General features: G+C 60.4%; 5 protein-coding genes across 12 annotated transcripts; 2 read left to right on the top strand and 3 right to left on the bottom strand.

The window, feature by feature from the left end:
• Nucleotides 1-24126: 24126 nt before the first annotated feature.
• LOC103167220 (alpha-lactalbumin) lies at nt 24127-29280 on the bottom strand. Its single transcript, XM_029074080.2, has 4 exons — nt 29048-29280; nt 26711-26878; nt 24786-24864; nt 24127-24333 (listed from the first exon to the last, which is right to left on the bottom strand). Exons 1-4 carry the CDS (start codon nt 29175-29177, stop codon nt 24141-24143), a joined length of 570 nt encoding a protein of 189 aa, XP_028929913.1. The 5' UTR covers nt 29178-29280; the 3' UTR covers nt 24127-24140.
• A 4710-nt stretch (nt 29281-33990) lies between these two features.
• CCDC184 (coiled-coil domain containing 184) lies at nt 33991-36004 on the bottom strand. Its single transcript, XM_029072918.1, is given in 3 exon segments — nt 33991-35455; nt 35591-35776; nt 35778-36004. Coding segments are annotated over 3 exon segments (1848 nt in total). The 5' UTR covers nt 35975-36004.
• A 4450-nt stretch (nt 36005-40454) lies between these two features.
• Nucleotides 40455-47959, top strand: ASB8 (ankyrin repeat and SOCS box containing 8). Of its 3 annotated transcripts, none has more exons than XM_029074055.1 (4): nt 40455-40665; nt 44680-44859; nt 45277-45381; nt 46145-47959. In XM_029074055.1, the coding sequence occupies exons 2-4, from the start codon at nt 44731-44733 to the stop codon at nt 46775-46777; spliced, it is 867 nt and encodes a 288-aa protein (XP_028929888.1). In that variant the 5' UTR covers nt 40455-40665; nt 44680-44730; the 3' UTR covers nt 46778-47959. The 3 variants fall into 3 exon arrangements, with proteins under 3 accessions (XP_028929888.1, XP_028929887.1, XP_039769229.1); XM_029074054.2 differs by having other exon boundaries at nt 40456-40665; nt 44698-44859; XM_039913295.1 differs by lacking the exon at nt 40455-40665 and adding an exon at nt 40686-40709 and having other exon boundaries at nt 44698-44859.
• A 3102-nt stretch (nt 47960-51061) lies between these two features.
• PFKM (phosphofructokinase, muscle) lies at nt 51062-76930 on the bottom strand. Of its 6 annotated transcripts, none has more exons than XM_029074013.2 (23): nt 76571-76930; nt 67634-67726; nt 62921-62994; nt 62176-62253; nt 60394-60583; nt 59762-59927; nt 59634-59678; nt 59436-59544; nt 59135-59230; nt 58679-58771; nt 57883-58008; nt 57652-57716; nt 56672-56735; nt 55621-55767; nt 55002-55072; nt 54665-54752; nt 54247-54399; nt 53654-53818; nt 53148-53209; nt 52585-52696; nt 52290-52389; nt 51642-51747; nt 51062-51364 (listed from the first exon to the last, which is right to left on the bottom strand). In XM_029074013.2, exons 1-23 carry the CDS (start codon nt 76887-76889, stop codon nt 51217-51219), a joined length of 2670 nt encoding a protein of 889 aa, XP_028929846.1. In that variant the 5' UTR covers nt 76890-76930; the 3' UTR covers nt 51062-51216. The 6 variants fall into 6 exon arrangements, with proteins under 6 accessions (XP_028929846.1, XP_028929845.1, XP_028929848.1 ...); XM_029074012.2 differs by having other exon boundaries at nt 55002-55076; nt 55625-55767; XM_029074015.1 differs by lacking the exon at nt 76571-76930 and adding an exon at nt 70438-70530 and having other exon boundaries at nt 55002-55076; nt 55625-55767.
• A 4626-nt stretch (nt 76931-81556) lies between these two features.
• On the top strand, nt 81557-102731 carry SENP1 (SUMO specific peptidase 1). The gene is given in 19 exon segments (XM_029074112.1): nt 81557-81621; nt 85897-85943; nt 86428-86558; nt 87098-87185; nt 88818-88971; nt 89204-89381; nt 90663-90766; nt 90854-90963; nt 90966-91142; nt 91891-91945; nt 92795-92833; nt 94163-94247; nt 94396-94551; nt 95522-95653; nt 100800-101003; nt 101408-101487; nt 101626-101710; nt 101794-101889; nt 102577-102731. Coding segments are annotated over 18 exon segments (1941 nt in total). The 5' UTR covers nt 81557-81621; nt 85897-85939; the 3' UTR covers nt 102640-102731.
• Nucleotides 102732-103139: the final 408 nt, after the last annotated feature.

The following is a 103139-nucleotide window of genomic DNA, read 5'->3' as shown; positions in this document are numbered from 1 at the left end:
GTGAAGTAATAATAATGATAATAATAAGGTTGGTATTTGTTAAGCGCTTACTAGGTGCAGAGCACTGTTCTAAGCGCTGGGGGAGATACAGGGTCATCGGGTGGTCCCACGTGAGGCTCACGGTCTTCATCCCCATTTTCCAGATGAGGGCACTGAGGCACAGAGAAGTTAAGCGACTCGCCCACAGTCACACAGCTGACAAGTGGTGGGACCGGGATTCGAATCCATGACCTCTGACTCCCAAGCCCATGCTCTTTCCACTGAGCCACGCTGCTTCTCTAAGTGACTTGCTCAAGGTCACAGGGCGGACAAGCAATGGGGCCGGGATTAGAACCCAGGTCCCCTTGAAGCCCCAGCCCGTGATCTATCCACCAGGCCATGCTGCAATCAGTCCATTAGTGATATTTGCTTACTGTGTGCAGAGCACTGTGTACTAAGTGTTTGGGAGAGTACAAAAGAGTTGGTAGACACGGTCCCTGCTCACAGGGAGCTTAAAGTCTACAGACTCCCTCTCTCTCTCAGTGGTATTTATTGAGTGATTACTATGTGCAGAGCACTAGGCTAAGTGCTTGGGAGAGAGATGATGATGATGATGATGATGATGATGATGATGGAAGACACGATTCTTACCCGCCAAGAACTCAGGGCTAGAGGTGGAAATAAACGTAAAAATTAACTTCACATGGATATGAGTGCTGTGGTGATGGGGTGAAAATCAAGGAAGTGTTTAACAAATACCCCGATGATTATTACTAATATAATAACTATTAGTACTAATAACAATAATGTTCCCCACTCCACTTGTGGGCAGCCCTTAACCCTTCCACGGCCAGTCCCACCTCTTGAGATTTGCCATTCCCCCCAGGAAGGAAAAACCAAGTCCCAGAGAGGCTTGGGCGGAACAAAATCACACAGCATGTCAGCAGAACTCGAACCCAACACCCGCCGCTCTAGACACAGCCCCGCTCCACTGCCTCCAGGGCATCCCCTCCTAATAATAATAATAATAATATATGGTATTTGTTAGGCGCTTACTATGTGCCAGGCACTGTTCTAAGCGCTAGGTAGATATAAGGTCATCCGGTTGGACACAGTCCCTGTCCCACAAAGGGCTCACAGTCTTGCTTCTCATTTTACAGATGAGGGCACTGAGGTCCAGAGAAGGGAAGTGACTTGCCCAAGGTCACCCAGCAGACAAGTGGAGGAGTTGGGATGAGAAGCCACTTGTCAGCTGGGTGGCTGTGGGGAAGTCACTTAACTTCGCTGGACCTCAGTGACCTCATCTGTAAAATGGGGATGAAGACTGTGAGCCTCAGGTGGGACAACCTGATGACCCTGTCTCTACCCCAGCGCTTGGAACAGTGCTCTGCACATAGTAAGCGCTTAACAATTACCAACATTATTCTTATTAACCCAGGTCCTTCTGACTCCCAGGACCACGTGCTATCCACTAGGCTTCTCGTTCCTCAGGCTGGGCCCTGAGCTGGGAAGGCCCCGTTCCGACCGGACTCCCGCCTTCAGCCCTGGTCTCGCCCCATGGCCGAGGCCGTGGCCTACCAGGCCTCGAGGGCTTCGGCTTTGCCCACTGAGGACGGTAGGAGACGGGTGGAAAAGGGGGTCTCTTGGGGGGCGTCCGGTGGGGTCTCCCTTCCCCCGCCTTCACCTCCGCCCACGTCTCCATTCACCCCCTTCCCCACCTCAATCAATCAGTGGTATTTATTGCGCGTTCCCGGGTGCAGAACACTGCACTAAGGGCTCGTAAGCTTGTAAGCGCGCCGTGGGCGGGGAATGTGTCTGTTTATCGTCCTCTCCAAAGTGCTCAGTACAGTGTTCCTCACACAGTAAGCGCTCAGTGGATGAATACTAGGCAGCAGAGTTGGTAGACGTGATCCCTGCCCTCAAGGAGTTTACAGTCCAGCCTCCATTCCCTTGTGTCCCGGCTGCACCTGTCCTTCCCGACTGATCGCTTCCACCCTGGCCTTCCTCCCAGATTGGAAGCCCCCGGAAGGCAGGGCCCAAGGTCACGCAGTAAACCAGTGGAGGAGCCGGGATTAGAACCCAGGTCCTTCTGCCTCCCAGGCCCAGGTTCTATCCACTAGGCCACGCTGCTTTTCCTTCCTCGGGCCGGGCCGTAGACCCTGCCCTGGCCGGACTCCCGCCTTCAGTCTCGGTCTCACCAGCGGCGACAGCCTGCCAGGGGCTTAGGGGGCTTCGGCTCCGACCCGCTGAGGACGGTGGGAGATGGCGGGGGCGGGACAGGGGGATGGATGGAATGACCCTGGGGTCTCACTTGCCCCGGATCCAGGGGCACAGGCCCGGTCTTCCGTGAGGCTCCGGGCCTCGGGATGTCAAGAACACAAGGGAGGAAACTGGAAACCAGTCTGTGGATGTTTTTCATGGTATTTTTTTAAGTGCTTACTATGCGCCAGGCACTATGACAAGCCCAGAGGTAGATGATACGGTCCCCGTGCCTCATGGAGCTCACAATCTTAATCCTCATTTTACAGAGGAGGGGACTGAAAAGAGTGATGTGACTTGCCCAAGGTCACACAGAAGACAAGTGGCAGAGCTGGGATTAGAACCCAAGTCTTTTTGAGGCCCAGCGCTCTATCCATTAGGCCACACTGCTTCTCTGTGGGTTTTAATACCGTCTCTGCCACGTTTGTGTGTGACCGTAAGTTACTTCACTTCTCTGTGCCTCAGTTACCTCACCTGTAAAAATGGGGTTTGAGACAAGGTTCTCCATGTGGGACAGGGACCGCGTTCAACCCGATTATCTTGTATCTACCCCAGCGTTTAGAACAGTGCTTGGCACCTAGTAAGCGCTTAACAAATACCACAGTTACTATTATAATGATGATTATAATAACAATATCTATCTTTCGGACCCTATCTGAGCCTGAAAGAAATGGGGTTGGGATTCAAAGAAATGGGGCTGTGATGGGCCTGTGGGATGGCTAGTGTGAGGGGATCAGGGGGTCCAAATCCCCCCACCCCCTTGACCACACGGCCTGTTTCAGGGGGCAGTCAAGGAGGGAGTGAGATTACCTCCATCCTGAGTTGGACCAGCATGGTCTAGTGGCTAGAACCCAGACCTGAGAGCCAGAAGGACCTGGGTTCTAATCCTGACTCCGCCACTTGTCTGCTGTGCGACCTCGGGTGTGACACCTCACTTCTCCGGGCCACAGTTCTCTCATCTGTAAAATGGGGATTAAGACTGTGAGCCCCGCGTGGGACAGGGCCTCCGTCCAGCCCAATTCGCTCATTTACATCGGAGCGTTTAGCACAAGGCCTGGAACATAGTAAGCGCTTAACAGGTAGCACAATTATTATGATTGTTGGACCGCGGGCAGCTAAATCGGTCCCGTCCACCTCTCCCCCTGAGGGTCTCCTCTCAGGAGAGGAATGAGTCTGGGTGGGGGCGGGACTGGGAACGAGACTCCACCAGCAAGTCCCCCTCGATTTCCTTCAAACAACCTTTCTCGGGGCCTCAGTTACCTCATCGGGAAAGTGGGGATTAAAACGGTGAGCCCCATGTGGGACAGGGACTGTATCGATCCCTGCGCTTAGTACAGTGCCTGGTACGTAGTAAGTGCTCAACAAGTACCACAATTATTATTATTATTAATAACCTATGCATTGAACCACCCCAACATCTCTCCCTCCCACTCCTTGCTCCCGCCCTCCCTCCTCCCTGGAAAATCTCTCCCCCTTCACATTGGACAGACTACCGGCTTTCTCCGTCTTCAAAACCATCTCCTTCAGGAAGTCTTTCCCGTTGGAACGGCTAATCGCTCCACTCCCCAGCTCCCACAGGATGATTTTTGCACCACCTAAGCACTTAAGTACTCATGACTCCCCCAAGCACTGATGACTGTATCTTAAATACTTTATAACTTTCCCCGTCTGTAATTCATTTTAGTGTCTAACTCCCCGGCTAGGTGGTAAGCTCCTAAAGGGCAGGGATCCTGTCTATCGACTGAATTGTGCTCTCCCAAGTACTTAGCCCGGTGCTCTGTCATTCATTCCTCCATTAGTTGTATTTATTGAGCGCTTGCCGTGCAAAGCACTTTACAAAACTCTTGGGAGAGTACAGAACAACTATAAACACAATAGGTGCTCAATAAATAAGATCGATTGCTTCCCCGAGTCAGGTGATCAGAACCAGAACCAGAATCTGTCGATCGATCGATGGTATTCACTGAGTGTTTATTGTGTCCAGAGCACTGTACTCAGAACTTGAGAGAGAATAATACGATAGAGGTTGTCGATGGAGTCCTCCAGCTCTAAGTAGAGTGCTTGACACATAGTAAGTGCCTAACGAATTCCATAAAATCTACTGTGTGACCTTGGGCAAGTCACTTCCCTTCCCTATGCTTCAGTTACCTCTTCCGTAAAATGGGTTTTGAGACCGTGAGCCCCATATAGGACAAGGACTGTGTCCAACCCGATCTGCTTGTATCCACCCTGACACTTAGTACAGTGCCTGGCACATGGTACGCGCTTAACGAGTACCCCAATTATTATTATGATGATGATTTCAAAAGCGGGGAGCTTCCAGTCTCGAGCATTCCTCTCTCTGCCCTCCTCCTTGGTCACACTCAAGTTGCACCCCCATGATAGGCTAACCTGACTCCCTCTTACTTCAAGTCCAGTTCTCCTTGTTTAACCCCCAAGCCCGGCGGAGGCAGGAGAGGACCCCACCCTGCCGGCCAAGGCATCGGGAGTGATTTGGGGGAAAAAGACCAGCCGTGAAGAGAAATCAGGCAGTGTGCTTAACAGAAACCAGACAGTGGGTCTAAATGATATGGGGTGATGAGGATAACAGAAACCAGGAGGTGGGTCAATCACCCCTCGAGTATCCTGAGGGCAGGGAATGTGTCTACCAATATTGTCCTGTCCCAAGAGCTTAGTACGGTGCTCAGCACAGAGTAAGCGCTCAATAAATACCCTTCATTCATTCAATAGAACTTATCGAACCCTTGATGGATTGAATGATTGATTATCCTCACGCTGGGCATCTGCCTGTAGAGTCTTCCGCTCCCCAGAGCCTCCACTCTCGCTCTCCTGGACGGGGTTTGGGCAGAGGGGTCAGACACTTGCAGGCGGGGGGTAAAGGGGGACAGACCATCCAGGGCCAGTGGAATCTCGGCACCCCCCCGTTCTGAGTGTGAGATGGGGAGAGGAGGGGTCGACCTGCATCTTTGCCCAGTGGCCTTAGAGAAGGGCTGGTTCTGGGCCAAGTTCTGAGTTCGAGTGCCAACCTACCCCATCCTTGCTGACTTAGGGGGTAGGGTGGGGTTGGACACAGTCCCTGTGCCGCAGAAGACTTACAGCCTCCATCCCCATTTTACAGAAGCACAGAGAAGTGAAGCGACTTACACCAAAGTCACTCGGCCTCTGCCCCGGGAGCCTGGGGATACCCGAGAAGATGCGGGGCTAGACTGGGCCCTCAGTGAGCCGGAGGAACCGGGTTCCCAAACCTTCATTCAGTCAATCAATCGATTGCATTTATGGAGCACTAACTGTGTGCAGTACAATGTAAGAGAGTTGCTAAACACGTGCCCTGCCCACAACGAGCTGACCGTCTAGAGCCAAGGGCAGGTCCAGGGGCAGCGGGGAGAGCAGGTGGCCCCTGCTGTGGTTCTGGGGGGCCAAGGGGGGGGGCGGAATCCCCTTTTCCCACCCACGGAAACCGGCCTCCCTTTGCCTCCACGCCTCCAGCTCACCCGGGAGACCAGGCTTATGAGGGCAGCGCGCCCCGCACTGACTGACCCCTCTGGACACATACACATATACATATACACACAAACACCAGGTGAGGGGAACACCCCCCCCCCCAACTTTCCACCAGGGCCATCTTTTTCAGGTAACAGGAGGGGGTACTGTAGAGGGTGTCCCCCACTACTCTCTAATACACTTTTAGGAGGGTCCAGGAAGGACGAAGCTTAACTCGGGAGACACTAGAGGCTCTGGGGCAGGTGGGGGGTGTTAGCCAGGAGAGAGCCTAGCCCCCCCGGGGAAGCCTGGCGCCTTCCACTGACCCCTCGCAGCACCCCATGTCACCCTTGCCAACATGCCCCAGTGCCAGGTCTTTTTCTTTTATAGTGTTTGTTAAGGGCTTACCGTGTGCCAGTCACTGTGGGTAGACACAAACTAATCAGGCTGGACCCAGTCCCTGTCCCGCCAGGGGCTTACTATGTGCCAGGCACTGTACTAGGTGCTGGGGTGAATACAAACAAATTGGGTTGGACACAATCCCTGTCCCACGTAGGGTTTGCAGTCTCAATCCCGATTTTACAGATGAGGTAACTGAGCCCCAGAGAAGTGAAGCGATTCACCCAAGGTCAAACAGCAGGCCTGTGGCAGCACTGGGATTAGAACCCAGATCCTTCTGACTCCAGGCAAGGGCTCTATCCACTAGGCTACGCTGCATCTCAAGAAGTCCTCAAGACAGAAGGGTCTGGATCATTTTAACCCGCTAAAAAATCTGGTTTGGTCTCCTTCGCTTTATTTATATCGGTAAAGGGATTTTCTGACCTCGGCCACGCTGTTAGAGAAGCAGCATGGGAGAGTGGATAGAGCGTGGGCCTGGGAGTAGGACGGTCACGGGTTCTACTCCCAGGTCCACCACTTGTCCGCTGGGTGACCCGAGGCAAGTCACTTCACTTCTCTGGGCCTCGGTTACCTCATCTGTAAGTGGGGATTGTGACTACAAGCCCCTGGTGGGACGGGGACTGTGTCCAACCCAATTTCCTTGTATTTTCTCCCCAGTGCCTAGTACGGTGCTTGGTACATAATGAGTGCTTAAGAAATACCACAGTGATTTTATTTATTATTTATTTAGGAGACCCAGAGCCTTGTCACACCGCTCCTCTGTGGACAATTCCGCCTTCTACCCACACCCCCACTGGACTCACACAGTGCTCTGCAACAGTAAGCACTCACTAAATACAATTGACTGACTCAGTCTCCCTTCTGCTTCTTTCTTCCCCCCAGGCCCACCCCCAGACCCATCCCCAGGCCGCACGAGGGGCTTCGATCACCCGAAACCTGGTACCTCAGCCTGGGGGTCGAGGGAGGGATGGGGGCAAGGGCTCGGGGGAGGCAGGAGGGAGCCTCATGTGGCTCCTCCGAATCCGGGGAAGACCCCCTTCGGGGGCCCAGACACCGGGTCTCCACAGGCCAGAAACCCGCATCGTTCTGACCACCGGTGGCCCTGGGAATTATCTGGATGATTCGGAAGGCAGCTCTCAAGTGAAGCCCAGGAACTCCGGGGGTCTTGCCAACCTCCTTTACCCTTGACGCTGGCCCGGAGGCTTGGGGCGAGCCCTGAATCCCCCATCGGGGTCGGCAGGAGGCTGGGGGGAAGGGGAGAGGAGGACCGGGGGGGAGGGGCCACCAGCTGTCAATCGGGAGGACTTCTGGACAATCGGGAAGCCGAGGGACCCTCTCCACTAGCCCAACCCGCGGTTCCGAGATGAGATCCCCCCCCCCCCATACACCCTCACTCCCCACCCAGCAGTTACCCGCCAAGCCCACTTCTGCTGGAGGCTGTGGACATTTTTAAAAAATGATCTTTGTTAAGCGCTTACTACAGTGCCAGGCATCGTCCTAAACCCTGGGGTAGATACAAGTGAATCAGGTTGGGCACAGTCCACGTCCCACTTGGGGCTCCCAGGCCAGGCCTAATTCCCATTTTCCTGATGAGCTAACTGAGGCCCCAGGGAAGTGAAACGACTTGCCCAAAGTCACATAGCAGAGAAGGGGAGGAGGCGGGACATTGGAGTAGGCGCCTCCTATCTCTTTCGAAACCGGGGCAGTTTGCCGGCTGCGGATTTCACTGATCCCCCCGGGGCCGATTGGGGGCGGGGAGGGGTTGACTGAATCCATGGTAGTCATCGATTAATCAGTGGTATTTATTGAGCTCCAACTGTGCGCAGGACACTGTACTAAGTTCTTGGGAGAGGACAATATAACGATTTTTACAGACACCTTCCCTTGCCCACAACGAACTGAAATAATTGCCTGCCCAATCTCCTGTCGCCCCAACATCCCACTTCCTAGCATCCTCAGCGAACGCCCCCCCTCCCCATCTCAAACCCAGAAGGCAGCGGAGGCAGGGGGATGCCCGGGAGCTCGCTGTGGGCAGGGAGCGTGTGTCCCAGCTCTGTCGTCCGTCCTCTCCCGAGCGCTTACTCCAGTGCTCAATAAGCGCTCAGTAAATACGAGCGATCGATTGACTGACTGATGCCCTTTTAGGCCCCGAAGACGGAGGCAGCCTGTCCTCCAGACCCTAAGCGGGGGTGTCGTCCCCCAACCCACCCATCAGTGATGGGGATGACTCGTGGGTCCCCCCCCCAAACCCACCAACAGGGATAGGACGGGCCGCGGCCCCGACCCCCGACCCCCGGCCCCGGCGCGCTATCGGAGTCACCAAGCGAGGCCGGAGCCTCCGCAGAGAAACCAGGGACCCAGGCATTCTTCCGCTCCCCTCCAAACCGGGTCTCCATGGAGACGGGGCCTGACAGCCCGGGAGCCTAATCCTGATTTAGTGACGGTCCCTTTAACAGCCCACCCCTGCGCCCGCCCGGGGGAAAAAGGGGAGGGGGCGGGGGGTGGGGAAGGGGAGGCCAGGGGGCCTCTGCTGTCCAGCTCTGCAGCCCCAGACTGGGGCCTGAGCTTTCATTGCTCGCCTCTAATCGAGTCCGCCTGGAGGGGAGACCATCTGGGGGGCCGGGGAGGCGTCCCTTCTGTAGGCCGGGACCCTCTCAGGCCTCTGAAGCCCGGACCCCACTTGGGGGGGAGGGGTGCAGGTTGAGCCCTCGTGGGGAGGGTCTCCGCAGCCCCGGCCCCTCTTGGAAGTGGGGAATGGGGTCCCCCGCATCCTGGATCCCTCTCTGGGAGCCGACTCTGCGGCCTGAGCCCTTCTGGAGGGTCCTTGCAGGTCGGGTCCTTCTTGGGGATGAGGGGGCTTCTGGATCTTGAAGGCGTGGGACTGTGGACTCTGAAGCCTAAGTACTCGCGTGTGTGTGTGGGGGGGGGGTGTCTCTGCAGCCCATCGTGGGGGTGGGGATGGGGTCTCCTGAAGCCTGGCCCTCTCTGAAGGTATCCATCTCACGGCAGAGGAGTTGGGGAGAGGATCCCTGGAGACGAGAGAGGCCCAGAGGAGCCGTGTTCTTCACCCCCCGACCCCCCCCCCCCAGCTCCGGCGGTGGTCCAGGGTGGGGGGGAGAGGAGTGGGAGGGGTTCAGGAGGAGGAGGAAGGGTCTGAGGAGTTTCAGGAAGCCTTTTCTCCGAGATCCTTTCCCCTGTCACACTGACCCCTGAACGAGCAGGCCCTCACCCGCCCCCCGGCCCCCGAGCTGGACAAAGGCCAGGATAGGAGGGAGGGAGGGGGAGGGAAAGGCGGGGGGGAGGGGCTTGGGGTCCAGGACCTCAGGTCCGGGGCTGGGGAGCCCGAGTCCCCGGGGACCATCTGGCATCCGCATCCCCCCCTCCCCCCTCCCCAACCATCCCCATCCCCGGGCCCCCCGGCGCCCCCCGCCCTGACCCCACTGGGCTGCTGTGGGCCCAGCTGCTGCCCTCCACCCCCCAGAGCCAGCTGCACGCCCCCCCCCCCCCCCCCCGGGGGCCACGGGGGCCACGGGGCGGGGGGCCCGGGAGGTGTCCGGGACCCGGGGGCTCGGGGGGGTGGGACTCACCCCGGGACTGACAGCTTCCACCCCCGGGACCGGCTGTCCCCTCGGACGCTCTGGCCCCCGCCCTCCCCTCCCGCCCCGAGGCCGTCCACCGCCACCCGCGGATGATCCGGGCCGCCGCGTCCACCCGAGGCCGCCCCTCCCCATCCCGGGGCAGCCCCCGACCCCCGGGGCCCGACCCCCCTGTAGCCCCCCGCCCCCGGAGACTCCTACCTGGGCATTCCGGGCCCGGCTCTAGGTCAGCGTGCGGGCCCCGGGGGGTCTGCCGGCCCGGGGCCGGGGGTCGTGGGGCCGGGGGTCGTGGGGCCAGGAGCCCATCCTCGGACTCCGCCGCCGCCGCCGCTGCCGCTCCTGGTCCGGCCGCGGCCGGAGCGGTGGTGTCCGGGGCCTGAGGGGGGAGGGGAGGGGACGGGAGGGGAGGGGGGGCGGTCAGGAGGCGGCCCGGCCCCCTCCCCCCGCGGCCACGACCCCCTCGGCCGGCCCCCTCCCCTGCCCTCCCCTCCTGCTCCTCCCCCTCCTCCGGCCCCGGCCTCTCCCTCCTTTCTTCTCCCCTCCTCCCCCCTTCCCGGGCCCTCCCCTGCCCCCTCCCCACTTCTCTCAAATAAATTAGCAGCGAGGAAGGGGCCAGAGTGAGCGGTGGGGCGTGGATGGGGTGGGAACGGGGTGGCCGGAGGGCCCCACTGGACTGTCAGAGCCACGGGGCGCGGGGGGAAGGGGCCTGGGGGTGCGGGGGCTGGGAGAGGGGTGTGAAGGGCCTAGAGACGGGGGAGGGGGGGACCCGGGGAGGGGGAGAGGGGGTGCAGGGGGGAGCTGGGATGCTCAGGGGGGAAGGCTCGGGGCCTGGAGATGGGGCGGGGTCTCCTCTTCCCCTGCCCCTCGGACCGGCCTGGGGTTTCCCGACGGAGTGAGTGACCAAACGGCCCCCCGGCGTGAGGGAGGAGGGGACAGGCGCCCCCCGGCCCTTCCCCCTCCCCCGCCCCCGGCCCCCCAGCCCCGGCCCGGACCTGATTTGCACTCTGTCCCGGGACGAGGGAGGGGAAGGGAGGTCACCGAGGACCCGGGGCGGGGGGGGGGGGGGTCAAGAAGTCCAGTCCCCTGCCTCCGACGACCTCCGGCGGAGACCCCCCCCCCCTCCGGCTTGGGCGGGTCAGGGGGGTCTCCGCTTCCCACCCCCGGGGGCTCCCATCTCCCCATATCGGAGGCTAAATAGTTATCGATCGCCATCGGCCAGGGAGGAGGGGGAAGGGGGTCGCGTGCCCGGAGCCCGGGGGGGGGGGGGGGGGCCAAGGCCGGGGAGTCCTGGGGGGGGGGCTCATTTGCATCGACACCTACTATTGGCTCCTTATTTCTCATGTGGGGGTGGCCTCATTTGCATGCCCCTACCCGATTGGCTGTTTCAAGCCCCGTTCCGTGGGCCGCTCCTGTCGATTGGTTAAAAGCCATCTGGGCCCCGCTCATTTGCCCGGCCTGGACCTCCCCGCCGCTTTATTCGCCCCGTCCCGTCGATTAATTATCGATTAAACTCTTCTACAAGGGTTTAGGACGGTGTTCTGCACTCGGTACACGCTCCATAAATAACGGTGATGATGATAACGATGGTATTCGTTAAGCGCTTACTATGTGCCGAGCACCGTTCTAAGCGCTGGGGTAGACACGGGGGAATCAGGTTTGTCCCACGTGGGGCTCACCGTCTTCATCCCCATTTTACAGATGAGGGAATCGAGGCACAGAGAAGTGCAGTGACTCGCCCAAAGTCACCCTGCTGCTGCTAAGCGGCGGAGTCGGAATTCGAACCCACGACCTCCGACTCCCAAGCCCCTGCTTTTGCCAGTAAGCCACGACCGAATCACAGGTGGGGGCAGGGAGGACACCAAGACCCTTTTTTCAAAAAAAAAAAATAATCCAGGGATCCCGGATTTAAGCAGAGCGCGGATCCCACCCCTCAAAGTGACCTGGGACTCGGAGGGACCTGGGTTCTGACCCCGACTTCACCACCTGTCTGCTGTGTGACTCAGGGTAAGTCACTTCGCTTCTCTGGGCCTCAGTTCCCTCATCTGCAAAATGGGGATGAAGACTGGGAGCCCCCAGGTGGGACGAGGACTGTGTCCAACCTGCTTACGCTGCACCTCCCCCGAAGCTTGGTACAGTGCCTTGCACATAGTAAGCGCTTAACAGATATCACTATTATTATGATCCATCAGTGGTACTTACTGAATGCTTACTGTGTGCGGGGCACCAGGCTTGATGGCGGGTGGCCATTAGCCTCACTGATGCTTTATGCAAGTTTGTGTAAATCACCACCCCGACTGTTTTTTTCTAAATGGTACTTGTTAAGCGCTTACTATATGCCAGGCACTGTACTAAGCGCTGAGGTATATACGGGATCATCAGGTTGGACACAGTCCCCGTCCCCCGTGAGGCTACAGTCTTAATGTCCATTTTACAGTTGAGGGAACCGAGGCATAGAGAAGAGAAGTGACTTGCCCACGGTCACATAACAGACAGGTGGCAGAGTCGGGATTAGAACCCAGCTCTTTCTGACTCCCAGGCTTGTGCTCTATCCGCAAGACTCTGCTGCTTCTCGAATATAGCATTTGTGCATTCATTTATAGTCATCCTTAGCGCTTATATGCGCGTATTCACGTGTAGATTCAATTATTTATTTCGATTAGTTTGCAAATATTTTGATGCTTGCCTCCCCCATTAGAACGTGAGCTCGCTGTGGACGGGGAACAAATTAGTTCTTTGATTTGTACTTCCCAAGGGCTGAATACAGTTCTTTGTTCCTAGCGGCTACTCAGTAAATGCTATTACTATTATCCATCAGTGGTATTTATTGGTTGACCCGCTCCCTGGCCACAAGGAGATTCCAGTTATTGGCCTAGAACCGGGGGAGGGTGGATCTGGGAAGGCTTCCCGGAGGAGGTGAGTGTTGGCAGAATTCAGAAAGAGAGGAGGGTCTGGGCAGGGGTGAGGAGAAAAATAAGGGTCTCTTCTGCGTCGCCCCACGCGCTCGAATCGATCCCCTTTTAGGCACTTGATACTCACCCCACCCTCAGCCCCACGGCACCTACGTTCATAGCCGTCCTTGATTTTATTGCCTGTCTTCCCCTCTAGACTGAAAGCCCTTTGTGGGCAGGGAAAGTGTCAGCTAGCTCTGGTTTACTGATCTCTCCCCAGCACTTAATACAGGGCTCTGCACCTAGTAGACACTGAGTAAATACCATTGATTGGGTGGGAAACAACCGACCGATCGTATTTATTGAGCGCTTCTTGCGTGCAGAACACTGTACTAAGCTCTTGGGAGAGTGAACAATGTAACGGACGCGGTCCCTGCCCACAGCGAGATGACAGTCTAGAGGAGGAGTCAGACATCCATAGAAATAAATAAATTACGGATATGGATATAAATGCCTTGGGGTTGGGAAAGGGCTTTGAGATCCCCAAAGGACGAGATGGCAAGGGATCCGAAGGAAATCCGTCCCGGGGGGGAGTGGGATGGGGAAGAGGTCGCTCGGGGGGTTTTTTCCAGGTTTCATCTCTGTCCCTGTGTCTAGCCTCACTCCCCCTTCACCGACCCCTCCTCCAGCTCCTGCTCCTTCTCCCCTTCACCAGCCTCCAGTCTCCCGGGGGAACTGATGGATATTCTATGGCCTGGATTGTTTCATTTCGCTGATTTATTAATGGGGCACCAGGCCATCCCCTCCCCCCGCCCCCCGCCCCCCACCTCCTCCTCTCCAGCCTGTTTCCAGACCCTTCAGACCCTCTCCTGGTCTTCCTTTCCTCTCTCCTCCTCCCTCCTCGCATCCTTTTTTCCCTTCCCCATTCCACCCCATTCTGTCCTCTCCTCCCCCCCGCCCCCCTCAGCCTCCCCTCGGCCCCTTCACCCCCTCTGCCCCCTGCCATCCCTCCGTACCGGGGGGCTCCCCTCCGTCCAGCCCCCAGGCCCCACATCTGGTAGTGTTTAGGACGGAGTAGGCCGCTGCCGATCGGCTGACCCTCCCCCACCCCGGCCCTCAAGCCTCGGCCCCTGGTTTTCCCTGCCCTGGTCATTTCCCTAAAGCCTAACCGGAAGCCTTCTGCCTCCTCCAGGAAGACTTCTGGGATGGAGCGGGAAGGCTATCAGGAGAAGGTCCCCACGGAAGGGCCTCTGATCAGGCTGTGTGACCCCGAGGGACTCGATGCCCTCTCTGGGCTGCGGGGATGATGCAGGCCCGCGCTCGTCTGGGGGTGGGACGACCCCTCGGCTCCAGGCAGGACGGATTCCCAGGTTCCGGGGAGCTTGGGAATTGAGGGAGAAGGGGCTGCGGGGGACCGGGACCCTGCAGACAGAGTATGGAGGTCGTGGACCTCTTGGGGCGATGAGGCCTTGGAGAGCTGGGCCGAGCCACGAGGGTGGGAGGGTGGGCAGGGAATGGGGGTCGTGTTCCAAGCCGCCCTGCCCCCTGCCCCCGCCCCTTCCCAAGGGCACAATGGAGTCCTGTTGCCAGTAACCCGACTCCGGCCCCCCGCCGCCGCCACTGCGCATTCCACTGCCGGACAATGGCCCGCACGGCCTGGCTGCGGAATGTCGGGGGGCTCCTCTCTCCACCCCCATCCCACCAGCCCGGGCCTTGGGCTCCCCCTTTCCAGCAAAGCGCCGGCCACCGGGGAGGGCAGACTTCACCGTGCCCCCGCCCCGCGATAAGTGGGGTCACCCCAGACCCACCAGGCCCGGGGTCCCCCCCGGTCGCCCCCACCACTCCTGAACCCACCCAACCCTCCCCAGAGCCCTCGCCCCGTCCCCCGGCTCAGAGGCGCCCGGGCCCCCCCACCCCCAGTGTGAAGCCATGCCCGCGGACCTCCATCCAAAATAGCATCCCACCCTCAATTCTCTGTCCCCCACCCCGAGAAACCGCTGCAGACACAGATGAGGACAGACCCTACCCTGGGAGAAAGAGACCCAGAGAATCATCGACGGTCCCGCCAGAGAGATGGCGATCAGTGGCATTTGTTGACCGCTTACTATATGCGGAGCCCTGTATCGAGCACTTGGGAGAGTATGATAGAATTAGCAGACACGTTCCCTGCCCACCGAGATAAGTAGGTAGATGGGATGGATGGATAAATAGATAGATGCTGCCTCTGGCCTAGAACACCCTCCCTCCTCAAATCCACCAGACAATGACTCCCCCACTTCAAAGCCTTTTTAAAGACCCGTCTCTTCCAAGAAGCTTTCCCAGATCAAGCCCCCCCCTTCCTCTTCTCCCACTCCTTTTTTCATCATCCTGACTTTCTCCCTTTGTTCTTCCCCCCTCCCGGTCCCACAGTACTTATGTCCATATCTGTCATTTCTTAATTTCTATTAATGTCTTTCTCCCTCCTTCCGCCCCGCCCAGACTATAAGCTCGTTGTGGGCAGGGAATGTGTCTGTTTTTTGTTGTATTGTCCTCTCCCAAGTGTGTAGACGGTGCTCTGCACGCCGTAAGCGCTCAATAAATACGATCGGATGGTTAGATAGATTCCTCCGCTAGACTATAAGCTTGTTACGGGAAGAAAATGTGTCTGCTAATTCTGTTGTACTATACCGTATATGTATAGTACAATATATGGAGAGAGAGAGAGAGAGAAAGAGATTGGGAGGGATGGAACAGAGATTAGGGAGGAAGGGGTCCTTTTTTTTAAATAACCCACTGCCTGGTTCTTTATCCAGCCCGCCTAATTCCTTCCGGGGCTAACCCATCCACCCCTTCATCGATGACCTAAGCACAGTTTTGTCTTCCTTCCTCTTCCTACAACCCCCAGTAAAGAAATAAATTGTTCAATTAATGCGACTGAATGAATTGAGTGAATGAACCCCAAAGAGGCTGCACGGGAAGCCCTGTGGACCCTCAGTTTATCAGTCAATCAATCAATTAACCAAATCTATTGAGCGCTTACTGTGGGCAGAGCACTGTACTAAACACTTGGGAAAATACAATAATAAACAGACACATTCCCTGCCCACAACGAGCTTACCGTCTAGAGGGGGAAACAGACATTAATATTAATATAAATAAATGATACATTCCCTGACCACGGTAAGCTTAAAGTCTAGAGGGGGAGATAGACATAAACAGAAAGAAATGAATGACAGCTACGGACATAAGTGGCGTGGGGCTGGGCGGGCGGATGAATAAAGGGAGCGAGTCGGGGTGACGCAGAAGGGAGAGGGAGAAGAGGACAGGAGGGCTTAGTCAGGGAAGGCCTCCTGGAGGAGATGGGCCTTGGATAAGGGGAGAGTCAATGTCCGTCGGATTTGAGGAGGGAGGGCGTTCCGGGCCAGAGGCAGGACGTGGGCCAGGGTCGGCGGTGAGATATGGGGGCACAGTGAGAGGTTGGCACTAGAGGAGCGAAGTGTGAGGGCTGGGTTGGAGGAGGAGAGCGGTGAGGTAGGAGGGAGCAAAGTGATGGAGTGTCGGGTGTGAGGACAGCGATCCGTCGCACGGGAGCTGTGGTGCCTGCGAACCGCCCGGACCCACGGGACCTGGGACAGAGGCCGGCCCCGACCTTGGGACCCCGGGACGGGCAAGGCTTCCGTCCAGCTACGCGGCCGCCCGGCTGCGGGGGCGGGACTGGGAATCGTCTCTATTTCAGCAGCATCCCGGCGCCCCTGCCGCCCCCCGGCCCCCACGCCGCTATAATAGAAAGTCATCCCGACATCTGGGGAGGGGGGTCCGGGCGGGGGGGCCGGCCGAGAGGGGCCGCGTTCCCAGCTCGGCGGGGTCAGTGCAGCCACGCTAAATCCTTGACCTTTGACCCTCAGGGTCGGGTAGAGTTCAATAGAGCACTCCAGTCCCATTCAAGCCCCTTTCAGGCAATAAAACCGGCCTGGGGGAAGCGGAGGGGCTTTGGGACCCACGTGGGTGTTGGGGGCGGCCGGGGCCCGGGTACGTGAGTCGGCCGCAGGGGCGGGGGATCTGGGGGGAGAAAACGATAGGCCCCCGAGGGGCTAAGCCCCTGATGAAGCCGGAGTCCTCCAGGCCACAGGGGGCTGGGCGAGAACTCCACCCACGGACCCTCCCCCGCCAGATGGCCCCATATTATAATAATAATAATAATAACAATAATAATCGTAACATTTGTTAAGCGCTTACTACGTGCTAGGCACTGTTCTAAGCTCCGGCGTAGATACAAAATAATCAGGTCGGACATGGTCCCTGTCCCACGCCGGGCTCGCGGTCTTAATCCCCATTTTACAGATGAGGGAACTGAGACACAGAGAAGCGAAGTGACTTGCCCGAGATCACACTGCAGACAATCAATCAATCGTATTTACGGAGCGCTTGCTGGGTGCAGAGCACTGTACTGTGTGGTAGAGAACTGTAGAACGGTGTTGGTAGACACATTCCCTGCCGACGACAAGCTTATAGTCTAGAGGAGGGGGACGAGTGGCGTAGTCAGGATTAGAACCCAGGGCCTTCAGATTCCCCGGCCCGTGCTCCCTCTACTAGGCCACACGGCTCCTCTCTTGCCATTTTCTCCCCCTTTTACCTTCCATTCCGTTCATATGGGGTTTCGAGATCTGTCACTAATGAGAAGCAGCATGGCGGGGTGGACGGAGCACCGGCCTGGGAATCAGATCATGGGTTCCAATCACCACTTGCCTGCTCTGTGACCTTGGGCAAGTCACTTCCCTTCTCTGGGCCTCAGTTACCTCATCGGTAAACTGGGGATTGAGACTGTGAGCCCCATGTGGGTCAGGGACTGCAACCAACCCAATTGGCTTGAACCCACCCCAGCGCTTAGTCCATCGTCTGGCACGTAGTAAGCGCTCAACAAATACCGTGATGATGATTATTTTGTCGCTATCCTTAAAAGACCCGGGGACCAGATCTGAAAACCTCCCCAGTGCTTAGTGCAGGGCTCTGCACACTGTAGACACTCAATAAATACGAATGAATGAACGGGGCCAGTGAACCAGAAGGAATTGGGTCCAATCAAGTGATCTTGCTGGGGTCGGGGTCTGGGCCCGCTCTTCTTTAACGTGGCTCGGACAGATTTACAGGGCGGCTGGGCGCTTTCGCTCCGTGAATCGGCTGGAGACCCCGGCCCTCCTGGGTTCTCTCGGGGAAGGCGAGCGGAGCTTCATTCCATCATGTTCCTCCAGCGTCTGCCGTGTGCAGAGCACCGTTCGAAGCGCTTGGGAGAGGACAGTAGAAGAATAAACAGGCGCGTTCCCTGCCCACCATGAGCTAAGAATAGGTCAGGTTCTGGGGACCTGGAGGCAATGGCAGAGGATGGAGACCTGATTCTGTCCGACCTGATGACCTTGTATCTACCCCAGCGCTTAGAACAGTGCCTGGCGCAAAGTAAGAGCTTAACGAATGCCATAAAATAAAAAATTGCAACGGGCGTGAGCCGCAGGGGCATGCAGGGGGTGGGACGGGAGTACCAGCTGCCTCCTGACCTCTACCCCCTCTCCGGCTTAGCCTCCCCCTCCCCATGGGGAGAGCCTGGGCCCGGCCAGGGAATGGCACTGTTTGTTGCTGTATTTTAGTCTCTCAAGCGCTTAGTAGAGTGTTCTGCACAAAGTAGGCGCTTAATAAGTACGGTTGAATGAATGAATAAATCCCGCAGCCGCGACCCACGAGGTCCGTGGTGACGATGGGGCCGCGTCAGGGCCGGCTCGGGTCCGAGAGCCCTGGGCCCCCTCCCCCCCAATCCTGGGATGTGATTTAGGGTCCCGGGGAATGGGGGGATAACAATGTTGGTATCTGTTAAGCGCTTACTATGTGCAGAGCACTGTTCTAAGCGCTGGGGGAGATACGGGGTCATCGCGTGGTCCCATGTGAGGCTCACGGTCTTCATCCCCATTTGACAGATGAGGGAACTGAGGCACAGAGAAGTGAAGTGACTTGGCCACAGTCACCCAGCTGACAGGCGGCAGAGCCGGGATTAGAACCCATGACCTCTGACTCCCAAGCCCGGGCTCTTTCCACTGAGCCGCGCCGGCAGGCCCGAGGTCAGGCTGGTCAGAACACCCCACCCGCGACCCCTCCCCGGCCCTCACCGGACCGGAAGAAGCAGACTGACACTACAGCGGGAGGGATGGAGGTGAGAGTCAGGGAGAACTCCGGGGGTGACGGGGAGCACCCGATCTCTTAGAGAGGATGCGGAGGGAGGGCTGGGTGACCTTTAGAATTCGCTCTTTCGTTCATTTGTACTTACCGAACGCTTACCGTGTGCAGAGCACTGCACTAAACACTTGGGAAAGCACAATATAACAGTCAACAGAGACCTTTCTTTCCCCCAACGAGCTTACAGTCTAGAAGCTCAAGGCTGGAAATTTGGAAATGAATCTTTGGGACAAGGGGGATCGGGGAGGTTTCTCTCCAACCCCGTCACCGTCTCCCCATCTTTGTCCCCCTCTCCCACACCGAAACCCCCTCCACGCACACCCACTTTCCTTTTTCCCTTTCAACAACTCACTCCGGAAACAGAAAAGCAGCCTGGCCTAGTGGAAAGCGCGCAGACCTGGGAGTCACAGGACCTGGGTTTTAAACTTGCCTCTTGTCTGTCGTGGGACCTTGGGCAAGTCATTTCACTTCTCTGGTACTCGGTTACTTCATCTGCAAAATGGGGATCAGGTCTGGGAGCCCCACGCGGGACCCGGACCGCGTCCACCCTGATTAATTTTTATCTATTCCGGCACTTACTACAGTTCCTGGCATAGAGTGAGAACTTAACAAATACCGTAAAAATGCACATACGCACTCACTTATAGGCGATTGTAGAACGACCCCACACGTAAAACAGTGCTTCGCATATAGTGAAGTTCTCAATCTTGGGTAAGTCACTCAACTTCTCTGTGCCTCAGTTTCTTCAACTATAAAATAGGGATTCTATACTTGTCCCCTTCCTACTTGATTGTGAACCCAGTGTGGGACAGGAACTAATTTCTACCTTCCAGCACTTAGAATAGTGCTTTATTAAAAAAATGATATTTGTTAAGCACTTACTATGTGCCAGGCACTGTTCTAAGTGTTGGGGTAGCTACAGGGTAAACAGGTTGGACACAGTCCCTGTCCCACATGGGGCTCGCAGTCTTAATCCCCATTTTACAGATGCAGGAACCGAAGCACAGAGAACTAAAGTGACCTGCCTAAGGTCACACAGCAGACGTGTGGTGGAGCCGGAATTAGAACCCAGGTCTATTCTGACTCCCAGTGGCTCTGCTGTTTCCCTCCACGTGGGACGTGCACTTTGTCCGACCTGATTAATTTGTATCGACCCCAGCGGTTAGAACAGTGCTCGGCACATAGGAAATGCTTTACAAATGCCATTAAAAATATAAATAAATGTGATCGATGAATTGACCGCAGAGCCCATGAAAGCACTCGTCATACCCGCTCCCGTCCCGCTCCTCTCCCGAGACTCCCCACCCCCCCGGAAGCAGCACGGTGAAGTGGATAGAGCGTAGGCCTGGGAGTCAGAAGGTCATGGGTTCTAATCCTGACTCCGTCACCTGTCTGCAGTGTGACCTTGGTCAATTCATTTTACTTCTCTGGGCCTCCGTTCCCTCATCTGGAAAATGGGGATTGAGACTGTGAGCCCCACACGGGACAGGGACTGTGTCCCACCCAATTTGCCCTTACCCACCCCAGCGCTTAGTACAGTGCCTGGCACATAATAAGCTCTTTTAACGAATACAACGATTATTATTATTACCCCAACCCTCTAAGTTGCCCCTCCAGCCCCCCTCTGAAGAGTGCAGGGAGATTCGGGGAGGTTTGGCGGGGGCCGGGGGGAGACGTAGGAAGAAGGGCAGAGGAAAACATTTGCGCAAAGGGGGAGGGTTCCGGGTCATAGTCCAACCCGATTTAAGCAAATCTTTTTGTAAATCAATATACAAATGAGGCTTCAGGAGTGGATTGCTAGTGATGCCTGTCTAGGGAAGCAGCGTGGCTCGGTGGCAAGAGCCCGGGCTTGGGAGTCAGAGGTCATGGGTTCTAATCCCGGCTCTGCCGCTTGTCAGCTGTGTGACTTTGGGCAAGTCACTTAACTTCCCTGGGCCTCAGTTGCCTTATCTGTAAAATGGGGATGAAGACTGTGGGCCCCACGTGGGACAACCTGGTCACCTTTGTATGCCCCCCTCGCCCAGAACAGGGCTTGGCACATAGTAAGCGCTTAACAAATGCCATTATTAGAAGCAGCGTGGCTCAGTGGAAAGAGCACGAGCTTAGGAGTCAGAGGTCATGGGTTCAAATTCCGGCTCAGCCGGGACTTTGGGCAAGTCACTTCATTTCTCTGTGCCTCAGTGACCTCATCTGGAAAATGGGGATTAAGACCGGGAGCCCCACGCGGGACAACCTGATGACCTTGTATCTACCCCAGCGCTTAGTTAGTTAGAACAGTTAGCAGTTAGAACGGTGTTGGGCACACAGTAAGCACTTAACAAATACCAACATCATTATTATTATTATCATCGGTTTTGTTTAGTTGTCTGTCTCTCCTCTGCTAGACTGTGAGCCCGTTGTTGGGCAGGGATCGTCTCTGTTGCTGAATTGAACTTTCCAAGCGCTTAGTACAGTGTGTAAGCCCGTCAAAGGGCAGGGACTGTCTCTATCTGTTACCGATTTGCACATTCCAAGCGCTTAGTACAGTGCTGTGCGCATAGTAAGCGCTCAATAAATACGATTGAATGAATGCTCTGCACAAAGTAAGAGCTCAATGAAGACGATGGAATGAATGAATGAATGAATGAACGAACGAACGAATGAATTAATGAATGAACGAACAAAAGAACGAATGAACGAACGAATGCATGCATGCATGCATGAATGAATGAATGAATGAATGAATGAATGAATGAAACGGAGGATTGGGATTTGCCTGGAGTCCGGCCTGCTGCCCTCTGGTGGCCGCCTGAGGAACAGCGCCCTCCTCCCCGCACCGCCTTCATGCCTTCCCTTCCATCCTATTTATTTGAGCAATTACTGATTTGACAATTGCCAAAAATAATACAAATCGTCACCTCTGTGGGGTTTCCAGTGCCGGTGTATGGCTGCGAAAACCTGACAGTGAAAAAACATCGATTCTTTTGAACGATGGGATTGGAGAAGGCTTCTGCGAATACCATGGCCTGCCTGGAAAAAACCAAACACATGGATTTTGGAGCAAATGAAATGATAATAACGATGATGATGATGGCATTTGTTAAGCGCTTACTACGTGCAAAGCACTGTTCTAAGCGCTGGGGAGGATACAAGGTGACCAGGTTGTCCCACGTGGGGCTCACGGTCTTAATCTCCATTTTCCAGATGAGGTAACTGAGGCACAGAGAAGTGAAGTGACTTGCCCAAAGTCACACAGCTGACAAGGGGCTGAGCCGGGATTTGAACTCATGACCTCAGACTCCCAAGCCCGGGCTCTTTCCACTGGTATTTGTTAAGCGCTTGCTATGTGCCGAGCACTGCTCTAAGCGCTGGGGTAATACTTTCCCAGCATTAGTGTCTTCTCCAGAGAATCAGTCCTCCTGATTACGTGTCCAAAATATGCCCGTCTAAAATGAGTCACTCGGCCTTCCAAAGACCACTTTGGTTGAATGGTTTAACTTCTCACCATTTGTGATGAGAAGCAGCATGGCTCAGTGGAAAGAGCATGGGTTTAGAAGTCAGGAATCATAATAATAATAATGTCGGTATTTAAGCGCTTACTATGTGCAGAGCACTGTTCTAAGCGCTGGGGGATTTATAGGGTAATCAGGTTGTCCCACGAGAGGCTGAGTCTTCATCCCCATTTTACAGAGAAGGTCACTGAGGCCCAGAGAAGTGAAGTGACTTGCCCACAGTCACACAGCTGACAAGTGGCAGAGCTGGGATCCCGAGTTCCTCGACGACCTGGCCGACGGGTGGGATGTCCACGACGGACCGGTGGCCGTCGGCCACCGGCGGTTCGACGCGGTCTTCCTCCTCGGTCTCTTCTCCCTTTTCGCCCCACCCCGACTGGCTGCTCTGCTTCCTGCGGGCCCGGAACTTCGACGTCCAGGTCCCTGCGCCGTGAAAATCCGGGAGTTTCAGAGTCACCTCCAGAGGCGGCGGGACGTTGGCTTCCCACCCCTGTGGGCGGCCGCCACCGGGGACTGCCCGCCCTACGACCGGCAGGGCAAGAGGCCAAGAGGGACCATGAGCCCGCTGAGCGGGAGACCTAGCGGAGCCTCTTCCACGTCATCACGGACAACCTCCAGGCCCACGTGGAGGCCCGCTTCGCCTCGTTCGAGGAAGCTCAAGTTCTTCAACCTGCTCGACTGTACCAAGTTCTGCCTCCCAGTCCCAGGTTCTACCCATTAGGCCACGCAACTCTAAGTGCTTAGCCCATCTATCCGCATCGGAGGTCTTCGCTAAACGCTACTGTTCACTGATCGGTGCCAAAGAGCAGAATACCCCATCCCGGTCCTTTAGGAGTTTTGCCAGCGAATGGGAGAAACGGGGCCCAGGCGGTTCAAATGTCCCCCCACAGCAAATAGTAATAATAAGAATAATAATGGGTGAAAGAAGAGGGCAGGCCAGGCACAGTTGCTCTCTTCACCTCTTCCCACCTTGCCTGGGAAATGGTCTTTGTCCTTGACTAATAATGAATAATTATGGTGTTTGTTAAGCGCCTACTAAATGCCAAGCAGATAATAATAACGATAATAATAATTGTGGTATTTGTAAAGTGTTTGCTGTGTGCCAGGCACTGTACTAAGCGCTGGGGTGGATACAAGCAAATCGGGTTGACGGAGTCCCTGTCACACAGTGGGGCTCACAGTCTCTATCCCCATTTTTACACACGAGATAACTGAGGCCCCAGAGAAGGGAAGTGACTTGGCCCAAGGTCACCCAGCAGACACCCAGGCCCCATGGCTGGGACCTGACCGTCATCTTTCCTGTGACCTTCCGTGCCACTCTCCTCTCCCAAGCCAGAGGTCAATCAATCAGTCGTACTCGTCGAGGGACGGTGTAACAGAATTAGCGGACGGGTTCCCTGCCCACAATGAGTTTACAGTCTAGAGGTCCTTCTTATCGTACTCTCCCAAGCGCTTAGTGCAGTGTTCGGCGCTCAATAAATACGACTGACCGATGGATCGGTCCTAACGCCCCAGGCCACTGGGGAAGTTCTTCTGGAAATCGAACTCGGATCTCCATTCATCCAGTCGTATTTATTGACGCGCTTACCGTGGTGCAAGCACCGTATTAAACGCTTGGGAGAGTACAATAAACGGTCACGTTGCCCTGCCAGAGCGAGCTTTACAGTCTCTTGCTGTCAGCTTAATTTTTTGCTTCCTTGGCGGAAGTGGAGGATGGCAAATTTATGGGGGCTGGCAGTTTGGGGGGAGGGGGGGTGTTACCTGCCTCAACTCTTGGCTTCCCTCCTCCCATCCCTTCCCGCGCCCCCATTCCACCAGTGCACACTGTGACTCTGCGAGGGGCCGGGCCTTTATTGAAGGGTAGCGAACGGAACACCTCCAGAGTCGAAGCAGGAGGAGCTTAAACCTGGAGGGTTTTGCCCACCAAGAGGCAGGGAGGGGTGCGGGCGGGGGTCTGCGGGGCGCTGGGCAGGAGAGAGAACGGGGCCGTCTAACACTTTCCACTGATCGAGATCGTCGTTGCAGAAGGGCTGCCAGGCTTCCCTGGGGGTGGAAAAGAAAGGGGACAGAGTGAGTTTGGGCAACAGGGCAGGGGGGAGGAGAGTGGGAAGGGAGGAGGAAAAGCCGGGCAAATTTCGGAGAAAGGAGCGGGACAGGCCCAGGCCCTTTGTCTCCAGGAGGAAGTGGGTGGAACCTCTAGCTGGTCCAGACGAAGTGGCAAGGGTGGCGGGTGGGAAGGGGGTTGGGAGAGAAAGGGGGGTGATTGAGGGAAGAGCGATGAGGGTGGGGAAAAGGGGGATGTGGGGAGAGCTCCAGCCTGGAGAGCCGAGGAGGGGCGAGTGGATTGAGAGGAGTCGGGGGGCTGGGAGGGAAGGGACCCGAGTTGAACGAGTCCAGAACCAAATATCTAAGGTCTGGAGGACGGTGTGGGAGGAGGGGTGGAGAGGCTTGGAGGAAGCGGAGCAGGGGTGGGGATGGGGTGGGGGGGGTCTCACCAGGCTGTGATCCCTTTGGGTTCCTTCACAATCTTCTTGGCGCACTCGATGTCGTCAAGGATGTCATCATCCAGAAGCTCTGGGCAAGGGGTGGGAGACGTGAGACCAGGAAGAGATAATAGTGATGATAACCGTGGTGATCTGTTAAACGCTTATTATGTGCCAGGCACTGTACTGGGCGCCGAGGTGTAAACGGAGGAAGTACGTAAGGCTCCCTCACAGTCTTAATCTTCTTTTTACAGATGAGGTATATGAGGCACAGAGAAGTGAAGTGACTAGCCCAGGGTCACACGGCAAGACAAGTGGGCGAGCCAGGATTAGAACTCTTGACCCTCTGACGCCCAGGCCCCGTGCTCTATCCACTACACCCGTGCCGCTTCTCACCAGCCGCCCTCTTCGGACCCTTCTCCCAAAGAAAATGGGGTCTGTCTGTCTCCTGGCCCGAGGGTAAAGCAGCCGGTAACCCAGGGTTAGGTTTGGAGCGGGGTCAGGGTTACTTTTGGCGTCGTTTACGGTGACGATTAAATCTACTGCTAGACTTGTGTCTCCAGCATCGCCTAGCAGACGGAGCCCGGACTTAGGGTCATGAGGAGCTGTGTCCTAATCCCGGCTCAGCCACTTGTCTGCTGTGCGACCTTGGACAAGTCACTTCGCTTCTCTGGGCCTCCGTTCCTTCATCTGGAAAATGGGGATGAAGATCGTGAGCTCCCTGTGGAACGGGGACTGTGTCCAACCTGATTAGCTTGCATCTACCCCAGCGCCTAGTTCAGTGCCTAGCACAGAGTAAGCGCTTAACAAATAATATTTTTTTAAAAAATGTTGTGGTTGGGGTTAGCTGTGTTGGCTAAGAGACTCTCCATCTGTGGGCTGGTTTGGATTCGGAGGGGGCTTAGGGTGGGGGTCGGGGCGTCCGGATCCTCTTTCTCCTCCCTCCCTCCGGACCCCTCGGGTCAGACTGTTTCCCCTCCAGCCTTCCTAGTGAGTGTAAACTCCCCTCTAGACTGAAAACTCCTTTCATTCATTCAGTGGTATTTATTGGGCGCTTACTGTGTGCAGAGCACTCTACTAAGCGCTTGGAAAAGACGATTCGGCACCAAATAGAGACGATCCCTACCCAAACAACGGGCTCACGGTCTAGAACGGGAAGACGGACGACAAAACAAGCGTGGCTCAGTGGAAAGAGCCCGGGCTTGGGAGTCAGAGGTCGTGGGTTCTCATCCCGCCTCTGCCACTTGTCAGCTGTGTGACTTTGGGCAAGTCACTTCACTTCCCTGGGCCTCAGTTGCCTCATCTGAAAAATGGGGATTAAGACTGTGAGCCCCAAGTGGGACAACCTGATCACCTTGTATCTACCCAGCGCTTAGAACAGTGCTTGGCACATGGTAAGCGCTGAACAAATGCCATTATTATTAAATCCAAACAAGTAGAGAGACATCAATAGCCCCCAAATAAATAGAATGATAGAACTCCCCGTGGGAAGGGCAGCGTGTCTGCCCCCTCTATTGAACTGTTCTCTCCCAAGCATCTAGTACAGTGCTCTGCACCCAGGAAGTGCTCGGTAAATAATAATAGCGCTATTTGTTAAGCGCTTACTATGTGCACAGCACTGTTCTAAGCGCTGGGGGAATACAGGGTAATCAGGTTGTCCCACATGGGGCTCACAGTCTTCATTCCCATTTTACAGATGAGGGCACTGAGGCCCAGAGAAGAGAAACGACTTGCCCACAGTCACACAGCTGACACGTGGCAGAGCCGGGATTCAAACCCATGACCTCTGACTCCCAAGCCTGGGCTCTTTCCACTGAGCCAAGAGCAGCGATCGATTGTGGGGCCCTCACACACCCTCCACCCCGCCGCCCTCTGGTCCGCAGGGGTCGGTGGGGATGGGAAAGGAGGGGAAGGGGTCGGGGTACTCAGCTACGCACTGCTGCAAGGTATCTGGCAGGCGTTCACGGAGGGCTCGGTGGATTCGGAGTCTTCGTCGTCGCACCAGTACGGTTGATTGATCTGGAAGAGCCCATGGCTGCTGCTGCCGTTGTAATAGTTGAGGGCCTGGCTGTCGTAACCGCTCTCGTGAAAGATTACGCAGAGCCCTGCGGACGGGAGGAGAAACCACGATTCCAGTGGATAGAGCACGGGCCTGGTTGTTTATTATTGCACCGTCCTCTCCCGAGCGCCCAGCAAGGTGGTCTGCGCACGGTAAGAGCTCAATAAACACGATGGACCGAGTCAACAGGACCTGGGTTCTAATCATGGCTCCGCCGCTGATCTGCTGCGTGACCTTGGGCCGGTCACTTCACTTCCGTGGACCTCAGTTCCCTCCTCTGTAAAACGGGGATCGAGACTGGAAGCTCTATGTGGGACAGGGACTGTGTCCAACCTGATTAGTTGGGATCTACCCCAGCGCTTAGTTCGGGGCCTGGCACAAGGTAAGCGTTTAACAAGTATCACGATTATTATTGTTATGTGGGGTGGGGACTGTGTCCCGCCTGTTCAACTCGTATCTACCCCAACGTGCTCGACACATAGTAAGCGCTTAACAAAGACCTTAAGAAGTGAAAAGGGAAGACGCTCCAGCCGGGAGCGAGGTGGGCCAAAGTCCCTTGCCAACCTCGGATGCCAAGTTGGGGTGGAGCTTGCCCCAGCGGTGGGCAGGGCCCCGCTTCGGGCCCCGAGGGGAAGCCCGCCCTCTCGTGGGGGGGGGCTGGGAGGCAGGGGTACGGGGGGAGGGAGACAAAGAGGCGTAAGAGTCGGGTTGCCTGTTACATAAGAGCGCAAGGGGCTAGAGGGAGGAAATTCGTGAAAAAGTGAGAAGCAGCATGGCGTAATGGATAGATCCCCCGGGCCTGGTAGTCATGAGGTCGTGGGTTCTAATCCCGCCTCGGCCACATGTCTGTCCTGTGACCTTGGACAAGTCATTTCACTTCCCTGGGCCTCCTTGACCTCATCTATAAAATGGGGATTAAGACTGTGAGCCCCAAGAGGGACGGGGGCTGTGTCCAACCCGATTTGCTTGTATCCACCCCAGCGCTCAGTGCAGTGCTTGGCCCGTAGTGAGCGCTTAACAGATACAGTAATCGTTATTATTATTTATTATCTTAAAACTCACGGAGAGGCCCTGAAAGCTGAGGCAGAGATCAGGGTCCGGAGGAAGGCTCTGAGCAGGCTTCCCGGAGGAGGAGGAGGAGGAGGAGGAGGTGAGAGAGGGAAGGGGCATGGTTTGAAGAAGCCGGACCGGGGGAAAGACTCCAGAGGTGGGGCGGAGGAAGGGGGAGGGATGACCGGGAAGTGCCGGGGAATGGGGAATGGGAAGGGGATGGGGAGGAGATCGGTAGAGGGGAAAGTCGGCGGGGGGGAGAGTCATCAGTGCAGAGCTTCGAACCCCCAAATCTAGGAGCAATATGAGGCCATGGTGGGGATCACCCTAGCGATAATGATTATGGTATTCGTTAAGCGCTTACTATGCGCCAGGCACCGTACTAAGCGCTGGCGTGGATACGAGCAAATCGAGACGGACGCAATCCCCGGCCCATGCGGGGTTCACAGTCTTCGTCCCCATTTTACAGATGAGGTCACTGGGGCACAGAGAAGTAAAGCGTGGAGAAGCAGCGTGGCTCAGTGGAAAGAGCACGGGCTTTGGAGTCAGAGGTCATGAGTCCGAATCCCAGCTCTGCCACTTGTCAGCTGTGTGACTGTGGGCAAGTCACTTCACTTCTCTGGGCCTCAGTTCCCTCATCTGTAAAATGGGGATTAAGACTGTGAGCCCCACGTGGGACATCCTGATTCCCCTGCGTCTCCCCCAGCGCTTAGAACAGCGCTCGGCACATAGTAAGCGCTTAACAAATACCAACGTTATTATTATTAAAGCGACTCGCCCAAGGTCACGCAGCAGACAAGTGATGGACCCGGGATCAGAACCCCCGGCTTTCCCGCTCCCAGGCCCGGGCTCCGTCCACCCGGCCGGGTCGCTTCTCAGAGTGCGGAGTGACGGGTGGGAGAAAGGAATCGGTGGGAAACGGTGGGAGGGAGAGGAAGGAAAGAGAGCAAAGGGGCCGGAGAGAGAGACACACACACGGAGCGGAGACGGTGAAGAGGAGGGAGAAAGGAAGGAGAGGGAGAAGACGAGAGAGGGAGAGCGCGGGAGAGGGAAGAGGGGGCGGAGGAGGAAAAGGAGGAGACGGGAAGGGGGATGTGGAGAGGGAGAGACACCGCCGTAGAGCAGGAGGCTGATGGAGAGGGAAGGAGCCGAGGCTGCAGCTTACATTCCTCCAGAGAGACGCCGTGGAAGCCGCCGGTGGCGTTTTCTTTCAGTACTCGGGACAGCTCGCAGATCTGGAAGATCCTGGCCCGAGAGGCGACCAGCAGGACGCACAGCAGAAGCAGACGCTTCATCGCGGCTGCGGCGTCCGAGGCCGGGGCTGGGGGCCCCACCTCACACCCTCCTCCTTTTATCCCGGCCTCGCACAATGGGGCGACTCAGGGAGGCTGGCGCAGTTTGCCCCCCCCCCCCCCCCCCCAGGGCAAGGGGCGGAGGGACCGGCCGGGAGAAGGGACCCCGGGAGGTGCCAACTCCCTCGACCCAGCGGGCCTGTTCCTGTCCCCCGCCCGGGGCCCTCCAGGAAGCTGCCTGCTTCCTCCTGGACGTAGCCCCGGCTTTTTGTTTATTGTTGGGAGGGTGATGGGGCGGACCACCCCGGTTCCCAGGACCCCGGGGGCGCACGGAGGGAGGGGGCGAGCGGCAGGAGAGACCCGTGCCCCAGATAATAATCGTCATCACTGTGGCATTCGGTAAGCGCTTACTCTGGGCCAAGCACCGTCCTAAGCTCTGGGATCAAGGTAAAGCGGGTGATCGGGTCGGACACGGTCCGTGTCCCTCTTGGGGCTCACCCCATTTTACAGATGAGGTGACCGAGGCCCAGAGAAGGGAAGCGATTAGCCCAAGGTCACAGGGCAGACGTGTGGCCGAGCCGGGATGTGCCCCACTCGCCTGAGCTCCGTCCCCCCAGGCTCCGCCGGCGTCGGCCTCCGGTTCTTCCCCTTGTCCGAGCAAGGGAAGGAGGGAGGCCGGAGAACGGGCCTCAGTTCCCTCACCTGTAAAATGGGGATTCGTAAGAAGGATGGTATCTGTTAAGCGCTTACTACGTGCCTGGCACTGTACTAAGCACTGGGGTGGACACAGGCAAATCGAGTCAGACGCGGTCCCTGTCCCATGGGGGGCTCACGGTCTCAATCTCCATTTTACAGACGAGGGAACTGAGGCACAGAGAAGTGAGGTGGCTTGCCCAAGGTCACATAGCAGACAAGCGGCAGGGCCGGGATTGAGAGTGCGAGCCTCGTGTGGGCCAAGGACGGTGTCCAACCTGATTGACTTGTATCTGCCCCAGTACTTAGAACAGAACGGTGCTTGTGACAAAGTGAGTGCTTAACGAGTATTATTATTATTATTATTAATGGGCGGGCGTGTCTCGGGATGTGGGCAGAATCACCCCGCTGCAGGGGAAGAGCGCGGAAGGGGAGTCACCGGTCCATCACCCGATCCCAGAATCGCAGGTGGAAAAGCCAGAGAGGGACAGGGATTGGAGGACGGGGACCCAGGGCAGAGATGAGGGCGAGAGGCAGACACCTTGGAGAGGAGCTTCATCCCTCCGCTCCCTCCCTCCACCATCTCTTCACCCTCCCTCCGTCTAGTCTCTGGGCCTCTCTTTGCTGGTCCTCCCGGAGTCCTTTCCAAGCCCAAATTGAGTCCAGGAGGGAAGTCTAGGTGCCCTTGTTCTCACCCCTTCTCCCCGTGCCCTGGCCTGGTCCCCTTCTACCCCCAAAACTCCAGTCAACAGACTGCAGAAGAAGCCCGAGGAGGAGGAGGAAGACAGGAGGAAGAGGAGCAAAAGAGGAGGAGGAAGGAGGAGGAAGAAAGCAGGAGGAGGAGGAGAAGTAAGGAGGAGGAAAGGAGGAAGAGAGCAGGAGGAGGAGAAGATGGAGGAGGAGGAGGAAGAGAGCAGAAGGAGAAGAAGATGGAGGAGGAGGAGGAGGGAGAGAAGGAGAAGAAGATGGAGAAGGAGGAAGAGAAGGAGAAAGAAGATGGAGGAGGAGGAAGAGAAGAAGAAGAAGATGGAGGAAGAGGAGGAACGAGAGGAGGAGAGGGAGGAGGAAGAGGAGAAAAGGAGGAAGAGGGGAGGAGGAGAGAAGATGGAGGAGGAGGAGGAAGAGAAAGAGAAGAAGAAAGAAGAGGTGGAGAAGAGGATTTGTTAAGTGCTTATTATGTGTCAAGCACTGTTCTAAGTGCCAGGGTAGATACGAGTTAGCAGGTCCCCAACGGGGCTCACAGTCTAAGAAGGAGGGAGAACAGGCACTAAGATTTGCCTCCGTATTCTCCGAGACTCGTCTCTTAGTGGATAGACGGCGGGTCTGGGTGTCACAAGGATCTGGACTCTAATCCCGGCTTCACCACTTATCTACTGTGCGACTCTGGGCAAGTGGTTTCACTTCTCCGGTCCTCGGTCCCTCATCTGCAAAATGGGGATGAAGACTGTGAGCCCCGGTGGAACATGGACTGTGTCCAACCTGTTTAGTTTGTATCTACCTCAGTGCTCAGTACAGTGGCTGGCACTGTGCGGGATGCGCTTAACAGATAGCATTTAGAAAAAAAGAACCCTCCTCCTCTCTACCCATTTGGTGCCTGCTGGAGTTTGGGGGTGGAACAGGATTGGTTTCTGGGGTTTGGGGGGGGGGGGCTGCTTGGAGAGCTGGAAATAGGGACCAACTCCGGTCTCCGATCAGGTCTCCAGATCACGGAGAGGCTCTCTCTGGGTCGGGGGGTGGGTGGTGTGTGGACACTCTCAGAGAGAGATTCCTCCCTGTGGGGTGCCCAGAAACTCTGAGAGAGAGATTCCTCCCTGTGGGGTGCCCAGAAACTCTCAGAGAGGCTCCCTGTGGGGTGCCCGGAAACTCTCAGGGAAAGTCTCCTTGCGGAGTACCCGGAAACACCCCGAGAGAAGCTCCTCCTTGAGGGGTGTCCGGAAATTCTCAGGGGAAAGCTTCCCGTGGGTTGCCCGGAAACTCTCAGAGAGAAACTCCAATTCGAAGAATCGTGGAAAGGGAATGAAATCATCCAGCCTTTCCCTCCATCTTTTAAAAGCGTTTCTGAAATGGAAGGAAAACCGGGGCGAGGGATCTACTGATTGAGTTACGGGGAACGTCTCAGGGTGGGATGAAGGCCAGAGAAGCAGAACACTGACGACGGAGTGATGTAAGTAGCGAGGCCCAGTGGAAAGAGGTCAGCCTGGGAGTCAGGATCTCCTCCTGCCTCTGCCACTTGCCTCCTGTGCGACCCTGGGCAAGTCCCTTCACTTCTCTGGGCTCCTGTTTCCTCATCTGGCCAAGGGGGGATTCGTTACCTGTTCCCTCTTGCCCCGAGAATGTGAACCCCAGTTGGGGCGGGGCCTGCGTCCGACCTTGTAATAATAATGTTGGTATTTGTTAAGCGCTTACTACGTGCCGAGCGCTGTTCTAAGCGCTGGGGGGGATACAGGGTCATCAGGTTGTCCCACGTGAGGCTCACAGTTAATCCCCATTTTACAGAAGAGGTAACTGAGGCACAGGGAAGTGAAGTGACTTGCCCACAGTCACCCAGCTGACAAGTGGCATCTACCCCAGCGCTGAGTACAGTGTCTGGCACAAGGTAGGGACTTGAGAAATATCACAGTCATCCCAGCCGTGGGGTTCAGGGATTGCCACACAATAAGCACTTAACGAGTACCGTAATAATAATCATCATTACTGGGGCTGCTTGTATGGGTGAACTTGGACCCTGGACACGACCACCCTCACGCCCCCCACCCAGAGGGCATAAACCCGGAGTTTTTTGGGGGGGGGCGATACGAGGCAGGGAATTTAGTGGGCGCTTCGTGATGGTGGGACTGGGGGAGATGGCGATAGAGGTAAACCCCTGGGAACCCCTACTTTCCAGACAGCACCCCGCCCCTCCTCCCACTCCACCCCCGCGCCCCCCACCCCCAGCCTCCGCCCCCTCCTCTCCTCCCCACCCCCCAGGCCACAGCACCAGTCAGTAAGGAGGGGAGATGATGCTTCTTTATTACCAAGGTCAACACGGAGGGAAGCACCGGACAGAAGGGAGGGGGTACACAGGGGCGCGGCAGTGGGGGTACACACAGGGTCGCTACTTGCATTTTGGGGGGGGGGGGCGCAGATATCGCTCAAGACCTCAGGGTAGTCACATGCTCCATGCCCTGGGAGGGAGGCGGGATGGGGTGGGGGGAGAAGCATCACGATATACCCAGAGCCCCAAGCCCTGCCCCTCGGGGCTCACATGCTACAACGCGGGGGGAAGAGGGGGACACACGGGGCAATATACACACACACACACGCGCGACATCACGGAGCGGCTGCGGAAAGGGGTGGGGGACACGACCGGGATTAAGCGGGTTGGGATGGAGGAGAGGGCGGATCTCGGCCAGGGATCCCCGACATACCGTCCACCCCGGGGGGATCGGGGGTCCGTGGGCTCTGCGGCCTGGATTCGGGGGGGGGGGGGTCTTGTCCTCTAACAGGCTCCAAAGAGGTCAAGGGGACGGGGGGGTGGCATCTTCTGGGCATGCAGCAGGATCGGTGGCCGAATTGGACATTCCGAGCGCTTGGTACAGTGCTCTGCACATAGTAAGCGCTCAAGAAATCCGACTGAATCCTAGCGCTGGAGCTCCATCGTCATGCAAATTCAGAACCATCTCCTCCACGCCTTAGGGAGGGGGGCTGCGGCTTCTCCCCCCCAACCCGGGAGAGGGGCAGGGGCCTCGGCTGAAGATGGCAGAGGACGGGGCGGGAGGGGGGCTTTGCGGTGGGTCGGTCCCAGAGCGAAAACCCCCACTCCTGGATTTCCGTACCCACCTTGGGTGACTCGACACGCCACTCTCCTTAGCCAGTCCGCCTCCACGTTAGAAAAAAAAAAAGCACGATTCTGTTTTTATTTACAATCTGCAGGGTGGGGTGCAGGGGTTGGGGGGGGGTGTCTTGGGGAAGTCAAAGAGAGGGGGGGTGTATTTGGGGAGGCGGGGGGGTCCTCCCACCGGCTCCCTCCCCTCCACGCCCCTCACCTTTAGGAGCCGGCCTCAAGGCCGGGCACTGTCACTCGGGGAGCTTGGGGGGACCCAGGACCCCCGGCTGGTCGCCCCCCACCCCTTGAAAGTACCCTCTACATGGAGTCCTCCTCCCCCAGCCGGAGCAGGGTCCCCCCGGGGGGGTCCCCGCCCTCGTCCCACCCTCTGGGGTCGCCCCCCTCGGCCGGGATGAGGCCGGGCTCCTCCGGGCTCTGCCGGCCGGTCGTCGGCGCAGAAGGACCGGGCACCTCGGCCTCCTCTTCTCCGGGGCCCTGCAAGCTGGGGACCCCCGGGGGCTCCGGGGGGCCGACGGTCGCCGGGGATGCGGGATCCTCCGGACTCTCCGGGAGCTCGGGGGACTCCGGGGAGTCGGCGGTCTCTTTGGGCGCGAGGGTCTCTGGCGGCTCCGGTGTCCCTGAGTGTCCAGCGATCTCTGGGGCTTCGGTGACCTCCGGGAGAGTGAGGGTCTCTGCTAGTTCCGGGGTCCCTGGGGGTCCAGCCATCTCTGGGGCTTCGGTGACCTCCGGGAGAGGGAGGGTCTCTGCTGGTTCCGGGGTCTCTGTGGGCCCATCCATCTCTGGGCCTTCGGTGACCTCCGGGAGACGGAGGGTCTCCGGTGGTTCTGGTGTCCCTGAGGGTCCAGCCCTCTCTGGGGCTTCGGTGACCTCCGGGAGAGTGAGGGTCTCTGGGGATCCTGGGGGCTCTGCGGGCCCAGCAATCCCTGGAGCTTCGGTCGCCTCCAGGAGACTGGGGGTCTCTGATAGTTCCAGGGTCCCTGAGGGTCCGGCCATCTCTGGGGCTTCGGCGACCTCCGGGAGAGTGAGGGTCTCCGGTGGTTCCGGGGTCTCTGTGGGCCCAGCCATCTCTGGGGCTTCGGTGACCGGCGGGAGACTGGGGGTCTTCGATGGTTCCAGGGTTCCTGAGGGTCCAGCCATCTCCGGGGCTTCGGCGACCTCCGGGAGGCCGAGGGTCTCCGGTGGTTCCGGGGTCTCTGTGGGCCCAGCCATCTCTGGGGCTTCGGCGACCTCCGGGAGGCCGAGGGTCTCCGGTGGTTCCGGGGTCTCTGTGGGTTCCGCGACCTCTGGGGCTTCGGCGACCTCCGGCAGCCCGAGGGTCTCTGACGGTTCCAGGGTCCCCGAGGGTCCAGCCATCTCCGGGGCTTCGGCGACCTCCGGGAGGCCGAGGGTCTCCGGTGGTTCCGGGGTCTCTGTGGGTTCCGCGACCTCTGGGGCTTCGGTGACCTCCGGGAGAGCGAGGGCCTCCGGTAGATCCGGGGTCCCGTCGGGCCCGGCCGTCTCCGGGGCTTCGGCGACCTCCGGGAGACGGAGGGTGTCCGGCGGTTCGGGTGTCCCCGGGGGTCCGGCCGTCTCCGGGGCTTCGGCGACCTCCGGGAGACGGAGGGTCTCCGGCGGTTCCGGCCTCCCGCTGGGCCCCGCCGTCTCCGGGGCCCCGGCGGCCTCCGGGAGGCCGAAGGCGTCGAGGGATCGGAAGCTCTCCGAGGGCGGCGCCGTCCGCGGAGGCCCGGCGGCCTCCGGGGACCGGCGCGCCGGGCCCCGGGGGCTCCGCGGGGACCCGGGAGGGGCGGGGAGGCCGTCGGCATCGAGCGGGCCGGGCCCGGAGGCGTCGGGGAGCGGCGCGGCGGCGCCGGGGGCCGGGGCCCGTCGAGGGCGGCGCGCCGGGCGTCCCGGGACCGGCCGCGGGGCTCCGGCGGCGCGGGCGGGCGTCGGCGGGCCGGGGCCCGGCGGTCGGCGTCCGCGTCCGGGGCGCGGGCGGGCCCTGGCGCGCGCCGAGGTCATGAGGCGGCACATGGTGACGATGGCGCGCTGGTTGGCGCAGACGTCGTCGGACAGGCCCTGGATGGTGGAGGCCTGCTCGTCCAGCGCCGCGCATGGCCCGCACGTCCTCGAACAGGGCCTGCAGCTGCGCCCTTAGCCGCTCCATCAGCTCCTTCATGCCGCCGTTGTACTCCGTGCCGCCCGCGATCACGTCCCCGACGCCCACCGCCACCGACACGTCCCGCGGGGCCGCCGGCCCGTCGCCGTCCTTGGTCATGGCGTCCCGCGCCAAGGCCTCCTCCATGGGCCGCGACGACGCCGCCTCAGCCGCGGGGCGGGGGGGGGCGGGGGCGGGGGCGGGGCCGGGGGGGGGCGGGGCCGAGCCCTCCGCCAATGGGAGGGGCCGCCGCGCCCGGGGGGCGGGGCCGGGGGGGGCGCGGAGGCCGGGGCCCCCTCGCGCGGCCCCGCGCGGGACAGGTCCTCCCCCCACCCCCCCCAACGCCAGGCGCCGGCTCGCGCCCCAGGGCCGCCAGCCGCGAGCCCCGCACCCGGCCCGACGCTCCGCTGTTGCCAAGGCGACGCACGGCACGCCGATGACGTCGGTCTCCGTGGCAACCGGGACCCGGCGGAGGGGCGGGGCTGCCGGGGGCGGGCGGAGGGAGGGAGGGAGGGAGGGAGGGAGGGACGGTAGGCGCATGCATTCATTCATTCATTCATTCATTCATTCATTCACGCATTCATTCATTCGTCCAATCATTCATTCGTCCGTCCGTCCATCCATCCATCCATCCATCCATCCATCCATCCATTCACTCGCTCGCTCACTCACTCACTCGTTCGTTCGTTCATTCATTTGTTCATTCATTCATTCACTCATTGGTTCATTCGTTCATTCATTCACTCATTCATTCATTCACTCATTCGTTCATTCATTCGTTCATTCATTCACTCACTCATTCATCCATTCATTCGTTCATTCATTCGTTCATCCATCCATCCATCCATCCCTCCCTCCTTCCCTCCCTCCCTCCACTCACTCACTCACTCACTCACTCACTCACTCACTCACTCACTCACTCACTCACTCGTTCGTTCATTCTTTCATCCGTTTGTTCGTTCATTTGTTCATTTGTTCATTCAATCATTCATTCACTCATTCATTCATTCACTCGTTCATTCATTCAATAGTATTTATTGAGCGCTTACTATGTTCAGAGCACTGTACTAAGCGCTTGGAATGAACAGGTCGGCAACAGATAGAGACAGTCCCTGCCGTTTGACGGGCCTACAGTCTAATCGGGGAAGACAGTGTTTTAAGTGCTGGGGTAAATACAGGGTAATCAGATTGTCCCACGCGGGGCTCACATTTTTTTTTTTTTAGACTGTGAACCCTCTGTAGGAGAGGAACGGCATCTGCTCTGATCATCTTGTATTTACCCCAGCGCTTAGTTAAGTGTTTGGCACATACTAAGTGCTTTACAAGCGCCACAGTGATTAAATACGGATACTGAGTTTCACGGCAGACCACCAAAGCCCTGCTAAAGTCACATCTCCTGCAGGAAGCCTTCCCTGCCTAACCTCCTTTCTCCCTCTCCTATTCTTCCTCCCTTTTGTGTCACCCAAACACTTGGGTTCGTACCCGCTAAGCGCTTTGATCCTCGCTCCCCTCCCCGCACAGCACTTTCTGATATTCTGATATCCAAATCTGATGGTCCAAATTCTGATATCCCCGCTGCTTCCTCTATCTGTAATTTCTTTCAACTTCGGTCTCCCCGTTTAGGTCGAAGGTTCCTTGTGGGCAGGGATCTGTCAACCAGATGTGTTGTGTCGGAGTCTGCCACATGTCAGTCATCTGGATTTATTGAGCTTACTGTGAGCCGAGCACTGTATTCAGCAGTTGGTAGAGTACAATATAGCGATATAACAGACACATTCCCTGCTCGCAATGAGCTTACAGTCTAGTGGGGGAGACAGACATTAATAGAAATAAATGAAATTACAAATATATGTACTTAAGTGCTGCGGGGCTGGGCGCGGAGATGAGTAAAGGGAGCAAATCAAGGTTTAGTATAGTTCTCTGCCCACTGTAAGCCTCCAATAAACACCATAAATCACCTCCGTGATTGATTCGCAGAGGATGTTTGGAGTGTCCAAGGAGATGACGGAACCCAGCAGACCTCAGCTGTTGTTGCCCACAAAAGTATCTGTTCCCCGTCACCCGATCCCTGACAGAATCGTGCTTCAGTCCCTCCCATTTCCTTGGAGTCAGCTCAAGCCCTTAAATTTCAGCTGGACAGGGTTGGGGGTGTTTGTTTTTTTTTTTCATTATTTCAATAGTATTTATGAAGCATGTACTAAATGTGCCGGGCACTGTTGTAAGTACTGGGGTAGGCACAAGGAAATCAGGTTGGACACGGTCCCAGTCCCACATGGGGCTCATAGTCGTAATCCCCATTTTACAGAGGCCCAGAGAAGTGAGGCTCGCTCAGATTTAGAACCCAAGTCATTCATTCAATAGTATTTATTGAACGCTTACTATGTGTAGAGCACTGTACTAAGCGCTTGGAATGGACAAATTGGCAGCCCGGGCTCTATCCATTAGTCCACGCTGCTTCTCTAGGAAGCGGGTTTCTAGGGAGCAACAGTCCCCCTCTAAACTCTAAGTTCTTGGTGGGTAGGGAATGTGTCTGTGGATGGCTGTATTGTACGCTCCCAAGTGCTTAGTACAGTGCTGTGCACATAGTAAGTACTCAATAAATATGACTGAATAAATTAATGAAAAATCATGTCTGGTTCTGATCAGAGAACAGGAAGCTTCCGAGAAATACGTCGTTCCAGCTCGGAAGAGTCCCGGCTGAGGAGGGGGAAGGAAGAGGTGGAGCGACCCGGCCGGATTTAGGATATGCTCCCCAAAAGTTAATTTTGCTGCTGCTTGGGGTCCTTGGGCCCACAGGGCTAGGCTGGCAGGAGCCCCTGTGCCGGGGTGTGACCCACCGTCACCGATGGGCCACCCACTAGTCAAGCCTTGCTGGGAGCGGGCCCGAGGCTGGTGCTCGAGATATAGGACGCACAAATCGCAGCGCTATCTGACGAGGGTGGCGAGCTTGCCCAACGGGCGGCGGCGCTGGCAGGGCCCTGGATGCTGTCGGACACCCTGGAGGTCCCTCGCTGCCTTTCGGGCAGGTCATTTAGTCAATTATACTTATTGAGTGTGTGCAGAGCACTAAACTAAACAAGAGGGAGAAAACAATATAGCAATATGACATACTGGGGAAGCAGCGTGGCTCAGTGGAAAGAGCCTGGGCTTCGGAGTCAGAGGTCATGAGTTCGACTCCCGGCTCTGCCACTTGTCAGCTGTGGGACTGCGGGCGAGTCACTTCACTTCTCGGTGCCTCAGTTACCTCATCTGGAAAATGGGGATTAACTGTGAGCCTCACGTGGGACAACCTGATTAGCCTGTATCTCCCCCAGCGCTTAGAACAGTGCTCTGCACAGAGTAAGTGCTTAACAAATACCAACATTATTATATTCCCTGCCCACCCCAGCCCCACACCATTTATGCACAAATCTGTAATTTCTTTCTATACTGTCTCCCGCAAACCCTAGACTGTAAGCTCGTTGTGGGCAGGGAATGTGTCTGCTTATTGTTGTACTCTTCCAAGCGCTTAGTACATTGCTCTGCACAGAGTAAGCGCTCAATAAATACGATTGAATGAATGAATGGATAAATTACGGGGCTGAGCAACGCAAAAGAAGCAGAGTGGCTCAGTGAAAAGAGCCCGGGCTTGGGAGTCAGAGGGCATGGGTTCGAATCCAGGCTCTGCCACTAGTCAGCTGGGTGACTGTGGGCAAGTCACTTCACTTCTCTGTGCCTCAGTTACCTCATCTGTAAAATGGGGATTCACTGTGAGCTTCACGTGGGACAACCTGATGACCCTGTATCTCCCCCAGTGCTTAGAACAGTGCTCTGCACATAGTAAGCGCTTGACAAATACCAACAATATTATCATCATTAAAAGGGAAACAATGGGAAGATCATCCTTTTCCTTGTAAACTGAGTTTGGTCCCAGGAGTCCTGACTTCCCTTCCCCAGGCCACAGGGAAAAGCGAGAAGGGCTTAGTACAGTGCTCTGCACATAGTAAGTGCACAATAAATACTGTAGAAGCAGCGTGGCTCAGGGGAAAGAGCTCGGGCTTGGGAGTCAGAGGTCATGGGTTCGAATTCCGGCTCTGCCACCTGTCAGCTGTGTGACTGTGAGCAAGTCACTTCACTTCTCTGGGCCTGTTACCTCCTCTGTAAAATGGAGACTGTGAGCCTCACGTGGGACAACCTGATGACCCTGTAGCTCCCCCAACGCTTAGAACAGTGCTCTGCACATAGTAAGTGCTTAACAAATACCAACATTATGAATGAATGAATGAATGAATGAATGAATGAATGAATGAATGAATGAATGAATGAATGAATGAGAAGAGGGAGACGCGAATGGGACCCGCGCAGGCGCACTACGCCCGCAGCCGCGCAGAGGAGTCGGTCCCCCCTCCACCCCGGACCTCCAGTTCTGCGCAGGCGCACTACGCCTGCAGCCGCGCGGAGGTGTCGCCCCCCCGGGGGGGGCAGTTCTGCGCAAGCGCACTACGCCCGCAGACGCGCGGAGGAGTCGGTCGTCTCCCCCGTCCTCCTTTCTGCGCAGGCGCATTACGCCCGCCCCAGTTCTGCGCAGGCGCACTGTCGCCCCAGCCGTTTGGGAGCCTCTCAGCCCCGGAGGGAGAATCCTCCAATGGGCGGGGCGAAGGGGCGGCAGGAGGACTCGCGCAGGCGCACCAAGTGTCCGAACACCTCCGTCGCCCCCTCCCGCGGGGGCTCCCTGTCCGGCGCAGGCGCACTGGGGCCTCCCGAGGCGGCGGGATGACCCTCCAAGGGGAAGGTCACTTCCGGTCACCTAAGCGCCGTTCGGCGGGCCGCTTCCGCCGCCCCGTTTTGCTCGAGTGTCGGTAAGTCCCGTTCCTCCGGTCGACGCCGCCGCCACCACCGTCAGGTCGGGGCCAGAATCTTCTCCCCGAAATATAATAATCATGTTGGTATTTGTGAACGCTTACTCTGTGCAGGCACTGTTCTAAGCGCTGGGGGAGACACAGGGGCATCAGGTGGTGTCACGTGAGGCTCACAGTTAATCCCCATTTTAATAATAATAATGTTGGTATTTGTTAAGCGCTTACTCTGTGCCGAGCACTGTTCTAAGCGCTGGGGGAGATCCAGGGACATCAGATGGTGTCACATGAGGCTCACAGTTAATTCCCATTTTAATAATAATGTTGGTATTTGTTAAGCGCTTACTCTGTGCAGAGCACTGTTCTAAGCACTGGGGGAGATACAGGGGCATCAGGTGGTCCCACGTGAGGCTCACAGTTAATCCCCATTTTAATAATAATAATAATAATGTTAGTATTTGTTAAGCGCTTACTCTGTGCAGAACACTGTTCTAAGCGCTGGGGGAGATCCAGGGGCATCAGGTGGTGTCACGTGAGGCTCACAGTTTAATCCCCATTTTTATAATAATAATAATAATGTTAGTATTTGTTAAGCGCTTACTCTGTGCAGAACCACTGTTCTAAGCGCTGGGGGAGATCCAGGGGCATCAGGTGGTGTCACGTGAGGCTCACAGTTAATCCCCATTTTAATAATAATAATAATAATGTTGGTATTGTAAGCGCTTACTCTGTGCCGAGCACTGTTCTAAGCGCTGGGGAGATCCAGGGGCATCAGGTTGTCCCACGTGGGGCTCACAGTTAATCCCCATTTTATTAATAATAATAATAATAATAATGTTGGTATTTGTTAAGCGCTTACTATGTGCCGAGCACTGTTCTAAGGGCTGGGGAGACACGTGAATCAGGTTGTCCCACGTGGGGCTCCCAGTCTTCATCCCCATTTCCAGATGAGGTCACTGAGGCCCAGAGAAGTGAAGTGACTCGCCCACAGTCACCCAGCTGACAAGTGGCAGAGGCGGGATTCGAACCCACGACCTCTGACTCCCAAGCCCGGGCTCTTGCCACTGAGCCACGCTGAAATCCCTTCGGGGACAGTGGTTTAATCCCCCTGCCCAGGCTTGTAGTTAGGCGGCTCACCAACTACCATTATTGATTCTCCAGGCTGAACAGCTGCCGCAGCCCCAAATCGTTACAACTTCCCCTCTAGAAAAAAAAAATGTTGGTATTTGTTAAGCGCTTACTATGTGCAGAGCACTGTTTCTAAGCGCTGGGGTCATCAGGTTGTCCCATGTGGGGCTCACAGTTTTACTCCCCATTTGACAGATGAGCTCACTGAGGCCCCAGAGAAGTGAAGTGACTTGCCCACAGTCACACAGCTGACAAGTGGCAGAGCCCGGGATTCGAACCCATGCCCTCGACTCCAAGGCCCCGGGCTCTTTCCACTGAGCCTCGCTGCTTTCTCTAGAAATCCACTTTCCATCTCGTTCAGGATCCCATCCAACAGTCTTTACTGAATATCTACCGTGCAGAGCGTGTACTAACCTTTGGGAGCATTGTATTAATTTTTTAAAAAAGATGGTATTTAAGCCCTTATGTGACAAGCTCTGTTCTGAGCTCCGGGGTAGACACACGCTAATCAGGTTGGACACAGTCCCTGTCCCACATAGGGCTTATACTCTTAATCCCATTTTCAGATGGGGCTAACTGGGGCACAGAGAAGTGAAGTGACTTGCTCAAGGTCACAGAGCAGACAAGTAGTGGAGCTGGGATTAGAACCCAATAAATAAGCATAAAATAAAATATATTAGGGAAGAAATCATTGCTTAAACAAGTAGAATAAGGAATCCAATATCTACAAAAGGGCTGTCGGCATACCAGGGCCCAGTGGTCTAATGAGGTTTCAACGGGCAGGGAGGGGGGCAGAAAGTTTATTTTATGACTCCTTGTTTGTTTGTTTTTTTATGGTATTAAGCGCTTACTATGTGCCAGGCACCGTTTCGAAGCACTGGAGGTAAGTAAAAGCTAATCAAGTTGGACCCAGTCCCTGTCCCACGTGGAAGTCTGGGTCTTAATCCCCGTGGTACCGATGAGAAAATGAGGTCCAGAAAAGTGAAGTGACTTGCCCGCGTCACCCAGTGGCAGTCGATTCATCGCGGGGTCAAGTTGTCCTTCGGGTAAAGGCGCTACCCTACCCACTGAGCTGTGGTCCGCCACGACCCCCTGGTCTCTTTCGATTTAGGCAACCTTTCCCTGACCGGGTCATGGGGTTTCTTCATCATTTTGAGGTCTCCCCAGGCCCCCCTTACCGTCTCATGTCGCTACTCTCTTTAGGAACGGCTGCCTTATCTCTGCGGGGCCGGTGAAGTCAGCTGCAGAGCACAGATTAGGAGAATCCAGCACCGGGTTTACTGACCGGAGGGCAGAGGCAGCTTCTCTGCAAGACTCGAAGTTCACGTGTTTTTGCCGTTTCCCTACGGCACCCGCTTGCTCTGTGACCCTCGACCAGTCACTTGGCATCTCTGGCCCTCCATTCCCCCATAATGTAGTGATTATTTTTTTTTTATGGTATTTTAAGACTTAGTACGTGTCGAAACACTGTTCTCAGCCCCCCTGGAAAGTTATTAGTTTAGACATTGTCCCTGCCTGCGTACGGTCACGGTCTAAGGAGGGAGAACAGGTATTTTTTAATGGTATTTGTTGTCATTATTATTAGTAATAATTAATAGTGGTATTTGTTAAACCCTTATACGTTCCTGGCCCTGTGCCGAGTGCCGGGGTCAATACAAGCCGATCGGGTTGGACGCAGTCCCTGTCCCCCGTGGCGCTCACGGTCTCAATCCCCATTCACAGATGAGTAACTGAAGCAGAGAGAAGTAAAGTGATTTGCCCAAGGTCACGAGGCAGACAAGTGGCAGAGCCGGGAATGGAACCCATGACCTTCTGACTCCCAGGCCCACGTTCTGTCCACTGCACCGTGCTGCTTCTTAAGCCCTTACTGCGTGCCGGGCAGTGTACTAAGCACTGGGATAGATTCATGAACGGTATTTGTTAAACACTTACTATGTGTCAAGCACTGTTCTAAGCCCCGGGGTAGATACGAGAACATCAGGGTGGACACATGGCCCACGTGGGGCTCTCGGTCTTAATCCCCATTTTCGAGATGAGGTAACTGAGGCCCAGGGAAGTGAAGTGACTTGCCCCAGGTCACCCAGCAGACAAGTGGCGGGAGTCAGGATTAGAACTCATGACCCTCTGCCTCCCAGGACTGTGTTCCATCCACCACCCGGGTTGGACAGAGTCCACGTCCCACACGGGTCTCGCCGTCTTGATCCCTGTTTTACAGATGAGGTGACGGAGGCGTGGGGAATCGAAATGACTTGCCCAAGGTCACAGAGCGGAGACGTGGCGGAGCCAGGATTAGAACCCAGGTCCTTCTGACTCCCGGGCCTGGGGCTTATACACGAGGCCACGCGGCTTGTCTGCTTTACTTACTACGTGCTAAGGGCTGGGGAGGTTACAAAACAGTCAGGTTGGATGCAGTCCATTTCCCACATGGGACAAGAGAAATAGGGCGGCCCAGTGGGTAGACCACAGGCCCAGAAGGCAGGAGGACCTGAGTTCTAATCCTGACTCTGCCGCTTGTCTGCTGTATGACCTCGGGCAAGTCGCTGCACTCCTCTTGGCAGCAGTTACCTCACCTGTAAAACGGGGACGGGGACCGTGGGCCCGACGGGGGACGGGGACCGTGTCCGACCCAATCACCTTGCATCTGCCCCAGTGCTCAGTACGGTGCGTGGCACGTAGTAAGCATCTGACAAATCCCACGGTTATGATTGTGATTATTATTACTGTTATAAGATCTGTGTCCAATCCTGTATATACCCCGGTGCTTAATTCAGTGCTTGGCACACAGTAAGACGCTGAACAGATAACCGTAAATAAACAACAACGTGGGGGTCACGGTGTAAAGAGGAGGGAGATCCGGGGCGCGGGGACGGGTGTTAAGCCGGCTGTTAGGCCGTGTCTCGTTTCCAGACCGTTGGAGCATGTGAACCCGCCGAGGCCCCGATGAGTTCCAGCATGTGGTACATCATGCAGAGCATCCAGAGCAAATACTCCCTGTCGGAGCGGCTGATCCGGACCATCGCGGCCATCCGCTCCTTCCCGCACGACAGCGTGGAGGACCTGATCCGGGCGGTGAGGATGCCCCGCCCCTCGCCCCTCCCCACAGGCCCTCCCTCGCCCCTCCTCGGCAACCAGGACCGGCCCGGGGCAGCCCAGGGCCGTGGCACCAAATCGGCCGTGGCTGGGGGAGCAATTTAAGGGGCCACCTGGCCACCGCCCCTTAAAAGCCGGTCTCCCCAGCCCCCGGGGCCGACGGCCCCCAGTCTCGGCTTCCCCCTTCCGCCGACGGCCGGACCCGCGGGGCCGGCGTGTGCCAGGCCTTGGCTTTCGGGCCCCTCCCCTTCCCGACATCTCCAGGCGGCAGGCTGAAGTAGGAACCTCCCGCGACTTTCCCAGGGAGGTGGAGCCGCTCTCCGGGACCGCCCGGGGGCCGGGCCCCCCGCCCCCCCTCGGCCCCCGCTGAGGCGGGTTCTGTCCCGTGCCCCCCAGGGAGCCGACGTGAACTGTACCCACGGCACCCTGAAGCCCCTGCACTGCGCCTGCATGGTGTCCGATGCCGACTGCGTGGAGCTGCTCCTCGAAAAGGGGGCCGAGGTAAGCGGGGGGTAGAGGGGGCCAATCCAAGTGCGAGAAAAGCATCCTAAGCGCTTGGGAGAGTACGACAGGAGCAAGTACTCGCCCTCCCTGCCCTCACTGAGCTTGCAGGCGGGGAAGCAGCATGGGTAGTGACTCGCGGGCTTGGGAGTCAGAAGGTCATGGGTTCTGATTCCGCCTCTGCTCCCTGTCTGCTGTGTGGCCTTGGGTAACTCTGTTACCTCCTCTGTACAGTGGGGTTTAAGACTGTGAGCCCCATGTGGGACGTGGACTCTGTCCAACCTGATTTGCTTGGAATACTGATAATCCTCCTGTTTATCAAGCACTTGCTACGCGCCCGGCAGTGTTCTCAGCGCCGGGTAGACACAAGGAAATGGGGTTGTCCCGCGTGGGGCTCACAGTCTTAATCCCCATTTTCCAGAGGAGGTAACTGAGGCCCAGTGAAGTGACTTGCCCAGAGTCACACAGCTGATAAGTGGCAGAGTCGGGTTTAGAACCCACGACCTCTGACTCCCGAGCCCGGGCTCTTTCCACTAAGCCACGCTGCTTATCCACCCCAGTGCTTAGTACAGTGGCTGGCGCAGAGTAAGCACCTAACAGATGCCGCAACATCCTAGAGGGGAAGGCAGGCGTTAAAGTAAGCCACAGAGTAGGGGAAGGGCCTTCCCACCCGGCCCCCGCACCCCTCACCCTCTCCGGGGCAGAGGAAAGGGTCCCGGCAAAGAGGCAGCCGGAGGTGCCAGCCCCGCCCGTCGCCCCGCAGGTGAACGCGCTGGACGGGTACAACCGGACGGCCCTCCACTACGCGGCGGAGAAGGACGAGGCCTGCGTGGAGGTCCTGCTGGAGTACGGGGCGGACCCCAACTCGCTGGACGGCAACCGGGACACGCCCCTGCACTGGGCGGCCTTCAAGAACAACGCGGACTGCACCCGGGCCCTCCTGGAGAGCGGGGCGGCCGCCGACGCCCGGGACTACAACGAGGACACGCCGCTCAGCTGGGCCGCCATGAAGGGCAACCTGGAGAGCGTCAGCGTCCTGCTGGACTTCGGGGCCGAGGCGCGCGTGGTCAACCTCAAGGGCCAGACGCCCATCTCGCGGCTGGTGGCCCTGCTGGCGCGGGGCCTGGGCACGGCGAAGGAGGAGGCCTGCCTGGAGCTGCTGCACCGGGCGGCTGCCCGCCTGGAGCTGCGCCAGGACGGCGCCCTGCCACGGGAGCTGGCGTGGGACCAGCAGCTGTGCCGCCGGCTGACCGGGCTCTGCTCCGACCCAGCCCCGCTTAAGGCCCTGGCACGCTACGCCGCCCGCCGCGCCCTGGGCCTCCGTTTCCTCCCTGATGCCGTCAAGGGGCTGCCGCTGCCCGAGGCCCTGAAGGGCTACCTGCTCCTGCTGGAATAGTCCGGGGCGGGGGGGGGCGGGGGCCGGGGCCGCCTCTCTCAGCAGCCCCGGGGGGTGACTTCTGTACGGCTCTGGGGGCCCGGGGACGACCTCTCTTCAGCGCTGAGAGCCGGGGAGTGACCTCTACCCATCTCTGGGGGGGATCGCCATACGGCTCCGCGGACCTGGGGGTGACCTCTCTGCAGCCCATGGGGCCGGGGAACGACCTCTCTGGGTGCTTGGGGCCAGCCCTTCCACAGCCCCAGGGGCCTGGGGAGCAACTTCTCTGCTGCCCTGGGGGTCAGAGGACAACTTTTCCACAGCCCCGGGGGCCTGGGAGCGTCACCTTTCTGCAGCCCTGGGGGTCGGAGGGCAACCTCTACCCGGCCCCAGGGGCCAGGGTGTGACCTCTCTGCAGCCTCGGGGGCCAGGGGACAACCTCCACAGCCCCGGGGGCCTCGGGGCGACCACTCTGCAATCTTGGGGATCAGAGGACAACCTCTCCGCGGCCCCAGGGGCCGGGGGCGACCTCTCTGCAACCCCGGTGCCCAGATGAGCGTAGTCGAGGGGGGCGGGGTCCGTCCAGTATTGCACCACTCCACCCTGCCCCAGCACCAACTAGATTTCCCTTGTCATTTCCTGTTGAGTGCATTCCCCCATCCCCTCCTCTCCCTCCCCCACCCAGGGCCGTTCTCTTCGGGCAACTCTTCCCCCGTGGAGCACCTCAGGGGGGCCCCGGTGGCTCAGCGGGCCTGCGGAAAGAAGGTTCGATATTGCCCCCGGGACCGGGAGCCAAGTCAGCTCCCCCTCCCCCTTGCCGGAGACCCCAGAGTCGACGGGCGCCCGAAGGAGACTCGCTCCTGGACCCGGCGTCCCCAGGGCCCGATCAGTGTTTGCAGTGTTCCGTGTGTTGCCGTTGAGTTTTGTAAGCTGTGCTTCATCCCAGTCAACACTGGGTCCATCTCAAAGACCGCAGGCCTGTGTGGGGGCCCGGGGCTGACCCCGTGGCCTTTCCCAGCTGGAAGCCCAAACTACAGATCGGCCCGCCCCACCCTCTGGGACCCAGATACAGATGTGGGGACGAGCCCGAGAGGGAGAGAGACCGGCAGAGAGGCTTGGAGGGGGGGAGGCCGGCCGTTTGGTTTGGTGGTTTCTGTTTGCCCACTGTAACAAAATAATAAATAGTTTCCGAGCAACCGCAAAGCAGCCTGTTCTGGGGGAGCAGGGAGGGGATTGGGAGGTCGGAGGGCAAGAGGCAGGGTCTGGGACCCATCCCAGTCGATCAGTTGCATTTATTGAGCACTTATCTTGTTCAGGGCTCTTGGAAAAGCACAACACAACAATATAACAGACATATTCCCTGTCCACGATAAGTTTACAGTCTAAGGGGGTTGGGCAGACATTAGCAGAAATAAATTACGGATATGTACATAAGTGCTGGGGGGCTGAGGGGCGGTTCAGTGGTGAATAAGGAAGATGGAGAAGGGAGTGGGAGAAGAAGAAATGAGGACTTAGGGCAGGCCTCTTAGAAGAGTTGTCTTCGGGTAAGCCTTTGAAGGCCGGAGGAGAGTAATTGTCTATCGGAAATGCAGAGGGAGGGTCTTCCAGGCCAGAGGAAGGATGTGGGCTAGAGGTCGGTGGCGAGATAGACTATCGAGGTACAGCGAGGTTAGCATTAGAGGAGCAAAGTGTGCAGGCCGGGTTGTAGCAGGAGAGTAGCGAGGTGAGGTCGGGTAGGGCGAGGTGATTGCTTTAAAGCCGACGGTGAGGAGTTTCTGTTAGATGCGGAGGTAGATGGGAAACCACCGGAGTTTCTTGAGGAATGGGGAAGCATGCTGAACGGTTTTGTAGAAAAATGATCTGGGTAGCAGAGTGAAGTATGACCTGGAGGAGACGACGGTGAGGAGGCAGATAGAGTAATTAAGACAGATTAGGATAAGTGATTGGATTAATGCGGTAGCAATTTGGAGAGGAAAGAGTGGATTTTAGAGATGTGTAGGTCAGACCGACAGGATTTAGTGATGGATTGAATATGTGGGTTGAATGAGGAAGAGGAGTCAAGGAGAATGCCACGGTTATGGGTTTGTGAGACAGGGAGGGGGATGGTGCCATCAATGGCGATAGGAAAATCAGGGAGAGGACAGGGTTTGGATGGGACGGTGAGGAGTTCTGTTTTGGATATGTTAAGCTTGAGGGGACGGGAGGACATCCAGGTAGAGATGGGAGGCAAGAGGAAATGCAAGACTGCTGAGAGGGAGAGAGATCGGGGCTGGAGATGTAGATTTGGGTATCGTCGGCATAGAGGTGGTCGTTGAAGCCATGGGAGTGAATGAAGAACTCTCCAAGAGAGTGGGCACAGATGGAGAATAGAAGGGGACCCAGAACTGAGCCTTGGGGGACACTCACAGTTTGGGGGAGGTGGGAGGCAGAGGAGAAGCCCAGAATAAGCGACCAGAGAGACAGAAGGAGAACCAGGAAAGTGTCAGTGAAGCTGAGGTGGGATAACGTTTCCAGGAGAAGGGGGTGGTCCACAGTGTCGAAGGCCACTGAGAGGCCGGGGAGGATTAGGATGGAGTGGAGGCCGTTGGATCTGGCAAGAAGGAGATCATTCGTGAACTCTGAGAGGGGCAGTTTCTGTGGAGTCAAGGGGAAGGAAGCCAGATTGGAGGGGGTCACGGAGAGAATCGGAGGAGAGGGACTTGAGACAGCGGGTGTAGACAACTCGCTCGAGGAGTTGGGTGAGGAATGGTAGGAGGGAGATGGGGCAATAACTGGAGGGAGCCGTGGAGAACCTGCACACGAATGTTTGGTACTGAGAGAATCCATTTCAGACCCCAACTACGCTGCGTGCCCTCAACCACGTGCCTTGGCAAGATTCTTGTTCACCCGGTTGTTCAGTCAGAAACCCTCAGCCCCAGCAGACGGAACCAGAGTTAGAAACCAGATCTCCCCTTTTTATGGCATTTAAGTCACTTCATTTCTCTTTACGTCGGTGACCTCACCTGTAAAATGGGGATTAGGACTGTGAGCCCCGTGTGGGACATGGACTGTGTCCAACGTGATCAGCTTGAATCCACCCCAGTGCTTTCCAGTGCCTGGCACGTAGCACGCACCTAAAAATCTTTCGAAAAATAAAGCACTTACTATATGTCAAGGACCGTTGTAAGCATTGGGGTAGATGCAAGATGATAAAGTTGGACACAGTCCCTGTCCCATGTTAGGACTCGTAGTTTCAGTCGGAGGGAGGGGGGGTTTTAATCCCCGTTTTACAGATGTGGTAAGTGAAGGATAGAGGAAGTGAAATGACTTGCCCAAGATCACATAACAGGCAAGTGGCAGAGCCTGGATTGGAGCCCAGCTCCTCTGACTCCCAGGCCCCGGTGTTTTCCAGTAGGCAACATTGCTTTTCAGCATCTGATTCCCAACACCTGCCTGGGCCGGATCAACAGTAGGGCTGGGCTCAAGGGGTTAGGGGGCAGGTGGAGTGGTACAGGTTGGCACAGATAGGACATTGAAGCGTGGCAAGGGAGTAGGGCAGGGTAGGAGGATGGCGCTGGAGGGAGTGTGGGGATTTTTTTTTTTTAAGGTATTAAGTGCTTACTGTGTGCTGGGTACCACACTGAGCGCTGAGGTCGATACAGGGTAATCGACTTGGACACGTGGGACTCACAGTCTTCATCCCCCTTTTTACTGATGAGGGAACCGAGGCACAGAGAAGGGGGGTGACTTGTCCGAGGTCACACAGCAGGCAAGTGGTGGAGCGTAGATCAGAACCCAGGGCCTTCTGACTTCCAGGCCCCCGCTTTTTCCACTGGGCCACGCTGCTTCTCATCCCCATTTTAGGACAGAGGAGGATAGTAGTTTCCCTCTGTGCTTGAAGGAAGGGCCATATACATTAGGAATCAGATTCAGTCTGACCGGACTGTCTCTGTTACCCATTTGTACATTCCAAGCGCTTAGTACAGTGCTCTGCACATAGCGCTCAATAGATACGCGGGCTTGGGAGTCAGAGGACGTGGGTTCTAATCCCCCTCCGTCAATTGTCTGCTGTGTGAGCTTGGGCGAGCCACTCTCTGCCTCGGCTAGCTCATCTTTAAAATGGGGATGAAGACTGGGAGCCCCACGTGGGACAACCTGAATACCCTGTATCTACCCCAGCGCTTAGAGTAAGCGCTTAACAAATATCATTATCATTATGATTCTTCCCCCATCCTGGGGCCTCGATCCCCGGAGTCCGGGGGCAGAGGGGAGGGGCGAGACTCCCCCGGGGGCTCCCCGTGAGCCGGAGACACCCGACGGCAGGGCGACTGTGACCGGCCTTTATTAGCCCAGGTCTCCAGCCGGGCGGGGAAACACACAACGGGATCCCGTGTTTACGAGCACGAGGGGGCGGAAGGCGGGGGTCCGGGCGAGGGTCGGAGGGAGCCGGGGCCCAAGCTCCCCGGCTGGGGTCGGGGGGCTCAGAAGGTGGTCTCGGCCGACACCCGCTTCTGGGTGATGTGCTCCAGGTGGGCGTGGTCGGTGGTGTCCAGGTCGATCTCGTACTTGGCCAGGATTTTGAGGATGGGGCGCAGCCGCAGCCACCACTGCTCCTTGGGAATGCGATGCCTGGCGGATGGACGGACGGATGGAGCCGGGGTCAGAGGTCAGGGGTCAGGGCCCGCGGAGAGAGGGGGGCCGTCCGGGGGGGGGGGGCCACTTGGGGAGGGAGGCCGGGGGCGGTCTAGGGAGGGGGCCGGGTGCCACCTGGGGAGAGGGGGGTCACCTGGGGGGGTGGGGGAGATGATGAAGGGGGCGGCCTGGGGAGGGGAGCAGGGCCGGGCCGAGTTTCAGCCAGAAGGGTCTGGGGTGGGGGTGGCATGGGGGGGGGCGGGGGGGGTCTCACTGGAAATCCGTCTGCTCCTTGAGGTCGGTGAGCGGCTGGAAGACCAGGCTTCTCTTCCGCATGCCCAGCATGCAGGCCGAGTCCGCCGTGTTGGCGAAGATCCGCCCTGGGAGCGGGGGCTGTAGTCACCCCAACCGCCCTCACCCGCCCTCCTCCTCCTCCTCCAGAGGTCCCTGCTCCCTCCCCTACCAGCCCTACCCACCCCCTAGCAATCCCAGCCCCAGCACCCCCACCCCCTGGCAGCCCCACCGCCTGCCATCCCCATCCCCTAGCGGCCCCTAGCAGCCCCACTCCCTAGCCATCCCACCCCCTGGCAGCTCCACCCCCAGCGATCCCACCCCCTCCCATCCCCACCTCCTACCATCCCCCTCCCCAGCAATCCCACCTCCAGGAGCTCCACCCCCTAACAATCCCATCCCCTCCCATCCCCACCCCGAGCATCCCACCTCCTATCATCCCTAGCAGCCCCTAGCAGCCCCTCCCCTGCCCCATGCGACCCCTCCGCTTAGTGACCCCTCCCCAGCAACTTGTGGGCCGCCTCCTGCGGCCCTTCCCCCCCGTACCTCGCCTTCCCTCCCCTGCAGATGGCCACCCCCTCCCCCAACCTCCTGCGGCCCCTCTATCCGTCGCAGCCCCCCAGACCCCTACCGTGGCGGGTGCACTCCTTGATCTTGCCCGAGATCCAGGCCACCGCCTTGGCCCCCATCTTGGTGCCAAAGTTCCGGTCGAAGGGCGTGGGGCTGCCCCCCTGTGAGGGAGGCACAGGGCCGGGTTACCCGGGAGGTGGGTGGGGGGAGAGGAGAGGCACTGCAGGTGAGGGGCCCCACACCTGACCAGGAGGCGTGAGGGGGGCTCCTCTCCCTGCGGCCTGGAAATTGGGGGACCCCCCCCCCCCCGGGGGGGAGGCAGGAGGAGGGCGGTCTTCGGGGGGCGCAGGTCCTACCTGCTGCATGTGGCCCAGCACGTTCTTCCGGCTGTCGAAGACGCCCTTCCCCTCCTCCGAGTACAGGTTGAAGATGAAATCGGTCGTGTAATTCTCACTGCATTTCTCGTTCCTGCCGGGCAGGGTGTGCAGCGGAAGGTTTAGGGACAACGTCGACCCTTCCCCCAACCTTGGGGTGTGTGTGGGGGTCTCCCAGGCCGGTTCACCTCTGCCCCCTGCCCACCCGCCACGCCTCTTGCCTCACCCCCCTCTCCCCTGCCATGCCGAGTTCCGGCTCCTGACCCGTGATGGTATTTCCCCCTCAGCCTCAGAGGTGGGCGAAATAATAATAATAATAATAATAATAATGGTGGTATTTGTTAAGGGCTTACTACGTGCAGAGCACTGTTCTAAGCGCTGGGGGGATACAAGGTGATCAGGTTGTCCCACGTGGAACTCCCAGTTTTAATCCCCATTTTACCGACGAGGTGACTGAGGCACAGAGGAGTGACTTGCCCAAAGTCACGCAGCCGGCAAGCGGCGGAGCCGGCATTCGAACTCATGACCCGAAGGGTGTGAGTTACCTCAGGACCAGTCCCCTCTTCACCGTCGTCTTCATCTTCTGCACCAGGTGTTCCACGTTCACCTGGCGGGGACAGGGTGGGGTTGGGGGTGGGGAGGTGGGAGATCCAGGGATGGGGGGCAGGATCCGGGCCCCTCTGGGACTGGGGAATTCAGAGGTCACCCCGGATCCGGCCGAATTAGAACTCCAAACTTGAGTGAGATAGTAATCGTAATAACGTCGGTACTTGTTAAGCGCTCACTATGTGCACTGTACTAAGCGCTGGGGTGAATCCAAGCGAATGAGGTTGGACACAGTCCCAGTCCCGCATGGGGCTCACAGACTTAATCCCCGCTGTACGGATGAGGGAGCTGAGGCCCAGAGAAGTAAAATGACTTGCCCCAAATCCCCCAGCAGACAAGTGGCGGAGCCGGGCTGACAACCCGGGTCTTTCCGTCTCCCAGGCCCGGGGGGGGTCTGTCCATTTTGCCCCCACCCTTGCCCGGGCCCCCCCTTCCTGCCCCAGACCTGCAGGTCGTGGATGGAGAAGGGCTCCTCGTAGATGTAGGCAGCGTCGGCTCCGGCCGCCAGCCCCGCCATGGTGGCCAGGTAGCCGCAGTAGCCGCCCATCGTCTCGATGATGAAGACCCGCCGCTTGGTGCCGGCCGCCGACTGCTTGATCCGGTCACAGGTCTGCGGGGAGGGCGATGAGGGGGGGTTTTAGGTGGCCGGGACCGCCCCCCAACCAGGATCTCGTAGTCCCTTCCCCTACCTCGGGCCAAGCTGGTCTCTGGGCTAGGAGGAGGGCGGCCCCGGGGGGCGGGGGGGGGGGGGCGCCCCCAGAGCCATCGCCCACCTCACTCCCGCCGCAAGGAACGTCATTCCCCACCCCTTCCACATGCTACCCCCCAAACCACCTCCTCCGGGGAGCCCGCCCGGACTGCCCACCCTGGCCCGGCCCTGCCGCTCTCCCTGCCCGCTGGGAGGTCTGCCTGGATCTAGTCTGTTTCCAGTCTTAGGGAATCAAGAGGCTGGAGGAGGGGGGGAGGTCTCAGCGGGGGCTGCGGGGGGTGAGACAGTGGGGCGGGGAGGGCAGCGGGGACGTCGGGGCGGGAGCTGACCGTGCAGATGGTGTTGAGGGCCGTGTCGGCCCCGATGCTGAAGTCGGAACCGGGCACGTTGTTGGAGACGGTGGCCGGAATGACCACGATGGGGAGGCAGAGTTCCTCATACTGGGCCCGGCCCTCCATCAGCTCCAGGCTCCCGGTGTAGCCCTAGGAAGCGGGGCGGATGTTAAAGCACTGTACTAAGCACCGGGGGACGTACAAGATCATCAGGGTCCCCCTTTGGGGGCTCACGGTCTCGGTAGGAGAGAGAAGAGACGAGGGAACTGAGAAGGGCCGGGACTTGCACGAGGTCACGCGGCAGACCAGTGGCGGGGGCGGGATCGGAACCCAGGTCCTCTGACGCCTAGGCCCGGGTTTCTTCCGCTAGGCCACGTGGAAGGGTGGAGGGGGGCCGGAGGGAGGGGTCCCTCACCTCGAAGCCCCCGATGATGACCAGGCCCTGGATGTTGTTCTCGGTGATGTTAACGCTGATCTCCTCGAAGTATTTCTTGGGCAGCGTCCTGAGGGGGAGGAAATGTGACCAGGTGGGGGGGGGGGGGGGCAAAGCGGAGCGAGGGGTGGCGGGCCGAGGGACCGAGGGGGGGGAGGTTCCCCATCACGGGGCTTTGTGTGGCACGTCGGCCCTGGGTGGGGGAGCCGGGCCGGGGCCCGACGTGCTCCCGAGGAGGCTCCTGGGGGAGATCCGGAGGGGGCGCCCAGCGAGGGAGGGGCCGGGAGGGCTGAAGCGGTGAGGGGTCGGGTCACCTTACCTCTTGGTGCCCAGTTTAGATCCTCCCTGCCCGGTCCAGCCGCCCACGTAACTCCAGTTGGCTTCCTCGATCTGGGGGTACAGGCCAGGCTGGGCTGGGGGCCACAAGCCCCCCGACCCTCGGTTTCCCGGAAGCCTCCCCACCCGCGCCCTCCCCCCCCCCCCAGGCTTTACCCCCAGAGCGCCACCCGCAGCCCCCCATCCGCAGACACCCGTCTCCTCCTCTCCGGTCTTCCCGCCTGGGGCGAGCGAGCTGGGGTAGGGGCCGGGGGCGTTACCGCTTCCGGCGCCACCCAGGCCCGCCCCTGGTTTGGCACGGGCCGGTGTGGGGCCCGGCGCGGGCCGGGCCTGGTCCGACGAGGGCTGGGGGTCGGGGGGCGGGGAGGGGGTTGGGCTGGAAGTTCCACAACCCGCTGGGGAGGTACCTCGGCCCCTTCATCTCTCCCCAGGGAGCCCGCTGCCGGTCACCCCCCATCCGGGAGGGTCTTCATCTCCCTTCCGGGGAAATGGAGAACAGAGGGAGAGACCGGGTGGGGGGGAGTTGCCCCCCATTAAGCACCCCTTCACGTCCCGGGACCCAGGGGACCTGGCCTTTCCGTCCCCGTCCCGCTCCCCGCACACTGGCCCCGGGCGAGCCCCTCGAAGCCGTCGTGCACGACCAGCATGCGGTGACCCTGGATGAGGCCTATGCGGACGGCGGAGCGGACGGCGGCATTCATCCCCGCGGCCGGAGCCCCCACGTTCAGCACGGCCACCGTGGTCCCGCTCTGGACGCCAGACCAAGGCGGCGGCGGAGACGCGGGTGGGAGAGAGACGGGGAGAGGGACGGGGAGAGACACCGAGCGTCAAACGCGGGGGTATCGGGCAGATCTGCCTCCCCCACCGGACCGTCAGCTCCCCGAAGGCGGAGGCCGCGTCTCCGAGCTTCATCCGTTCATTCAGTTGTATTTATTCGACCTTTACTGTGTGCAGAGCACTGTCCTAAACGCTCGGGGCAGACTACTCCCACCTGCTTAGGAGAGTGCTCTGCACGTGGCAGGGGCTCCGAACGCACTGTCGATCAGTCAGTCAATCAGTGGTATTTACTGAGTGCCTACTATATGCAGAGCACTGTTCTAAGCGCTTTTGGGAGAATAATGATGATAATAGTAATGGTATTTGATAAGCGCCTACTACGTGCCAGGCACTGTTCTAAGCCCTGGGGTGGAGACAAGATAATGAGGTTGGACATAATCCCTGTCCCACATGGGGCTCACAGTCTCAATCCCATTTTGCAGATGAGGGAACTGAGGCCCAAGAGAAGTGAAGTGACTCGCTCGAGGTCACCCAGCAGACAAGTGGTGGGGCCGGGATGCGAACCCAGGTCCTTCTGTCTCCCAGGCCCGGCCTCTATCCACTAGGTCAAGCTGCTTCTCATGATACAAGGGAAATTAGCAGATACATTCCCCGCCCGTAATGAGCTTTCCGTCTCGGGGGAGGGCGGGGGGGGGGGGCATAAAAAAGACAGTAATATGAATAAATAAATCATCTATAATATATCATTTAAGCTATGGAGGAAGATACGTTGACGAAACGATGACCGTGTTCTGAGTCAAAGCCCCCCGCCTCCTGACCAGGAAAGGGTCGCAGGGTGGGGGTGAGGGAGGGGAGGGGGGTGCCGGGGTCCGGTACCTTGGTCACGGGGGGCCGCACGTGTGCCAGCAGCTTGTACACGTTCCAGTTATTCTGGAAGCTCCTGCAAGGGTAATTATGGTATCGATTAAGCGCTTACTAGTTGCCGGGCGCTGTACTGAGCGCTGGGGGGGGACACGGGTCGACTGGGTTGGACGTGGTCCCCGCGCCACGTGGGGCTCACCGGCTCAGTCCCCATTTTACAGATGAGGTGACTGAGGCACAGAGAGGTAAAGTGACTCAGCCAAGGTCACACAGCAGACAAATGGTGGAGGTGGGATTAGAACCCACGATCTTCTGACGCCCAGGCTCTATCCATCCCAGCTCTGCCACTTGTCAGCTGTGTGACTGTGGGCAAGTCACTTCGCTTCTCTGTGCCTCAGTTCCCTCATCTGTAAAATGGGGATGAAGACTGTGAGCCTCACGTGGGACAACCGGATGACCCCGTATCTCCCCCAGCGCTCAGAACAGCGCTCTGCACATAGGAAGCGCTTAACGAATACCAACGTTATTATTATTATCATGCTATGGGTGGTCCCTTGAGGCCGAGGGTCCGGCAAGCCCCTAGCTGGTCCACCCTGTTCCCCACCCAACCCCCCGGTCTCCTTCCAGGCTGGGGCTCTAAAGGACCTCTCCATTCCCTCCCCAATACTAACAATAATGTCGCTATCTGTTAAACTCTTGTGCCCAGCCCTCTACGAAGCACGGAGTTAGATACAGGGGAATCGGGCCGGACACGATCCCTGTCCCACACTAGGTCCAAGTAGGATAAGGAGGAGGGGGAATAGATGTTTGATCCCCATTTTACAGATGAGGTCCAGAAAAGGTAAATGACTCGTCCGAGGTCACCCAGCAGGGACGCGGCAGAGCCGGGATTAGAATCCAGGTGGTTTGTCCCCCACGGCCCGAGCTCTTTCCACCAGGTTACGCTGCTTGTCCCCCGTCCCCTTTTCTCCCTCCCTGTCCGCCCCGAGCCTCACCGGCCTCTCAGCTTCACGGCATCCTCGAACCTCTTCTCGTCCATGGCCTTGGTCACGTCCTTGGTCTGGGGGCCGAGCGGGGACCGGTCAGTGCCCAGGGCAGGGGGCCTCTCCCTCCGACGGGGAGGGGCTCGGGGGGCTCCGACCGCGTTCGGAGGACGGTGCCGGGGGGGGGGGGGGGGATCTACGGCGGGGGGAGGTGGGTGACCCGAGGCCGCAGCGGTCACTCACCACCTGGACGCACTCCATGAGGGGCAGGCGTACGGCCTGGTTGCCGGACAGACTGACCACGCAGGCCGGGGTGTCGGGGGTCCCCTCCAGTAAAGCCATCACAGCTTCCACGCCCTTGCGGCTACCCTGAGGGCGACGGGGGGACGGGGCGGTCAGAGGGGTGGGCCAGGGGGCACGGGAGGGGTTACGTGGTGCCCGCTCTGGGGCGCGACCGGCCCGCACTGGGGCCCGGCGGGGCGTAGGCCGAGGTGCGGTTGTCTTACGAGCCGAAGGCCCAGGTCCCTGGGGGTTCTGCGCCGGGGGCGGGGGATTCAGGTTCCGGGTGACCTCCGACCCGTGGGGTCACCGCCCCGCGAGGGTCACTGCCCCGTGGGCAGTGCTGGTACCCCCGGCGGGCAGGAAGGCCAGCTGCTGGGGCTGGCTGGGCCGTCTTTTTTTTTTCCTTAAACGGTATTTGTTAAACACTGACTGTGTGCCAGGCACTGTATCAAACGCTGGGGTTGGACACAGCTCCCGTCCCCCGTGGGCTCACACTCTGAATCCCCATCTGACAGATGAGGGAACTGAGGCCCACAGAAATGAAGAGACTCGCCCAGAGTCACCCAGCGGACAGGCGGCGGAGCCAGGACGGGAACCCGGGTCCTCTGACTCCCCGGCCCCGGGTTCTGTCCACAGGGCCGCACCATCCGTCTGTCTGGGCCGGCCGTGAGGATGGCCGCTGGGCCTCGGGGAATCTCGGGGGGCCAGGGGGACGGTGGTTGGCGTCAGGGGAGCCCGGGGTTCCGGTGATTCCTACCAGGATCCGGTCGAAGGCCGAGGGCGTCCCGCCGCGCTGGACGTGGCCCAGGATGGTGACGCGGGTGTCGTAGCCCAGGCGCTTCACCACCAGCTGCAGGCCCGCACGCGGACAGACGGGGACGTGCGGACGCGCCGACACCCGGACAGAGACACGCGGCAGAGAGACCGTGAGCCGGAGTCCCGCGGCCCCCTCCCCTCCGGCCCAGCCGGCTCCTGCCGCCCCCGCCCCAGCAGCGGGGGGTGCGGACGGCCGGGCCGTGAGCAACGGGGGTCACCCCCCGACACGTGCCTACAACTCTCCCCACGCCCGCACGTACACACGCGTGTACGCACACTCGCGCACGCGGGCTTCCGACCTGCGGGGGGCCGGGGGCCGAGGGCGGGGACGGGTCAGAGGGGAGAGGCTGAAGGCCGAGGGGCGGCAGGGGAGGGGCCCGGACGTCCCCGCGCTCACGTTCTTGATGTCCTCCGACGTGATGGGCTTCCCTTGCTTGTCGATGGCGCCCTCGGCCACGATGATGATGTTCAGGCGGGAGCCGCGGCCCCGGGTCTGGCACGGGGGAGGGGGACGGGATGGTCACCCACGGGGACGGGGGTCTGACGGGCAGCGGGGACTCATAGGGACGGGGCCATCGGGGGACCCTCGGGGACAAGGCCAGGACGGTCAGAGGCAGGGGATGGCGGTGCCCGGCCGGGATGGGGACGGGGCCCACGGGATCGGACGGGGACCGGGGGCGGCGGGGAGGGCCGGTCACCTCGCTGAGTCGTCGGCACAGATGCTCCTCCCAGTCGTCCTCGGGGGGAGACTCGGGGATGAACACCCAGTCCGCGCCGCAGGCCAGAGCCGTGACCAGGGCCAGGTAGCTGCGGGGAGGGCCAGGCCGGGGGGCTGCCGCGACCGAGATCGCCGCCCAACCCCGCCCCGCCCGGCCTCCGGCCCACCCCGCACTCACCCGCAGTGGCGGCCCATGACCTCCAGCACGAACGTCCTCTGGTGGCTGCGGGGACAGAGGCGGGGCAGGGGTCAGCGGGGCCCCGCGGCCTCCCCCGCCGGCCCTCCCGGCCTCCCGGCCCCCGGCACCTCTGGGCGGTGGTGGTGATGGCGTCGACGATCTCCATGATGCGGTGCAGGGCCGAGTCGGTCCCGACGGTCATGTCGGTCCCGCAGAAGTCGTTGTCGATGGAGCCCACCATGCCCACGATGTTCAGGTGGCTGGACCGCCGCGCCTCCTCCGCCGTGATGCCACCTGCCGGGACCCGCCGCCGAGTCACAACCCTCGATCCCGGGGCCTCCGGACAAGGCCCGTAGCTGGGGGTCGGGGGCGGGGGGGGGGGCGTCTGCGGCTGGGGGCCAGCAACCAGCAGCGTGGCGTGGCGCGTACCCGGGGATGGGACGTGCGGCGAGCGCGCGGAGCCCGACGACAGCCCACCGACGCTGGCCGCGGCTCGGGTGGGGCCTGCAGTCGGGGGTGGGGCCCGGCCTGTACCAGAGGGGGTGATGTGGCCGGGAAAGGGGCCCGTGGGGTACGGCCTGTGTCCGGAGGCGTGACCTGCCCTTTGCTCGGGGACGTGGCCTGCAGCCGGGGCTGGGCTCTGGAGGGCATGGCCCGTAGCCAGAAGCGTGGTCTGTGGGGTATGGCCTGAGGTCAGGGCCCACGGCAGGGGATCCCGGGGAGCTTGGCCGGGGGTCGGCGGCGACGGAGGGCACCCTACCGCTTTTCTGGAGGTCGGTGAGCAGGCCGCTCCACTCGGCGCGGAAGGTGTCGGCCCCGGTGAGGCTGCCGTCGCCGCCGATGACGCACAGGTTGGTGATGCCCCGCTTGACCAGGTTGGCGGCGGCCCGGAGGCGGCCCTCCCGCGTGCGGAAGTCCCGGCACCGCGCGCTGCCGATCACCGTCCCGCCCTGGGGGAGGGGTTGAGCGGCGGAGGGCTCCGTCGTGGGGGGCCGGCGAGGGGGAGGGTGCCCCCATTCCCTCCTCCGGGCCCCCCGGCCCTCGACCACCCCCCACCAAGTGGCCTCCGGCACGTGGAGGCCTCCCTGAGACCGGACGGGGCCGTGGGGCTCCTCTGGGGCTAGGTGGACTGGAAGCTCGTCGCGGGCAGGAAACATATCTGCTGACTCTGTTTCTCTTTTTTGGTACTTAAGCGCCAGGCGCTGTTCTAAGCACTGGGCTACTCACAGGTGAATCGGGTTGGACGCAGTCCCTGTCCCATACAGGGCTCCCGGTCTTCGTCCCCATTTTACCGACGAGAAAACCGAGGCCCAGAGAAGCGAAGTGACTTGCCCCAGGTCCCACGGCAGACGAGATTAGAACCCAGGCCCTTCTGACTCCCTGGCCCGTACTCTGTCCACCACGCCATACTGCTTCTCGTCCTCTTCCACTCTTTGCTTGTATCCACCCCAGCACTCAGTAATAATAATAATAATAATAACGTTGGTATTCGTTAAGCGCTTACTAGGTGCAGAGCACTGTTCTAAGCGCTGGGGTAGATACAGGGTAATCAGGTTGTCCCACGTGAGGCTCACAGTCTTAATCCCCATTTTACAGATGAGGGCACTGAGGCGCAGCGCAGTGACTTGCCCACAGTCCCACAGCTGGCAAGCGGCGGAGCCGGGATTAGAACCCATGACCTCTGACCGCTGCCTCTCAGTACAGTGCCCGGTATACAGTAAGCGCTTAAATGCGAGAACTGTCATTATTATTAGTCTCTGTTCTATTGCCCCCTCTCCCAAGCGCTCAGTACAGCGCTCTGCCACAGTAGGCGCTCAATAAATCCCCTCGATCGATTGACTGACGGATTGATAGACAGTAGGTGCAGAGAAGCAGCGCGGCTCAGTGGAAAGAGCACGGGCTTGGGAGTCGGAGGTCATGAGTTCGACTCCCGGCTCTGCCGCTCGTCAGCTGGGTGACTGTGGGCGAGTCGCTTGACTTCTCTGGGCCTCAGTGACCTCATCTGGAAAAATGGGGATTAACTGTGAGCCTCACGTAGGACAACCGGATGCCCCTGTATCTCCCCCAGCGCTTAGGACGGTGCTCTGCACGTGGTAAGCGCTTAACAGACACCAACATGATTATTATTAGGTGCTGGCAGGATGCACACCAACCATGGGATCTGGAACTTAAGGGAGTGGGCAGCGTAGACATACCCTCTACCCGAGGGGCGTCCACCCCGGGCTCTGGACGGGGCTGGAGGTGGGGGCTGGAGGATTTTGCCAGGAGGTTTGGGGCGCCCCCCCCCCCCAGAAGACACCCAATCCCCTCGCCGGCAGAGCGGCAGGCAGGCTGGGGCTCGGCCCCGTGCCCGGGTTATTTCGGGCCCTGACCTTCTCCCGGCCACGGGATCAGTTTACCCGTCGGCTCCCGGGCGCCGTCCCATGATCGCCACCCTCCCCGCCGACCTTTCCCAGAGCAAGGGGCAACCGGTCCCTCCCGTGTTCCCTTAGGTGCTCCCCCACTGGGCCCCCCGCCCCCCCCCCAGGGACCCCCGGCCTACCAGCTGCAGCATCATGGAGACGCTCTCCCAGGTGGCCTCTCGGATATTCTCGCCGCCGTCGACCAGGCCCTGGTAACCCTGAGGGGCCGGCAGGGTGGTCAGCCCCGACCCCCACTTCGTCCCCACCCCCGACCCCCACCCGTCCCACCCCGCCGCTCACCCGGCTCCGGCCCCTCTAGATGTCTAACCTCCATCCCTCCCGCCGCAGGCTCAACCCGTTCCTTCTCACCCGGCCGGTTGAGGGGCGACGGGGAGGAAGGGGATGGGGTGAGGATGGATGTGGGGCAGAGGAACCACCCCTCTCCCAGGTCCCCGGGGAGTCGGTTTCTCCCCTGGAGAAACACCTGGGCAGCTCCCGGACCCACCCGCCCCCAGCCCGGGCCACCCCCTTCCACGTCTGGGATGCCGTCCGGTGGGAGTCGGGGAGACACAGGCTCAGGCGAGAAACCCTGACGGCCAGGGAACGGGTTTAATTCCCATCTCTGTATCCTTCCTAACTCTTAGCACAGCGCTCTGCGCAGCGGAAGTGCTTAACACACCCCACGACGGCCGTTACTCCGTCAGACTAAGCTGGGGAGAGGCCATCTGTCCGGAGGCAGGGGACTGATGACCCCGGGAGACCCTGAGGGGGCACACACAGGCGCACACGCCCACCTTTCCGTTTCTTTGTTATACTGTACTTTGCCAAGCGCTCAGTACGGTGCTCCGCACACAGTAAGCGCTCAAGAAATACTCACATACTCACCTCGTGGACGAAGTAGACCCTGGCACCGGTGAAGATTCCCACACGGACCACGGCCCGGACGGCGGCGTTCATCCCTGGGGGAGGGGAGAGCGGGAGGGGGCCGAGGTGGGCAAGGGGGACCCCGGGGTGTTGTGGACGTGTGGGGGGGGGGGCGGGTGGGTGGAAGCTCACGTCGTCTGCCAACCCCGTGGTGCTGTACCCTCCCAAGCGCTGAGTTCGGTGGTCCGCACGTAGTAGGCGCTCAGTAAATACCACCGACGGCGAGGAGTCTGAATTGGGCAGCTGCGTAGGTTTCCTCTGGACATGGTTGCACACAGAGGTGTATTCACAGGCGTGTGCGGTTGTGTGCCTAGGATCCGTTTCCTCGCCGGGAGCCGATTCATTCATTCAATAGTATTTACTGAACGCCTACTATGTGCAGAGCACTGTCCTAAGCGCTTGGAATGAACAAGTCGGCAACAGATAGAGACGGTCCCTGCCGTTTGACGGGCTTTGGGTGTGTACGTGGGTGTGCGGAGGCCTCTTTTATTAGCGCTGTTTGTTAAGCACCTACTGTGTGCCAGGCACTGTACTAAGCGCTGGGGTTGGTCGCAGTCTTCATCCCCATTTTTCAGATGGGGTAACCGAGAAGTGACCTGATTTGCCCCAGGGCCCACAGCGGACAAGTGGTGGACCCGGGATTAGAGCCCAGGTCCTCTGACTCCACTAGGCCACGCTGCTTCCCGGGGGGGTGTACACCTGTGCCTCTACTGTGCACCCGGGCGCGTGCGCGCGCCTGTGCTTGGATTGTATACAGGGGCATCCGAACGCCTGAGCCGGAATTGCACGCCTGGGTGCGTGTGTGTATCTGCGCTTTATTGTACAACTGGTTGTACGTGTGCCTGTGACTGAACTGTACACATGAGCAGGCGTCTGTGCCTGTACCGTACACATGGCACGTGTGTGCCCGTCCCTGGACTGTACCCATGAGTATATAGAGAGAAGCAGCGTGGCTCAGCGGAAAGAGCCCGGGCTTGGGAGTCCGAGGTCGTGGTTTCGGATCCCGGCTCCGCCACGTGTCAGCTGACTCTGGGCCAGTCGCTTCACTTCTCTGGGCCTCAGTGACCTCACCTGGAAAATGGGGATGAAGACCGGGAGCCCCACGTGGGACAACCCGATGACCCTGTATCTCCCCCAGCGCTTAGAACAGTGCTCTGCACAGAGTAAGCGCTTAACAAATACCAACATTATCGTTATTGCAAATGCACCGGGGAAGAAGGGAAGGCGTGGACGGTGGCGGAGAGAGCAGAGTCCCGGCAACAGGAATGGGTTGCCCTGCCGTGTGCCGTGAGCGTATCCTGGGAATGCTAGCGTTTAGATCAGTGGTTCGGCGCTTAGTACAGTGCCTGGAACGTAGTGAGCACTTAACAAATACCATAATTATAATTATTATTATTATGACTGCCTCATCCTCCACCAGATTAGGCAACCAGTGCCTGGAACATAGTAAGCACTTAACAAATACCATAATCATAATTATTATTATTATGACCGCCTCATCCTCCCACCAGATTAGGCAACGAGAACTAGTATATCCCAGGTCCTCTCCTCAATCTTGCAGGGCCCCCGCCCTCTGCCCCAGCCCCTTCCGCTCTAGGGTTCTGACAGCCCCCAGCCCCAGGGCTCCTCCGTCCTCCGCGCCCGCCCCAGACCCGATCTCCCCAGCTCGGTCCTCCCCGCCCCTCACCTTCCCCGGGGTCTCCCTGCCTCTGGCCTCTCCCCGACCCAAACAGTTCACCGGCAGCCAGCCAGTTTGTACCCGTAAACGGTCTCCACGCCATCCTGGGATGCCCACTACTGGCCCAGAACGAATGTTGACCCTGAATTCTGCTACCTAGGCAGCACTGGCAGACAAGGAAGTAGGAAACAGAATCCAAAAGGTCAGAAGGATCTCCTGAGGACTGACAGGGGCTGCAGCTCCTGCCTGAGCCCGACAGCATCTGCCTCGGTGGGTACGGGGCGGGGGAGACGGGGAGGGGTGGGGGTCCGTTCCCTTTCACCCCACCCCACTCATCTGAGAAGACTGACCTTCGACCTGCAGCGGGCGTTTCTGATCTTACCCCTTTTTCTCACCTACTCCTTCCCCAGGCCCCCTCCCGAAGGGATCTCAGATTTAGTCCACCCTCACCCCATTTCCAGGGCTCCCCCATTTCTCACCTTCCCTCTCCTCCCACCCCCCGCTAGATCAGGAAGTTCTGCTGAGGCACAGAACGCTTTTATTCCCCCTCTCCTCGGGGGTCCTGTCGGCATAGTTTTCTGTCCTGAGGATAGTCTGCACCCCTAATGCAGGACTGGGGAGTGAGAGGGAGTTGAGGTGAGGAAGGGGGTGGCTCGGGTCATTCGTTCCTTCATTCAATAGTATTTATTGAGCGCTTACTATGTGCAGAGCACTGTACTAAGCGCTTGGAATGTACAAACTGGCACAGGTCGACAGGGCATCTATTACAGGGCAGAGTCTAGACCTACTGTTAGCGCCCGGCCCAGTACCACAGGCTTGGGAGGGGCATTTGAATACCCCTGGACGAGCATAGAATGAGAGAACATGGTGAATCTGCAGCAGGAGGGATGCAGGTTAGACCACAGGAAGAATTTCCTGAAGTTAGACCACTGGAGAAGCAGTGTGGTCTAGTGGAGTGGGCCCGGGGCCTGGGAGTCAGAAGGACCTGAATTGTAATCCCGGCTCTGCCACTTGTCTGCTGTGTGACCTTGGGCAAGTCACTTCACTCCTCTGGGCCTCAGTGACCTCATCTGTAAAATGGGGATTAAGAAGGCGAAGATATGGACTGGGCCCAACCCCAGCTCCTAGTTCAGTGCCTGGCACATAGTAAGCGCTTCATGAAGTACCCTTAAGAAAAAACTTCTTGAGGGTCAGGGAACGAGAAGTCTCCCCGGGAGGGGTGAGGGGAAGCCGAGGGACACTCCTAGGTGTCTGCCTGCCTGTCTGGGGATGTGACCGTCCCGCCACCTGCCAGGCTGACTGGATTTAGCTGCAGGGGGAGGGGGAGGGGGGGGCTGGGGCTCCTTCCTCGAACCCGAATCTCTTCCTTAATAATAATAATAATAATAATAATGTTGGTATTTGTTAAGCGCTTACTATGTGCAGAGCACCGTTCTAAGCGCTGGGGTAGACACAGGGGAATCAGGTTGTCCCACGTGGGGCTCACGGTCTTAATCCCCATTTTGCAGATGAGGTAACTGAGGCCCAGAGAAGTTAAGTGACTCAAGTGGCGGAGCTGGGATTCGAACTCATGACCTCCGACTCCAAAGCCCGTGCTCTTTCCACTGAGCCACGCTGCTTCTCCCTCCTTACCTCCCCCAAGATTAAAGAAGGAAAGTCAACAGACCATGTCTGCTACCGGACAGGCCGAGGTGGGACGGCGCCGAATGAGGGGGTTGGGGGAGGAGACAGAGGGTCAAAAGCTGGACGGCTCGAGAGGTGATCTCGTCTGTCCCCCGCCCCCACCCCCCCCGGGGCCCTCTTCTCCCTGGCTGACCCCTCTGGGAGCAGGTGCCCAGCTGGGCTTGGGTCTGCGGCCCCGCCTCGGGGGGTATTTTCGGTGGTCCCGGGGGCCTGCGGAGCGTCACGGGCACATAGCTCAGATTCCCCAGTGTCAGCTGCCCGGAAGGAGGAGCGAGGGATGGCCCAGATAGAGCTTGAGGCCCCCGAGAGGGGCCGGGGAGCGAGGCCAGAGCCCCTCGGGCCCCGCCCGGGGGGACCCTGGCTGGGGAGACTGACCGCCACAGCCCCCGCGTCGGGGGGAATCTGGGCCGGGGGGGGGGGGGGCATTTCCCGGGTTTTAGCCGGTCCCTCTGAGGGCCGGGTATCTGACTCTTCCACCCCGAGGCCTCTTCGGCCTGGAACCCAAGGCCACCTCTGCCCCTTGGACCCTCACTCTCTCCTGAGAATTAAGTAACCAGGCTCCACCGTCCCAGCCCCCGATGCTCCCCCCACATCTCCCACCCCTGGCCATCCTCCCAGGATCCTCCACTTCCAGGGACTCCCGTCCCCGCGGTCAGGGAGTTCTACCTCGTGTCCAACCCCCGATTCTTCCCGCTGCCTTTTGGGCCTCTCTCCACTCGGCCGAGCGTCAGCCGGCCCAGCGGGCCTCAGACCTTCCTTCCTGCTCTTTCCCTGGCTGCCTGGCCCTCGCTGCTCCCTGCCACGGCCCGGGGCCCAGAGCTCAGAGGTCGCCTGGTCCAACCCCCTGCCTCCAGGCAGGTGACGGTCTAAACCCTCCAGGGAGCATGAGACGCCGCCTTGAACTGGAAGGTCTCCAGGGGCTTCTTTCCGTAAGTTCCCCGCATCCTCCTGATGGTCAGGAAGTCCTTCCTCACGCCTGACCGCACTCCCTTGCTGCGCTTCGGGCCTGTTGCGTCTGGCTGGGTCCCCGGGGGGACGAAGAGGACAGTCGGCTTGAGGTCCGCTCTTTTTCTGCCCTACTCGGCCTGGCGGTTCTTTCCCGGCCCTGGAGCCGTGAGCTCTGTACCTGCTTCGCTGCCCTCTGACCTGCTGAGCAGTCCTCCCCCCGCCCCACCGGTTCCGGAAGACACCTCCCCCCATCCGGGCCGCACCAGGTGCTGTTTCTGTCACCCCGAGATCCTCGCCATCTCCGGATCTGGGGAGTAGGCTGCACCCTCCTCCCGTCCCCCACCACCCCCGGCCCCTGCCCTTACCTTGGGCATCGCCCCCGGAGGTCAGCACGGCGATGGCCTTGCCCGCACCCAGCGCGTTGGCTGCTCGGGGCCCTGTCTGGGCCATGTTGGTCTCTGGGGAGAGAGAGAGGGGGTCGTCTGCGTCAGCTCTGCTCAGGGGTCTCGGCCGCCTCCACCCGCTGTCCTTGCCCCGCAGTGAGCCCGGGCCGCCCGCCGGGAAGCTTCTCGTCCCGGCCCCTCCTCCCGTCCTGCCCGCTCCGAGCCGGAGTGGCAGATGATCCTGGCGAAATGTCACGGTAACTGAGCCGACCTGCTGCGTCAGGCTGCGCTCCCTCCCTCCCCGGCCCCCACCGGCCTCAGTGTCCCCACCCCTCCTCGCCCCCTCCCCGGCCTGGTCCCTCCCGTCCCCCCGCTGTCGGCCCTTGCCCCCCTCTGCCAGCCCAGACTTTCGCCCTCCTCCTCCCGTCCACACTCCTGCCCTCCAGCCCGCCCGGGGCGCTTTGAAGGGGGGCTTTCAGGAGAGTCCTGGGAGGGGGCAGGGATGTGGGGGAAGGCGCAGAGAAGCAGCGTGGCCTAGTGGATATTAATAATAATTATGGTATTTGTTAAGCCCTTACTTCGTGCCCAGCACCTTTCTAAGCGCTGGGGTAGATACTGGGTACTCAGGTTGTCCCACGTGGCGCTCACGGTCTCCCCCCCCCCCATTTTCCAGATGAGGTAACCGAGGCCCACAGAAGCCAAGTGACTTGCCCGAAGTCACCCAGCTGCTAAGTGGCGGAGCCGGGATTAGAACCCACGACCTCGGACTGCCGAGCCTGGCTTTTTCTACTAAGCCACGGCGTCTCTCTAGAGGCCGGGCCTGGGAGTCAGGAGAGCCTGGGTTCCAATCCCGGCTCCGCCCCCCCCGCCCCCCCCGTGTGCTGGGTGACCTTGGGCAAGTCGGTTCTCTGTGCCACTTGCTGAGCGCTAGTCCTTCCCCCACCCACCCGGGGCTGCCCAGTGCAGAGAAGGCCGAGGCCCGGGATTCGGGACACCGGGATTCCCGGGGCAGGCCCCAGCGCGTCTCGCCCAAGGCTTTGTTCCCACACAGCTCTCACTCATACACACACACACACACACACACACGCAGCGATCCATGCTTCCTGCGAGCGCCATCTCATCTTGGCTTCCATCAAGTAGTCAATTCATTCATCCATTCGATCGTCTTTACTGAGCGCTTCCTGGGTGCGGAGCCCTGGACTGAGCGCTTGGAATGGACAACTGGGCCACAGAGAGAGACCATCCCTCCCCAACCGGGGGCTCGCAGTCTAGAAGAGGGGGAGACCGACGACAGATCGAGGAGTCAGGCATCACTGCCATCAGAACAGATCGATAGAATCGTAGGTAGAGACGCATCATTAAGAAAATAGAATAGAAAGAATATACACAAATATATATTGTATGTCATAATCATAATGATGGCATTCATCATTATCATTCGTGAGAAGATAGAAATTGGAAATTAATGAGAAAAAGAAAGTAGAGAAGCAGCGTGGCCCGGCGGCAAGAGCCCGGGCTTTGGAGTCAGAGGTCGTGGGTTCGAATCCCGGCTCTGCCGCTTGTCAGCCGGGTGACTGTGGGCGAGTCACTTCAGTTCTCCGGGCCTCAGTTACCCCATCTGTAAAACGGCGGTGAAGACTGTGAGCCCCACGTGGGACAACCTGATTCCCCTGTGTCTACCCCACAGAACAGTGCTCTGCACAGAGTAAGCGCTTAACCAACACCAACGTTAGTATTCATTCATTCGATCGTATTTATTGAGCGCTTACTATGAGCAGAGCACTGTACTGAGCGCTTGGAATGGACAATTCGGCCTCAGGTAGAGCCGATCCCTGCCCAAATCACAGTCTAAACGAGCGCTTACTATGGGCAGAGCGCTGTTCTGAGCGCTGGGGGGAGGGGGGGGGGATACCAGGTGAGCAGGGGCCGCCCAGGCTTCATCCCCATTTGACAGATGAGGTCACCGAGGCCCAGAGAAGTGAAGCGACTCGCCCGGAGCCAGAATGCTGGAGAGAGATATATATATATATACACGTCATTAATAAAAGAGAGATGGAATATATACACATACGCATCGTATCTAGCGTACATAATAGATGTGTACCGTGTGTATCTAGAGAGTCGATCAGACGACCCCCGCCGCCCCTGCATTTTGGGACGCTCAGTCCAGTGCTCTGCACCTAGTAAGCGCTCAATAAACGCTATCGAATGAAGGAATGCACCCACCCTGAGAGGGGCACCCGGCCACCAGGCCGCAGTGGCACCCGGACGGTCCCCCGCAGAAACCCAGGCCCGGGTGCGGGCAGATGTCGCAGGGGGCCGGGTCCCGGGGCGGAGCTGCGGGGGTCCCCCCGGTGGGTCCCCCGGGGCCGGGGGCGTCGCCGGGGAAGGGGTCCGCTTGCCTCGGGGGGGACCCGGGGGTTGGGGGCCGCGGGGAGGAGCGACGGGCCGCCGCCACCGCAGCGGGCCGGGGGTGGGGGACGCCCCGGGGACCCCCCTGGTTGGGAGACGCCCCCCGCCGCCTCCCCCCGGCTCCCCTCGCCGCGCTGGGCGCCTCCCCATCCTCTCCCCCCTGGCACCGAGGGCCCGGCGACCACCCTCTCGGGAAGCCCCCTCTCGACGCTCCCTTCTGCTCACCTCAATCCCTCCCGCTGCAGCGTCGGCCCCTTCCCGCTGGCCGCCCTCCCCGGCAGGAACGGGGGGCCCGGGCGGGGGGGTCGCGCCTGACATCTCCCCTCCCCAAGTCTGATTCGCCCCCCCTCCCCCCGCGATGCATTTTCACCCACCGCTCAGCCCAGTGCTCTCCACGCAGTCGGGGTTTCAGGACGCCGGTATCCGTTAAAGCGCTTCCTCCGTGCAGAGCACTGTTCTAAGCGCTGGGGGCGGGGGGGGGATACGAGGTCATCGGGTGGTCCCACGCGAGGCTCCCCGGCTTCATCCCCATTTTCCAGATGAGGGAACGGAGGCCCAGAGAAGTGAAGGGACTTGCCCCCCGGTCACCCAGCTGCCAAGAGGCGGGGGCGGGATTCGAACCCGCGACCCCGGACTCCCAAGCCCGGGCTCTTGCCACTGAGCCACGCTGCTCCTCTGTTTAATAAATCGAGCCCTTAGTACAGCGCTCTGCTCATAGTAAGCGCTCAATAAATACGATCGAAGGCGCCTGGCGCGTAGTAAGCGCTTCTTTGGTCTTGTTTTGTTGACTGTCTCCCCCGTTGTTGGGCGGGGACGGTCTCTATCTGTTGCCGAATTGTCCGTTCCAAGCGCTTAGTACAGTGCTCTGCACCTAATAAGCGCTCAATAAATACGAGTGAATGCGCCTGGCCCATAGTAAGCGCTTCTTTGGTCTTGTTTTGTTTTGTTGTCTGCCTCCCCCCTTGTCGTGAACCCCTTGTTGGGCAGGGATTCTCTCTATCTGTTGCCGAATTGTCCATTCCAAGCGCTTAGTACAGTGCTCTGCACTTAGTAGGCGCTCAATAAATACGATTGAATGAATGAATACCATGAGCAACTCCTCCTGATTTTTTCCCTATGGTACTTGTTAAGCGCTTACTGTGTGTCAGCACTGTTCTAAGCGCTGGGGTGGATAGAGATTTAGCAGCCTGGGACAGTGCTTTGCACACAGTAAATGCTCAATAAATACTGTAAGCCCGTCAGTGGGCAGGGATCGTCTCCATCTGTTGCCGAATTGTCCATTCCAAGCGCTTAGTACAGTGCTCTGCACATAGTAGGCGCTCAATAAATACGATTGAATGAATAAATACGATGGAATGAATCAGGTTGGACCCAGTCCCCGTCCCACTTGGGCTCACAGTCTAAGTAGGAGGGCGAGCAGTCTGGCAATGGTATTTATTGAGCGCTTCCTGTACTAAGCGCTCGGGAGGGGACAATACAACGGCACAACGGACCCCTTCCCCGCCCACAACGAGCTGACGTCCAGAGGAATCGAATCCCCATTTTACAGCGGAGGTAACCGAGGCACAAAGCGCTCAATAAATACTATCGAAATAGTGAATTTGCCCAAGGTGGGAATCGGCAGAGTCAGAATTAGAACCCAGATCCCCTGACTGCCAGGGCCTGGCTCTTCCTTTCGACTAGGCGGAAGATCATTACGGGCGGGGAACACGTCCACTAATTCTGTTGTCCTCTCCCGAGCACTTAGTATAGTTCTCTGCAGTATACTAATCGCCGGGGTTGATATGAGCTAATCGGGTTGGACACAGTCCCTGTCCCACATAGGTTTCAAAGTCTTAATCCCCATTTAACAGATGAGGGAACTGAGGCACAGAGAAGGGTTTCTAGACTGTAACCTCGCAGTGGGCTGTGTTTGTTGTTCTACTGTACTCTGGATTGCTTGGTACAGTGCTCTGCACACAGTGACGCTCAATAAATAGGATTGAATGAATGGAAAATGAATGGGGCGGAGGTGGGATTAAAACCCGAGGTCCTCTGAATCCCAGGCCCGGGTTCTTTGTGTTCAGCCACCCTCTGATTCATCGATCGTATTTATTGAGCGCTCACTGTGTGCGGAGCACTGTACTAAACGCTTGGAAAGTACAATTCAGCGCTTGGAAAGTACAATCGGGTCCCTTCGGCCCCTCAGGGCCGCTCGAGCACCCCCCCCCCCCAAGTTGAAAATTTCATTTTTTTTTCCTTCTGGAATTTGTTCAGCGCTCACTCTGTGCCAGCCACTGAGCTGAACGCCGGGGTAGCTACAAGCTGATCGGTTTGGACACAGTCCGTGTCTCCCACAGGGCTCAGGGTCCTAACCCCCATTTTACAGATGAGGTAACGAAGGCACAGAGAAGTGAAGTGACTTGTCCAAGGCCACACCCGGCGGACAAGTGGCGGAGCAGGGATCGGAACCCGGATCCTCCTGACAGTCAGGCTCGGGGGGTCTCCGCTAGGCCACGCTGCCTCTGTTTGGGATTCTGCGTCTGCGGCTGGTAGAGCTGGGGGGGTGTGTGTGTGTGTGTGTGTGTGTGTCTGTGTCCTTTCAGCCCCTCTCCCCCCTTTAGCCCCCACCCCCGGGTCCAAGCACCAGGCAGCCCGTTGAGCACCCACTGGGCGCCCATTACATCCACATCCCTGTCTCCAGGCGGGCCGCCCCCCCCCCGTTCGCTACCCTGGAGCCCCCTCCCCTTCTATTGATTTTATCGATTATATACTTAGTGGCATTTGGTAAGCGCTTACTATGTGTCAGCACCGAGGTACGCACTAACTAATGAGGTCGGACACCGTCCCCGGCGCACGTGGGGCTCACGGTCTTCATCCCCATTTGACAGAGGGGGGAACTGAGGCCCGGAGAAATGAGCCGACCTGTCCAACGTCACGGAGCAGAGGGGCCGGGTCCTCTGACTCCCAGGCCCGGACTCTTCCCTCCGGGGGAAGCCCCCCCCCGGGTGGGAAAATGCCCCCCAATACCTCTCCCGGCTCCGAGGCCCCGCGGGACCGACCTGCGCCCGGCCCAGACCTGGGCGTCGCTACCGGGGCGGCTCCGTCCACCCCCCGCCACCCCACCCGGGCTCCCCTCTCACCGCCTCCGGTGCATGCGTGCACATCCGTACTCGGACATACGTGTAAACACACACACACGCACACGTGCACAAATACAAACACATAGTACACACCTTCCAAATACCACCCCATAGGTGTGTACAGGCCCAAGGAGGCCTGGAGACCCCCCGGGTCCCCCTCTCTGCCGCAGAGAGGCCTCTCCCCTCTCCCCCTGCCAAACCGTTTCCAGCCAAGACCCCGGTCCCCCTCCCCTGCCCTTCCCGGGGGTCCCGGGCCGCCCCCCCCCCCAGTTCTCTGGGGGGACCGGTGGGTCTCAGGCGCGCACGTGTACACAGACGCACACGCACACACACACCTGCTGCCCTGGTCCCTCTCCGACTCGGGAGGAAGGGGAAGAAGGTGAAGAGGAGAAAGATGGCGAAGGGGAAGGCCACGGAGAGGAAGAGGTTCTGGCAGACCCCGGGGAGGTCCAGGGCCGCCCCCATGGCCGGCCGGAGGCCCCGGCCCCGGCCTCTATTTATGGCTCTGACTCAGCCGGACAGCCGGGGACCTCATTGGCGGCTATAAAGGGGTCTGTATGTGACCCCCCCACCCCCCAACAGACACAGACACACACACACACAGCTGTGTCTGAGGCCCGGGAGTCGGAAGGTCATGGGTTCTAATTCCGACTCCGCCACTTGTCTGCTGTGCCGCCACTTCTCTGGGCTTCAGTTCCCTCATCTGTAAAATGAGGATTGAGAGCGGGAGCCCCACGGGGGGCAGGGACTCTGTCCAACCTGATCTGCTTGGATCCAACCCAGCGCTTAGTACGGTGCCTGGCACAGAGTGCTCAACAAATACCACAATTATTATTATTGTTAGACCTTCCTCTCCCCCGGGTTCTCCGAGGTAAGGCCCACCACCAGGCCCATCCCCACCGCCAGTTTCCACTTTTCCCATTTCCTCCTTGCCCAGCAAGCTCCAGCGGGGGAGGGAACTGTTTTCCCTAATAATAATAATAATAATGTTGGTATCAGTTAAGCGCTTACTATGTGCAGAGCACTGTTCTAAGCGCTGGGGGAGATGCAGGATCACCAGGTTGTCCCACATGAGGCTCCCGGTCTTCATCCCCATTTTACAAATGAGGGAACTGAGGCCCAGAGAAGTGAAGTGACTCGCCCACAGTCACCCGGCTGACAAGTGGCAGAGCCGGAATTCGAACCCATGACCTCTGCCTCCTAAGCCCGGGCTTTTTCCACCGAGCCACGCCGTGGTGTTTAAGTGCTTACTCTGTGCCAGGCACTGTTCTAAGCGCTGCGGGAAAGACAAGATAAGCGGGTTGGACCCAGGCCCCGTTCCACCTGGGGTTCGCGGTCTTCATCCCCATTTTAAAGATGGGGGAACTGAGGCCCAGAGAAGTGAAATGATTTGCCCAAGGTCGGGCAGCAGACACGTGGCAGGGTCGGGATTAAAACCCAGGTCCAGCCTGGGCTCTTTCCACTAGGCAACACTGCTCCTCCAGCACCTCTGGCCTTTTATTCTTCTCCCAGGACCCGCTGGCCACTGCAACTCTCTCCAGTGCTCCTGAGGCCTCTCTCTCTCTCCCCCTCATTCATTCGTTCCTTCGATGGTATTTATTGAGCGCTGACTGTGTGCAGAGCACTGTACTAAGCGCTTGGGAAGCACAATTCGGCAACAGAGACAATCCCTGCCCGCAATGGGCTCGCAGTCTAGAAGTGGGGGGAGCCAGACAGCAAAACAAGTAACAGGCGTCGGTGGCGTCGTTACGAATAGGATTATAGATACGTAGACATAAAAATAAATGGCATTATTATTATAAATATGTACAGATATACACGGGTTTTATGGGGTGGAGGGCGGTAGGGCAGAGGGAGCGAGTCAGGGTGATGGGGAGAGGGGGAGCAGAGGAAATGGGGGGCTTAGTTTGGGAAAGCCTCCTGGAGGAGGTGACCTTTCTTGCTCCCAGGCCTCAGACCCTCCTTCCAGTGCTCCTCAAACCCCTGATGCCGTAGTGTACCCCGCCCCTCATTCGTTCAATCCTATTTATTGAGCGCCTACTGTGTGCGGAGCACTCCACTAAGCGCTGGGAATGTACAATTCGTCGTCGTCGTCCTCCTCCTTGCAGCCCTCTAACCCCTTCCTCCCCCTCCTGCCCAGGCTTCCGCCCCCAACTAAGCGCTCTGCCCCCCAGACTCGAGGACCCGTGAAGGCCCCGCGGGAGGGCCAGGGGGCTACTCGCTGGCATTCATTCATTCGATCGTATTTATTGAGGGCTTACTGTGTGCAAGGCACTGTACTGAGCGCTTGGGAGGGGACACAAGAACATCAGACACATTCCCTGCCCCCGACCAGCTCACCGTCCGGTGGGGGAGGCAGAGGTTCATAGAAATAAATGAATGAATAGATCAATCAATCAATCAATCAATCACAGCTCTAGAGAAGCAGGTGGCTTAATGGACAGAGCCCGGCCTTTGGAGTCAGGAGACAGGGGTTCTAATCCCGCCCCTGCTGCTTAGCACTTCTCTATGCCTCAGTTTCCTCCTCTGTAAAAGGGGGATTAAAAGTGTGAGCCCCACGTGGGTCGACGTGATTACCTGCATAATAATAATAATGATGTTGGTATTTGTTAAGCGCTTACTATGTGCAGAGCACTGTTCTAAGCGCTGGGGGAGGTACAGGGTAATCAGGTGGTCCCACGTGAGGCTCACAGTCTTCATCCCCATTTTACAGATGGGGTCACTGAGGCCCAGAGAAGTGAAGTGACTTGCCCACAGTCCCACAGCTGACAGGTGGCAGAGCCTGGAGTCGAACTCATGACCTCTGACTCCCAAGCCCAGGCTCTTTTCCACTGAGTCACGCTGCATCCACCCCAGCGCGTAGAACAGTGCCTGGCACGTGGTAAGCGCCTAACGACTATCTGAGTAATGATGATAATAATCATGTTGGTATCTGTTAAGCGCTGACTATGTGCAGAGCACTGTCCTAAGCGCTGGGGGAGATACAGGGGCATCAGGTTGGCCCCCGTGAGGCTCCCAGTCTGAATCCCCATTTGACAGATGAGGGAACTGAGGCCCAGAGAAGGGAAGTGACTTGGCCACGGTCCCACAGCTGACAGTGACGATTTATATACACTGTGGCTCAGTGGAAAGAGCCCGGGCTTGGGAGTCAGAGGTCATGAGTTCGACTCCCGGCTCTGCCACTGGTCAGCTGTGGGACCGTGGGCGAGTCACTTCCCGTCTCTGGGCCTCAGTTCCCTCATCTGTCAAATGGGGATTAACTGTGAGCCTCACGTGGGACAACCCGATGCCCCTGGATCTCCCCCAGCGCTTAGAACAGTGCTCTGCACAGAGTAAGCGCTTAACAGATACCAACATCATCGTATACAGAAATGCAGGTACTCACCGAAGGATAGGATGGGGATCCCATCCAAGGTGACCGAGTCACCCCTGTCCTCCCAAGTGGGGCGCGGGTTGCTGAAGGAGGCCATGACCGTGTCATCCGTGGCTGCCCCGTCGGGGGGACAGCAGCTCCTGGTCACCCCCAAGGTGGGCCTAGCTGGGCCCGGGGGGCCACTCAGGCCCGATGGGTGGTCGTGGGTCCGGGCGAGGAGCGGGCCTGGCTGGGGTAGACGCCTTGAGGGTCCCAAGGGGACCGCGGAGGGGCGGGGGAGGGGGGGGGCCTGGCTCCTCTCTAGGGAGGGCAGGGTGCCACACACTCTCATACGCGCTCTGCTGCCCTGTCTGGGGGGGGGCAAACCGGTCTGCCCTGGGGGTTGCTGGAGCCCCCCGTCGCCATGGCAACTTGGAACCCTGCCCCTAGAAGCCGGACCACCGATTCCCCAACGGGCAGGGGAGCAGGGGGATCGTTGGGGCCCGACCCCGTAATAATAATAATGACGTTGGTATCTGTTAAGCGCTTACTATGTGCAGAGCACTGTTCTAAGCGCTGGGGGAGATGCGGGGTCATCAGGTGGTCCCACGAGACGGTTAATCCCCATTTTGCGGATGAGGGAACTGAGGCCCAGCGAAGTGAAGGGACTTGCCCACAGTCACACAGCTGCCAGGTGGCAGAGTGGGATTCGAACCCATGACCTCTGACTCCCGAGCCCGGGCTCTTTCCACTGAGCCACGTAATGAAACGCTTAGCGTACGGTACCCCTGTCGATCAGTGGTATTTACTGAGTATGTACTGTGTGCAGAGCACTGTACTAAGCGCTTGGGAGAGTACATACGTGTGCAGAACACTGTACTGAGCACTTGGGAGAGGACAGTACAACAGAGTTGGGAGACGCAGTCCCTGTCCACGGGGGCCTCACATCAGTCAATCAATCCTATTTATGGAGTGTTTACTGTGTGCGTAACGCTGTACTGAGCGCTTGGGAGTGGACGACAGAACGGCAAAGAGACACATTCCCTGTCCCTAAGGAGCTCGCAGTCTAGAGGGGGAGAGGCAGGATTAGAATCCAGGTCTCTTCCCCAGAACCAACCTCTTTTTGCAGCCCAGTAGCAGGGAAATGGGTTTTTTTGTTTGTTTTGGGCGGTGGGGTGGGTCGGTCTGTATTTTCATGCTATTTTTTATTTATTTATTCATTCATTCATTCCATAGTATTTATTGAGCGCTTACTATGTGCAGACTGCTGGACTAAGCTCTTGGAATGGACAAATCGGTACCAGAAGCACTTACTACATGCCAGGCACTGCACTGAGCACCCGGGATAGATACCAGACAATCAGATTGGACACGGTCCATGTCCCACATGAGGCTCACCGTCTTGTCAGCTGTGTGACTTTGGGCAAGTCACTTAACTTCTCTGGGCCTCAGTTCCCTCATCTGCAAAATGGGGATGAAGACTGGGAGCCCCACGTGGGACAACCTGATGACCCGGTATCTACCCCAGCGCTTAGAACAGTGCTCCGCACAGAGTAAGCGCTTAACAAATACCAACATTATTATTATTAATCTCAGATTTCCAGATGAGAGGACCTGGGTTCTAATCCCATCCCCACCTCTTGCTGATGTGTCGTCTTGGGCGAGTCATTTCACTTCTCCGGGCTTCAGTCTCCTCTGTAAAAACGGGGATTCGATACCGAATTCCCTTGTGGAATCGGGATTGGGTCCGACCTGATTATCTTGTCACTGCCCCGAGGCTTCGTAGGCGGCTTTGGAACATCATAAACGCCACCATTAGAGGCCAATCCTAGTTAGAACTGAATTTAAAATCCGGAAACGATTCATCAGTGATATTTACTGAGCGCTCATTGTCACCATTAGAGGCCAATCCTAGTGAAGAACTGAATTTAAAATCCGGAAACGATTCATCAGTGATATTTACTGAGCGCTCATTGTCACCATTAGAGGCCAATCCTAGTGAAGAACTGAATTTAAAAATCCGGAAACGATTCATCAGTGATATTTACTGAGCGCCAACTGGGCGCTAAGCACGTCCCCTCCTAAGTGTTTGAGAGAATACAATAGAGTCCTCAAGGGGATTGCAGTCTAATGGAGGAGAGGCCCGCGAATTTACAAATGGGAGGAAAAAGGAAAGAAAAAGTCATCGCTCCAATCAATCGCGGTATTAGAGAAGGGCGTTAAGCGCTGGAAGAGGAATATACATTTTGGAAATCGATTAGACACGGTCCTTGTCCTTGGGGGGGGGGGGTCACGATCTCAAATAATAATAATAATAATGTTGGTATTTGTTAGGCGCTTACTGTGTGCAGAGCACTGTAAATAAATGAGCATCAAAAAATTAATAATAATAAATAAAGCGTTGAAATGGTAGAATCCAAAAATCGTTTTTAATTTAGGCGCGGGTGGCTGTCCTGGTGCTAATACTAAGGATTAATAATGATTCTTATTATTAAGCCTTTACTATAGTGCTCTGCACACAGTCAGCGCTCAATAAATGTTGGTGTTTGTTAAGCGTTTACGGTGTGCGGGTCATCAAGTTGTCCCACGTGAGGCTCACAGTTAATCCCCATTTGACAGATGAGGTCACTGAGGCACAGAGAAGTTAAGAGACTGGCCCACGGTCACCCAGCTGACAAGTGGCAGAGCCGGGATTCGAACCCATGACCTCTGACGCCCAAGCCCGGCCTCTTTCCACTGAACCACGCTGCTTCTCCGGTAATGGTGGTATTTATTAAGCGCTTACTATGCGCAGAACACTGTTCTAAGCGCTGAGGTAGATACAGGGTCAGCAGGTCGTCCCACGTGAGGCTCACAGTTAATCCCCATTTGACAGATGAGGTCACTGAGGCACCGAGAAGTGAAGTGACTCGCCCACGGTCACCCAGCTGCCAAGGGGGCAGAGCCGGGATTCGAACCCATGACCTGCTTCGGGGAAGCAGCGTGGCTCAGTGGAAAAGAGCCTGGGCTTCGGAGTCAGAGGTCATGAGTTCGATTCCCGACTCTGCCACTTGTCAGCTGGGTGACTGTGGGCAAGTCGCTTCACTTCTCTGGGCCTCGGTTCCCTCATCTGTAAAATGGGGGTTAAGACTGTGAGCCTCACGTTGGGGCCACCTGATGACCCTGTATCTCCCCCAGCGCTTAGAACAGTGCTCTGCACATAGTAAGCGCTTAACAGATACCAACATTATTATGACCTCTGACTCCCAAGCCCGGGCTCTTGCCACTGAGCTTGCGTCTACCTAACTTTACTCCATTACTTCTCTGGGCCTCAGTTTTCCCGTCTGCAAAATGGGGATTAAGCCTGTGAGCCTCAAGAGGGACAAGGACTGTGTCCATCCCGATTTCCTTGTACCCACCCCAGCGCTTAGTACAGTGCTTGGCAGATAGGGAACGCTTAACAAAGGCCACATCATAATAATATTATTATTAGACTGCCAGCTGGGAACGTGTCTACCAACTCAGTTGTGTCGTACTCTCCAAGCGCTTAGTACAGTGCTCTGCACACGGTAAGCGCTCAATAAATACGATTGAATGAATGAATCCAGTAAGGGCTCAATAAATGTGATTGTTTGAGTGCCGCACTTTCTGAGGACCGACGAAGGGAGCCCAGTTGGGCCAGAGATTAATAATAATAATGATAATAATAATGATGATGATGATGGTATTTGTTAAGCGCTTACTATGTGCCAAGCACTGTTCTAAGCGCCAGGGTAGTTACAAGGTCATCAGGTTGTCCTCCGTGGGGCTCACAGTCTTCACCCTCCTTGGCAAGCAGCGTGGCTCAGCGGAAAGAGCCCGGGCTTGGGAGTCAGAGGTCATGGGTTCGAATCCCGGCTCTGCCCCTTGTCAGCTGGGTGACTGTGGCCAAGTCACTTCTCTGGGCCTCAGTTCCCTCATCTGGGAAAGGGGGATGAAGACTGTGAGCCTCATGTCGGACAACGTGATGACCCCGTATCTGCCCCAGCGCTTAGAACAGGGCTCGGCACGTAGTAAGCGCTTAACAAATTCCATCACGACTATCATTATTCCTGTTATTATTTTTATTATCGGGCTTGGGAGTCAGAGGTCTGGGTTCGAATCCCGCCTCTGCCCCTTGTCAGCTGTGTGGCCTTGGGTAAGTCACTTCACTTCTCTGGGCCTCAGTGACCTCATCTGTCAAATGGGGATGAAGATGGGGAGCCTCACGAGGGACCCCCTGATGACCCCGTATCTGCCCCAGCGCTTAGAACAGTGCTTGGCACGTAATAAGCGCTTAACAAATTCCATCATGACTATCATCAGTCCTGTTATTATTATTATTATTATTATTATTATCGGGCTTGGGAGTCAGAGGTCATGGGTTCGAATCCCGCCTCTGCCCCTTTTCAGCTGGGTGACTCTGGGCAAGTCCCTTCACTTCTCTGGGCCTCAGTGACCTCATCTGGAAAATGGGGATGAAGACGGGGAGCCTCACGAGGGACCACCTGATGCCCCTGGATCTCCCCCAGCGCTTAGAACCGAGTCGGCGCTTAACCAATACCCACACGCTGATTATTCCGAGGGGGAACGCGGAGCGGGGCGGAACCCCGGGAGCAAGGGCGAGGGGCGGCGGGGAGCGAAAAGGGGGTGGGACCGGGCGGCGGGGCGGCCAATGGGAGCCCGGGAGCCTCCGCGGGGCAGCCAATGGGAGTCCGGGAGCCCCCTCGGGGCGGCCAATGGGAGCGCGGGAGCCCCCTCGGGGCGGCCAATGGGAGCGCGGGAGCCCCCTCGGGGCGGCCAATGGGAGCGCGGGAGCCCCCTCGGGGCGGCCAATGGGAGGGCGGGAGCCCCCTCGGGGCGGCCAATGGGAGTCCGGGAGCCCCTTCGGAGCGACCAATGGGAGCCCGGGCGCCCCCTCCCGGCCCCGCCCCGTCGGCCGCCCTTCCCCCTCCCCCTCCCTCGGCGGCCTCCCCCTCCCTCCCCCCCGGACCCCCGGGGCCACTTCCGGCGGCGCCGAGGCCCTTCCGCTTCCGGCCGGGCCGCCCACCCGGAAGCGGCCCGCGCGTGGCTCCCCGGGCGGCTCGGTAAGTGGCGGCGGGAAAGCGGCGGGCGCGGGGGACCGACGCCGGACGGGACGCCGGCCCCGCCCCCATCTCCTCTCCTCTGCCGGGGGGCGGCGGGCCGGGGAGGAGGAGGAGGAGGAGGAGGAGGGGAGGAACGCCCGCCCCCTGCTGGACTCCGCTCTCCCCAGCGCTTAGCGCAGGGCTCTGCGCATAGCGACCCCTGCTGATGGATCGGGGGACAGGAGGAGGAGCAAGAGGGGACCTCCCGCCCTCCAGCCTCTCCCCACTGCCGTAGTGTGCTCTCCCCAGCGCTTAGCACAGTGCTCTGCACATAGCAACCCCCGCCGATGGATGGGGGGAGAGGAGGAGGAGGAGGAGGGATCCTTCCACCCTCCAGCTTCTCCCCACTGTTATAGTGTGCCGTCCCCAACGCTTAGCACAGTGCTCTGCACGTAGTAAGCGCTCAGTAGCCACCGCTGATGGATCAGGGGGAGAGGAAGAAGAGGAAGAGGGGACCTCCAGCCTCTCCCCACTGTGCGCTCCCCAGCGCTTAGCACAGTGCTCTGCACATAGCAACCCCCGCTGATGGATCAGGGGGCGAGGAGGAGGAGGAAGAGGAGACCTCCCACCCTCCAGCCTCTCCCCACTGCTGTCCTCGGCTCTCCCCAGCGCTTAGGACAGTGTTCTGCACATAGTAAGCGCTCAATAACCCCTTATGGATGGGTCAGTGGGAGAGGAGGAGGAAGAGGGGATCTTCTCCGCCTCCAGCCCCTCCACGAGAAGCAGCGTGGCTCGGTGGAAAGAGCCCGGGCTTGGGAGCCGGGGGTCGCGGGTTCGAATCGCCGATCCGCCACTCGTCGGCTGGGCGACTGTGGGCGAGTCGCTTCTCTGGGCCTCAGTGACCTCATCCGTCAGATGGGGATTTACCGCGAGCCTCACGCGGGACGACCCGATGACCCCGCGTCTCCCCCAGCGCCCGGGACGGTGCTGTGCACAGGGTAAGCGCTTAACGAACGCCAACGTTGTCACGGCCGTATCCCGCCGGCTTCTCCGGATGAGGTCACTGAGGCCCAGGGAGGCGAAGTGAGCTGCCCAGAGTCGCGCAGCTGATAAGTGGCGGAGCCGGGATTGGAACTCACACCCTCTGACTCCCGAACCCGCGCTCTCTCTGCTGAGCCCCGCCGCTTTTTGCCGTTGGGGTGCGGGGATCCCGCCCTTTCCCGGAGTCACCCTCCTGTCGCCCCACCTGACCGCTTCTCTTGAACTCCTGCCCCGCCCCGGGTGTCGCCTCGGTCCGCCCCGTCACCCGGATCAGCAGCAGAAGCAGCAGTCAGTGGATCTGCTAACACCTTCTGGGTGCGGAGCGCTGTGCTGAGCGCTTAGGGGAGAGTACAGCCTCCCTCCAGACCGTAGGTGCCCTGTGGTCCGGGGCTGCTCCGCTGCCGACGCGTTCGATACTCTCCCACGCGCTCCGTAAGTGTTCTGCCCGAGGTGAGCGCTCAGTAAATGCCACTGACAGACTCCTCGTGGGGAGTGTCTCTCTTCCTCTGTCGCGTCGTCCCCCCCCCCCCGAGCGTTCAGTACGGTGTCCGGCGCACGGTAAGCGCTCAGTAGATAGCCTCGATCAGCTCCTCGCGGCCTGGAGAACGTCCCTCCCGACTCTGTTGTATTCTTCTCTCCCGAGCCCTCGGTACAGTGCTTTGCACCCGGTGAGCGCTCAGTAAACCCCATCGGTTGGTGATGCGCTATCTAGAGAAGCGGCGCGGCTCAGGGGAGAGAGCCCGGGCTTTGGAGTCAGAGGTCACGGGTTCGAATGCCGGCTCGGCCACTCGTCAGCTGTGTGACCGTGGGCGAGTCGCTTCACTTCTCGGTGCCTCAGTGACCTCATCTGTAAAATGGAGATGAAGACTGGGAGCCTGTGATTCCCCTGCGTCCACCCCAGCGCTTAGAACGGTGCTCGGCACATAGTAAGCGCTTAACAAACGCCAACATCATTATTATTATTATTATTAGAGAGGGTGTGCCTTTAAATCATAGATTCTAAATCGCTTATTTATTCCTGTTAACGGCTTTTCCCCCCCCCTCTAGTCCGGAAGCTCGCTGTGGGCAGGGAACCTCCTCGCCAATTCTCTTGTATCACGCTCTCCCTAACGCTTCGTGTAGTGCCCGGCACGTAGTGGGGACTCAGTAAATACGATCGATCGATCGATCGGCTAGGCACGAGGATCCGCAGCGGCTGAGTGCCGTCGAGAGTGCTGAACGGTCCGTCCGGAGGACCGGACCGATCGAACGGTGATAATGGGGTTTATTAATGATAATTCATGGGTTTTTGGTTCAGCGCCGACTCCGCGCTAAATGCTGGGGAGATACAGTCCGATTGATAGTAATAATAATAACGGTAATGGTGATATTTAAGTACTTAGGGAAGCAGCGTGGCTCAGCGGAAAGAGCCCGGGCTTGGGAGTCACAGGTCATGGGTTCGAATCCCCGCTCTGCCACTTCTCAGCTGTGTGACTTTGGGCAGGTCGCTCCTCTGGGCCTCGGTTACCGCACCCGTAAAATGGGGGTTAACTGTGAGTCTCACGTGGGATAACCTGAATCTCCCCCAGCGCTTAGAACGGTGCTCTGCACATAGTCAGCGCTTAACGAAGACCGACATTAATCACTATTTTGTGCGAAGCACTGTTCTGGGTCGGACCCTGTCCCCGTCTAAGTGAAAGGGAGACAGGATATCTGATCCTCATTTTCCAGAGGAGGAAACCGAGACCCAGAGGAATCCAGCGACTTGCCCAAGATCCCACGGCGGGCAAGTGACGGAGCCGGGATTAGAACCCAGACCCCCTGCCTCCCAGACCCCAGCACTTGCCACACCGTGCCCACTTCCAATGAGAGCAAAGTTGTGCCCGGGCTGGCGAGGAGGAGCGGAAACCCCACGTAGCCCTAATAGGGGAGGGTTTCCGCCGAGGGGACGGTCAACCGGCGGTGTTTATCGAGCGCTCGCTGTGGGCCGAGCACCGCGCCGAGCGCTTGGGAGAGTACGCCACGCGTCGGGGTCGGGAGGCGCAGTTGTGACCCGGGAGACGTGCGGGACGGTTAATCGGGGAGGGCTTCCCGGAGGAGGGTTGTCGCGGGGAATTTGGGAGGGAGGGGTGGGGTCGGCAAGGCGGAGGCGGGCGGGCGTGACGCGGAGAGAGGAGAATCCGGGGGCGGGAGACGAGCAGGTCTATCCGGCCGGGAGGCGGAGGGTGAAGCTGCGAGAGCGGAAACCTGAAAGGCCGGAGAGATGGGGAGTTTTTCTTCATTGGATTCAAGTGGGGAAAGGGCAGCCCCGGGGTTGTGAGGAGGACGGGGCCGCGGCCGGTTGGAGAAGGGAAGTGACTCGCCTGAGGTCACGTAGCGGACAGGAGGCAGGGCCGGGATCAGAACCCAGGGCCTCGGAGTCCCAGGCCCGGGCCCTTTCCGCCGAGCCGTGCTGCGTCAGAACAGCCGACGCACCGGACCGGCTCCGGGTGAGGAATAATAATAATAATGTTGGTGTTTGTTAAGCGCTTACTATGTGCAGAGCACCGTTCTCGGCGCGGGGGGAGATCCAGGGGCATCAGGTGGTCCCACGTGAGGCTCACCGTTAATCCCCATTTTCCAGATGAGGTCACTGAGGCCCAGAGAAGTGAAGGGACTTCTGACGAGTGGCAGAGCCGGGAGTCGAACTCGTGACCTCTGACTCCGAAGCCCAGGCTCTTTCCACTGAGCCACGCTGTTATATCGTTCTGGTGTACTCTCCCGCGTGCTCAGTACAGTGCTCTGCCCGCGGTAAGCGCTCAATAAATCGACTGCCCACAGGGAACTTCCTCCGTCGCCCCGCGGCTCCTTCCGGGAAGCGTTTGCCGGAGGAGGGGGCGGAGGGGTGGGGGCGTCTTCCGACCTGCGGTGGGCGGCCCCCGTTGGCAGAGGGGAGCGCTTAGTACAGTGCTCTGCACGTCGTAAGCGCTCAGTAAATACTACTGAATGAAGGAAAGGTGCCCTCCTCGGGCGGGCGGGTGGCGAGCGCGCCAGGAGCCCGGGGCTCGATCGGGACCCCGGCTGTGGTCGAAGCCTCCCCTCCGCCCGCCGGGCCCTCGGCGTGGGCAGGGAGCGTGTCTGCTTATTGTTGGGTCACACTCTCCCAAGCGCTCAGCACGGTGCTCTGCACACGGTAAGCGCTCCGTAAATACGACCGCATGGGCGAGTCCGAGGGGCGGCTTCGGCCGGCCGGTCCGCCCCGGCCCTGACCCGTTCCCCCGTCTCCTTCTGTTCCAGGACTCCGTCGCCGGCCGAGGACTGGGATGAGAGGAGGCCGGACATGGGTAAGGAGGCCTCCGAGGGGCTGTGGACGCCGGGCCCGGGGTGACTGTGAGCCCGACATTGGGCGGGGATTGTCTCCGTCTGTTGCCCGGTTGGACATTCCAAGCGCTCAGTACAGTGCTCTGCACGTAGCGCTCGGTAGATATGAATGAATGGGCCTGGGTCTTGGGGCCCCTTGAGGCCCGGGAGTAACTGAAAATGAGAAGCGGCGTGGATAGAGGACTGGGCCTGGGAAGCAGAAGGACTCGAGTTGTGCCTCCCCGAGGCAGAGGAAGGGACCTCCCGGTCGTCCTCGGAGCCGGCCCGGCCGGGGGGGGAGGCCGGGGGGGGGGTCCGGGGAAGCTTCGGGAGGGACGCGAACGGCCCCTTCCCTCCCCACCGGCGGCCCCGACCTCACCCGCCGGGACCCTCCGGGCCGGGCTCCCGGGGAACGAGGACGGGGCGGGGAACGGCGGGCGGAGCGGTGACCGCGGCCCTTCCCTCCAGAGGAGCTCGCCGACACCATGACCATGGAAGCCAAGGAGGTCACCTTGGCAAACCACGGCGCCGCCTTCAAGAGCTGCCTGGGGCCGCCGGCGGGGTTCCCCGCGGACCGGCTCTCCCACCGGCCCAACCAGGTTTGAGTGTCCGACACCCCCCGCCCCCCGACCCCCGAGGGCTCCGAGCCGGGACCCGCCTTTCCCCGAAATTCCCCGAAATTGTGCCCCGGGCCGGCGGCCTCTGCCGCCCCGAGGATCGGGCCTCGCCGCCCGGATCGGCGGGTCGGACTGGGGGGCCGGAGGGGGGAGAGGTCCCCGGGAGCTACCGGCACCGGCGCTCGCCGTCTCCTCCGGGGCGGCCGGAGAGCCGGGAGGCCGGACCGGATACGGGGTCGCGCGATGGGTCACGGTCTCCGCCCCCCGGTCGCTCCCAGTTCCCCTCGGCCCCGTTTTCCGGGAGAGGAGACGGAGGCCCGGGGCGGTTCAGCGGGGCTGGGCCGGGGTGGCGGAGCGAGGACCCTCCGGGCGGGCGTGCGGGAGGAGGGATCCCCCGAGATCTCCCTCCCTCGGACCGGCCGCCCCGGGCGGGTGATCCGGTCAGCCCACCGTGCTCTGTCTGTCTCGTCCGTCTCCGTGTCTGCCCGGCCCCCTCCCCCCGGCTCTCCGTTCCCGTTTAGGTTTTCCCCACCAGGCCCGGGAACGTGGATCACTCCTTCCCCTGCTCCGGCCGGAATGCCGCCGCCTACGCTGCCAGCTATTACTCAGGTAGAGTCGCCAACCTGCCCGTCCCCCGCCCGTCTCCCCCCCGGGCGGGTCCCGTGCCGGAGTCTGCGTCTCCGGGAGCTGCGAAAATGACCCCCCTCGGACGGCTTCTCACGGTACCCCGGGGGAGGTCTCCCAATCGGTCGATCGGTCGATCGGTGGTATTAACTGAGCATTTACCGTGGGCGGAGCACTACGCTAAACGCTTGGGAGAGGACAATGAGACGGCTAGATCATAGATTATATTGGAGTGCTGTATATAGCTTGTATGTATTTATAGTTAGGTATAACTATAGTTAAAACTACCCTGTAATGTATTATCTGTAATATATAATTATAACACGTAATAATATATATTAAGGAATAGAATATACATTACGGTATAGCTCAGAGTTCTGTAAAACCCTGGGCTCCCCCCGGAGCATCCCGCTTGGACCGCCTCCCGGCCGGGGCGGGACAGGACGAGGGCCCCGTGGCGGTTGGGAAAGGTTTCCCGTCCGGGCCGTTTTCCCTCGGGAAACGCCGTCGATCGACGGACGGCGTCCGCGGGGCGCTCACCGTGCGCAGAGCCCCGTGCCCGGCGCTCGGGACAGAGCGGCGGGCGAGTCGGTCGGGGCCGTCCGGCCGGGGCCGAGCCGGCATCCGACCCGGAGGCGAAGGCCGGAGGCGAAGGGTGGGCGGCCGCCCCGCTGGAGGGCCCCGGGGTGATTTTTGGACCGCCCGAGGCCACCGCCCCGGAGGGTCAGGTGGCCACCCCCGCCCCCCAAGTAGCCCACGGCCTTTCCCATCCCCAGTCCCCTCCAGGGGGCGCTCTAACCTCAGAGGGAGATCCGGGATCATCCTGAGTTTGGATTGGGATGGATGGATGGATGGATGGATGGATGGATGGATGGATGGATGGATGGATGGATGGATGGATGGAAAAGATCCCACCCGCACCCCCACCCCGCTTCCATCTATATCTGCAATCTATCCGTTGATAGTCACCTCTGCCCCTAGACTGGAAACTTCTCGTGGGCAGGGATCGGATCTGCCAGCCGTGTAGTATTCTCCTCTCCCAAGCGCTCCGTCCCGTGCCCCGCGCACACCGTCAGCGCTCGGTAAATCCCGTGGATCGATTGGCTCGCCGGGGAGGCGGTCTTGCCACGAGGTATCGCGGGCCAGAGCCCCAGCGTGGCCGGGGAGGACGGCGGCCCCGGCGGGGAGGGGACCCGGCTTCCAAGCGGGGTCGCTTCTGGCCGTTCGGGGAGGGGCTTACTGAGGGCGTGGGAGTTCCTCGGGTTGGGTTTTGGGAGGGATAATCATAAAAGAAAGATGGTTATCCACTAATCACGTTCACTGTGCTAAGCGCTGGGCCGGATCAGACCCGCTCCCACTCAGGTTTCCAGTCCAAGAGGGTGAGAAGAGCGGGTATCTTATCTCCGTTTTACAGATGAGGAGACTGAGGCCCAGAGAGGTTCAGGGAACAAACTGGAATCGGATCTCAGGATCTGTGACTCTAGGCTTGCGCAGGCTCTCTCTCTCGGTGTTTGTCAGGTGTTTGCTACGTGCTGGGCACTGTACTAAGCACCGGGTAGATTCAAGGTTATCAGGGTGGACGCGGTCCCTATCCCACCCGGACCCCTTCTCTTCCAGACCACCCGCCCGCAGAAAGTTTCCGGGGGTCCGGAGAGCCCGGGACGTTTGGACAGAGCACCGACGGCCAGTGGAGAAGCTCCGGCCCCGCCTCGGGCTCGCAGAAACCGAGGGTCAGCCGGAGCCTCTACCTCGAGGCCCGCAAGACCCCCAGGTTGGCGGACCCGGCCGGGGCCGGGGCGTGTCGGGGGCCGGGTGCGCCCTGGGGGGCGGGTGGGGGCGGGCCGGAACCACCCGAGGTCTTTTTCCCGGCCGGTTCGTCTCCCGTCCCATTTCCATTTCGTCGAGGGTGAAAGGGACCCGGATGGGGGCGCGGTGGCCGGCCCTCCCTCCCACCCCCGCCCCGGCCGGCCTCCCGACCCTCTGTCCCCGACCCCTCTCCCCAGCGGGACGGCCAACGCTTTCGGCGGGAAGGCCAACCACCACTCGCTCGCGTCCGCCTACGAGAAGACCTTCCCCATCAAGCCCGTCCCGAGCCCTTCCTGGTCCTGGTCCAGCTCCTGTCGCCGCACCCTGCTCAGCCCCAAGAAGTCCCAGAGGCGGTTCATCAGCACGGCTGAAGAGGTCAGCGGGGGGCGGGGACCCTCGGCCGTCCGCTCCCCGACCCAACCCCTCGATGGGTCAGGCGGTCGTACTTCATTTGCACTTACTGTGTGCGGAGCGCCCTACTCGGCGCTTGGGAGGGGACGGTAGAGCAATAGACCGCCGCATTTCCTGCCCGCAACGAGCTGAGAGTCTAGAGGGGGAGGCAGGCATAAACAGAAATAAGTGAGGGATATGGATGGAAGCGCTGCGGGGCCGAGGGAGAGGTGAATAAAAGGAGCAGATCAAGGCGACGCGGAAGGGAGCGGGAGAAGAGGAGGGCTTAGTCAGGGAAGGCTTCTTGGAGGAGCCGGAGTCATCGAGTCCGGTCTCAGCTCCCCCGCCTCCCGTGTGCCGGGCCCCGGCCCGGGGAGCCCGCCGTAGTTGTGCCTTCCGGAGGGACAGGCTGGCGCTGCCCGGCAGCCGGCCGCTTGGGCGTTCTAATGATGATGATAACTGTGGTATTTACTCGGCACTTACTAGGCACCGGGCACTCTAATAAGTGCTGGGGTGGGTCCGAGCAAATCGGATCGGATACGGTCCCCGTCCCGCGTGGGGCTCCCGGTCTCGAGCCCCGTTTTTTAGCGTGTTTTCCGAAGCCCCTTGCCTCCTACTCTCATAATTGTTTCCTGCCTCTGCGACGGCCTCCCCCTTTCCTTCCGGGGTCTGTCCCGAGCCCGCCTCCTCCGGGCGACCCTCCCCAGGGTGCCCAGGCCGGCGGGTTTCAGGGTGAAGAGAAGGAGGCCGGGGGCGCGGGGGGACCCGGGGCCGGCGTTGCCAGATCGCTCCGTCTTCTGATCCCGGCTCTGCCGCGAATCTGCGGTGCGGCCTAGGGCAGGTCACTTCTTCGGACCTCAGTTACTTCCTCTGCGAAAGGGGGGTGAAGACGGACTGAGTCCTACCTGATTAGCTTGTATCTACCCCAGCGCCTGGTACAGTCCCTGGCGCAGAGCTCGGAGATAGCGTAAACGGACTCTTCCCCGGAGGCCGCACGGAGAGGGGACACCCCCCCCCCGCCCCGGTCCGAGAGGCCAGCGGGCCCCGGGTTCGACCCGTCTGGGAACGCTGAGCCGAGGCAGCGGAACCTCCCTTCTGGTCTCTCCGCGTGCGTCTCCCCCGCCCGCCACCCCTCCCCTTCCCCGGAGCCTCCCCGCCTTTCCCAGCCCAGGGCCCCGGGGGCGTCCGCTCTCGGGGAACACTGGCCTCACTGTGTGCTTCTCGGGCCGGGGCTCAGTTTTTTTCTGTTGGCCTTCTCCCCTGCAGACGGTCCGCGAAGAGGAAAGAGAAGTTTACAGACAGCTGCTGCAGATGGTCACTGGAAAACAGTTCTCCACCTCCAAGCCCCCCACGCAATTCCCCCTACACCTGTGAGTCCCAGACAGAGACCCCCCCTCCCCTCACCCCGGCCCGCCGGGCCCCTTCCGACCCTGAACGTCGGCTTCTCGCTTCGCTAGGTCCCGCTGCCTCAGCTCCAGCAAGAGCGTGTTCAGAGAGCCCCCGGCCAAGAGCGCGGACCCCGGCCCGGCCCCGCCCCGCGTCGGGCCCGACCCCCGGCCCGGCCGGCCCGCCGAGGCTGGGTCGCCGGCCCCGGACGGGCCGCCCCCGCTCGGCGTCCCCTACCCGGCCTCGTCCTACCCCCCCACCGCCTTCGAACCCGAGGATTCTGGGAGCCGCCCCCGTCCCCCCACCGCCCCGCCCCGTCCCGCCCCAACCACGTGCCGGCGTTAAACGCTCAGTCCGAAGGTAAAAGGAGCCGGGGCAGATGGGGTGGCCCTGGGGGCACCTCGAGAGTTGGGGGGGCCCCGGCTTCCCCGGAGTAGACACCCCAAGCCCCCCCCCCCCACCCCGCAGGTGGCATTTCCAGCCCCCGGGGTCCCCGGCTCCCTCCGGACTCTGTGCGAGTTCCTCGTTAGGTCCGGGGGGCAGAGGGTGGGGAGAGGAGGGCCGCCCCTGCCCATCCGGCTGACCGGGCGCAGGTGGGGGAAGTGAGATGTTTTCTCGTGGCACCCGGGCCGTGGTGGGGGCGGGCGAGGCGGGGTCCCCGGAGATGGGTGCCGAAAGAGCTGAGTCGGGGCTCCGGTGGTGGGGGCTCGGACAGGGCCCCTACCTCTTCGGGTCCCCCGGCCGGGCCCGGCTGCCTTCTCGATATGCCACGTCTCCCTCACTCTCTCCTTCCCCGAGGCCGGCAGCTGTGCCGGCAGGCCCCTGACTGTGCCCGGAGAGGGAGGAGGGACCCCGGTACGCCCTCCTTTGTCAGCCGCGGCCAGACCTCGGGCCCTACCCCCGGGAGGCTCGCGGGGCGGTGGCCGGGCCAGAGACGATAATCAGGGCGGAGGCCTCGTTGGGGGCAAGGAGGGCCAGGCCCATCCCCCAGCCCATCCCGTGGGCGCCGCGCTGGGCTCTCGGGCGGAGCCGGGGCCCGGGAGCCGACGAGGGCCCCGGTAACCCCGGCCGCGGGCCGGCCGCTGACGGGGTGGTTTTCCTCGGCCAGGGTCCGACTCGGTCATCGTGCTCCAGGTGAAGGATCCCAAAACGCCCGCTTCCAGGTGAGGCCCGGCCCCCGGGTCAACCGGCGGGAGAGAGAAGTGAACCTCTGGGTCGGGGACTCGGCCCGACCCCCAGCAGGGGCTCACCGGGCGGGACGGACGGGGAAGGGAGGAGGGGAGAGCCGTAGCGGGCGCTCGGCGGAGAGCGAGAGGCCCGTACGGGCCGGCGTCCGGAGTGACCGCGGCAGCCCCACGCGGCCGTCCTCCCCGTCCTCCCTCCCTCCGCCCCCGTCCTTGTGGTTCAGGGTGTCACGGAGGTCTGGGCCTGAGGGTTTGGGAAGGCCAGCTGGAGAGTAGGGGGAGTAGGGACCAGACCAGAGGGCGGATGGGCAGATGAGGTAAGGGAAACGTGCTTGTCACTGTCATGGTTCCCGGTCACCGGGCAGCCCCTCCCTCCACGAGCTGGGCCGGTAGCGCTTGGGTTCGGGGCGGGAGGCACCGTTCCAGCCCCGCCACTTGCTGCCTCCCGCCCCCTCGCTCGGCCCCCAGAGGTGGGCGCCGACCCGGATGGACGGGGAGCCCCGGCCAGACGCCAGCCCGGGCTTCTCTTTAGCCGGCGCCCAGGCTCCCTATTCCCGTCCCCCAACTCTGCCGGGCGACGCCGGGGCCTTCCGGCCCGTTGGACTCCCCGGCCGAGGGCCCCAGACCCGGGCCGTCCGGGTGCCCTCCCGGCCGCGGTTCCCAGCCCAGCGGTGCCACCCGCCCATCGCCCGGGGCCGTCTGCTCCTCTGAGCCCTCGGCGCTGGTACCCGGGGTCTAAGGGCCGGTTTCCGGGGGTGGGTGCGGGGAGGATGGGCGGTGGTCCCGCCGCCGGCTTCTCATCCGTCCTACTTTCCTTTTCCTCCTCAGCCTCCCCTTCTTCCAGGCCGAGCTATGGATCAAAGAACTGTAAGTTGCTCCCCCTTGCTCAGTTCGGACCGGGCCCGTCCCGCCAGCCGGCGGCTTGCTTATTTTCCCAGTCACGTCCGGGAGGGGAGCCAGACCCCCCGCCTTCCCCGACCGCCCCCGGGCACCGCCAGCGCGGCCCGGCGGCCAGAACCCTCCATCCCGCTCAGAAGCGGGACGGAGCTGGAAACCGGGCCGGGCGAAAGACATCAGGCGATTATTTTAGGCCTGCTGCCTGATTTTCATTTTAGTTTTTTTCGGGGGGGAATTCCAGGCTCATAGGTTGGCATCTCGAGACTTAGGAGAAGGGTCGGGGGGGGTCTGGGGAGGAAAGAGAAAACGAACAGATGAGAGAATCTTAGGCCAGAGCCCAGGGGCTTCCGTTCAGCAAGACAGGGACCCAGCTGTCAGTCAGTTGTGTTTGTTGAGCGTTTACTGGGTGCGGCGCACTGTGCTAAGCGCTCGGGAGGCCACGGTGTAACCATAAGCAGACCCGATAAACGGAGCGCCTGCATAGGTCTGGCCCCGAGGAGCCGGGCCGAAACCGAGATCGGTAAGGCCGGGCAGGAGGTGATCCTCGGCATGACGGGGCGTGTCCACCCTACTAGAGCGGAGGGCGCGTACCAGCACTGGTCTGGGGCGCACGGGTTCTCCCCCTGGCAGCTGGGCATCCACTCCCAGCAGCCCCCGAGGGCAGCAGCGTACGCCCCCCTCCGACCGCCCGTCAGCCCAGACTCGATGCCTGTCCGGCGCGATCCCGGCCCGTGGTTTGCGGTCCTGCCTGGTCTGGGCCGAGGGCCTAGCAGGGTTAATCCTGCCCCGGGCCAGGGAGCTGTGATTCACTCATTGTCCCATTTAGGGAACGCTTCCTGTGTGCAGAGCACTGTACTAAACGCTTGGAAAGTACAATTCAGCAATAGAGAGAGACGATCCCTGCCCGCATCGGGCTTACGATCTAGAAGTGGGGAGAAAGACATCGAAACAAGTCAGGCATCGCTAGCATCGATATAAATAAATAGAACTATAGATATACACACGTCAAAACGAGTCAGTGCCGTTGCGCCCGACACAGATGGGGTCTGCCCCGGCCCCGGCCGGGGGTGACCCGTGGGGAGGCTAGCTGAGGGGCCGTAGGGGTTGCCCGGCTCCCGTCTGTCATCGAGGCCTTCCCGATGGAGCCCAGCCGGGGGGGGGGGGACCCCACACCCAGCCCAGAGAGATGGGGTGATAGCCGGGGAGCCGCCTGGGGGCAGAGCCCCCTCCGGCAGTGCCACCTCCCCGCGGGCACCAGAAATACCCAGCCGTCCCGTCCCTTCCCGCCTTCCCTCCCAGAACCAGCGTCTACGACTCCCGCGCCCGGGAGCGGTGGCGCCAGATCGAAGAGCAGAAGGCCCTCGCCCAGCAGCTGCACGATCAGGTGAGTGCCGGGGCCGGCAGCCCCGGCGACGCTAGCCGTCGGACCCCCCCCCCCGCCGGCCGCGCCCCGGAGGTGGTCTGGGCCCCGCTCCCGCCCCTCCGCCCCCCGTCCCGCCAGCCGCCCCTCACCCCGAAGGCCCGTGTCCCAGCGGCTGCAGGAACAGGAGCACACCGTCCAGGGCTCCGTCGACCTGCACCTGCGAGTGCCCCTGGAGAAGGAAATCCCCGTCACGGTGGCACCGGAGGAAGAGAGGGAAGACGCGAGGTCGACGGACGGCGAGGACGAATTCCCCGAGATCACGGAGGTGAGCCCTCGGGAACCTTCCCCTCTAACGGGATCCTCCGGGAAGAAATACTCGGGGTCCACCCGTCGGGTTCGCTAGGCCGGAAGCTCCTCGTGGCCAGGGATCCCGTCTACCAGCCGTATTGGACGCTCCCGGCGATCCGCCTTCCGGGAGCGCTCGATAAGTCCCGTCGGTTGGTGGATTGACCCACGTTTCCAAAGATGCACATCCCCACCGGGCCGTGTCGACTGTAGGGGTGACAGCGGGACCCACCCCACGACTGTCCCAAGTCGGCTCCCGGGCCATTCTGACTAGGAAAAGATTAAAGGAAGTTGAGTGATTTTTTTTTTTTCAGGGGGTGGGGACGATGGATATCCGTTAAGGTCCTGGACTAAGCACTGTGGTAATGACAAGATGATCAGGTTGGACACAGTCCACATCCCACGTGGGGTTCTACCATTTTATAGATGAGGTAACCGAGGCCCAGAGAGGCGACGCCACCCGTCCGCAGTCACGCAGCGGACGGGTGGCAGGCCGGGATTAGAGCCCGGGTCCTTCTGGGTCCCAGGCCCGGGATCTATCCCCTAGACCACGCTGCTTCTCTGGGCGGTTGGGATTCGGGGGGAAGGGGGCTGGAGGTAACCCCGATTTTTCCAAGATGACGCAGAGGAGCGGAAGGAGCGAGGGGAGGGAGGAGAAGCGGAGGACCGGGTGGGTCTGTCGGCCCCATGCCTCGGCCCTACCCCTGGGGCTCGTGGGAGAGTGCGGATCTTGGAATCGATGCCGGGACCCTCCCCCCAAGACATGAGGAGGAGAGGCGACGGGTGGGAGAAGCCTACCCCGGCCTCAGGGGTGCGCGGGGCCCCCGGGGGACTGTCGGCTGGGATCCCGGACTCTCAGCGGGCCGGGGGAGAGGAACAGCCTGGGGCGGGGACGGGAGGGGGACCGTGGGGGCGCACCCGCTAACGCGGGTCGCCTTTGGGTTACTCAGGAGATGGAGAAGGAGATCAAAAACGTGTTCTGCCACGGCAACCAAGACGAGGTCCTGAGCGAGGCCTTCCGCCTGACCATCACCCGGAAGGACATGCAGACCCTGAACCACCTCAACTGGCTCAACGACGAGGTGACGGCGGGGGCGGGGACGGGGCGGGGGTCCCGGCGGTTGGGGTGGGGTGAATCTCCTCCGCTCCCCGGCAGGGAGCTCGGGAAGCCTCCCGGGATGGGGACGACCCCTTGGGGAGAGAAGTTGCCGCCTCACGGCCTCCCCGGGTCGGGCTGGATCTAAGGTTTCCGTCCCCGGGGACCTGCCGCATCCTCCTGGGGGCTCGAGAGGCTGCGGCGGCGCAGGAGAGGGGGGCACCCGGTGGCCCGGCGCCCCCCGCCCGGGGCTGCGTTCTGCGGTAGGGCCCGCAGGGGCCTGTCCGACGCGGGGACCGCAGGCCGGTGCCCGGCCTCCCGCCGCCGCCCCCCCGGCCGGCACGGACGGAGGGGCCTCCTGTGGGGCTCCTTAGGCCTCCCCTCGGGATCGAACGCCCCGGCCGAGCTCCCTGGCCCCGCCGGACGGCCTTGCGCGCCAGGTCCGGGCTCTACGCCCCTCCTCCTCGGTGCTCCCGCCTCCCGCTCCCTTCCTGCCGGGGCCCGGGGGTCTCGGACCCGCTGAGGGAACCCCCTGCCCGCCCCCGGGGTCCCCGCCTTTTACCCTCTCCCCACCAGGGCCCCGGGGGCCCCTCGATCCTCAGCAGGGGGACGGGCCCCACAGACGGTACCCAACCTGGGGGGCGGAGCTGGGAGGAAGCGGGGCGGGGAGGTCCGGCATCCCAAGAATGAGCTCCGAGGGCATTTGCCCATCTGTCCTTCCTTCCTTCCCCCCGCCCCGTCCCCGGCTTGGCCGGCGGCCTCCAATGTCAGTTCTCATCATCTCTTCTCAGATGGGTGTGTGTGTGTGTGTGTGTTTGTGTGCGTGCGCACGTGTGCGCTCGCGTGTGCTTGCGCGTGCCTGCTTCTCTACTCACCAGGAGCCCCTCCCCACCAGTGTCCCCCAAAAGTTCCTACGCGGCCTCTCACCTTCCAATCTCCTCCTCGGTCTGGAAGCAGTGTGTCGCAGTGGATAGAGCCCGGGCCCGGGAATCAGAAGGACCTAGGTTCTAATCCCGACTCCACCACTTGCCTTCTGTGTGACCTTGGGCAAGTCACTTCCCTTCTCTGGACCTCAGTTTCCCTCATCTGGAAAATGGGGATTCAGAGTGAGGGCCCCACATGGGGCGGGGAATGTGTCCAAACCGATTAACGCAGTGCTTAGAACAGTGCTTGGCACATAGTAAGTGCTGAACGGGCAGCGTAATTATGATTACTGTGGAGAGGCCGGCCCCCTGGCCTCCTGCGTCCCGCCTGGGCTCCCCCCCGCACCCGGGGCCCGGCCGAGCGGCGTCCGGAGGGCAGCAGCAAGCGGCACCGGAGCCCAGCCCTGGCTTAGCTCCCGCGGCCCCGCCGCCGGGCGGCTTTCGTCCGCTTCCTCCGGGGAGAGCTTTAGCAGAAGCCATTCTCCCGTCGGTGGCTGGGGTACTGCTGCCTCCCCCCCCCCCCCCCCCCCCCCCCCCGACCGGAGTCACCGCTGTGCCCGCCGGGAGGGGGAGGAGGAAATCCCTGATCCGTTTTTTCCCCCTCCCGGCACCGGCCATCTCTTAAAGACCCCGGGAAAGGCCCGGCTGCCCGGGATGTCGGGGTCCGGCTGCCCGCCCTCCGGGAATGGATGTGCCGAGCGCACACCCGGGCCCCGATCCGTCCTAAATCCCTCAGGGGGGACTGGTCCTCTCCTTCTGGGGCAGCCTCACCCCACCCCGCCGGGCCGGGTCCCCAGGGGCTCTCAGGGGAGGGCCCCTGGTGGTCGTAAGATGGCGGCCAGGGTCCACCCCCAAGCCGGAGCCGGTCCGCCGGCGCGAGCCCACGCGGCCCGAGCGGGAGCGGTCATTCGGGGAGGGCGGGCGGAGTCACGCTGGCCAGCTGAGGGGCCGGTGCGGGGCAGGGAGACGGGCGGAAGCGACGCCAGTGTCTGCCTAGAAGGCCAACCGAGGATTGCCCGGGGCGGGGGGATGAAGGGGACGCTGCCTCACCCCCGCGGCCCCCAGGGATCCTGCCAGCCCCAGGGCCACCGAGCCGGGTGGGCGTCATTCTCGTCACTGCGGTCGGGGGGATCCGCTGGGCCGACCCCCGGGGAAGAGCGCGGCCGGGAGCGGCCCCTCCCCCCACCGGCGCTCCGAGGCTCCGAGCCGCTGGCCTCGGGGTCGGGGAACAGCCGGGGGACGGCGGCCCTGCGTGGCGGGGCCCGGTGAGACGGGGAGGCGGCCCGGCCGGCCCTATTTGGGACGGGTGAGGCCCGGTCCAGGCCCCGCTGGCGGATCCGGCCCGGGCTGGCCACTCTCCAGACCGACCCGACCCCGGCCCCAGACACACAGCCGCCCTCTCGCCCCCCGGCGCCGGCCCCCGGCGCCGACCCTCTTCGGCCCCCGACCCCCCGGGGTGCCGGGGGGAGCGGAGGAAGGGCCTGCCGGGCGGCGGGGGCCGGTCCCCGCTGCCGTCCACCCCCCGCCGCCCTCTCCCTTTCATCTCCGACTCTGTGATCCCGTCTCCCGTTTCTCTGGCCCTCTCCGTCCGCCCGCCCACCCGTCCCGAGAGTTCAGTCGAGGCAAAACCCTTGTGAGCTGAGCCGGGGAGCGGTTGGGGGACGGGGGAGAGGGGGCGGGGACGGGACACGGGACACTTTCCTCTCCAGGAGGAAGTGGTCCCGCCCTGGGAGTCGTGTATCGGGGTAGATTTATGGTGGGCTGTAGGTACATGTCCGTGTACTTGGGGCGACAGGGTGAGTGTGTGTTGGAGAGGGGTGTGTGTGAATAGATGCGCGTGTGTGTACGTCTGTGTGTATTTGGGTTCTGCGGATATTTATGCGGGTGAGTTTACGTGGGGGTCCGGGTTTATAGGGGGGTGCCTGGGGCTTAGGGCGTAGGTAGCCGGGTTTCCGTGGAGCGGGGTCTGTGGGTTGACACTGGGTTTATACGGAGGTGATGAGGTTTCCGTGGGGTGTCTGTGGGTTTATCTGGGAGTGACTGGGTTGATACGGTGTGCCGGTGGATTTACGCGGTGGGAGTCTCTGGGAATATATGGGAGTAACGGTTTACGTGAGGGTGTCTGCGGGTTCACGTGAGGTGTGTGTGTTTTCAGCCAGTGTCTGGGTTTACGTGGGGTGATCAGACCCGCATTCATTCATTCGGCCGTATTTATCGAGCGCTCACCGTGTGCAAGGCACGAGTCTGTGGGTCCATCTGGGGGCGTAGGTGGGTTTTCGGGGGGGTGTCCGCAGGGTTTGGCGAGGGGTCCTGTGGTTTGACACGGGGGTACGAAGCGGCTCACGCCGGTGACTGGGTTTACGGGGGGGAGTCCGTGGATGGGATTTCCCCGGGGGGCGAGTGAGGCTCAAGGGCGGCCGTGAGATGAGGCACCCTCCCCTTCCTCCCCCCGGGGCAGGTCAGGGCCAGCGGCCCACCCATCCCCGAGGCTCGGCAGGGGGTTCGTCGGACACCCCTGGGGGACCCCCACCGGCACGTCCCCTCAGGCGCCGGAGGCCCCCGGGGAGCCTGCTGGACCGCCCGCCGGTCGGCCCGCGCCCGCCCGCTCCGTCCACACCCCCCCCGCGGCTCCCAGCCGGGGGGGGGGGGGGGGCCACGCTCTGGCCCGGCTTCGGCGACCGCCCGGTTCATTCGTTCGGTCGTATTTCTTGGGCGCTCACTGTGAGCAGGGCACCGTACTACGCCCTCGGGAAGAGTACGATACGACGCACGTTCCCTGCCCACGACGAACTGAGAGTCTAGAGGCGAGGCGAGGGACTTTAATAGAAATAAATAAATGCAGAGACGGACACGAGGGCTGTGGGGGAAGAACAGAGGGGGCGAGTCCGGAGCGGGAGAAGAGGAAGGGAGGGCTTAGTCAGGGAAGGCCTCCCGGTAGAGATGGGCCTTCAGGAAAGCTTTGAAGCGGAGGGAATAATCAATCTGTCGGATTTGCTGCCGCCCTGCGCTACTCTCCGTTCTCCTCCCGCCGCTCTCCGCTCCCTCTTCCCGTTGCTGTCTCCTCTTCGATCTCCACTCCCCTCTCCTCTCCACCCTCCTCTGCTTCCCTGGTCCCGACTCGCAGCTCTCTGATCTCGCCTCGCGCTCCCCGCCCGCTGCCCTCCTCTCGCCGCCGCCCGCCCCGTCTCTCCGCGGCCGTCCGTGGCTCGCCGCTCTGGCAGCCGGCGTGTAAATATTTGCGGAAGGGCAGGGCGCGTTCCCTCTCCCCCCCCCCTCACCCCGAAAGCAGGCTGAAGGCGGCGCCTGTCTTCCCGGCCATCTCTCCCGCCCGGGGCTCAGGCCGCCCATTCATTCCTCGGCGGCCCAGCGGCCGGCCCCGCCCCGCCCCGCCGACCCCAGTCCCGCCTTGCCCGCCACACGCAGCCGGCGGCGACGGGTCCTGACGTCGGGGGAGCCCGGCCGGGGGGGGGGGGGGGCTCCCCGTTTGCCCCCGGGCTCCATCAGCACCCGGCTCACCTTGGTGTAGCCCCCTCCCGGAGCCCCCCACCTTAGGAGCGCCTTCGGCGTGAGGAGCGGCGTGACGTCGTGGAGAGAGCACGGGCCTAAAAGTCAGAAGGTCACGGGCCTAATCCCGACTCTGCTACTCGTCTGCTGGGTGACCCTGGGCAAGTCACTCCATTTCTGGGCCTCAGTGCCCTCGTCTGTAAAATGGGGATTAAGACCGAGCCCCATATAGGATGGGGACTCTACCCAACCTGATTCCCTTGAATCTACACAGCGCGTAGTACGGTGCCTGGCGCGTAGTAAGCGCCGGTCAAGTACCATTGCTGTTATTCAGCCGGCATCCTCGGAGCCCGGCCTGCCCCCTGCCCCCACCCCCCTCCGCCATCCAGCCCCCGTGGACACGCTTCCTCTCTGGTCAGGGTCTGGCTGCCCCTCCCGGGCAGCATTACTTCCTGCCCCCCACTGACCGTCTCTCCTCCGTCCGTCTGCCTCCGCCCCCCCGCCCGGGTTCTCCGAGCTCGGCACCGCGCCCGGCCTGGCTCCGAGACCCCCACGGAGCGGCCGGCGGCCGCCACCCGCCGGCGGGACGAGAGGGTCCTCGCCGTCAACGGCGGCATCCGACGGGAGCGAGGGCGGGGCGGGCGCCCGCCCGCCGGCCACGGCCACCTAACCGTGCCCCCCGCGTGTGCCCGCGCCCTCCCGCAGATCATTAACTTCTACATGAACCTGTTAATGGAGCGGAGCCGGGGGAAGGGGGTCCCCAGCGTCCACGCCTTCAACACGTTTTTCTTCACCAAGTTGAAGACGGCCGGCTACCAGGCGGTCAAGCGGTGGACAAAGAAAGTGGACGTGTTCTCCGTGGACCTCCTGCTGGTGCCCATTCACCTGGGCGTGCACTGGTGCCTGGCGGTGAGGCGACTCCCCGCCCCGCGACGTCCTGGGGGAGCCCCAAGCCCAGGTTGCAGAGGGAGGGAGCCCCATCTCCCCGCCGGGGCCGGCCACTGGTGGGTGGGGCGGTCGCGGGGGTGGGGTTGGCTGGGAAGGCACCCTTGACCCCTGTCCGTGTTTGGGGGCTAAGCAGGCGCGCACACCCCCTCGGCCCCCGTAGGTGGCTGCCCCGCAGCCGACAGCCCTCTGACGTCGAGCGGCGTCCGGCGGGGTTGCCCGAGCGGCCCCCCTCCCCCCCCCACCCGACCCGGGGGACGGCACCGGGGCCGGTGTCACGCGCAGGCTCGGGCCCGAGGGCGGCGGGACGGTCGCCGAGCGTCCAGGGTGGCGTCCGGCCCGCTTAGGGCTCGACTCCCGCTCCCCAGGTCGTGGACTTCCGGAAGAAGTACATCACGTACTACGACTCGATGGGCGGGGTCAACACCGAGGCCTGCAGGATCCTGCTGTGAGTGACAGCCCCCCTCCCCGGGGTGCGCGGGGCGGGTGGCACCGGGGCAGAGGGAGGGCCGAGGACGCCCACTCGCCCCGGCCCTGAGCCGCCCCCGCCCGGGGCCCCCCCGCCCCCGGGCTCCGACTCCCACAGGCAATATCTGAAGCAGGAGAGCCTCGACAAGAAGAGAAAGGACTTCGACACCAACGGCTGGCTGCTGTTCAGCAAGAAGAGCCAGGTCCGCGGGAGGCCGGGGTTGGGGGGGGCCGGGGGCCACGCACGATGGGGAAGAGGCTCGGAGAGTTTCCTTTTCTCCCCCAGGAAATCCCCCAGCAGATGAACGGGAGCGACTGCGGGATGTTTGCCTGCAAGTACGCGGACTGCATCGCCAAAGACAGACCCATCAACTTCACCCAGGTGAGCCGGGGGCGGGCCCTCCGGTCGCGGCCCCCCCAGCCCCAGTCGCCGTCCCCCGTCCCACCCATCTGCCCGCCTCCTGGGTCGCAGACGGGGCGACCCCGGGGTCGCCGCCCATTCCGGAGAGAAGGAAATAGGGAAAGGGCGCCTCCGCCCCCCACGGCCAGGAAACCCCCACCGCACACCCCACTCGTTTAAGCCACCACCCGCCCGGAGACGGGGGACTGGCTTTAATGAACTGTCGGGGTCCCCGGCTGCTGCCAGACTCGGCCCTTGGGGCAGCGGCCCCTAGGTTTTTATTCAGCAGTATCTATCGAGCGCTCATCGCGTGCGGAACGCTGTACTGAGCGCCGGAGAGAATGCAGTATCCAGCAGCTTGATACCCGGCCAGCTCTCTCCGGAGCCCCGAGTCTCGGCCCGGCGAGAGGCGGTGGACGGGGGTGGGGGCTTCTGGGGGCTCCCGGGCCTTCGCGGCGGGAGTGACCGTCGTCCGGGTGGGATCCCCGGTTTCCGGCCCCCGCCTGGATCTTCCAGAGCTTTCATTTCCGAGGACCGGTGGGCTCTCCGTCCCGCCGTCTCCCAACGGGCCGGGTGGCTCTCGTCCCGGCGGGCCCGGCCCCGGGGGAGCCGGGAGGCGGGCTCAGGCCCCCGGCCCGGGCGTCATCCCGCCTCCCTCTGTCTCCCCAGCAACACATGCCGTACTTCCGAAAGCGGATGGTCTGGGAGATCCTCCACAGGAAGCTACTCTGAGCGGCCGGGAAGCGCGGCCCCGCTTGACAGACGCCCTGGGGCAGACGGGGTTGAGGGGGGACCGGCTCCGAGCTGGGAGTCGGAGACCCCAAACTGTGACCGTTGGCCCCCCCCCCGCCGGGATCCCGCCTACGGACCAACGCCCGGCAGCCGCCGCGCCCACGTGCGCCTCCTCCTTTTGTATCTCAGAACCTATTTTTACAAAGCATCCTGGGAGCCCGTGCCGGGGACAGACTCTTTTCCTTCCGTTCAGCTGCCGCTGCCCGGTCTCCCAAGACTCGGACTACGCCGAGCTCCCCGTCCGGGGAGCGGGCGGTGCCGGCCTCGCCGGGCCCGGGGGAGACCGGGAGAGGCGGCGGCCCCGCTCCCCCCACCCGGAGTCTGCTTAGGGCCGGCCCGAGGAAGGGGAAAGTTGGGGGGACCGGGGGCCGCGAGGCCCCGAGTAGTCACCAGCGCACCCCCACCCACCCCCACGTGAACGCACACACACGCGGCTGAGG

Source organism: Ornithorhynchus anatinus, chromosome 10 (assembly GCF_004115215.2).
Source record: "Ornithorhynchus anatinus isolate Pmale09 chromosome 10, mOrnAna1.pri.v4, whole genome shotgun sequence".
Classification (NCBI taxonomy): Eukaryota; Metazoa; Chordata; class Mammalia; order Monotremata; family Ornithorhynchidae; genus Ornithorhynchus; species Ornithorhynchus anatinus.
This window is presented reverse-complemented; position numbering and strand designations above follow the sequence as displayed.

What these genes read in the sequence shown, in the direction of transcription:
- LOC103167220 (XM_029074080.2), bottom strand. Translation starts at nt 29,177, where the DNA reads ATGAAGCGTCTGCTTCTGCTGTGCGTCCTGCTGGTCGCCTCTCGGGCC. An exon ending in CGGCGTCTCTCTGGAGGAAT is followed by an intron (nt 26,879 to 29,047) that starts GTAAGCTGCAGC and finishes TCCCGTCCGCAG; the next exon opens with GGCTCTGCGTAATCTTTCAC. An exon ending in CTGCCAGATACCTTGCAGCA is followed by an intron (nt 24,865 to 26,710) that starts GTGCGTAGCTGA and finishes CCCCTTGCCCAG; the next exon opens with AGCTTCTGGATGATGACATC.
- ASB8 (XM_029074055.1), top strand. Translation starts at nt 44,731, where the DNA reads ATGAGTTCCAGCATGTGGTACATCATGCAGAGCATCCAGAGCAAATAC. An exon ending in TGGAGGACCTGATCCGGGCG is followed by an intron (nt 44,860 to 45,276) that starts GTGAGGATGCCC and finishes CGTGCCCCCCAG; the next exon opens with GGAGCCGACGTGAACTGTAC. An exon ending in TCCTCGAAAAGGGGGCCGAG is followed by an intron (nt 45,382 to 46,144) that starts GTAAGCGGGGGG and finishes GTCGCCCCGCAG; the next exon opens with GTGAACGCGCTGGACGGGTA.
- PFKM (XM_029074013.2), bottom strand. Translation starts at nt 76,889, where the DNA reads ATGAGAGTGTGTGGCACCCTGCCCTCCCTAGAGAGGAGCCAGGCCCCC. An exon ending in CACCGACCTCCAGAAAAGCG is followed by an intron (nt 59,928 to 60,393) that starts GTAGGGTGCCCT and finishes GGGTCCCGGCAG; the next exon opens with GTGGCATCACGGCGGAGGAG. An exon ending in AAGAGGGGACTGGTCCTGAG is followed by an intron (nt 52,697 to 53,147) that starts GTAACTCACACC and finishes CCTGCCCGGCAG; the next exon opens with GAACGAGAAATGCAGTGAGA.